The sequence below is a fragment of the Paramormyrops kingsleyae genome, chromosome 1, assembly GCF_048594095.1.
Source record: "Paramormyrops kingsleyae isolate MSU_618 chromosome 1, PKINGS_0.4, whole genome shotgun sequence".
In the NCBI taxonomy this organism is placed as follows: Eukaryota; Metazoa; Chordata; class Actinopteri; order Osteoglossiformes; family Mormyridae; genus Paramormyrops; species Paramormyrops kingsleyae.
The window spans coordinates 72827471-72966110 of NC_132797.1; the positions used below are offsets into that span (position 1 = coordinate 72827471).

Here is a 138640-nt window from a genome sequence, read left to right on the forward strand (position 1 = left end):
CCTGAATATCTCCCAACATACGACTCAGGCCCCAAGTCCCCTACAGCCTCAGATTTCCTTCAGAATGGGCCTGAGCCTGAACTCTCAGCCTTCCCTGGTCTCCGAGTGATGCAGCCAATCGGCCAGAGGCTTCCCAGAGACTCCGCCCACTCTCTAGCTGTCTTTGGCATCATTCCACTTTTGCTGGGTTATTACTGGACCGTGGAATGCTCTACTGATGAAGCAAGATGCAGCTCACAACAGTACTGTGACAGGAAGGGTGCAGGGACAGGGCTGGGGGCAGGGAGACGAACATCTGGACTACGGTGTTTGTTTCAACAAAACAAAACAAGGAAGCAGCTTAATTTGCGTTCAGGGGGGGCTTTTGTGATAGAAGAGGGCCAATCATATGGCAGGACGGCCTCAGAGCGAAGGTGGTCAACTTCTCCTCTACTCCAGCAGCTAAGTTTCCCCGTGGCCCCAAGGGCAGAGACAATAATCGCCACGCTGGAGAGCAGGAAACAGTGGCCTTTCCATGTAGGGACATTTCTGTCCTTTGTCCGGATCCCACTGCAGGGTCCTGGTGAGTTCAGCCCCGTGCAAAGTTCTCAGCCCCCTCAAAGCAATACCCAGGCAAAGCAGGAGAAAGCGAGTCCATGGCCAGATGGAGGCGGGGTTAGCCACCTCCCGTCAATGCACGGCTTTGTGCTCAACATGGGTCCATCAACAGCTCAGCTGATTTTTTTTTTTTTTTTTTTTAAGTAAAACATAGACTTTCTTCTGTAGCTCCAGCCCACGGTGCTCAAAATAAAACACCAGCCAATGACCCACAAAACACGACCGAAGAAAAAGACGCCACTATGAAAGGAGGCAATTAACGGAGACAGAAAAATGACACCTTTCTGCAAATAATTCTGCACACAACAAATATTACATGACAAACGTATTAACAAGCGCATTGGAATCAGCATTAACAAACCGATAATTACCGATAATAATTAGGTTCTGTCATCCCATTAATATCATTAAACCATTTTATCTGATTTTGCTTGTATTCAGGATTCTGTTTCATTCCGGTTCTCGACTGACTATATAACTGGCCCAACAGGAGCGTAGATATTTAATTACTTGTGTTATCAGTTTGCGATCAGGTGTAAAAATGTAAGGAAGGACCCCAGACAGCATTTCTGGGAGAACAGCACTGCATCTAAACATGAGGCAGATTAGAGCATTAAGGAACGGATTCAAACAAAAGCTGTCTTTTGCTCACAAAACAGGAAAACACGCATTTCCTGTCTGAAACCCTGAGTGCTCTCTAACGGACTGACGACAATCTGAAAGACTTTCGATCCCTACTACACTGATACAGGAGAAGCACTTTTCTTACCGAAATGCAAATGCATATAAAAAGCCACACCTCACTCCTCCTCGCGCCATATCCAGGGCAAAAATTCTCCGTCACATGTGGCCAAACCTAAATACAACAGCAGTCAAACTGTACTACTTTCCCGGGAGATGAGACCTGGGTGAGGATGCCTGCACCTCTGTTTTTCGAACACCCACAGAGAACACCCCATCTGTAGTTCTCTGTATTTTCCATTCCAGTAACAGTCCGAGTCATTCACGGTACATAAAACACTACCATCGGTCACAATCAAATCTTTTTCACACCCCCCAGGTTGCAGGCCATTTTATTCAGTGAACGTTCCGCTGACCGCAGGGAGCTAAAGTTCGGATACCTCAGTTGCAAGCTAGCCGTAATCATATCAGAACTTCAGCACTGATATGAGCAGGACCACCCCCAGTACCAGAGCGCCGTAAAAAGTGCATTTGACAATAGCCTGAAGATCCAGGCTCTCAGACTAATGCCCCTGGCTGCCTCTTGACGAGGCGGCGCTCACGTCACAGAAAACTGGTGAATTATATACAGAAGTGGATTTAGAGAATATGGGCCAATTAATGAACAGCCATGACCCAAAGCGAACGGTGTTAAGTACAACACGTGGTCAAAAGAGAAACCTTCCCACGTCCAGGGAAAGCCCACGACTGACGGATGCGGGTATAAGCACGTGCATGCAAGGGGACCGGCTCGCTCACCTTTGCCATTCTGCCAGGCTGTGTACCAGGACAGGCTCAGGAACGACGTCAGGAATATAACCGCAGTGGCAACAGTCCCATTTCTGAGCCTCATCTCATTTCAGCGCGTCCGGACCGAACCGACTCCGTGCACGGAAAACGGACCGCGGTCAGCGGCGGGGCGCGATCTCAGAGCATCTCCCGGGCGGCGGCGAAAATCCACCGGCGTTGGGGAGAACGGCGACGAGGGGGGGCGCGTCTCAGAACCGTGGGATCCTTCTGACCTGAAATGACAAAGGGACGCGGGATGAAATGAGAGATGCGCAGAGACGGGAAACAACGACTGGGTTAAACAAGAGATCGCAATGGGGGATCATGGCATCTTACCGCGATTTCAATGGGAAACCACGGCATCTTACAGAGATCTTAACGGGAGATCATGCCATTTCCCTAGCACTGCATGCGCGGCTTGCGAAATTTCACAGCAAACCGGACCCGGCAGCTGACATACTTCACCCCCCTTATGGGTCACGGTCAAGCAGCCTCTGTAGGGGATCCACCTGCTGGGACGCCGCGATCGGGACGCCAGGTTGCGCGGCGGGAGGACGGCGAAGTGAACACCAGGACAAAGCCGCCTCCCAGTACCTTGCTGGCATCGCATCCCCCGGGACTGCCGTCCAGATGCCCCGACAGCCTTACCCAGCTATCCCGCAATTCAAGCCAGCGTCGGAGCTGCGATGTTCGCCTGCTGTCGTCCAGCCGTCGGTCAGTCAGATGATAAGACTTCCCAATTTCTGAGCATACAAGCCCCACACCGCCCCGCAGCGCCACCGTCTCTAATTAACAAGCACAGAGCGCGTGAGCTCTCAGGCAAGCTTAGCGCAGCCGACACCCACTGATGACGATTGGCTAAAGCCGGCACATATCGGACCAATCACGGCGTGCAAATCTGCATGTCTTCTTCGGACACAGGTCATATGACAACCGAGTGGAACATTTCTTTTTTGCTTTTGGGGAGATTGTTAAAGGCGTCCTTGGGTGCTTCTCAATATGCGTACTTCACTGTAGTTGTGTTCTCGCGTACCCATTTTACGTCATCTTTCATTGCCGAAGACAAGTTTCAATGCAAATTACAGAAGTACATATGACAGTATAAATCCCCGGATGCCGTTCTTGCCCTGCCCCAAATATATTAACATTTCTATCAAGTGTTATAATATAATGCAATTGTTTTTTTATTCCAAATGCAGATGATATCAAATTTAGGAAGAAATAAAGAAGTGATCGATGTACGTAAATAAGAAATGGCGCCACTGCGTGTTGAGTCTCTGAAGTCTGAACCGCAACTTCGGAGCGGCAGCCAATTGTAGTAGAGAGAGAGAGTGTGTGTGTGTGTGTGTGTGTGTGTGTGTGAGGGGGGGGGCTTATCACAAGAGACAGTTGGGAATAATAAACCTGCCTTTGTGGCACGACCTCACCCTCCCTTGCGGGGCTCCGTACGTATTTATTGAAACTGAAATGCAATGAAAATGACACATCAAGAATATCTTACTGTGTCCAAAGACGGCAAGAAAACACACATAACACTCGTAAGAATGGGATGTCAGCAATTTTGTGCACAAATTGATAAGCTACGTAGGTGATAGCAGTCATATATTTCCGAGTACAGGACGGCCCTTGCTCACTGGAAGACAGCCAAATTTTACTGGATGTTTTGAAGACCTGCAGTGAGGTCGAGTTTCTGGAAGAACTGAGGCAGACTCAGTGTATGCCACTACGCAACCTAAACACGAAAGAAACGGTACTAAAGAGTAAAGCCGTTGCTCAACTTTGGCACAACTTACGTACAGTCGCGGTTCACAAAACAGTATCCTTCATGACCAATCCACCCAAAAATCATGCCCCTCCCTTTTAGATACACAAATGCTATTAATATACAGAGCATATCAAATCTAAATTTTGCCATCCGTTAATTGTGCCCAGTCGTCTGGAGAGGAGTTACCCGTGCAGGTTGCCAGTAGTAATTAATACACTTGCATCGTTATACTCGTAATGAAAGGCTTCACAAGAAATATATCAGAGGATATATCCGGGAGGTTAATAAAGTTATTCATAAACAACAATACCAGACTTAACCCAGTAATCCATCCATTTTCCGACCGCTTGTCCTGCGCAAGGTGGCGTGGGTCCGAAGACTGACCGGGGCGGGAAACCAAACCATCGCAAACGAGACTAAACACTATAGCAACCTATGCCGACAGAAGGCATAATGGACTGCAAGTCACCTTATCGTGAACTAATCCCACAGGAAGCCAGAGGCCTGCACGGGGGCCACACAGAAGATCAGGGGCCATCATTTAGTCACAGTGTTCATACAACTGCTCCGTAAAATATCCATTTCTAAAATAAGTTGCAAATCAATAACGTCTATCCAAGCAAATACAGAAATCAATCAACGTTTGAACTGTCATTTAAAACAACAAAAACACATTAAAAAAAACAAACAAAAAAATAATAAAATAACAGAAACCCTGTCCAACAATTGAGAGCTTTTTCTCTTGCCGTCTAAACTACGTTGAATTTCTGATATTGTTTTTAGGTCCATTCGTCAGAGTTAACGACGAATCTTAGACGCTGATTAAATGTTACTATTAACGTAGCAGTTTTCAATATATTTTACATTTTAACAATGTCACAATGTCTATCCTAATGCACTGTGCTAAAAGAAAAGTTTGAAAAGACATACAATAGTAAAGCAATACTGAACTACATTTTATTTATCGAATGACGCCGTTGACAGAAAGTGTGCGTTTTCTTCAATATCGCCCCCCGGTGGACACACGAAACACGCTATATCCTTACGGTCAAATAGACTTACAGATCGTTTATGTAGTTGCAAGTGGGGAACGTCCGGCTCCTTCCGTTGTATGGTGTAATGACATATTTTATGGGCATATTTCAGTGTTTCTTAGGCTCCAGACTCTAATTCTGCTATAATCTATTTTTTCCAGTGCTAAGTTTACAACTGTAGCTCGGTGGATAGGATGCCGTGTGTGTAATCGGTCGGCCATCGGCTCTATCAAAATGTTCATTGCTTTGGATAAAAGCTTCTACCAAATGAATAAAATGTAAATACGCAAATACAGGATGATAAAACAGTATTATTTACCAAGCTACCCTTCCATTCCTCTGCATAATGTTCATTAATCCTCCGTGGTGTATTTTGCCTTTGATCCAGGTTAATGCATTACCGGGTGTGCCTGACAAAACTAGTTCTTTGAATAGGATGAAAGTACACGGCGCAGGAAACAATGATTGCGGCTATGCCTTTTAGCTTCAAGCTATCAAAACACAAAGAAAAATACCCTGAATATCTGCCACCTCAATGCACGGTGTCATGAAACCTCATTCCCAGCTTTAACGCTAACCAACTGGGCACAAAAACACCGATATGGAGTTTCTCTCAGATATTATGTTAGGTCAGTACGTGTCCTCCGGGTTCCCACAATGAAGTAGGCCTACCACCACCCTTTCCCCAAGCGTTGTGGTGACATCTAAACCATAAAAAGCACGTCATCACAAGACTATAGACGAACTTTATATCAAGTTTGACACTTATGCTTTGTACATGGATTACAGTGACTCCGTAAGTAAACCTTGCTCTCCTAACTACATACCGCCCAAGCCTCATAGCAAGAATCACAGTACGCAGCCATTTATCTAATTACATACACATACATGGGCGTCGTTAGGTCCGAGTATTTTAATAAGCCTGACCCCAAGTACTTCAGCACCAGATAAACTTGATTTAAGAATTTCTCTTTTCAATAGCTAGAAATTCCCCTGTACACATGCACGTATGTCATACCCATTTATACAATCAGGTATTTCTGGTGCAGATATTCAGACACTTATAGGAAGGGGTATCCAAGGCGTATTATTTTAGTTTCGATTTAAAAAATGGTTATTTTTATACTGTATTAGTCTAAATTTTTCATTTGAAATGCAGTTTAGTATTAGTTAGTTTTTAGTGTATTTTCACCAGTTTTTATTTTAAATATAGTTCTGATTTTATATATAGTTTTATTTGAATTTCAGCTTAAGTCGTTTTATTTCTAGGGATAGAATGAAAGATATTTTATGTGGCTCATCTTTGTTGAATCCAACATGGAGACACAGCCAGTGCACATCATGTACTCAAAATGGGCAAAACGCCGTCCCAGGTGTCATTAATGGTCATCTAAAAGCAACATACTGGATTTCCGTCAAGGAGGGAAAATGAAAAAAATCATTACCTGAATAGTATTAAATTTAGTAATGGAAAATACCTGACATTTGTTTTCATGTTATTTCAGTTAGCACTGGTGGCAATATTTATAGTGTTCGTTTAGCTGTGGTTTATTTTTATTTTGAGCAATTTCCTCCAGGATCAATAAAGTTTTTCTGATTCTGATTCTGATTTTCAAGTCATTTCAGTTAACAAAAATGTTTCCTTACAGTTTACGTCTCAGTTAACGATGATAATCACAGCCGGAGCAAGATTCCAGATTCTGAGTCCGAGCCAAATACAACACACACAACCTTTGAATCACCACAGGTGATGCGAACAATAGCTCAAGTTCAACAAAAGCAGTTTTATTTCACAAAATGATACATCGTCTCTGAAGCTGGTAGACCCTCCGCAAGATCGTAACCAAAGAAATTCCACACAAAAGCTATTTAAGTTTCAAAAACTCACAACCAGAGAGAACTTCCAGAATTACGTTCAGAGCAGAGCTCAGACTCACCCCCACCCATCCCACCACCCGGCTTGGGTTTATGATACTTTATCAACAAGCACACTCAGCAGTGGGGGGGGGCTGGGGCCCTTCTGGCTTTCACCTCCCACACGTTTGGGTCACTTGCAGGAGACCAACGCCCAGCCTGAGACCCACTTATACAGCACTCACAGTGTCAGGTGTCTGAAATCTAACCTATCCTCAATCTGATCATCTTTTTGACTAAACAATCCTACAAGGGACAGCCTCCATGCATGTCCTTGGTCAAAGTTCCCAGCAGATGTTTCAGATGTACTAAGTTTCCAGGTGAATTTTATTGACTTTCTACATTTTCTGTACACCTTTTCATTGACACTACAGTGTAATTTTACCTTTTCACTGTGGCTCCTTGAGCCAAAACAACTCCAATTAAAATATGCTAATGTACATTCTTATGGTAGCAACTTAAAAGAATATTATTCAAGGGAAAATTCCCTCTGAGGATCATCTAGGCTTTGACTAGTGCATCCAGCTCATGAACGACTATCTCTGCCAGACCTGGAATCAATCAATCGCGATTACATCACTGGCTGGGAGGCCACGACCTCAGGGCCCTAGATTACATCACTAGCAGGGAGGCCACAACCTCAGGGCCCCTGATTACATCACAGGCTGGGAGGCCACAACCTCAAGGCCCCCGATTACATCACTGTATTAATCAACTTTATTGCCTACATAATGCTTTAATAAAATTAATATTTTATACATAAATGCAATAAAAAAAGATTTAATTCTGTAACAATTTTTTAATTCCCTACTGAATTAACTGAGGAACTAGAACTGAGGATATTCTTGTGTTTTAAGGCATAATTTTGTTTGGTTTTTTATTCTAATGGAAATAAGAGGTGTTAAAGGAAATCTAGCCCATCTGAATTATAAACAAGCGGAATATGCTAATGGTTGTTAGGAGTTCTAATTAACACAACTGTGGTTTACGTACCACCCTGCATTTTTAACAAAAGTATTTCTTGACATGCTTTCCATGTTTTCCTGTGCAAAATTCAAACCGGAGCCATTCGAGACCAGACTGCTGGAAACCCAATGCCATGGGAGGGGGGGGCACGTACACACAGAGCTACCCTTACAGCCACGAGGAACAAGCTCTGTGCCCCGCCTACAGGTCACACACATGGACCCTGTCCGCTCCAACTCATCTCTGAGCTGCATACTTGGCTGTATATGAGCGTTGGTGCGATTGCTGATGTACTGTAGGTCAGAGGGGCACACCAAGCCTCATATACAGCCACGTCAGCCAGGCAGAGGTCACTGTAAGAAACCCAGCTGTGAGACGGAGGAGCATGTGAGGGGATGTGGACACACGGGGGCAGGGCCCTGGGACGCCTTATGCGTGCAGTGGGGGTCACATTAGCAGGGTCTGTCGGGATACTCGTTTTTCTACACTCTGTCCTTAGGCCCCCTCTGTCCCGCTCAGTCCACGGTCTTATCACTCCAAGCCAGTGACTTCCTCTTGGCCAGCTCCAACCAGGATGGCTGGCCGGCTCCAGACGCAGGAATCGGCAGGGGCGGCGCTGGAGGTGACGAAGATGGAGATGACGACCAGAGCAGGGACTGCAGTTCTGACCTCTTCCTCCACCTCTCGTCTTTGTCAGCGTGAGCCTCAGAGGCAGCGCAGGCCAGCACCTCTGGAAGAGAGATGAAGAGGCCACGCCCCTGAGCACGCACTGGTGTAAACGCACAGGCACACTCACGGGAACTCACTGCTATGAACCGGGATTCGAACACACAACCAACTGGAATCTCCTCAGTCCTGTGCGGCTGTTCTGGTACCTGGGAAATGCACATTTATGGGCACCCTCTTGTCCACCTTCTCTTCACACCTGCCCTCGGCTAGGGGTCTCTGCTGAGTCGTGACGGGAAAGCTGCCTTTCCGCAGCTCTGTCTACAGGTAAACAGAGACTGAACTGAGTCCCACGAGCAACCAGACACCCGCCCCCCCCACCCCCGACTTCCCGCCTCAATGCACCTGCACGATCTTTGCACAAGCACAAATGGTGATTGCTATCTCGTGTTTCTTTCAATAACACAGCAGGTCTGTCTTGGGTTAATGTTAACACCACTCACCTGGCTCTCAAACGCTTGCTTGGCCCCTCTTGGGACCTCAGTTTAGTGTGAACATAAAAGATCTGCTTTGTGTCTAGTCGGTACTTCTTATCCCAAACCATCTAGTTCTGTGATCTTTGTTCATTTAATATTATGCTTCAAGGCAAACTAACATACAAAGCTAACAATCTGCTAACATAAACAAAATCTGATTCAAGGACACCTTTTGGCATGCAAAAATCACATGTCTGCAGATTTAGCTCATTAAACCGTTACACCCCTAGTGGTCATGCGTTACCTTGCTGTCCAGATGGGCTGGCCATTCTGCCTTTTTTGGCATGAGAGGAGACCTACTTTCCATTGCTGCTTCCGTGTCCACTTTCCTCTCCATAGGGGCAGATGTGGGGGCCCCCTCCTGGCCGAGATGGGTAATTAACTTCTTTTCTTCCCTGTCCCGGGCCACGGGTTGTGGAGGCCTCTGAGACCAGCCCTGGGGGGTGCCGCCGAGCGGTGCCAGCTTGCTGGTGAAAATCTGCTGGAGGCTTCGGGTCTTTTCCCGCGCCACGGACATCCAGACGGGCTCAGAGGCTGCAAGCTCCCCCTCCTTTGAAGGAGCGGGAACAGACTTAGACAGGGGTCCTGTGTCTGCACAGAGAGCTGGAAAAATATACCAGACAGAAGACAGAGACAAGATATTGACTCATGTGATGTGAGGTTTCAACAATGCTTGTGAAAGTAAGTTTAGGCAAGATCTTACACATAATATTATAACCAGGCAAATATCGATTTCGACCTGTTGTGATCCACCAGTTGAGGAATATTGGTTTAGACCAATTCCAACCATCCATCCATCCATTTGCTGTAACCGCTTGTCCTATTCAGGGTTGTGGGGAGTCTGGAGCCAATCCCAGAGGGTTTGGCCATATAAGGCAGGTAACAACCAAGGATGGGGCGCCAATGCATCGCAGGGCACAGTCACACACCATTCACTCACACCGACAGGCGTGCACAGGTATCATCTTCTGATGATACTGGGAGAACATGCAAACTCCACACACAGAGCCATGGCAAAGCCTCGAACCCAGGTCCCAGAGGTGTGAGGCAACAAGTCACCAACAACTTGTTCGCATGTCCAGACAATGGTCTGGGATAAAGATCTGTGGGCAGTGCAACCGCAGCTATAAAAGAAAAACCAACCTGATGACAGGAAGGTTTGCACTAACCTCGGGTGCAGCCATTTTTATGGTTGTTGGGAAACCCCATGTAATGTGACATAAGTTCCTCTGTCAGCTGGAAGTCACTATCTCAGACTATTCCTCTCACACTCTCCTAGCTTCGAGTGCGTCCCCTCAAGCGTGCACCCATGAGTACCACCATAACCTACATGCTGATTTATCATCTCAAAAACAGCGTGCATGGTGGTCTTTACCTCCTTGCTTGAAGCATTCGATCTTCTCTCTGAGCGGGGTGGATGGGGGCAGGCTAGGAGCAACCAGCGGTGGGAGTCTGTCAGGATTCTGAGAGGGTGGCTTTCTCAGGAACGGGGGCTTGGTGTTGACGTTGTCTGTGGAGCTATCCCATTCCTCGTCATCCAGTCTAGGAGAATGAAGAGCTCTGGGCCACTGCTCCTCAGAGATTGCTAGCTTAGCTGGAGGAGGTTGTGCAGGGGGGGAGGGGGGACCAAACTCAGCAATGTGGCCCTTGTGTGTCTGCTCTGACTGGGCTATGTCTGACCGGTATCTCAAGGACAAGGAAGTAGAACGAAGCTTCACCCCGAAGGAAGTCCTGCCTTGAGTGTCTTCCTCTCCTGTGCTCTTACCCTCCTGAACTTCCTTTATGTCAGAGCCGCCTCCTGATTTCCCCAGGACTTGCCCAGACTTCACAGACTCTTCTGTCACTCTCTTCTTCATGGTACTCTGCTCTGCAGACCAGGGCAGCTCTTTAGATTTGGCTACTCCCAAACTTCCCGCTGGTTGTTGTAGCAGCTGGATGCTAGAAGGACTCTTGACCACCAGATTTTCCTCTGTTTTGGTCACTGACTGCAGTGGGATCTCCTCCATTCTGGCTGTTAGGGGCTCCTGGAACTTATGGTTGGAGGGGGTCTTGTTTACCATATCTTCTGCCCTTGCTGAGCCCCCCTCAACGCCACCAGAAAAGCTGCTTGTCCTGGGTCTGTCCCAGGCTGAAGAGATTGAGAATCGGAATGACCCAGAGTTGGGTCTCTGCTGCCTAACAGCCTCTGTGGGTTGTTGATCATCCTGAACAGTGGGTGGCGCTGATGTTCTCTGGGCTGACCTTGAGACAGCACCCTCTTGCACACACTGTTCCATAGTTGTTGGGGTAGCTTTTTTCGGTAATGATGTCTTTGTTATTATGGGTTGCCAGTCTCCAGACTGCAGAATGTTTTTGGTGGGTGCTACTGTACAGAGCTGAGGGTTGGGTGAAGGATCCAACTGTATTGCTGGGGTCATCTCTTGAGCTCCGTTTCCCAGGTCACCTTGCTTCTGAAGAGTGTTTTTGGGGGGTGTGTAATCAGATGCACGGGTCTTTGGTGTTACTGGGTAGTTGGAAGAGTATCGCTGACCAGAGTTCTGCAGAATTTCTTTCACCAGGTCCTTAGTGCCTTGTGCCTTGCTGGGGCTTTGGGGCTTGTTAGTAGGCGTCCCTGGTAGCTCAGCAAATCCAGGAGAGGACAGCACCTTTGTAGGACTTAACTCTGCAGGCTGGCTGGACTCCGGGACCCGTGGCACAGGCCGGGGCAGGAGGGCACGTTTAGCCACTTGTTCCATTTGCTGAACAGGCTGCTCCAGGTCAACTGCAGCAGTCCTCGGAAACTCCAGACTGGCCCCCATCCCCAGCTCCTGCTTTCTTCTCTCAGGAGTTGACTCCAATAACATCTGAGTGGAGTAAGAGCGGCAGCGGGCTGCCTCTTTGGGAACCTCCTCTCCTTCTTGCTCTCGCTCCAAAATGGCCTGTTCCAGGGTGCTTAAGCTCTCTGAGCGCGGCCTTTCAACACTCTGGTCCAGAGACAAGAGAGACAACCTGTAGTTAGACACATCTAATAGTATAGTCCAGAGGTAGCCAGACATAAAGCCGACATAGAAAAGCTTTGGAGAAATCAGTGACTAACAAAATACTCAGACACAACACAGAAACAAGATGTTCTCTTAGGCATTCTCATGCAAGAGACCAATGAGGACACAATGCAAGTCATCCTGGGCTAATTTGATGAGAAGCCCAAGAGGAGGGCCAGCGTGCCGGGGTGTCGTCTCACCAAGGCTGGTTTCCGGCCCTTGGTGCTGGCTCTTTGATTCCGGGGCTTCACCGACATGCGGTGACGGGCGGCTGAGTTGTCCAGGCACGGGATGAATCTGGCAGGGACGTCAAAGTCTGCTACGGGACTGAGGGCCATGGTGCTACTAGGCTTGGGAGAAGACTTGCCCACTGGTGACAGAAGGTGGGACGGAGGTTGGGCAGGGCTCTGGAAGAGCAACACATACAGAATTAATGAGCAGGTTTCAGACACAAGACCAAAAGCATCATGTGACATCACTGGCAGGCTGGCCGCATTCTGAGGCGCCCTGATTACATCACTGGCAGGCTGGCCGCATTCTGAGGCGCCCTGATTACATCACTGGCAGGCTGGCCGCATTCTGAGGCACCCAGATTACATCACTGGCAGGCTGGCCGCATGCTGAGGCACCCTGATTACATCACTGGCAGACTGGCCGCATTCTGAGGCACCCTGATTACATCACTGGTGGGCTGGCCGCATGCTGAGGCCCCCGGATTACATCACTGGCAGGCTGGCCGCATGCTGAGGCCCCCGGATTACATCACTGGCAGGCTGGCCGCATTCTGAGGCCCAGATCATATGCCCATTTTTGTTCTGTAATCTACACTCAATACTATTGGAAAATGCCAGCAAACGTTAGTGAACTGCTGGTGATGAATGAGACGCCGGAGGAATGATACGCCGGAGGAATGATACCTGCTCGTCCTCCTCACTTCCCGTTCCGGCTAAACTCAATGTGCTGTGGTGCCTGTGGGAGTCAGGGTTCTGTAAGTGAAATGGAGAGCAGGCTTCAGTCAGCAAAGGCTTGTAGGAAACACGGGGAAAGATTGCGATTCATCGTACGTACAGGTACCTTCTGGCTTATAGCTGGCTCCAGGCCCTCGTGTAGAGACACGTCAGGGGGGCTGTGGGGCAGCCCGTCATCTTCAGAGCTGGCACCAGTGTCATCTGTGCGCTTAGTGGGAATCAGCATGGGTGGGGGACCCAGCCGAATGTTCTGCTGGAGCTTCATCTAAGTGGAAACCAAACATCTTCATCATCACTATCATCCTCATCATCAGCACCATTATCCTCACCACCATCACCATCCTCATCATCACTGTCATCCTCTTCATCGGCACCATTATCATTATCCTCACCACCATCGTCGTCATCAACACATCACCATCCTCATTATCATCGTTGTCATCATCCTCAATACCGTCACCATCCTCATTATCATGATCAACACCGTCACCATCAACACCAACAGTCACCATCGTCATCATCAATACCACCACCATCCTCATCAGCATCATCAACACCATCAGCATCCTCATCAGCATCATCCATACCGTCACCATCCTCATTATCCTCAACACTTCACCATCCTCATTATCATGATCAACACCGTCACCATCAACACCAACAGTCACCATCGTCATCAACACCATCAGCATCCTCATCATCATCAATACCACCACCATCCTCATCAGCATCATCAACACCATCAGCATCCTCATCAGCATCATCCATACCGTCACCATCCTCACAACACATTTTCAATGGGGTCATTCCATGCCAAATCATCACACTTTCGGACCTCATCGTCATGAATTTTAACGAAACTTGGCATGCTGATTTGGTCACATGAGTAACTCATGAAACTGAAATTGGGCGTGTCTTGGATCAATACTGAGGGAGATTTAAGCGAACAAAGTTTTAACTTTTTTTTTTGGAGGGGGGGGGGACTATGATTTTGACTGGCTATATTTACCTTAATATAAGCTGCACAGAAATAGACCTCATATTGTTTTAAAGCTATATTCCAGCTCTATAGATTGAATAAATAATATGCCATCCCCATATGAATACATACTATGTAATAACTGATTAAAATATTAAAAGTTCAATAACAAAAAAAACCTATATTTCAAAATTGATCATTTTTATACTAAAGTTAGCTCATAATGTCATGAACATCTCCAGAAAATTTGGTCTTTGGTTTTTGAGTTGCTGCTGAGGTATCATTACTTATGTGAAATGTGTATCAAAACCACAGTTGGAGATGTTCATTATCATCATGCTTGCTACCATCACCGACCATCAGCAACTGGTCCCAAACCTGCAGAGCTCTGATCTTGCCATGCACGTTCTCCTGAGAGAGAATTCGTTCTGGCTCTGGTGGAGCTTCTGATTGGTTGGTGAGGAATATGCTATCATGTGACAGCGCTCGGGACCCGAGTGTCCCTGGGGAGTAGCTGGAGGTGGGGACAAGAGAAAGAATGAGATGTAGCCTTCAAACCCCATTGTCCCCAGAGTCTCTCCAGCTTTATTAGACATAACAAAAGCCATTTAACAGGTACTTTCTATTTCTGTAGAACTATTCATGCTTTTAGAACAACATCCATTATTCTTTTGGAGTGTAAAGAATCAAACGTGTAGCTGTTCAATGAAACTCAACATCACATAATATCAAAACAAGTCTTCTACTCTTCAGCGACAAGTTCTGAGTTGGGACGGAGGAACTTACACAAAGTCTTCCAAGGAGTCAGAGCCGCCCCTGAGACATTCCGGGGCTGTGATGTCACTAGCGGACTGGGTGTGCTTCATCGAATCTTCATTATCCTTCCTCTTTATCCTCCCAAACAGACGTGTCTTCAAAATCTGAAACCTGGATTTCTTCTTGACTATAAAGAAATTCAAAATATTTGGCCATCTGACTCAATAATTTGCAGTTCCCCAGTCATGTGATGGGCCTGTCAACTCAGGGCTCATCCCTCCGAATATTGGCCCGAAGGTTCTAAGATGGTCACTCTCACGTTTCCCCACATTACTTTTCAGAAGTATGTTAAGCTGAAACCTAAACTGAACGAAGTTTGGGTCTTCAGTTCTCAAGACATCAACATCACTGTTGTTTCAGATGGTGACCAGCAGGAATTTCTATACTGTAAGTCAGCAGAATGTAAGTCCATATTTAATGAGTTCACCTGGGTTTTGTGTGTTAAAACTGGATTTACATGCTGTAAAATGCCCTGGATAAGTGTTGGCTAGGTCATAGTACAGAAGAGCAGCAGAAGAGGAATCCACAAAAACAAGTAGCTCTGAATTGCCCTGATTATTGCAGCCGACAGAGAGAAGACAGGGGGGGCGCTCTAACCTGCAAGGTCTTCATTGCTCCCGGGGCCCTCCGCCCCAGGGCTGTCCATGCTCTCTGCTAGGCCCAATAGGTAATTGCTGCAAGTGAAGGAACGGAGACGTCAGATCAACTGTCATATCAATTCTGACCAACAGGTGTCATCATGGTCAAAGAGCAGGCCTTCTGGCCCAGAAAAGGATGGTCTGATTGCCAGCTATGTTGTGATTAACATTAAGAAATCCAACCTGAGGTGAAATGCAAAAATGTTCTCTGAAGTAACACCAAAAGTTACTGAGGTGTGTTCTGATCTTTACACTGGAGTTCCACATCTCAGATGCCTTGCGTGTTTTTTAATTAGAAAGGAAATGCTCACGTCGAATGTCTCTCCCTCTCAGCTGATGTATGACCCTTTCACACGCATGTCACGCAGTGTCCTTGGCTGCACTGGTCATGCTGCGTCATGCAACGGCCTGAGATAAAGCCCAGTAGAGAGAGAGAGCCAGCACCACGGTCAACACTGACTAATCTACTCATCTGTGTACTCAAAGATTCAGATAAATATTTACCTCAAATTAAATGCGCTGTCTTTATGTTGATAGAGCACAGAATAATGAGTGAAAGTTATCATTCTTATTTATTTATCTATCAATATTATCAGTATTTAACTGAAATGATCCTATTACCTAGAAGACTGATGACAGTGAGGATGAGTTAAATTAAGTGGGATGTTGGTACAGGGGATTGGACCTGACAACCACCTGGCTTGAATATTAAAACCCTACCTAGATAGCACACATGCAATTCTGTCTGGGGTGACTGCAGCACCACCGGCAAGAAACCCTAGCAGATTCAGGGGGCCGAAGCACTTTATAGCCCCCCCATGCCCGACATAATCTACCAGGGACACCCCCCATTTGGCAGAATCTACCATGGGGACCGTAATGGGGGCTCAAGGTGACATTTTGTCAGGGGGCCCAGAATTTCTAGCTACACCCCTGCATGTCTACATCGGATTTTGAGGAATATTTTGCATGTTTCCTACACCCTGAGTCTGGGGCACGGACCCTAACCCCTGCTGAAGGGAGAATGTGCATGTCCTGTCCCACGCTGCCAGCCTGCATAGACACACGCTCAGCAAGAAGCGAAGCAGCCATGAAGGTATTTACAGAAGAAGGGAGGCACATGGACCTTAATCCCTTTTATAGGATCGATCCTTTTTAGGGAGATCCACTGCGGAAGATCCACTGCGGAAGATCCACTGCCCGCCGCCCCCCCGAGGCTCAGCTCCCAGCTGCATCTCAGCACCACCACCCACCTTGACAAACCGTGCTACTTTTGATGAAATCAAAGGTCCAGGAAGGGATTGCATCTGTTGTCGTGTAATGAAATCACAGGTCTAGCGAATCATCTCGGACATCAGGCCAAGCAGGTCAGTGAGATCAGGGTGGGGGTGGAGGGGTGTTAGGGTCATCTAACCTAATGGTGTTAAGCATGAGGACACGAACAGCTCTCCATGTCATCGATTCCCCACCCCCACCCACCCCAGAGAAGACAACAGACAGATAAGTAGGAGACAGATGACGTCAATCAGCTACAGTGATGAACTTTGGAAAGGGCGAGATCCAGGTATCAGAACTAGGGCAAGTGTGCATGTGAGGTTTAAGGACCATAAAGGAACAAGGAAGAATAAGCATAGAACAGCACTGGAGGCTTAGACAGGCTCACTGCACTGGTACAGAAGCGCAAGAACAGCACTGATTTATCTCCAATTCTATCCTACAATCTTAGCATCGTAGCAGAAACCTAGCAACCCGCTCAGGTGCTCTCTCTCTCACCTGCTCCGGCCGGTTCCCACAGGGGCAAAGTCATCACTCTGGAGCTCCGTTCTCACACTCCAGCCAGCCATGGTGATCCCACAACACGCCAAAGGCCTTAAAGCTACATCCCCACGTGACCAACATTCACCGTCGTGCCGCCCGCGGCTGTAAGCGCTGCTTAACTAGACGCAAGGAGAGCTGCTCAAGGTGTGTCCCACTGCCTAAGTCCCGCCCCCTGCACCTCTCTCGCTTGGCCCGATTTGCTGAGCATGCTCAATGGGCATGTTTGTGAAAGCATGTCATGTGACCATAGGAGATGATATGAGTTTTATTTTTTACCACTGACTGTTTACACAGGAGAAAAGCAAAGCACATCAGTAGTGTCTGACGATCAGCCCCATGCACTGAACCGAAGAGATCTTCGGAACTCTATGGCGTATCGAGTGTGCAGCCTAAACCGTTCGCATTTCAGCCTGAGGTTGCTTGCAGTGTGAGGAGTTGGATCGACACCATCATGACAAGTACAATTATCCGAGCCCAGGTAGAGATGTTTTAGAACTTACATCATCATTCACCAATGAAGGCTAACAGTACAGACGGTATCCACTACACCTCTACAGACCGACGGCACAGACGGCATCCACTACACTTTTTTTCATTATTGCTGCTGTTTTCTCAAAGAATTTCCCCATTGTGGGATTAATAAAGTCTAATCTAATCTAATCTAATCTAGAGACCGACGGCACAGACAGTAGTAGAAACACTTCTTGTCCGTGATCTCTGCCATATCTGGCCAATCTGGTAACAGTCCCAGCTGACCAGCCATCCCAGTTTACTTCTACCCAGATGCCTTTCCTGGTTGCCTGGTGAGCCTCCTAAGTCATTGCATGACATTAAACATTTCAGTGACACTGTGGGGTCACTGTGTGGCAGCCTTGCCAGAAACCAAGAAGAAACACTCGGGCCATCCTGAGTGCGCTGCCTCCGCTGGAGAAACGGAGTATTACAGCAGAGAGCATACAGGACAGAAACCCCCTATTCCCACAATACATTAGTGTGTGTGTGTGTGTGTGTGTGTGTGTGTGTGTGTGTGTGTGTGTGTGGGTGGGTGGTGGGTTGTGTCACACAGCGTTTTCAGTCCCACGTCACCAGCCAGCATCCGGGGAGCCACAGTACCGTGTTAAAGTCTGGGCCGTCAAGGACAATCATTTAGGCATCATCTTCACGTTGGTGTCAAACTGTGATACTATGTGATACTAAGTTCCAAAACCTCACCCCAGCAGCAACCATCCAGCACATCAAAGTATTTTTTGACCATGTTCAGCTCATTGATTTTAACTAATTAAATTAAATGAGCTGGTTGTGAAATTTAACAAATACATGGAATGACTGGAGTGCCCCTGCGGAGAGTTTTGGGAGCTGAAGCGGTGATCATCTAGCCATCCAAGGTATCAGTAACATTTGGGAGGACCATTTACCATTTACCCATATCATTTTAGACATTGCCTTTGACTACATAAAACTTTTGCACAGGGTTGCTGACCAGAAAAATTAGGGTTTCCTGAAGCCAGGGTTCGACATGATTACGTGTCCTTCCGGTTCTCGGCTTGCAGACTGCCTCCGACAACCATCGCGGAATGTGGGGGAGCTTTGGTAACATTACGATAGCAGGACTTAGACCGTAATACCGTTGTGTCTTCGGTAAGGTCTCTCAGGACTGCATACACACACGGCGATGTTTGCACAAACGGGCGCTGACAGAATGCAAGGCCCGACCTCACAGTAACCACACAGCTCTGACTGACCCGCTCAGATCTCGACAGAAGCCGCACAACAACACAGCGGTAATAACTCTTCCGGGCTAAATCTCAGAAATCCAAGGCGCTCACTTCCTGGTAGACAGAAACCGCAGATTCACCGATACTCAGCAGGCTGGAGTGAGATATTCAATTCGAGACATTTCTGCACATATATGCAAGAGTTTTCTTACCTTGTAAATAGTTTGTAGGGTGTGAAAACTACCCCGACGCTTTTGATGTAGCTAATTTTAGGTTTATAATGGAATAATACAGATTTACTGGAAGATTTCTTGTGTGGGCGTGAGACTAAGCGTGGACCGAGTGTGATGGCTTGTGTGCGTGACAGTGAATGATCGTGGTCACAGGTTCAAAACATGACAAACAGAAACAAAAAAAAGGCGTCAAATGCTTGCAAGAAAGAATGACCAGACATGGTGTGCAGGTTAACCTCCAAGACTGCAACGACAATGAGTCCTTGTTCTTCACAAGTCTGTAGTTACATCTCTGGGCTAATTCACCGCAGATCATTCAGGGAAGACTAAGGGCAAAGTATGAAATCCTTGCTGTCTAGATATGATGGGTATGTCACACACAATAAAATACAGACCTCCATAAATAGGAAGACTCCCAACGACACAACAAACCTTTAATCCAAACACCTCAACTCACAAACAATGTGGGAAAGTCAGTTGTACCCACGATGCACTTCCTGATTTGCATATACACACACGGCAAGGCCATATAAGGATGCAGAGAAGCATGGGGGTGACAGGGGGCTGCAGGCCCGCTCTGCATTTGCTGTGAACACACAATGCATCACAAATAACACTCAGTCGCCGGCCGTCCACTGTGATCCACTTACAGAGCACAAAACTGACCGGTGATCAGCACGAGGACAGAGAGACATCTTAGAGACACAGTCGCTGTGTGCCCAGGAGAAGCAGGGTAGAAACATGTCAAGCACAAGCATAGCAGCATCTTCGCTGTGTGCATGCATGCGTTTGGCCGTTAGAGAGAAAAGGTTCATGCCAGCAAGTGGGAGTCACGGTGATTGTTGCTAGGCGATGAGGTCATTTCTGGGCAATCATCAACCAAGGCTCTTAGATGAACGTTGCTGTGGAGTTTCACGCGTCGGTGCCAGTTCGGGACGTTTCATCATATATTTTCGTTCTTTTTTTTTTGTTTGAGGGACTCTAAGAAACCTCTCCACCCCCGTCTGAATAGTTCTGCCCCTGTGGGCCTTCAGAAAAGCCACACTGCCAGGAGACAGACACACGGTACACATCCATTTACATTTAACACATTTACATTCAGCAGATGCTTCTGTCCATAGCGATGTGCAATCAGGCAAATTGCACATCACATATATATGAAAGAAGTCAGGTAGGGAAAAGTGCAGCTAGGCTGAGCGTCCAACGAAAGTCCAGATACAAGTGCAACCAGTATTGGATCAGGAGCTACACAGCAACTTAAAACAAAGCAAGAACCTAAAAAGACTATTGGAGGACCAGGAGTGCAATAAAAGAAGAGACGGGGAACGTAGAGATACATAGGGCTAGTAGAGGAATTCAAGGAACAGATGGGATCCTGATGCATTTCTTGAAGGTGGAGAGGCAATCTGATGACGTCCACCTCTGCCGTCCATGGCGCGGCTGTTAGCGCATCGCTAACGTCAACGTGTGACGCTCTGGGCTGAATTTAGAACCGAGCTGCTCCGGTCGCTGGAGGTTTGTTAGCTAACACGGCCTAACACAGAGCCAAGACCTGCAAGAATAAGGCGACGGAGCTACAGAGGAAGCGCTATCGCAGACACGGACACCCGCCGGACGGAGAGCGAGCGTGGCCTGCAAGAGGCTGAGGGAGCGTCCCGGGGACAGGAAAGCAGTCATGCTTTTCTCCGCCATGTCTGTGGTTTCTGTGGGAACTGCGTGACCTCTCGTTTAGAGCTGTTCCCTGGCCCACATGGAAACAGCCTCCAAATGTCAGCAGGATGCTACAGAACGTTTCCCTCAACACCGCAGTCTTCCCAGCTCGTAATTACCAGTCACTCAATTACGTTGAGTTACTCTCCGCAATCCCAACAGCATCGGCTCCCACTGACTTTTTACTGGAGATTTCAGTTTTTATTAGATGGTTACTCCGCCGTGCTTCACTAATGGCACGTTCCCGTTTTAACGATTAATTAATAGCCGCTCATTGACCAGCAAGCCCAGGAATGGTGATGCAGACAACGGGCCTGGTGGAGACCAGGGCGATGAGCCGTGAAAGAGCAGGAATCCCGCTTCATTAGCTACGGTGATCAGCACCGGCCCTGAGACGCCCCAAACCCGGATCACACAGCTTCCCATACTTACAGCCCCAAGATCCACGGCACGATAAAACAGGAAATGCTGCACACCTGTATAGGTGTACTTTGACCCCGGCAGTCAGCCAAACAGGACAGCAAACTCTAAACAGGAAGCGTGGCTATTTGCATGGCCTTTAAGCGTTTTGCATACACATCGCCCGAAAGTGATATTTGAGTGAAGATGAACCTGTTTTTGTTGGGTTTTTTTTAATTCACCTAACTGTCCAGCCTTGTCGTGATGACAGCTGGCATCAAACAAAATCGCCCTTGTCAAAGCCATAAGGAGAAGTCATTACGTTTCACTCCCTGTCAGTAAATGATTACAGTCGATTCATGAATTTCATGTCTGGCTGCTGGACTGAGAGAAAAACTCACTCTAGCGTTTCATACCCTAATCTAGTCCACTAGACGTAATGGTGACAAAGCATGTCGGAGATTTTCATTGCATGTAGAGACTAAGGGTGATGCTTCCTTCAGCGGGTGGAGTGTTTAGACAGGCAGGCTGGCTTCTCCTCCGTTCCTCATGCTTTAACCAACAGGCAGCATTTGCTTAAGCTGATTGCATCATTTAATAGTTTGCTTATCGTCGCGACATCGGCACGACTGTCGGCACTTTAACTGCAGCTCCGAAGCACACAGACAGCAGCAGGAACTCTCCAAAGAGCTGCAGCGTATCTGTGCCAGAGGTTTCCAGGCCTATTCACAGGAGTGACCGGACCACAAAGCTCTGTTAGCTTTAGGAGAAACCGGCTGCTTGTTCCCACCCTTCGGCCCACAGATCCTGTTCCCCGTGGACCTGGAGCTCAGCATCGCGGTCCTTTTGATCTCCCTGAGCAAATCCGAGGGTGATGTGATGTTCACCGCACTCAGGGTCACATTCCAAAATGTAACAGTTCCCCATCTTAGGCTGTAACAACGCAATCTGGCTGACATACGCTGGAACCCAATCTGCCGTATGGGACCAGCCCCATACCAGACAATCAGGTGAATTTTCATGGTAACAGTTTGTCGTGAACTGAGGAGGACTCAGGTCTCCCTTTCAATTTGTCCGTTGAGCAGTAACTCGCAACTGTGCCTTTTTTCACAGCCTGCATTGTGTTGCACTGCACACACCCCCCACCACCACCCCACAGTGACAGAAGAAAGAATTCATCAGGAAGTAAAACAGGCAGAAAGCGTGGCAGGCAACTGAACTAAGCCACAAGGCTTTCAGCTCAAATCCCAGCACGACCCTGAATACACTGCTACATTCTTTAATAGGAGGTTGATCTGAACCATCCACCAGGATCTAATGTTTGGGCAAATGTAAATATGCATCACAAGCACAACTGCAAACTGAAAATTCACCACAAACGTCCCTGCTGTCCAGGAATTTCACTCACACTGGTTTCCACCAACGAATGGCTAACATTAACACCCGTGAAGTTTTAATCACCCTTTGATAAGAAGATTCCAGAAGTCTCCGGGTCAGGGAGGGCTCCAAGCAGATCAGGTGATCATCTGAAGGCTTACAGTCCAGTTCCTCTTGGTTGCTTTTCTCATATTAGTCCTCACGTTCACAAAAACTGCAAAAAAATAAATAAATAAATCAACACACATATATTTGAACTCCTTAAAGTGGCAGTCGCTGTCCTGATTCATCTCTCCCCTCCAAGCTGGCTGTGCCCCAGTTCTCCTATAAGCCTGCCTCATTCTCCCGCCCCCCGTCTGTCCACCGCTTCTCCTTGCGTTCCCCTATTTTTAGGCACTGAAGGTGGCCCTGTTTCACAGCCTCCTCCATCTCCGTGCCGCCCTATGCAGCGACTGCACACCAAGACGCAGAAGTTGGGCCTTCTTCTGTGTTGCCTTTCTTACTGCACACCATCATCATCAGCAGAGACTCTGACGCTCCGCTCACACATCAAGCGCTACACAGAAACCACCACGCAATCGCCAAAGTTCTGCCTCAACATCAAGGCAACCTAAGCTAAGGCAACTGTCTTTGCACTGGAGGTCTGTGTCTTTACAGGATTAACCAATATATCTGTTTTTCATTACACGTTGGGGGGGGAGGGGGGGGGGGTTCCTTCCACACTTTCATTCTACTACACCACCCCAGCAACGAAATATAACACATAACTGTGACTAATGAAAAGAGCAAAATACAAACGACTTTCGGCTACTGTTTAACTCATTTTACCACCGCAGGGTGACCTCACATGATGATATGTACAAACTCCAAGGGAGGGGGGTCATTTACTTAATGTATTCTCTTTTTCCAGCAGTCAAAGAAACGTGAGTATGGCTAAACTAGCCTGGGTCCATCCAATGTCCATTAATGTAAAATCACGTTGCTATTCTCTTTTTTTAGTGCTTGTACATTGCGAACGCATTCGGAAATCTTAAAAAGAGAGTGTGAAAAATAGCTGATAAGCGAACGTCCTAGTCCCTTTTCATATAATAATCGCGTTACAAAGTTATTTTACTGATGTGTCTGTATCTGAGCTTCACGTCCCCGTTAGTACCAGAACCTACCAGTTTGTCAATTTACTGCGACTCCAAGTAAAAGTTTAGCAAATGAAACGCAGACGTCAATTTTGTACATTTTAACATTATTTAGAAACGTGGTATTTAACGGATAAATAGACTAAGCATGTGCAACTCTGTGGCCCAAATAATGAAAGTGGGTAAGATACCACCCCAGATAGAAACCTTGATTAATTTTAGACGTATTATTTGAAAGCTTGTAATGTTTGCTGCACAATTTATATTGCAAATACAAAATCCAAAGGAGAGCGCATATGAGATTAAGGGCGATTATAACCAGATTTAATCCATTCCTCTAGGAATCTGCGCGGATAATTTTATCCACACTAAAGAATTTCTCCGCAACAACAGAAAATGAGGCGAAAGGATAAATGGCATGCATACTTTGTATTTTTCATTCATGAGTTAAGTTTTAACATTAATTTAAACTCCGAACATACACAAAATTGGTCTCAAAATTATATTTAATCTGATTGGTGACTTTTTTTATTACACTAAAAGACGCACGCGCTAAAAGGTAACAGCTTCATTAACTTAATTCACATAACAGATGGGAAGAAGTTCCCTGCGAAAATAACTAACATTCACCTTGCACCTCTCGCGTGAAAAATCTCTGGTTCGCATGAAATATTCGCAAATGCCCCATTTCAGCGTTTTTAAAAGTGAGACACCGCTGACTAGGGGAAGAGGTGCCTGAGACCAGCGACACATTTCCAGAGATAACTAAACACTTTAAACTTGGTGATCCTGGTACCTGCATGCGGAAATCTGCCACTCCGTATAAACAGGCGACGCAGATTGAAATTAAAAAGTGCAAAGTCACTCACCTTTATTCGACTCGTTAATACTGAGATATTTTCCAGGGTAGGCGCATCCCCGCGGCGCGTTCACCGCCTCTGGCGAAGGGAGCGAGCTTGTGCGCGCTTCCGTCAGCGGGTGGCGTTGCCTCAGTTTAACAGCTGCTATCAGCCAATGGAAAGCAAAATTGCTCTCAGCCTTGCCGAAAAAAACCTGACGCGCTGGGGATTATGTCTGTACAAAGTCTTGGTAACTCCATAATTGCCGGATTTCACCTGCACTGTCAAAATAAAGCTTTCAGCAGCAAACGGGATTGCCAGCAGCGGCAGGTCATTAAGTATAGCGCCCCCACGCGGGACATCCACCCACATGGCGTCACTGAAATGCCTGAATCTCGTCGGGAAGTGTGACTGTATTTTAGGCAACAAATAACTACAGAAGTCAGTATATGCAAACGTTTCAAATATATTTAATGTGTCTTCAGTTACATACAAATAATTTGAAGGTTTATCATGTTTAGCGTCATTGTTATAACGCAAGGAAGGTTTTTCTACTACAAAAATACGATAAAGAAATATCATTCAGTTCAAACAACGTGGATGACAATCATTATTTCATAAAATCGTGCTTTATTTGCAGTCACGTCCTACATATCTAGTAAAAATACTAAAACTCCGAATTTCCTGGGAAATAAATTCAACAGAAGAGCCATCCATCTTTTCTGCGCGGAGCCCGAGGGGCGGCTGTTGATGACATCCCGGTTTAATAGTGCAGGTCCTGGAACGTCACACCCCTGTTTAGAAAGGAGAACACGCAGCTTAAGGGACTCAGCACTGTGCAAACGAGGCGCGTGTCACCGCCGTTCAGCTCCGGGTGGCGGACCTGTCTTCACTCAGTGCTGTAATTGCATTGTAGCAATTTGTTTAAAAAATTTGCATCACCAGCCTTGCTGTCCCAGAATGCCTAAGGATATATAATAGCTGGTAGAACGAATAAACGAAATCAAAAATGGGTCACAAAAATCACCCAACAGGGAAAGCTTCTGCACTGGGGTGATGTTTGTTTAGGAGACCCACCAGCTGTGGTAAAACTGGTTTTCAGCATTTCAGGTCCAGAAAGTAAAAATCCAAACCAGGATTTTGTTTCAACCAACCAGTTGACCACTCTGTGACTGTGACTCTTTATACTCAACTGATTGGTTGAAACAAAATCCTGGTTTGGATCTTTACTTTCTGGACCTGAAATGTCCACCTCTGGTTTTCAGCATGGTCAGCTCACCTGACTGGGGACCGCTCATACCCTAGGTGGCCAGGGGCACTGTGGTAGTCCCGCTCAAGGGACTGGGAAGCTCGCTGGTTATGGGAGTCACCAGCCAGCGGGGGGGAAGGCGGCAGGCCCTGATGACGCAGCTCCTGGACAGCCTGCTCCCTGGCAGAGACAGCGTGTGATTGGCCGAAGAGACAAAACACGTATCTCTAAATTCCACTTTTGATGTCACACCCCTGATCAGGTCTAAATAACACATGATGGCACCTTCACCACTAAAGGCATTCTGGGACAGAGAGCACAGGGAGCCAAGTCATTAATCTGCACACTAATGACTAGAGTGAGGGGTTAATTAGAAAAGAGGGGTGTTTAATGAGCTCATGTCAGTGCCTAACAGATGGGCTGGACTGCCGCCCACTCTGCAGAGCGCAGCCTTGCCTTTCCAAGCGTTCCGTCTCGAGTTGCTTCTTGGTCATCTTAAGGTCAGCCTCCAGGTGAGCTGACCGGGTTTTCAGATGGATCACCTCCCGGTTCTGGCTGCTCCTTTAGAAAGGCGAGAAGGGGTGGGGTGGACCAGGGAAGGTGTGAGGTTAGTGAGGGGACGTAAACCCACAACCTACCGGGTCAGTGGTGCTGCACTGAACTGGAGAGGGATAAGGGAAGCGTAGAGAATGAGAGAGAGAGAGAGAGAGAGAGAAGAGGACAGGGGGAGGAAGAGCAGGGACTTCAGATGGGCATGGTCTCAACCTAACACTAATCTGACACAACAGCAGGACAGGCTGAGGACTGCCGATGGCAGGGTGTGGGTTTGACGGTGCCGAGGTGCGTACGCCCTGCTCTCCGCAGCAGCGAGCTGGTCCCTCAGCTGCTCGATCTCCTCGTTCCTGTCCGGGGAGCTGAGCTGCTGCTCCATCTCCATCCTGCAACTGGACAGCAATGTGGTCTCTAGGCTGCGCAGGGACAGACGCTCGCTGGACAGCTGTCTGCGCAGCAGCTCCACCTCCGAGCGGCAGGAGTGCAAATGGCGCTGCGCCTGTGCGAGAGGCATCACGGGAATACACGGACACACACAGACACACATACACACAGATTAGGTATCTATATCTTTGTGGGGACTCTCCATTAACTTCCATGGGCATTACCCATTGGCATTTTTGGCATTTTTTATTTTCTGATTGCATTGACAGATTTTTATCTGAGTTTCCCTTTGTGGGGACCGAAAAAACTGCCCCCAACAGGTCAAAATAACAGGTTTTTTATCACATGGCGGGTAATATATAGATGCCTGCACACACACACACACACACACACACACACACACACACACACACAAACAAACACACTGCCTGCTCGCCATCATCCAGCTGACTGTTTTGACAACCAGGAATAGGCAAATTACTAGGTTACAAGGAATTAAAAATCAGCCAATCGGAAAGGGCGTCCATACCCAATCACGAGGGACAGGCTGATTATGCTATTGGTCACTGTGCTGCATGGTACACAGTGGGATGGAGGAAAGGAGAAGGGTCCAGCTGCAGATGCCTGTAGAGTGGAGCTCCACTGGAAATACGTGACCTCAACTCTGTGTTACAGCGAATAAACAGTAACCTTAACCCTAACCGGAGCTCCACTTTACGCCCTTAAAGTTCACGTGTTTCCTGTAGAGGTGACGTATTTCCGGTGGAGCTCCACTCTACAGGCGTCTGCAGCTAGACCCTCTTGGAGGAAAGCCAGATGCAGGAGGTGGACCCTGATGATGTCACTGACGACATCACGGATGACATCACTGACCTCCTGCAGCTTGGCCTCCAGGTCCTCCGCCCGGCCCTGGAGTCTCCGCTTCTCAGTCTCTGAGCCCAGCAGCTCCACACGCACCTCCTCAGCGGCCGTCTCCGCCTGCTGCACCTCCTCCTCAGCACAGCGTCGGTCCTCCTGCAGCTCCTGGCATTCCTTCTCCTGGGGGTGAGGGGACACAAGGCAATCTCCCCGTCACCCTCCCAGCCTTATTTAGACACATATGGTCCACCCACCTTTAAAGGGGACAAATCTGACTGCTGGACCCAAGATTTTAACGTTTGGCATCAGTGTCAACCTTAATACTCTCTTTTTTCTATCTACGTTCACTAATTGAGGTAGATCAATGTAACAGAGAGCAACTTCCACCCATTTCCTCCAAGAACCCGGATTTAGTCCAGCACCTCGACTTTCCAAGCACTAAAAGATGGCTGCATATAACGGCACTATTACCTTGGCCACCAGGAGGCGCTGCACTCGGGAAGCATCAGCCACATAGCTCTGGATCTTCCTCTTGAGTTCCATCACCTCCTGGTTGGAATCTTCCACCTTGAACTGCAGAGTCTGCAGACATGTGAAGCCCAAAGTTACGTCCATTTCCGCAAATTAAAATTAGCATGGGTCAGCTTAAATACGGTCCACCCCGGGTGTGCTGCTGGGTCCGGTGGCACAGGTCTGGTCTCCCTACTTGAGAGTTGATGCGAGCCTTGTCCAAGTTATCTTGAAGCTGTTTATTCTCCCTCAGAGTCGCTTCCTTTGCCTTCTGCGCTCCCTCCAGGTCCTGCTCCTGCTGGTCCAGCATCTCCTGAAGCTTCCTTGAGCAATTGACAAGGTCAAAGGTCAGAGGTCAGATAGCACACACCCTCCTCCCATCAAAAGAGTGATCCATAAGTATGTTTATACCTTACTGAGTCTTTTAGCTCCTCAACTGAGAGCTCCAGACATCTCAAACTCTTCTCCTTAAATAAGAGAAATACAATTAATCCCCATTTGTCACATTTATACCCACATTCACATCAAAAGATGAAGAAGAGAAACAAACAATATGCTCATGGCACCTTGTCATCCAGCTGTTGATTGGCCAAAGAATGCAGTTCACTTTTCATCTCCAGCTGCTGATTGGCAGAGGAGATCATCTCGCTCTTCAACTCCACCTCCCGACTGAGCGAAGAGAGAATCTCGTTTTTCACCTCTAGCTGCTGATTGGCTGAGGAGAGCAGCCTGCTCTTCAGCTCTAGTTCCTGATTGGCTGAGGAGAGCAGCCCGCTCTTCAACTCCAGCTGCTCCTGTAGAGCATGTCTGCTCTGGTTCAGTACATCTACAGAGGTTTTCTGAGCGGTGAGCTGCTGTCTGAGATCACTGAGCTGACGTAGCATGGATTCTGCAAAAAAAAAATGCACACAAGCTTGGCACTGACTGTCATTTTAATGTGATTAGCATTTAACTGTAATTAAGGACATTGACCAGGAAGAGTCCTGCGTCATTAGCTTTGAACAAGAGAATCTGGAGCCAAGCTCATAAACAAATTAAACTTGTGAGGGAGGGCGGGAAGGAGCCCAGTCGTCACCATTCTGCTCCTCCAGCTGGCTGCTCCTCCCCTGTCTCCTGTGCAGCTCCGCTATCTGGGTCGAAAGCTTGTTCTGGGCGTCAGTCAGAGCCGCTTCCATCTGGCTACTGGATAACCTTCATATCAACAGCGCTGCACGTCAGCACAACAGACAGCAGCGCCGGCCATCGTCATAGAGACAGAGATATGTCACAGGGAGCCTCTGCCGTAGCTTGTGTTTGAAAATAAGTTAAAATGCAGAATAAAACCTTTTCTGACAATTTGGCGAGGAGTGTGCAGGTGGGTGTACGTGTCTCTCTTTTGCGCAGATGTTTTTCCCGCCTGTGTCTGTATCGGCGTGTGAGGCCACGCCCACCTCAGCATGCTGCACTCTGCCTTGGCTCTACTCAGTGTGAGGCCACGCCCACCTCAGCATGCTGCACTCTGCCCTGGCTCTACTCAGTGTGAGGCCACGCCCACCTCAGCATGCTGCACTCTGCCCTGGCCTACTCAGTGTGAGGCCACGCCCACCTCAGCATGCTGCACTCTGCCTTGGCTCTACTCAGTGTGAGGCCACGCCCACCTCAGCATGCTGCACTCTGCCTTGGTTCTGCTCAGCTCCTCCTCTGTGGCGGCCATCTTGAGCCCCATGGTGTGAATCTCCTCTTCCAGGTTCATCATGGCCTCCCTCAGCGTGGCCTGCCTGTCCCTCTCCTCTGCTCTCTCCTGCTCCAGCTGGGACACAAAACCGACATGATCGGTGGCATTCTGTGTGGGACGTGTGCCCCCATTGACTGAGCAGCTGGGGGGGGGGAAGTCTCACCTTGGCGATAGTGTGACGCTGATCCTCCACCCTCTGCTCCAGGTGTGCACGCTCGCTGATGGAGGTCTCGTGTGAGATCTGTACAGGCAACATGGAGAGCAAACAGGGTCGTGAGCCTGGAACTGTGTGCTGCTGGGACATTGGTGTCCAGGGTTGAGGCTCCTACTCATTAAGGGCCTCCAGAGGGAGCAGCTACCTTCCATGATCTCAGCTCCAGCTGCTCCTTGGCTGTCACCTGATCTAAACAGTCCTATAATATAACCTGCTCACCTTCAGCCTCTCCCTCAGGCTGCACCCCCCCTCCCGGTGGTCTGGCCTACCTTCAGCCTCTCCCTCAGGCTGCCCCCCCCCCCATCCCGGTGGTCTGGCCTACCTTCAGCCTCCCCCTCAGGCTGCACCCCCCCTCCCGGTGGTCTGGCCTACCTTCAGCCTCTCCCTCAGGCTGCCCTCCCCCCCCCCCATCCCGGTGGTCTGGCCTACCTTCAGCCTCTCCCTCAAGCTGTCTCTCTCCATAGTCATGCGCCGAAGGTCAGCCGCTGCTTCATCCCGTTCAGCTTCCACGCGTCTCAGAATATTCTGGGCCATCACACTGCTCCTTGGAGAACTGGTCCGCTTTGACCTCAGGAGCTCCTGGTGGAGCTGAGCTATCTCCTCCTGGGCCTTGGCAAGGGGAGACGGAGGTGTCGGAGGTGAACCAGGGAACCTCATGAAGGAAGTTCTGGTTGAACCTGTCCCAGATGATTCCCCCTTGATAGGTCTCACCTGCTGGTATAACATGGAGGTCTTATCGCGGTCAGCGGTGAGGACCTTCACATTACCCTGGATCTCTGACAGGTGCCGTTCATATTTCCCCAGCATGCCATGCATCTCATCCCTTTCCCTCATGACCTGAATCAGCTCACAGTCATAACTGCCCCCCTATGTGGGAAACGGAATGAGCAAATGCAATCTAATCACAGTTAGTAGTAGCTATCACTGCAATGAATCAGAACTTCTTTACCTTTACACGGGGCTGTCTGGTTGGGCTGCGGCTAACGTAGGCCCCCTTATTGGGGCTGCAAGAACGGCGGTTTCTCAGCATCACCTGCAGAATGTCAAATTACTGTTTGTTGCGGCCCGGTCTTCTCCCCAATGACTCTAAGCCCAGTTCGGGGTTTCTACCTGCAGGCAAAACTCACTCCCATAATGCATCACTCCCCATTATGACACACCAGGGCTGCACGTCCACTTTATACACTAAGTTAATGTCGCTCGTAGAATAATAAGTTTAGAGAGAATTCCAGCCTGCCCCTGTCTAGCCGGTTTCCTTCTTTAGACAGAAACCATCACCAGTGCACTCTGTTCAAGGAACTACATAAGGCAACATGTTTCTGTTTGAAAATGCGGGGTTTTGCTTCTGCACCTGTAAGCTGGAGACCAAAATGAAATTGAAGTAAAACTGAGTTTCAAACCTCACGCTAACCAGAACACTAACCCGTTTCACACAGCTACCCTCAAAGAGTCCTCAACAGGGTAATTACACAAACCAGGAGATTGCACTGCAATATCAGTACACTGGAGGAGCTGTGCTGACTCTGAGCTCTCCTGTGAACATTGTCAGTAGGCTTCCTTTGGGCTTGTTGCCGGCAGTGGCTCCTACACCTTTCCTCTCTCGCTTCCGATGACCCACCCACGTGATCCACTCGGGCGATCCACCCACGTGATCCACTCGGGCGATCCACCCACGTGATCCACTCCGGCGATCCACCCACGTGATCCACTCCGGCGATCCACCCACGTGATCCACTCGGGCGATCCACCCACGTGATCCACTCGTGCGATCCACCCACGTGATCCACTCCGGCGATCCACCCAAGTGCGCTCCAAGCACCGCCGCTGGCTCTGGTGAGTCCGGTGTTGCACAGCTTCTGTGGTGATGCTGCTTTGCTGCACAAGCAGGACCTTCTGATGTATCCCTGGAAAAGACAGACACACGGAAATGACAGGACAGGAGTGCCAGCGAATGGTAAAATGCCACTGCGTTGCTCACTTTGTGCTACAAAAGAACACACACTTTGAAAAATGAACAGAAATCTTACCTGTGTGTTTTGCTTATTTTGTTTGTGTGGTGGTTATTTTCACATGAAAGGTCAGAGAGTTCCACGTAAGCATTCTTGTTATGCAGTTTCCTGGTCAAAAACAAAAGAATTTGTTGCCAGGCAATTTTCAGTTCTATTATGTTAAATCATAGCCTTTCCATGCGAGTGTGATTCTGTGTAATACACCCAGCCGCTGTGGCCTCTGTCACGGTGCAACACTTGGCTCCACTGAGCTTCTTGCTATAATGAATGGGCTTTTCTCTGTGTGCTGATAAACAGTGCATGTTGGCATGGCAACCAAACCCCTCTACTCCCTGCAGCCCTAACCCTAACCAGACACAGCAGTGTGTAATGGCACTGGAAAACAATGCAGTAACAGCAATTTGCTGAAACTTAAAGCTTGTCCACAAAATCACTTTTTTGAAACATACATATACTGCAAATAACACCACTTCAACAAGCTTTTTGACAACAGTCTGAAAGGTACTGTTACATAGCCCTCTCTAATAATGATACTAGATAATCATTAAACACTATATAATTTATGACAGGATATACGGACAATGAATCTGTTTGTCTCACAGCCCAGCTTTCTATCCAACATGGGCGTAGCTTCTGTTCTCCTTTACATCAGTTTTACAAATCAGACTCTTATTTATATGCTGGAGCGTAAAAATTAGGACTATCTGGTGAATGTCCACACTAATACATACGTATTTGCTGCAGATATAAGTGCATGTACACTGACGTGATTTTGGTGAGCCTTTCTCATTGGATGGCCACCTGGGCTGTTACGCGCTGGAAATCGGGTCACAGCCAATCAGCTGCCCGCTCTTTCGTGCTGGTTTGTTTTGGAGAGTGTCATGGAAACGTGTCTGGCGCGGAAAGCGAAAATTACGCTTCCCAGCACGTGGAAATTAAATTACCGCCTTAAGTAGCAGTCAAACTTAGTAGTGTGCAACCGGCAGCGGATATTTAGTTTTCTGTTCCACTCAAGATTTTCTCTTCTCTTAATCCCGTTCACTGTGTGTAGACAAGTTCTTTCTGAAATGTTATTTTTGATTTTTTGATTTTGATTTACATTAACAATGACCATCACCGAAATGCGTACATATCAAAGTATTCAGTGTAAGGAATAAAGTTACTGTATATGTAATAAGGACAAGCGGGTATGGAAGTTGGATGGATGGATGGATGGAAATTAAAACACAACAGACCAAATGGAAAGTGTGCTGTTCTCACTCCAAACACTAGGTGGTGCTATTATAACACAGCCACCCGGCTTACTGGGAAGCAGATCTTTGACCGTAGATGTGTCTTGCCTTAGTGTCGGTCCGGCTATTCAACTGCAGATTCTTAATTCGCGTAAAGGGAGCTTTAAACATTGCTAATTGCCGTGCAATGATAATACGGACTTGTAGCAATCTGTACGTGAAAACGCAGTTAATCCGACAGCGGAGTACGTTTTCGGCTCTTTTAGACGAAAGCTGGCAGTCAGGCGCCGTCCTCAAGTCTCTGTCCACCAACATATACGAAAATCTGGCTTTAGAGGACTGGATACAGGAGCACGTGGATCTGGAGAGCCGGAGCCTTTTGCTCCTATGGAGGAACATGCCGGCCGCCGTCATCGGGAGGCACCAGAACCCCTGGCAAGAGTGCCACCTCGGGCTGATGAGGGAGAAGGGGATCCCGCTGGCCAGGCGGCGCAGCGGCGGTGGCGCTGTCTACCACGACCTTGGCAACATCAACATGACCTTCTTCACGTCCAAGAAGCAGTACGACAGACAGAGAAACCTGCGCATCGTGACTTCGGCTTTGGCGGAGCTGCGGCCGGCCTTGGACGTACGCGCTACGGAGAGGTTTGACATTTTGCTTAACGAGCAGTTTAAAATATCCGGGAGCGCCGCTAGGTTGGGCAGGACAGTCGCGTACCACCACTGCACCTTGCTATGCGCAGCGGACCGGTCTTTGCTAAGCGGAGTATTAAAGAGCACCTGTCAGGGGATCAAGAGCAACGCTACACCAAGTGTTCCTTCCCCTGTGAAAAACCTCGCCGACGAAGACCCCACCCTGGACTGCGAGATCATAATGGATGCCGTGGCCAACCGCTACATTAGAGATTTTGGGTTGAATGGCCCCCTGATTTTGATTAACCCCACAGAAGAACTCCGCCATCCCGGTATCCACAGACTGACACAAGAACTTCAGACATGGGACTGGGTGTTCGGAAAGACACCGAAGTTTACGATTGACACTTGTTTTGACATCCCGCATGAGGCAGTGAGGTCAAAGGTCATCCTTAACATGGAGGTGAAGTACGGCATTATAGAGAAGTGCAGGTTCGAGGTTCCTTCAGCTTGGCTCCCCCTTCACATGTGTGAGGAGTTCAACACACTTCTGGTTGGCAGTAGGTTCTGTCCCAGTGACACTGCAGCACTTTTTGTGGCTGTTTCCAGGGCGAATCCCCAGACCTGTGACCTACAAGCCAAACTGAACTTTTTGTGTACCAAGCTTACTGCTGTAATGTAATATAATACAAAGAAAAATACATACTAACCTTTATTTTCTATTTTACTATCCAACCCTTCTTTTCATACATTAAGTCACCAACGTATAAAACCATTGTCTGAAATACATTATGGGTGCCCCACTAGTAATATTTAAAGCTGTTTACAGACTGAATATAGGACATTTACTTCATATTACAACCAATTTAAGACAGTTTAAGGTCAAATACACCACCTGTGTTCACCACTGAACACATGGCATTTGGTTAATATTGCAGGCACTTCTTCTTGATATTGTAGTGTCCATCCCTCGAGTAGCATAATCCTACAACATGAACGGCAGATCAGTTGTACAGGAAAAGCAAATATTTTCCTTTCACTCCCTCCATAAGTACAGTCCAGTTCGGAGAGCTTTTACGGCCATAGCAGCCTGGGGCTAAGATGATCTTGTGTGTTTCGTATGGAAGACATCCACCGTGGTCTCCTGACATTGTCTCAGGTCAAAGTCACAATATCCAATAGTGAATCGGCCCTGTAAGAATTTAGAAATGGTATGACAGACCAGTGTTAAATATATTTATTTCCTTTAATCTAGAATAAAAATACTTAAGTAAATGAACATGCTCATTACACCAGAAACAGATAGAAACACAGTTGGCTAAGTCTTGCTCAAGCCTTGCCTTTGGTTTCTTAAAGTAATCAAGTCCTCTTCCAATCTTGATAATCCACCCATTATTGAATCTGTGGAAATGACCGTATTTATGTAAAGAATTTCAGAAATCTCAACAACAGTAACATTTCCACTTACAGGGACAGTAATGCTGCTTTATTATGAAACAGGAAAGAAGACCCAGACCTTAGTGTTTGATTTCATATTTCAATGAGGATGAACAGAACATGAAAACAGACTCACCGGATTTCCCGGTCGTGAATGGTGGAGGAATACTCAATGTCTAGGGTCACTCCAAAAGTCTGCAGGGACTGCCTGATCTCGGCAAGAGCACTCAGCTGCTGAGAGGAATTCTCACCCTATCAAGCGCCATCGGAAAATTAAGATTTAAAATAAATGTACAAAATCTAAATGATTCACACATATTGTCCAGAAACTTTAGGTGATGGGTAACAATGTTACTAGTGGTTCTGCCGCTCAGTGTCTGGGAATGCGTACATCGTCCTGGGTGGTCAGGAGGTGGATGTTCTTCACTTGGCATGAGGCCTTTTGCAGCATCTCGCAGAACCGCAGGAAGTTGTACAGCTGAAATAAGACGAGCATGCAACGCTGAAGAACAAACATAGCATGCTTACGTTTCACATACAGTACATGTAAGATCCTATCATTTCTACAAACAAATCGGTCCCTGCAGTAAATGGAAAGATTACCTGGTGGGTGTATCTGATGTATGGATCTTCCACCCACACCTCTGTCAGAGTTTCACTGATGTATGGCTTGAAGAGTGTCTCATAGCTGAAGCCTGTGCCATCCCCTGTGATTTTTATTTGTTCGTGATATTTACCCTCTGGTGGGAAAAAGTACATACTGTATGAACAATTACACTAAACAACAATAAATTAATTCTCAAATAAGAAAAAAGTTATTAGCACTAAAAACAGCCCGTGTTTCTCTAAAACATATGGTACCTTCTTTCTCTCGGACCAGATGCGCTTTTATCTGTTCTGCTCGCTCCATATACCCTCTGATCTTCTCCCTGTAATGCGCCTTCTTCGACTCATCCTTGAGCGCTGCAGAAGTCCTTACAGGTTTAAGTTATCCAAAAACAATAGCTCTCTGAGGGACGTGAAGAACAGCAGCATAATGTTGGGGAATTTTACTTTCGATATTTAAAACATACCTTTCATCACGTCCAGCAGCAACTGTATTCCTTCTTGGTAGCAAACTATAGACTCCTGGAAGCGGGCGATATTGTCCAGCTCCACGGCTCTCTTTAGGATGGAAACAGCGGACGCCTCCATGCCGGGGACATTGTTTTGTGTCATAGTTACCAGTATTTATACTGCTGGATACCGCATACAGAAATCGGAGAATTAAATATGGTAGTCAAAGTACTCCTAAAAACATTCAGGCACTACACTCCATAGCTTGTTATATACATATGAATATACATATTGTTCAATCTCTGGCTTGATTGATTGCAGAACAAGTGTGGTACTATACAACAGTCGTGTTTAGCATTATTATTGCCTAATTGTTTATTGTTTTCCAGATCTGCTGAAACCCACCGATCATAAAGTGAAGTACTGTTTGACTTCCTGGTTAGTTGTATGTGCTCCGCATAAAAAGTCCCCCCGGAAACCTTGGCGCTTCGAGTTTTACAGCCCGGTAAAAATAAATAATCTTAACAACATTTAAAAAGACTAAAACTGACACATATTTAATACAGTTGGATGTTCAAATTGAATACGTATAATTCAGACAGTATTAAACGATAATATTGTTCGTAAAATAATGTCCTGTAATTTTATGATATATATTACACAAGGAACTGATTTTGACGGAAATCGCGATGTGGCGGGGATTGTAGAGTAGATGGCATTTTTACATGTTTCTTGTGAAATGAAAATGAAACTGATATTTAACTATTTGTCTGTGTTATCTTGATGTACTGTTTAACCTATATGTAACACCTTTATGAAGTATCCGACACCAATAATAAGACAAAGGTGTTCCCCGTACAGTACCAGTCGAAAGTCTGGACAGACCTACAGAAAAGCACGTTTTTCAACAAAACAGCGACCCTAAGCAGACCTCGAGGTTATGTAAGTACTGTATTATCTTGTGAACAAGGAAAGAGATGGGGTACTGCGACAGATAACCTGGCCCCCACAACCCCCCGACCTAAACCATATGCTGGAGAAGCATTCCAGGTGGCAACATCTGGAAGCTGGTTGAAAGAATGCCAAGAGTCTGCAATGCTGTCATCACAGCAACAGGGCTGTTTTGAAGAGTCTAAAATTTGAGAAAATTTTGAGATGTTGAACATTTCTCTTGGCCGTTGTAATATTTGATATGCATTAATTCATTGCCTTGAGGCATTTTACTATAAGGTGAATAACAGCTAAAATAGAGACAAATGCATTAAAAGTAGGTTTGTACAGACTTTTGACTGGTACAGCAAACATGCTGCATTTGAGATGGTTCATATGCTTACTATGATAGGGAACTTCACACTGTGAGGAGACAGTGCAGGTGTGATATACCTGCTGGCTTTGGCATTCTTTATAAATATATGGATATTAGTAATAGTATTATGGTAATACAGCATGTTCACTGTTAGCTCACAGTCTTCTTGTCTACATTGGTAAACTTTGACCCTGACTTTTGTCCAAGATCCAGAGGTTCCAGTACGTTTTCAGTAAAAAAAAAAGAGGCATAAATCGTGTTAAATTCTTGAGAAATTTGAGCACAAGTCTATCTAAACTGAAGCATAAAATGTAAGTGGCACTTTAAAGTTAGTGTAAATCACACAGTTTTTGTCAGAAATGTCAGTTGCTAATGTTCAAAGGATTTCTGTGAGAATTACCTGTATTTAAAGAGATCCGAGCAGCTAAGTCACCACTCCAGAGGATTCATCCCTGTTCCCCATGCAGGTCAGTGAAGCCCACACAGCCTTTGCTTTTCCCATCCTTGACCAGTGCCATGGTGGGTACTACTCAGATGCGCAGCCCCTCGGCTAGGAAGGGTGCCGTTAAGCTTAATGAACTTTGTCTCCAGGTGTTTCTTAGACAGAATGGAAAGATGCCTGTCTGAAATTTTACACCTTTGTGGGTGAACAAATAAGACATGTGGGTAGTTCATTTGAACGCCGGCTGTTGGTGTGTTTATGTTAAGGTCTGGTGTAGGCACATTGCACGACTTCACCTGAAGGTGGCGTCCCTGTAAAAATGGCAGACCACATTCCTACTTTCACCTCAGAGTAGAAGTCCCTCCCACTGGGAATCTCCCTGTACTCACCATGGCCTTTTGAGAGCCATTTCTAAGGTACCAGATACACTGAAGGATGACTGTCAAATCACACTGCCCCATCAAGTTTAAACAAGCTCATAGGAGTTTTAAATATACAAAAATGTTCTGAGGGCAGAATGAAAAATGATTGGTTCAGAGAGATAACCAATCAGATTGTGGAGGAGGTGGGTCCAACCAATCAGATGTCTCGGTCCTGCCCCTTCTAGTTGCTTGGACCCACCTCCTCTACAATCAGGTTGGTTATCTCTCTGAATTAATAATTTTCTTGGCCTTCTCACAGAACATTTTTTTGTAAGTAAAACTCCCACAAGCTATAAACAAGCACCACAGCAGGAGCATACAACCCTTGCACCACCCACCTGCTTCACCTGCTTCCGTGAGGGCTTCCAGTCACCGCTGCTCCGGGACCTGGGCTACTATGTCCACTGGTCATTACCTCACCCTGCAACTTCTGCATGATATTCAACCTGACTTGCCATAGTGAAACATTCAAATTAGGGAAAATTTTTCGAAGCTAAGCAACAACATTTAAATAACAATAATAAAAAAACTTAAATGCTCTAACAGCAGAAAATAAATTAATTGTTTTATAATCCTGATGCCAAATGAATTTATAGTACTGTATAAACACTACAAGCCGACACGAGAATGTAATATATTATGACGGGATTATTTATGGAACTACCACCATTATCATGACATATAGCAGCAAATAAATGACTCACCGACAACTTTCTGCCAAAGGTGAGGATCAGGTGAAGGTTTAAGGAGCAGTGAGAGCATTTACCGTCAGTTATTTTGCTAACGTCAGCTCCAGCGACGTAGCTTTTAGATAATTAACTCGCTATTAAAATTATTATAAGAGAAAACTCACGAAACTGTTTGCTCAGAATTTGCACAATAGTAACTTTGAATAATTGTGCTAAATCGTTTGAATATTCGCGTTCTTAATCTGCACTTTACTCCTGTAATTGTGTGCATACTGCCCCCATGTGTCTTCTGTTGCACTGTGGTCCTGGGAAAACGGTGCCTCGTACCACTGTATACTTGTGTATGAAAGGCACGACAATAAAGTCCTTTTGACTTGACTAAAATTAACTAGAAATATACAAAAATTAGGAACGCCCCTCCCTCCCTTCGTACGCAGATGGTCGCGAACCATGAGGTTGAAGTCATTCTTAAGCGACCATCTTTCATTGTACCAGTCACTATTGTTGTTAGGAATGTATACTATGCATACAAATAATGCATTTATTTATTATTTTGTACATCATCATATGTATTTCGGTCCTAATAAAACACTCGTTAATGTTTAAATGTTTTACTGATTGTACATATATGCTGGTACTTGTAGTCCTAAAGCAATGGAGGACTACAAACAATGTGGCTGAATTTGTAATAACTCTCAGTATGATTTGATACTTCATACACAATCTCAGCATTACAATATAAGAACACTGTACATTATTTGCATTGCTTGTGACATACCTTCTGAAAGCATACGAGTTTCAGCCTACAGATCCGCTACTATCGCAAGCGTCACTTTTGTGCGCCGATTCGCACTGGAAGCAGCGCGTGCGCATTTCACAACGGCGACCATATGCGCTGCTGATGTGCGAGCGGCGGCTGGGAGAGACGAAGGGGAGTATTTGGTTATTGAATTTACAACGCGGGGACAATGGGAAAGAAGCAGAAAAAATCCGCCGAGGACAGGTATATGGCTTTTCCTACGATGATTGTTATAGACCGTGTTAGGTTAACAGCGTGGATAGGGGAGATGATAAAAAGCGGGCAGGTGTAACATCTGGTAGCTAGCGGCTAGCTAACGTTATCTAGTTCAGTTTGCGAGGCCTGCAAACCGAATAAATGTTTCTGTCATTGTCCGTGCCAGGGGGTGGTCTGCTTTTTTTCATTCCGAGAGGCTCTTTTGCTCATCAGCTGAGTGTTTATTTGCCTGTGGCGCTTGGTACGGTAAACCGAGATTAGATGATAAATCTTAACTCATACCCGTCCGTGGAGTAACGGCACGGCAGGCAGGTCCTTGAATGCTGTTCCAGTCCCGTGTTATCACACCAGGGGGGGATACGTACAACCTGTCCCTCCACGAAACTTCTTTTGGGCTCCGTGTCATTGTCCCTCGCCGAAGGTATCGCTCGTCGTCTTCGAGACTGGCCATCCCTAAGTCTCAGCGGCCGCTCCAAAGCTGTTACTCCGTGTCATTCTCTCACAGACGCTTATTATTCTCTCCCACCTCTCCTATGGGTTTCTCACTGCCGTTTTCCAGGTTGCTGTTTTGTGTGTTGCGTGTTGGTCCGCTTCAAGTTTTGCGATATTATCTTGTAATAAACCGTCATCTTTTTGCGCTTCTTGTGTTCCGTTACTTTTGCAAGCTGCCATTTAAATGAGGGTCAGACATGGTGAGGCTTCGATATTTTATGAAGTTTGAAGGGAGGTATTCTCCAATACCAGTAAATCTCCAGTAAATACGGGCCAAAATGCTTCTAATTTCCCTCTGCAGAAATGACACGTTTAATAGTTTTTTTAATGGACATAATTTCTTACTCTTTTTGCCAGCCTGTGCCTTTTGCCTTCAGTGGTTCCGCCAAACTTATCAGTTTCATCCTCTGTTTTCTCACAGAAGCATCCGAAAACGCCACTGAACTAGGTACTGAAATAAAGCTGGAGATTCGTAGCGAAATCCCATAGTCAACAGCAGAAACCCACTGTGGAAATGAAAGTGAGGGGGCACCCTGGTAGCCATATCTCAATCTCCATTAAAGAAAATCCCTTGAAAAGTTTGGTGTCTTTATTTGGCATCAGAATAAAACCTGATGTCAGGTTTTATGGTTCAGAGTGTGGTACTCAATAATGCTAGAAAGGGTAATGAGTGAGGTCATGTATTTGTAACCAGAAAACTGCTGATTTGAATTCTGTGTGGCCCCGTTATTCGTTGCCATTTCCAGTTTATTTTTCAATATGTAGACTTCTCTGTATCAGTTCAGGATCCCAGTAGAACAAGCCCAGTAAGGTATTCTCAGTGCCTGTTGTGATTTACAAGCCCAGCAAGCTCCTAACATGTAATGCAAAAGCTGTGCACATGTATGACAATTAATGTGTAATGTTACCTGATATCTGCCACACACTTTTAAAAGTAGCTTTTATAGTTGTCGGAGAAAGTGTTCTCTGTGTTGTCTATTCTGATATCCCCTTCATTTCCATGGCATGCTATTTTGTAAACAGCTTTGTTCCCTGATCTACTTCTGCACATCAGTTTTTACCAAATAATTAATGTTTTTGTCTCCCTGTCACATTACATAGTTATTCTGTTTATTGCGATTGTGGTGTGTAATTGTCCGTGTACCACGGCTCTCACTAGGAAAAGTGCTTTGAAGGTGGATGCTTAATTATCTTTGGCTTGAGGGTTCATTTCCTGTTACTGGTTGCTTTCTTTGTTATGCAAAGTCTGAGATTAACGTTCTGGTTGCCTAACGTTTTGTGATGTCCGAATTGTCAGACCATGTGATTGTGATATTCGGTGGGGGTGGGGGGGGTTTAAAGGCTATCCCCAAGCCCACATGTGGCTTATGCTGAATGAGCTGTGTTGAACTTCAGGATGTTTCCCCCCCCACCATCCGGATCCAAAGACATGACCAGTGCCACTCTCTCTGATTATTGAATTTCTTAGGAACCAACTTTAGTAGCTAGATACTTAATGGATTCAGAAGGAGGAAGCAGTTGCTGGGATCACTGAGCTGTTATTTGATTATTTTGAAGCGCTCTGGTCTGTTGCCATGGTGACACCCACGCCGTGATGGGCAGAGCAAGGGGTATCTATTCTGAAATGGGCCAGCCAACACTGCTGAAAAAACGTCTAAAACGTCGAGGATCACTGACTCGACTTTTTTCTTCTAACCCTTTTGTGTGTCAAATCCTTTGTGATTTTTTTGAAAAAAATTAATAAGGCAAAGTTTCAGTGTTTCTGCCCTTTAATGGTTGTAATTGGGTCATATAAGGTTGTTGTCAAAATCTCTGTTGAGAAGGTAGTTCCTCATATCCCATATAACATTTATAAAAGGAACAGGAATTCCCCCCCCTCCCCCCCCCGCCTTTTTTTTTTTTTTTTTTTTTAAAGATTTTGGTAACTTTGACCTAGTGTTTAACCTGCCACCATCCCTGTTAATTGGTCAATGCTGGTTTCATCATCCACTTTTTATGGCTGTGCGGATGGAATTCTGCATTGCCATTGGCTCCAGCTGCTGATGCAACAGGCTTGCAATAGGCATCCATCCTGCCTTTTATAAAAGCCTGTCGGGTTGGGGATTTCAGTCGCATGTCTGGATCATCCTCAGGTAAGCCCTGCATGATCTTTACCTGTCTGCACGCACCTTCCAGGTTTCTCGTCTGTCACATTATTCTCCTTGGCTTTTCCAGTGCTGGGCATGTGGAGTCCTATCATACCGACGTTCCCCAAAGCCTTGAAATGCCACGATAGCGGCCGCCCGCTGGCCCTTTCCGTTCCCTGCCTTTCTCTCTGTGAAGAGGTGTAACGCAGTCTGGGCATGTTGTTCGTAAAGTTGTGTGTGGTCTAGGCTCTGGGAAATTGCAACATGTTCTGAGATTACAGGTCCCTTCGTACTGCTGACTGAGTAACGGTGGTAACTGCTGCCTAAATGAGGTCAGAAATGGAAGGAAGCATAAGGGTTCAATTTGGAATGTAACCCTACCTCTGCAGCCTGTTTTCTGGGCGTGGCCCACAGCCAAGGAGGGGACGGGGTTGGATGATTAGACTTGTAGCCTGAGCCAACCGGCATGCGTAGCAGGTGGGGTGGGAGGGGCTTCCATGCTTTTGAGACACCCCTCGTGGGTCTAATTAGGTCATACAAGGTTGTCGTCACGATTAGTTTAGGTTAGGTTTTTCAGCTGATCTGATCCCAGTTCAGATAATCAAAAGCCTGAAGAGTGGCTCTTTATGTAAACACAGTCTGGTGGACATGTTTGAGTTCCCGCATCATTGGTACCAGCATTAGATTTCTGAGTGAAGAAATGCAGTCAGAGTGTGTTGAAATTCAAAATTTCCTGAGTTTGAAGTACCAGTCACACAGATGAGCCTTGTAGCTAATTGCAGTAACAGTTTTTGTGTTTTCATTTTTAATGTAAATATAACTGTTAAATCTGTGTTGCTGCTACTAAGAATTGTATGCAACTGCAAAAAATGACTTTTATATGATGTATAAATACAAATCCATATCACTATTTTTTAATTGCTAGAGATGTTTTAGGGATAGTAAATGATGTTCTTTACATTGACTTGGAATTAATTATAATTTTCCCCATAAGAAGTATTGGGTATAGCTTCTCCCTATTCATGTTTGTGCTTTTCGAGTTAAACCAGTTACACATGAATAATGCAGTATACAGTTGGTCTATGTGGGTCAGTGAATTTACATGTAAATTTTTTGTGTGTGTTTTTTTTGTTTTTGTGTGTATGTTGTCGTTCCAATTAATCACGAGGGACTGATTATTAGTCCTCAATGGCTCCAATGAAAAATAAAAAAAAGTTTTGTTTTTGGCTTATAGTCAACGAAATGTGTCATGTTTTTCAGTGCCAAAGACGGCGAGATCGACATAGACGCCCTTGCCGCTGAGATAGAAGGTGCTGGTACCACAAAGGAGCAGGCCAAGGCCAAAGTGAAGAAGAAGAAGCCTGGGAAGAAGGAGGACTTTGAGTAGGTCACACCTCACTTGCTTTCTGGTCAAGGCACTAAACTCGGAGGAGTGTGGGCGTGTTGGTCATCCAAGGCTCTTTTTCTCCTCTGTTCTCCAGCGAAGAGGACATTCTGAGGGAGCTCGAGGAGCTGACTTTAGAAAACCAAGGAGGAAAGTCCAGCAAAGACGTAGCTTCAGGCAAAGTATGTCTCCAAGTCCCAACATGGCATTTCCAGGTTACTGTCATTGTGTCAGTTATCCCTAATGTGGGACTGAACCTTACAAGGTGTGTTTGGAGCTTTCAGAATACATCAGCATTAGTCAAAGTATTTCGGGCTGCAATTTAACGTTTATGGTCTAACTCCGTGGTGGATTTGTTTTTTCTTGTGGGTTCAGCTCTGTAGAATGACTCATCCCACTCTATCAGCAGAAACCCGATGCCACAGACGATGCGGAAGCTGAGCCGGTACCTAGCAAGGCTGATAAGAAGATGCGGAAAGGGAAAAGGGCCAGCGTTGACGAGGAGGGTGGTCAGGAAGCTGCGGGTCAGGGTGACATGGGGAATGGAGGTGACCAGCAAGGTCGAGCGACAGCGGCTTCTGCCGCCTCTGCTGCTTCAGATTCTGAGAATGAGGACTCAAAGCCGGGGAAGAACGCGAAGGGGGCCGGGAGGGACCCCTCTCAAGATGACGACGGTAGAAGTGATCAGAAAGGAGGAGACGGAGGTGACGACGATTCGGACGATGACTCGTCCCAGTCTCGACAGCGGCCCCAAGTCCAAAAGAACCAGAAAGGGAAGGTTAAGCCGACGGGCGGAGGTGAAGAAGACGCCAGCGATGAAGACGACGGTACATTCAAGATGAAAACAGCTGCCCAGAAGAAGGCAGAGAAGAAGGAGAGAGAGCGCAAGAAAAAGGAGGAAGAGCGGGCCAAGGTGAAGAAACAGAAGAAGGAGAAGCCTGAGGAGAAAGAGGAGTCGGCCACAGAAGTGACATCAAAGAAAGATGTCCCCAAGAAGAAGGAGCCGACAGGCCCGGTGACAGCGGAGGCGAAGAGTCAGGAGTCAGCCGTGGCCGAGGAGCAGGACAGAGTAGATGAGGGTGAGCTCCCTTCATGAATTTCACGCAGGCTTGTGTAAGCTTCGTACTGTCTGTGTGTTGATGAGAACCAGGTGTTGATGTGCTGCATCTCATGTGCTTCAGAGGAGGGCGAAGGGGACAAGAAAAAGAAAGACAAGAAGAAAAAGAAAGGGGAGAAGGAGGAGAAGAAGAAGGGGCCCAGCAAGGCGACGGTGAAAGCCATGCAGGAGGCACTGGCTCGCTTGAAAGAGGAAGAGGAGCGGGCAAGGCAAGAGGAGGCAGCACGACAACGATGGCTGGAGGAACAGGAAGCCAAGAGACAGGAGCAGGTAAGCAAGCAGGAGAATGGGTTGGTTGGGCCATCGGGAGGAGGGGCTGGTTGGGCCAGCGGGAGGAGGGGCTGGTTGGGCTAGAGGGAGAATTGTGTGTTAGACCTGGCCAATAGTTGCATAACCCAAGGTTTAATGCCTACAGAATAATCAGCGGTGCTAAAGTCAAGTTGTTGTCTTTCAGGAACGATTGGATCAGGAACGGAAGGAGAAGAAGAAACAGAAGGAGAAGGAAAGGAAAGAACGTCTGAAGAAGGAGGGCAAGCTGCTGACTAAGGCCCAGAAGGAGGCCCGAGCCAGAGCGGAGGTCACGCTCAAACTGCTGCAGGCACAGGGTGGGCATCCTGGGGCAAGCAGGGCACCTGGGGGCAGAGTGGGGTGCTGGCTGGGTAGAGTACAGGAGATTCATGGGGTTAAGGAGCTGAAATGGGAGGGTTCTGGATGTGCTGGCAAACCAGCAAGTAGGAAGGATGAATTGGTCCATTGTAGGTTGGCTACATGTAAGTAGCGTACAAGGGGTTAGGGTTAGGGCAGATCATTTTGGGATCATTTTCGGGTGTGGAGTGGACCAGTCGGTACTTTCGGGTGCTAGTTGTAATTGGGCATCTGGCAGAATGACGAGATTTTGACCTATCGACATTATGCCATCGCTCTGCAGGAGTAGACGTTCCGTCTAAGGACGCTGTGGCAAAGAAGAGGCCCGTCTACTCGGACAAAAGGAAGAAGAAGACGACGGCACAGACCCCAGATGGTGAGTCTGTCTCGGCCGCTACAGGACGTTTGGCGAGTCGAGTTCAGGCCGTCTGTCCTTCTGCTTGTTGTATTTTATGTGTTGTCTCCAATCTCACTCCTTTACATAGAAGCCCCAGAAGCCGCTGACCTTGCCTCTCCCACATCTGAAATGGCCGAACCGATTTGCGCTCACATGGAGGTAGATGCGCACACAGAGGAGACAGGTAGGTCTCGTCTGATTCTGAAAAGCAGGAGAAAAGATTGCATTTCCTTTGGTGTTGGTTTGGTGTGAGCTTTTGCACCACAGGTCAGCATCTCTCTTCTCTACAGTAAAAGAGGAGAAACCAGAGATAGCTGACCTGGATGACTGGGAGGCGATGGCCAGCGATGAGGAGAAGGGTATGTTGGTGTCCTGTGCTTTCCATTCTTTATGTTGCTGTGGAGACCATTATCTGCATGTGGAATGGAGAAAACCTAATCTATGGCCACCCCACCGTGGCTGGCTGTAGATCTGGGCATGTGTGTTTTAAGAGAATATCCAGAGAATTTTGGAGTAAACTTTGATCTGTTTAATTGGACTTGGAAAGTCAAGGAGGCTGTGATGGATTTTATGCTTGAGTTGCTTGTATATTTGTTAATGTTAATTCCAAAGTATTTGTATTTGCGAGTGGAAAATTAAGCCAACAGAAAACACTGGACGAAAAAGCATTTAAAGTCAGGCATAGATAAACTATATGCCTCGGTGGTCTTCTCACCAGAGATGAAAAAGGTCCACATTGAAGTAAAGGAGACTTCACAGAAAAAGAGCCAGCCTGAAGAGGAAGATGAGGGCAGCGAGGAGGAGGAAGACGACGAGGATGATGACGAGGAAGAGGAGGATGATGACGAGGAAGAAGAGGAGGACGACGATGAAGAAGAGAGTGAGGAAGAGGATGATGGGAAGCAAGAACCACCCAGTAAGAAGAAGAGTGGGCGAGAGGCTAGCTCCGAGTCCAGCAGTGAGAGCGACTCGGATGATGGTCGCACCAAGGAGGAGAGGCTGTACGACAGGGCCAAACGGCGCATTGAGGTATAGCACGCCCTCTAGTGAGTGGGAGGTAGTATGACACATGAAATGTAAACAGCAGGATGCCTTACATGGTGCTATCCACAGTATACAAACAGATTTAGCCTACTGTTCAGAAACTAGTGATCCCCCCCCTCAAGTGTACTTTGTGGTTTTTCAGAAACGGAGACAGGAAAACCTGAAGAACATCAACCTGGAGAAGCTCCGAGCCCCAGTGGTCTGTGTGCTGGGGCATGTGGATACAGGGAAGACCAAAATCCTCGATAAGGTCCGTCTCCTTGGGATATGGGGGCTTGAGTCCCTCGTGTGTGCATGTGTGGGGTTAACCCTGCCCTCTCTCTGCATCAGCTGCGGCACACGCATGTCCAGGACGGGGAAGCTGGTGGCATCACACAGCAGATTGGGGCAACCAATGTTCCCCAGGAGACCGTCATCGAGCAGACCAAGATGGTGAAGAATGTAAGAACACACACACACACACAGATGCTGCCTGCTTGCCATCGTCCAACTGACTGTTTTGACAACCAGGAATAGGCAAATTTGTGGGTTACTAAGAATTATAAATCAGCCAATCAGAAGGTGGGATAGGGCAGCCATACTCAATCATCAGGGACAAGCTGATTATACGATTGGTTAATGTGCAAAAGAGTGGTCCCCACGACATAATATGTCACTACAACTGAATATATATACATGTATTACACACACACACACACACACACACAGCCTCTAACATGGTTCTGTCTGCGCAGTTTGACCGGGAGAACATCAAGATCCCGGGGATGCTCATTATCGATACACCAGGACACGAATCCTTCAGGTGAGTGTGATTAGGTGAAGACTCGTTTTCCTGGAATAAGGGGGTGGGGTTGCGGGGGTGGGGGTGGGGTTGCCCTGTGTTCCATTTCCATCTGAGTTCCAGTGGGTTGGATCAAACGTTTCTTTAAAATAATGTTTGCATGGAAGTCCTCGTAAGTACAGGTATGTGTTGCTGTCTGACGGAGCTGCTCTCGTTCCCTGCAGTAATTTGAGAAACCGGGGTAGCTCTCTGTGTGACATCGCCATCTTGGTGGTGGACATCATGCATGGACTGGAGCCCCAGACCCTGGAGTCCATTAACCTGCTCAAGGAGAAGAAGTGTCCCTTCATCGTGGCCCTGAACAAGGTGGGTGGACCTGGAGTGAACTGGGTGCTGGTTCAACAGTGTTGTGGAGCCGTCTTGACCTTGTTTTATCCCTGAAGATTGACCGCCTGTACGACTGGAAGAAGAGTCCTGAAACGGACGTAGTGACCACACTGAAGAAGCAGAAGAAGAACACCAAAGATGAATTTGACGAACGAGCCAAGGCTGTGATTGTTGAGTTTGCTCAGCAGGTCTGTAGAACCCGGGGAACCCTTGGCCCGTGGGCTCCGTAGAACCCGGGGAACCCTCGGCCCGTGGGTTTATCATACTCAAGAGAATCTGAACATCGGATGAAGTTCAGTTTTAAGTTCGAATGCCTTTGCTTGGATTTGTGGCTGTCGCTGATGTGGTTTGTCTTCTGCCAGTTCTGTCTCTGAGGTGTCCTCTCCGTCTCAGGGCCTGAACGCTGCGCTCTTTTACGAGAACAAAGACCCCCGCACATTCGTGTCCCTGGTCCCCACGTCGGCCCACTCCGGTGACGGCATGGGCAACCTGATCTCCCTGTTGGTGGACCTGACCCAGAGCATGCTAGCTCGCCGACTGGCTCATTGCGATGAGCTCCGGGCCCAGGTCATGGAGGTGAGCTTCTGGGCTGGAGCACCGAGGCCGGGCGGGTAGGCCCGCAGTATACGTATGTGTTTATTTTTATGTATTTCATCATACGTCTTGCCCCCCCCCCCCAGGTAAAGGCACTCCCAGGCATGGGAACCACTATAGATGTCATCCTCATTAACGGGACACTCTGTGAGGGTGAGACCATCCTTGTCCCGGGTGTGGAAGGTCCTATTGTTACCCAAATCCGAGGGCTTCTGGTGCCCCCACCCCTCAAGGAGCTGCGTGTCAAGGTAACGGCATTCGGGAAGTTCTGCTCATCTAAGACCCTTAGACACTAATCCAGAATTGAAGCAAATGTGTGAGTGGCGTGTGTGCCCATGTGCCCTGACAGAACCAGTACGAGAAGCACAAGGCGGTGTCCACAGCCCAGGGGGTAAAGATCCTGGGGAAGGACCTGGAGAAGACCCTGGCTGGGCTCCCCCTGCTGGTGGCCTATAAGGAGGACGAGATCCCCGTGCTACGGGTACGGTCACCATGCAAACCCTTCTCCCCCAGCCCCCCCCCCCCCGACCTTGTTTCTTGTGCCTCACATGCCTCCCGTCTCCGTACCTGCCGCAGGACGAGCTGATCCGCGAGTTGAAGCAGACGCTGAGCTCCATCAAGCTGGAGGAGAAGGGAGTATACGTGCAGGCGTCTACCCTGGGCTCGCTGGAGGCCCTGTTGGAGTTCCTGCGGACGTCCAAAGTACCGGTAAGCTGGCGCCCACACGCGTCTGTGACAGAAAGGCCACCAGATGTCATTGCATGTGGCAGAAGCCCCAGACTGACCAGAGCTGCCAAATGTGCGATTTCAGTACGCTGGCATCAACATCGGCCCTGTCCACAAGAAGGACGTCATGAAGGCTTCCACCATGCTGGAACACGATCCACAGTACGGCCAGGGCTGGGGGCGTGGGCGGGGGGGTTATGTTGCGGACAAAAATGTGGTCCCGTTATGTTGGTGTGGTGTGATTATGAGACAAATGGGTTCGAACTGTAACCGATTAGATGAGTTCGCTGCTTCGTCCGACCCTCTACTCCTGACGCAGGTTTGCTGTGATCCTGGCCTTCGACGTGAAGATCGAGAGAGACTCCCAGGAGCTGGCTGACAGCCTAGGGGTGCGCATCTTCAGCGCTGAGATTATCTACCACCTGTTTGACGCCTTCACCAAGTACCGAGAGGACTACAAGAAACAGAAGCAGGATGAGTTCAAGTATGTTGCACGGGTGGATGGATGGATAGATGGATGGCTGGGGGGGTTGGTTGCAAAGACTCATGAAGTGCAGGTTGATTATTAAAGCACCTGAGAGATGCTTTACTAAAGCTCAGGTATTTCTGAGATAATGGTAAAATCAAGGAACCACTAGTATGATGAGTATTAGTACTAGCACATCAATATTCATATTATCTGCAGTAGCAATACTGAGAGTATTGATGGTAGTATTAATACTAAAAACATCCCCCCCCAGGAATGTAGCGGTGTTCCCCTGCAAACTCCGCATCCTGCCCCAGTTCATCTTTAACTCCCGCGACCCCATCGTCATGGGTGTCACCATAGAGGCCGGCGTGCTCAGACAGGGTACCCCCCTGTGCGTGCCCAGCAAAGCGGTATGCCTACTCTCCCCACCCCCCTGACACATCCCCCCCACCAACCACAGCAGTTACCATCACGCTTGAACGCACACCTGCCTTTGTCCGTCTTTGTGTCTGAGCAGTTTGTGGACATCGGCATCGTCACCAGCATAGAGAACAACCACAAGGCCGTAGATAGTGCCAAGAAGGGCCAGGAGATCTGTGTGAAGATCGAGCCCATCCCTGGCGAGTCCCCCAAGATGTTTGGGCGGCACTTTGAAGCAACCGACATCATCGTCAGCAAGGTATCGCTCTTTCTGCAGTCATCTGCGTACGAGTTTGGTGAGATTTTGACCTTTGAACTGACTTAAACGTTCCAAAACACTTTGTGCGTTTGTCTCTCAGATCACCAGGCAGTCCATCGACGCTCTGAAGAACTGGTTTAGGGATGAGATGCAGAAGTCTGACTGGCAACTGATCATGGAGCTGAAGAAGACCTTTGAGATCATCTGAGCATGGGAGGAGCAGCTATGCTCAGCCTTTTGAGACGACCACACACACACACACACACACAGCCGGATGATCACAAGCCCCCCATCCCAGAGTGTGGGGAGGGGGGGGCACAGAATCCAACGTATCAGAAAGACAAGGGGAAGAAGAAGCGTTTTCTATGAGAAACCGAACTATTTTCCACTGTTTTACAGTGATGTTTTACAGCAGTTGCATACTTCCAACGTGCCTGTTCTCATTTAGTATACTTTTAATTTCTCTACAGGCTGCCACTCCATTCCCTGTAATTCTCACACTGACCACCTGGCGGGCTGGAGGACCGGAGATGATGAGTGGGGGAGGGGGCTGTCTGTGTGTGTGGGGGGGGCAGGCCTTCACAGATAGCCCCACTTTTCAGTGTGATTTTTTGGCTTCTTGTCCTGGTTTCTTTTTAAGGTTCTGACCAGGTAATCGTTTTTGTAACTCAACTCCATCATCACAGCACCTTCCCCCTCGCCGCCCCCCACCCCCCAAACAATCTTTCTTTGCAGGCTCCTAAACCCCTTTGGACTGGCTTGTGCCTGTTGGTGTGTTTTTATAGTGGATGATTTATTTGAAAAGTTCCCTTCACCTCCAGCGTTTGACATGTACAAGAAGAAGGTTCTGGAATGACCCCAGTCTGCAGCTCTTTCCTGCTTGTACAGTTTGAAATGGTTGAAAATGAATGGGGATAAATGATTAAATTAAGCCAAACTGTAAGAATTTCAGTGAAAATAAAGTGCGGACGTTGCTGATATTTGCTGTCGTCCTGCCTCTGGTTGTGGAAGCTGTTCAGGGACTGGAAGCTGCAAGTTGGTGCTTAAACCTCAGCCTCAAGGTATGAGGTCACTTCCTGTTCTTATCAGTGTGGCCGACTTCAAGTTGTGTGACGGTAAGACGCTTGATTGGTTATAGCGGTGGTACACGATTATTTTTCCCTGTGATCCACATTCTATCAGTGACAGTTTTTTCTGGGGGACCAGATTAAATTGTGTCTGACCGTTGTCTGCCAAAAGCGTTCCCCTGGTTTAGGTGTATAATAGATGCACAAGAGGATTTAGCAGGGGGGAAAAAACCCTTTTCTTATGTAACACAAGGCAGCTGCACTCCAGAGCGAAGTTTGCCAGGTTCATTTATTAATAATCTCTCTTAGAAAACATACAAATGGTATCACAGCATTTGGTCTCCAGGCACAGAAACGTTTATGCAGGGTCCTGTGAGTGGCTTGAAGCCCTTCTCTTCAGCGCCGTCGCCAGTTTATAAACGCAGAGCTGCAGTCCGTCACGGTTCTGCCTGTTCTTTAGTGTGTGTGTGCGTGGGGGGGGTGGGGAATAACAGAGCCACATGGCATGTTAGCCGTGTGCCATCCTGTCTGTCGCTGTGCAGCCTTGTGGTTTGAGGCGATCATCTCTGGGGCCAGTCTTTTGGAGTTGGGGCAGAATCTAATTCGGCACCATAGTGGGGCAAGAGGGTGACATCAATCTGTCCTCGTCACATCCGAGTGGGGCTGTATCCTCTCGCCTTCCATCGCAACAAATGCACTACTGATAAACGGGGCAGAGCTAAAATACATCTCTTTATTACGCTGCACTGTAAAAACCAATAAAACTTTCCATATGAACAAACTTCCTATCAGATACAATAATGAACTACAAGAGCCTGTGAACCATTATTTACATGCACTGGTAATGAAATTTTGGCACTTCGTTCTGCAAAAGAAAAAGGGGGGAAAAGGGGGTCTGACTTATGGAACGAATGCCCTGAAAGAGCATTTTTTTCTGTCTGTTTTATAACCATGATAGCACAGTGCAGACAATAGGTCACCATCCAGCTGAGGCCCCTGTCTGTAGCTCCAAGCTCTAGGACCATTATTGGCTGAGAGGATGGACCTGGTAGCAAAGGGCTTCTGGATGCTCGTCCAATCATGACTCTTCATGGATCGTTCCACTTGAGGGATCTTCCTGTTGTCCCCCACCACCTTTCTGCAGTGGTCTCCACCGTGGAGCCTTTTTCATGGCCCATTCACACCCCAGCCACTGGAAGGGGGGGTGGGCAGTGGAGGTCCTATGTGATCTTCAGGGTGCTCCCATACGTCTGCTGGATCACCACCTGCACGTTGTCAAGTATGAAGTCGAAGGCCATGTTCCACACCGACTCCACGGACTGCTGCATCAGCCTGGCCACAAGGGGGCAACATCACAAAGGACATGAACTGAGACTAATTGCCCTAACCTTCAAAAGGCCTTCAACAATCCTGCTAAAACACACTGAGTGGACCTATTGTGTGAGGGCTTAATTAGTTGAGTTTTCAGTATGACAGTCCTGCCTCCCGCCCAGCAGAAGGTAACTGCTTACCTCTTCATGTACTTGATGACAAGGTCGAGCTTCTCCAGGTCTTTGTCCTCCACCAGCTCAGTGCAGTACTTCACTACCTGCAGGATGTCTTCTTCCATGGGTTCTGAGACGACAGAATAGGTTACTGTCACGCCACATGACGGTATATTACTTGTTCTCAACCAGCTGCAGTAGAAGAACCAGAAAGTTGGGTATCTGGTTCCAGCAATGACCCCCCCCCCCCGGTGCAGTACCTGGGATGGTAGTGACCCATTCCTTCAGCAGTGTCCTGATATCGGGGAATTCGCAGGCTCCAGCCAGCGTGGGACCAGGACGGGCCTCGACTTTCACCAGCTTTTCCTGCATGTCTGGGTTCAGGGACGATGTTGAGGGCCCGTTCTCAAGCTGAGGTAGAGAAGCGGAGGTCAAACGAGCCCGGCAGCTTGGACGACGCCCCTGCAGCCAGCTCTGCTGCTTAAACACCCACCTTCAGGGCCTCCGTGTGTGGGTGCGTGACCGGCTTGGCCGGGCTGCTCTTGGCGGGGCTGTTTCCATAGAGATGCCCTTTGGCGGGACTCATGTTCTTCCGTTTGTAGCGGCGCTTGGCCCGTCCCGCAGCCGCCTGCCTCAGCTGCAGAAGCGGGTTCCTGGACTCCACTGCAGGGATGAAGTGACACGCTGACATTCCCACCACTAGGGGGCGAAGCTCTGCTCCAAATGGCATGGTCGCTGGATTTCTTACCCACGGTGCCCTGGGGGTGCACTGTGTCTCTGCGCTTATATGCTGAGCGTAGCTCATCTTGGAGCTCCTGGGGGAGGGCAGCGAGCACCTCCGGATCAACCTGAGGGGAGGGGGTGATGCATGCGGCGTGACGGATCCTCAAGCCAGGCCTGACAGGCGAACACAGAGTGTGTGAGGAGCAGCCGGGCGCCTACCTGCGAGAAGTCCGGCAAGGCCAGCACGATGTCGCTCGGGTCTGTCTGGCCCTGCTGGCCCGGTATCTGTAGAATCAGCCTTCGCGTAGACTGGGTGAAGCTAGATGCTGGGGCTGGGGCTGGGGCTGGGGCTGGGGCTGGGGGGGGGCTGGCAGCCTGCTCCTCCCTGCAACCCCAGGAGCGCTCCACCTGCTCCCTCAGCTCAGCTGGCAGCGCCTCCAGCACGGAGCGATCCACCTGGGGGGGGGAGCTTTATTCTTACACTGAGTCTAAATGTAATGGAAGTGGCTCGTTTTTGTCTCAGCCCCCCAGAAACATAATTTTTCTAAAATCATTTAGCTGTTTGTCCCATTTCATTCCTCCTCCTAGCTAATTTTATCATGGGGACCCCACCCCTGACAAATTGCAAATTTTAATCATGTGGGACCTGAGGTGGGGGGCTGGGCTCAGCCACTGGATTTAAGAGCCATTCACAGCCAAAACCTTCGCAGACTGACTCAGCTCTGATCTAAAAGGTGACAGCATGACTATTCAACTATTGTTTGACTATCAGTCACACTTTCCACCCTGAAAGCCACAGTATCTGTGTTGCAGGTGTGTGACACACATCACCGCGGTCTGCGTACGGGCGGACACATCACCGCGGTCTGCGTACGGGCGGACACATCACCGCGGTCTGCGTACGGGCGGACACATCACCGCGGCCTGCGTACGGGCGGACACATCACCGCCGGCCTGCGTACGGGCGGCGGGCTCACCTGCGAGGGCGACGGCACCTCGATGCTGAGGTCCAGGCGCTTCCTTACATGCCTGGGAGTGTGCAGACTTCCGTTGTGCCGCGGTTGGGACGCCCCCTTGCTGGTGCCTGGCGCTGGTTCTCCTGGGACCAGTTGTGTGGCTGTAGGCTCCTTGCCTTTGTCTAATGGACTGTCTGGAGCAGGTGCATCTGAAACAGAAACTTGGGGTGGATGGGATGTAAAGGTTTTAAACTTCATGATGCTAAACAGCTTGTTGCGACAGCTACTAAAAACACAAGAACATGACCTAAAACATACACACAAAGACTGCCGCTCTGCCCTTATAGAAAGACCCCTGACCTGTGCTGGATCTGTGCCTGTCGGGATGAGGAGGCCTCTGGACGAGCAGCATGTCTCTGATGGAGCGACGGGGCTGGCCGGCGCCCCCTGCTGGACCCGGGGAACCCGGCGGCCCGGAGTGGGAGGGGACCAGCTGCTGGACCTGGAGGCCCACTCCCCGCACGTCCGTCACATTCAGCTTCATGGCCTGGAAGAGCCGGATGGCTTCTGCCGCGATCACCTGGGCGCAGCCTGTGGGCTTTTCTATAGTCACGGTCCTATGGGGTGGGGGTGGGGGTGGAGGGGGGGGACAATGGTATCCATAGCAACCGTGCTCAGGTCTACGCAACAGTGATATGACAGATGACAGTTTTTAAAATTCAGCCCAGACGGCGCGGATAAAAGCAGGCAATAAAGTGCAGATCTGAACTCAATAACGATGCTCGCCAGGAAATGTCAGCAGTCAATAAGAGGATTTAAGAGGAACCAAACCGGCGGAATGGTCATCTCCAAAGTTCGGCGGTGCCTCTGGATGGCAGCGTGTGTGTCTGAGTGACTTCACTCTGCTGTCAGCAGGTGCGTGCTAACGTGTTAGCATGTAGCGGCCGCACGGACCTGCCCAGCGAGTCGCAGATGCCGTGTCCCCCGAACTTGGCCGGCTCCAGCGGGGCCCCTGCTTTGCGCACCATCACCTTCAGTGTGATCCTGCGTCCGCGCAGCTGAGAGGCCTGCAGCCGCCGCTGCACCTCCTGTGACAGTTTGCTCAGAAAGGTCTCCGCTTCTGCCACCTAATGGTGAGAAAGGCAACTGATCCACTGTGCTGCCAAGGCAGGGTTAGTAACAGCTAACACACACTCAGTGACAAAAAAAGTTAAGCACCCAGACAGAGTGGTGGAAATGAAATGAATCTGCACGCAGTGAAAGGTCATGTGACTGTATCGCAATGATTATAATATCAGACCAAACGGACAACAGAGTTGGCAGTATGGGCACACTGCTGATCCCATGTCAGTAGGGTGTGGCACCTCCATGGACCAGGATACATGCGGCGATGCGGAAGGGAGTTGAACAGCCGTTGTATCCTCTCCTGCGACAAGTCGGCCCACAGCTGCTGTAACTGGCCCTCGAGATCCTGCAGATTGGCACTGGATCTGAGTTGACGTCCGAGCTGATGCCACACGTGTTCGATTGGGGGACCTGGCTGGGCACGGGAGGACCTCAACACGACACAGGCAGCCCATAGACATACGTGCCATGTGTGGACGGGCGTAGTCTTGCTGAAAGACTGTGCCAGGGTGCTGTCTCAGGAGGGGTAAGACTGTGCCGTCGGGGTTCCCCGAATCACTCATACCCTCTGGATCCCCACATCACGATGCCAGCAGTAACGCCGGTGTGTCTCTCCACAGCATCGGCAGGATTGGTTCTCTCCCCTCGGCGCCGCCATACGCGCAACCGACGGTCGTCCGTGGTAATGCAGAACCGAGATTCATCACTGAACATGGAAAGACGGCGTTCATCATCAGTCCATGCCTCCCGGTTACGGCACCACTCCAGACACAGCCGTCTCTGCGCTGGTGTGAACGCGTAGTCCGGCTGATGCCAGTCGTCGAGACACTGTGCAGGATGACACAGGGTGCTGCAGAGAGTCCAATTCCTGTGTCTGGATGGCAGGCGCAGATGTCATGGGGTTCTGTAATGCTTGGCACACAACACGACGATCCTCCCTGGGTGTGGTCGTTCTTGGGTGACCGGAACCTTCTCGACGTGCGTGGCTACTCTCACGTGCCCATTGGTTCCAACATCGGCGACTGTGACATCTGCATGCCCCACATGCCGGGCAATTTCACAAACCCACAATGCGGCCCCTACCAGACTCCGGCAAGCGCTGGTAACGCTGTCTAATGCGTCTATGAGGTGTCCTCTGTGTCTGGTGACTAGACGTGCCAGCTCCTTGCAAATCGAATCATTTACACCCCATCGCTGGTCTGCACGAGTACCAAATTACATCCAAATCAGACAATTACTTCTGGGTGCTTAACTTTTTTGTCACTGAGTATAAACAAACAAACAAACAAATAATTTGTAAACCAAAACAAAATATGATGGATGGAGAAGGAAATGGCAGAAATCCATCAAAAAACTGATTTTTTTCATAAGTAGCCAACTAAAACAAAACTGGGTTATGAATGAAAACTATGAATGAATGAATTTTATTAAATCCAAGTGGTTCTTGACCTTTTTGCACTGTGACCCAATTGTTACCATACCAGCTCAGTTGTGACCCTATATCAGGTATAGGTTTAAATTAACCCTATGATCAAACATACAGTGCACTCTGCAATTTACACCAATCAATGCCTATCACACAAACCTGATTGGATGCGCCAGTGAATTTTAAATTAAGAATCCATGGTTTGGCTTCTTGGATTGGTTAAGTGTTCAATAGATTTGCGCTAAGCATTTGCAGAACCAAGACCCGTTTATATAGGTTAATTCTAGTACTGGGGCTGGGAAATCTGATCATAAATCAGCACAGAAGAAGGTTGAGAATCGCCAATATAAACGATAATATTCATATATTTTAACATGTGAGCAACACTGACCTGCGTGAAGCGGATCCCGTAGTTCATCTCCGCCGACACAGACTTCCTCTCCTTCTCGCTCCTTACGGGCCGGTCGTCCAGGCCGCGGCAAAAACGAAACAGAGTCTGACCTGTCCGAGGCCCGAACTCTCGCTGCAGCCTGGACATGGACAGCTGCTGCAGGTCTCCACAGGAGCGCACGCCCAATGAGGCCAGCCGGAATCCCATGGTCCGGCCCACACCTGCACGAAGACCAATCACAGGCAGGGGGCGGAGTCATCCTTATATCATCTGCCAAAAAAAAGGGCTACTCCCCCCTGGTCCATTAGATTTTAATATTGTTATACACAATATAACTGTGGGACACGGTATGAGATGCTGGCTGAATAAAGGCTGTAATTTTCTGTAAAGGTGAACAGCTGTTATCCAAATGACCTTCATTAAGAATAACCTCTAGCGAGCTTTGAACCAGGATTCCCCATTTTGAAATATACTCCCATATTTTGTGACATATGCAGGCATTAAATCTCTTTTTCCAGAATTAGACAGTAAGCAACCACCAGGGGGCGCAGTTCTCACCAGGCAGGTTGGTTACAGACTGATCTCTGATGAAGTCGTCCACTTCCTCCGACTTTAAGTAGTACTGGCCATCCGGTTTGGCCTTCCGAGTCGCCATTCTGGCCAGCAGAATGTTTGAACCTGGGGGGAAGGGGGGAGGAACATCAGAACTGGAGCTAATATGTATGAGGGGGGGCCTGGTGGTCTGATAGCATATGAATTTGGACTTAAAAGTAACACTTTCACAATGCAGACTGCTACTGCACCTCCTCAATGCAGACTGCTACTGCACCTCCTCAATGCAGACTGCTACTGCACCTCCTCAATGCAGACTGCTACTGCACCTCCTCAATGCAGACTGCTACTGCACCTCCTCACTGCTCTAAATGGTTGTATGACTTTTGCAAGGAAGGTAAATGGAACCTCAACCCAGTCGATACTGGTTTTCATTTCATTTTTAGTATTTATTCATCTCACGCTTTTATCCAAAGCAATTTACAGTAGAATGGTTGCAATGTATGTGCACTAGCTGGGATTTGAACCCACAACCTTTGTATTGTTAGTACAATGTAGTACTAGTTGGGCTATAGGACTTTTCAGTCGTTTCTCAGGTGCCGCGTGCATTTGTGATGGTCCTGTGTGTGTGTGCGGACGTGTGAGCGTACTGACCCATGCCCACGGACGCGCTGCACCCCGTCCGCTCCCGCACGTCTGCCCGGATGGCGGCGGCGAGGTCGTGGGGCGAGACTGACAGCTCCGCTAGCAGGGAGGTGGCGTCCATCAGGGCCTCGTCGCAGCTCAGAGCCTCGATGTGGTGGGTGTAGCTGGAAATGATGGCGGGGGGGGGTGGGGAGGGGCTTTAATGGCAGTCACGGACGACAAGGAGGACTGGACACGCCGCGTACGGGGAGAGGAGGCGGCGGGTACCTGGCTAGGGTCTCGTACATGGCCGTAGCCACCTCCTTGTAGGCCTCAAAGTCGTAAGGCACTGCCTGCAGACCTGGACACAGCTGCTTGGCCTGGCCGAAGAACATGCCGTTTCTGACTCCCGCCTGCCTTTAGGAGGGGTGGGGGCGCGGTCATCAGTCAGCCACTCAGCCAATGAGCCGGCGCACTTGGAGGGGCGTGGCCTACCTGGCCTCATAGCTGCAGGAGGCGATCTCAGCCATGGAGAGGGCGACCGGGTCCTGCTCGGCCCCCGCCGGGGAGGTGTTCGGGCTCTCCGGAGAGGGGGTCACCTCCAGGTCACCGTCTCCCTTCTCTGTGTGACGAAGAGGCGCACGAGTCACCATATGGTCTCCCGGTATTCACCTGAGACCCAGGCACCTGCTCCAGCCGCCACAGGCACTGCGCTTCGTCTTCCCCGGGAGCGAGTGAGATCCAGAGCGCACTGCTGAAGGTGCCCTCACCTGCCCGCTTGGGGTTCAGCTTCTGTTGGTAATACCGCAACTCCAGCTGGGGGTTGGCCCCCGGGCGCTTGGCCACTTGCCCCCGCCCTCGGTTACTCGTCACGGCAACTGGTTTCCCTAAAGAGGAGGTGGGGTTCTGTGTATGACTGACCGGTCAGTGGCTGGAAGGGAGCAGGGCAGGAATACGAGATGTTTGGGTGTTAGTGGGCGGGGCCTCACCCTTCAGGTCCGGTCTGTGTCGGATCCCGACCGACACGAAGAAGCAGTCCATGTCCACGTGCAGGATGCAGGGCTGTCGTGCCTGAGGGCCTGGAGGGGTCAGGGAACCTGGGGCAGGAACACCCAGAGAGTCAGAGAGAGACCCAGAGAGTCAGAGAGAGACCCAGAGAGTCAGAGAATCCCAGAGTCAGAGAGAGACTGAGACACCCAGAGAGTCAGAGAGACCCAGAGAAAAACCCAGTCAGACACCCAGAGAGTCAGAGACACATGACTCTGACATGTACCCACCCAGCTGAAGCTTCTTCCTAAATAAGCCTGACTCAGCAAAGCTTGTCTCAACTCAGCACAGCAGTGGAATCAGCAGCAAAGCTCTTAAGAAGGGTCTAAGCCCAGTGTATTCTGGGATACTTGGGCCTCCTATCCACTTCCAGGAAAGGGTGAACGCAGCAGGTTTGGAAATGTGGCGAATTCTGCGACAACGGGCTAAGCCCACATTCTGACAAACTAACAGAGAGAGGAGGCTGACTGATTTATTAATGAGGTCTACCATTTTGGGGGTAGATGAGAAGCATATTATAATTTAAAGCTGAAATCTGTGTACGAGGTAGAGAGCTTTCTGTGGAGAATAACGGTTGATAGATCACCCAGGGGATGCATCAGAATCAAAGAGGAGGAGGAGCTCTATATTACTCACATTTATGATGATAATGTTAAAGATGCAGTATATTCATTTGTTGGCATGTCCTGTTACCGTTTTAAAGCATTACAAAATATACCAAGAAATTTGAATTGTTATTTTTATTCAATGTGGTCATTGTACCTGTTGCAAAGTGAAATTGTACCTGAATTCTTTGAAACATAATATGTAAACTAAACTTAAAAATGCATCAATGGCTTCTCACTACAAGTAATATTCCTGCTTGTTCTCTCGTAATGTCCCCGTGAAAATGCATTAAAATACCACTCATGGATTACTTCTAACTTCTTACATCTAGCAGAGTCTAGCCCGGGGGGGGGGGGGGGGCAATCTTATCGGCAAAGGGCCGGTGTGTATGCAGGTTTTTGGGATAACCTGTAGGTCAGCTGTTCGAACCCAGGTGTGAGGACTCTTCAGCCAATCAGCCCTCTAATTAGTGACCTAATTAGGGAGTTGCAGTGACAACCTGCATACACAGCGGCCCTTTGCCGGTAAGACTGGCCACCCCTGGTCCAGCCAGTAAGTGAAGTAGTGGCAGCAGTACGTTAAGCAGAATAAATCGAAATAGAAAACCACAAGACAGAAATCAAGGTGTCATGTTGAAATACCTGCACCGTGAGCCATCCTTTGACGCCTTAGGCGCTCCCGCCCGGGAAAGTTGGTGCCCCCTGTTGCCTGGGTCCGGTACTGCAGGGAACTGACATACTCCGAGAACTCGCTGCGCCAGGTGGAGATGTGATGCAGGCGGGAGTGAGAGTAGTACTCGGAGATAGAGTCCGTTCCCATGACCTGCTCACCACCTAAGGAGTCGCCAGGGTTCAAGGTAACATGTGGAGGTGGGTTCAAACATTGGGGCGTAAGATGCTGGGCCCCATTGAGCCGGAATCTGCCCACGCTTCGCGTGGGGGTAGGGGGTCCCTCAGGGTTGCCAGCCTGAGGGTGCAGTTTCTGCACCGGGGGTGGCTTTGGGTCTGAAGGCTGGGGTGTACGTGCCTGGGTACTGCCTGCTTCAGGTCTCAGAACCCGGCGAGTCATGTCCTGTGGGGATATCGTCTGACCACCAGGGGGCAGCAGATGAGTAGTCTCCACTGTACCAATGACATGAGAGTCAGGGGGCGGGGCCCGGGGCCTCTGGCTCAGCCAGTCATCCTGTGGGATCGGTCCCTGCATTGGGTCATGGGGTTTTAAGGCACCATTCATAGGGTGGCTGTGGCCATTGGTGAAAGTCCGCTCCAGGGCTCCTTCCATGGAGGAGGGTCCCAGGCTGGGGGGGTCACCTCCCACCTTCTGCATCCCATTCAGTCTCAGGCCCAAACTCAGGTCTGTCCCATTCCTGTAGGACAATCTATAGTGAGTTATAGTGAAGAACAAAGGTGAAAATCTATATTTAAAATAGACGATCAGTGAAATAACAGTAAAACACTATGATATGACACAGACTTCAATAATTTCATTACGCTGGTTTGGACTGTGTAACATTAATGAAACATTAACATATCAGATTAATATGGAGGCGACCAGTATTTCCCATACTTACAGCCTGAAGTCTTGATGTGTCAAACTGGGGGCGTGGCCAATATGTTTGGGGGTGTGGCCAGACTGGTAGTGGGAGTGGCCTGGCCCATCATGTTCCTGTCCCAGGTGTATACTGGGAAAACTCAGCCCCTTCTGCTTGGTATAGAGCTGGTACTTCAGGTACGAGAGGAGGTGGCCTGCCTTAATGCTGGGGGAAGGTAAAAAGGAGAGTCTGACTATTTTAAATTAATGTTCCAGGAAGTCTGTGAGGAAGTGACACCGGAAGTGGGCCTCATGTGAACAAGCGCTAACGATCGCCAAGACTAACAGCTACACGCACACACCTGTCGGTGATCCAGTCAGGCCGTACCACCTTCTCTCCCCGCAACTCCTTGATTTTGGTGTTTGGGAGGTTGGTGGCGATGATGTGCGTGGTCTTGGAGCGCGAGTAGTACACATGGTACTGTCCACCGTGCAGCATCATCAGTCTGCGCAGCTCGTCTGCGCTGGGATCTGCGGGGGGGGCGTGACAGAGCCATGAGCTGGGCGGAGCCGGACCGCAGCACTTCCCGCGAGGGCGAGGGAGGGGCTTACCCGTGTAGCCGTTGACGTAGATGGCCACACCGCTGAAGATGCTGGAGGAGCCGCCCTCCTTCTGCTTCTCCCGGGGGGCGTCCTGCTTAAACTGCTCCTCCAGCTTGGAGACCTTGGCGGCCATGTACCTCCCCTGGAGGGGAGCCGGAAACCCCACAGAAGCACACGTAAGGAACCCAGAAAGCGGGGGGGGCGGGCGGACCCCCGACTTCAGCGAGTCCCCATTGCCATGGCAGCCGGAAAAGCTATTATGAGGATGACTGAGATGAAGGCTTGCACCCTGTCTCTCGATACTCACACGCCTTCATACCGTGTGTTTTCACGTCATGTGTACATTCCGTCTACTCAACACGAGTGCAAGTCTAATGTGTGTAAGACCTTCAGTTAAGAACCATTTGACACGTGACTAATGCGTCTAACAAAAACTGAAACACGGAGCTTTGTCAGCCCAACAATTTATCCTTTTTAGCACAAACCTATTAGCAGACGTCACTGTGTTTCTTCAAGTGTAAAGTGTTCGATGTCATAATAAGTTCCTATGCTACCTCAAACTACAGTTACCATAATCCTCTGCATGTTAATGAATCCACTTCCTGGTTTAAGTCTGCCTTGCCAACTTTTGTGCTCCAGTAAGATTCCTAGGGTGTGGATTCTAAAAAGGAAACTACAACTTGTCTGTTCCACAAGCATAATCAAAAAGTCATTAAATCCATGTATTGAAAAGTAATTCTGTACATACATGTATTGAAACTGGCCCCTAATTTGGATATCATCGACTTGATATTGAATATTGACACTTGCGTGCTAATATGCCACAGAGTGTCATCAGCTGATATTTTTCCAATATTCCGGATATCTGTATTATCCATCATATTTTTCAGATGTTGCACAGAAAAAGTCCAAGACGAATCTCTGCTGAGAAAAACTGGGAGAGACACAGTATATCTCAGAACTCGATGGCCCCCCTGAAATGACAGCCCCCCCCCCCCCCCCACCCCAGAGACAGGCAGTGCCTAGATAACCGAAAAGGCCATTAAAATCCATAGAGGTGAGGAACAGCTCTCCTTGCCGTGCCTTAAAAACCACGTCCCCCCGCGCGGGCGAGCGGCACTCACCCTGCCCCCCCAGCCGTCATCCTCACTGGCCCTCTTCCTCCAGCCGCCTCGACTCATACTGAAATGTCTGTGGAGAGAGCAGCCAGAGGCGTGAAGAGACACCAAATCCCAGCGCGAGGCCAGCTAAGGCAGGAAATAGGCAGCCTGCACGCGTCAGACCCGCTACATCCCATACTCCAAACCCTGGCTTCCCACTGTCCTCTTTCCCTTATAAGGAATAAGCTCCGCCCATCCTTCCATTGTCCAATGAAATTGCATAAATACAAAGGAAATGTTTTAATTGGGTAAGGCAGAGCTGGGACAGAGGTTTGAAGGGCATATTCCATCTGCCAGTGTTTGTAAACATTCAGCGGGAGAGACTTGGACTGTTCCTCGCTCTGCTTCACTAACAAATGGACACAGACACCCACACGGACACCCACCCCGCCTCCAACCGCCCCCAGGCTTGGCCCCCCGTGTAGCAGGTGACGTGCGGCCAGTTGACAAAGCGCCCACTGTGCTCCTGGCACAGCTCGCCGCGCGTCGCTGTGGAAACCGTGACACGGGGAGCTGGTGGACGCTGGCGTGTCACCGCCGTGTTTTTGGTCGTGCCAGGCCGTTACGGGTCAGTGGCAGCCTCGTCCTGGAGCTAAATCTCCCCCCCCCTGCCCCCGGCAGCCTTGCCGCTGACCCCTGCCAGTCCCAGTCCCAGGGTGGGAGACACTCTGTGAAGACGCTGCCTTTTTGGCCAGAGGTGGGGGGGGGGGGTGGAACGGATCCCAGCTCATTAAGAGATGCTTCGTTGGGAGTGAAGCAGGGCACGGCACACAGATGGCGGGGGGGCGTTTGGGGGGGGGTTAAACACAGCAAAACCCCAGTATTCTGCTTAAAACTACCCAGTGCAAACAAACAGAGACGTGACTTATACCTCACGACTGGGACATTTTGTTTTTAAGAGCAAGGTCCCAGCCAAGCTAGACTGAAATGCATGGGGGGTGGGGGGGGGGGGCAGTATCCCTAAAATAACCCTAATCACCAAACAATGAGAGACACAAGGCTGGAGATGTTTAGCAGTGTGACTCTCTACAGCCATCATCACAGTCTCACGGGGTTCGGTCCGTTCGTCCTCGTCGCCTGAGTGGCAGCTGGGGTACATGAGAGGAGATGTCGGCCACTTACCTGGGTCACCGTGGGTCATGCCCTCCGAGAGACGCTAGGACTCTGGTCACGCTCGTTTGTTCTCTCCGTTCGGCTCGCACACGCTTACATGTACACATACACACACACACACACACACACGTGCAAGAAAACGGCCTCAAGCTAAGGAGATCAACCTCCACAGTGAGATTTGGTTAAGATCCTGTGGAGAGGAGAGGAGAGAGAGAGAGAGAGAGACAGACAGAGAGAGTGAGAGAGAGATAGAGAGAGAGAGAGAGAGAGAGAGAGGGAGGTTAGAATCCACATTCTCAGGTCCAGTGTTTAAAAACATCTTCCACGGAAAGGTATCACTGACAGGGTGGAACCGGAGTTTGGGACCACGTCATTCAGGACCGGAGGTCCGTCTCAGTCCACAGAACATGTGGATCCTGTTCCTGGGCTGGGACCTGAGCAGCCAAGCCTGGAGGAGTCTGCATCAGGCCGATCTGCCCGTGCAGTACAGACACGCCGTACAGCTACGGTCCACAGGGACAGGGACAGGGTGGCACTCGTAGTCGCCTGAGTGTGGAATTCTCCGGAAAGCCTCTCGGACGTGTCATTTTAGAAGACATGGAGGCTTCACACAAGGAGAGACGTTCACACCTGGCACCTCTCCCCAGAGACGTGCCTGACGGCGCCCCCTGTTGAGCAGGCTCTGACAGCGACGCGCGTGCCCAGAGGAGCCACCCCTGCACTTTGTGATCCCCCAACCCCACAGACGGCACCTTGCTGAAGCCCCACAGCTCGGCGTGCTGCGCGGCGATCAAAAGCCAATCGCGTGCAGCAGAGCACCACTTAGAGCGTCGGCCACGCGGGAGCTCCGCCCCCCGCTACATGTCATTCAGTCTGCAGCTTATTTTAATGCTCCGGGCCTTTTCAGGCGGGAGCGTTTCCCTCTGTCAACAAAAGGCATAAAGGATCCTGGCTCTCCCCCCCTCCACCATTAAGCCGGGATGAGGCTCTCAGGCACGTCCATCAATCACCAAGGAGAACAAAGCACTCGCACTGCCTGCTGCGGGGGGGTCAGCAGGACACGCTCCTCCTGCATGCGGGCTGGGGCCAGAGACGTGCTCCACAGTGCCACACTCTGTACTGGTCCCCACGGCGGACACTCGCATTCCCCCCCTCAAGTATAAGGCTGAATCTGAATGGAGCAGGAGGACTGATGAGCTGGAGAGCCAGACGGCGGCATGTCAGATAGGTAAAGCGGGAAGGGGGGAGGGGCAGGGGACGTGGGGAACGGGCAGGCGAATGGGCAGGGGACGTGGGGGACGGGCAGGCGAATGGGCAGGGGACGTGGGGGACGGGCAGGCGAATGGGCAGGGGACGTGGGGGACGGGCAGGCGAATGGGCAGGGGACGTGCAGGCGAATGGTCAGGGGACGTGGGGGACGGGCAGGCGAATGGGCAGGGGACGTGGGGGACGGGCAGGCGAATGGGCAGGGGACGTGGGGGACGGGCAGGCGAATGGGCAGGGGACGTGGGGGACGGGCAGGCGAATGGGCAGGGGACTCGTGGGACGGGCAGGGGAATGGGCAGGGGACGTGGGGGACGAGCAGGCGAATGGGCAGGGGACGTGGGGGACGAGCAGGGGAATGGGCAGGGGACGCGTGGGACAGGCAGGCGAATGGGCAGGGGACGCGTGGGACGGGCAGGCGAATGGGCAGGGGACGCGTGGGACGGGCAGGCGAATGGGCAGGGAACGCGTGGGACGGGCAGGCGAATGGGCAGGGGACGCGTGGGACGGGCAGGCGAATGGGCAGGGGACGCGTGGGACGGGCAGGTGAATGGGCAGGGGACGCGTGGGACGGGCAGGCGAATGGGCAAGGGACGCGTGGGACGGGCAGGCGAATGGGCAAGAGACGGGTGGGACGGGCAGGCGAATGGGCAGAGGACGCGTGGGACGGGCAGGGGAATGGGCAGAGGACGCGTGGGACGGGCAGGGGACGTGGGGGACGGGCAGGGGACGTGGGGGAAGGGCAGGGGACGCGTGGGACGGGCAGGGGAATGGGCAAGAAACGGGTGGGACGGGCAGGGGACGCGTGGGACGGGCAGGGGACGCGTGGGACGGGCAGGGGAATGGGCAAGAGACGGGTGGGACGGGCAGGGGACGCGTGGGACGGGCAGGGGATTGGGCAAGAGACGGGTGGGACGGGCAGGGGACGCGTGGGACGGGCAGGGGAATGGGCAAGAGACGGGTGGGACGGGCAGGGGAATGGGCAGGGGACGTGGGGGACGTGCAGGCGATTTGGCGGGGGACGTGCAGGCGATTTGGCAGGGGACGTGGGGGACGAGCAGGGGAATGGGCAGGGGACGTGGGGGACGAGCAGGGGAATGGGCAGGGGACGTGGGGGACGGGCAGGGGAATGGGCAGGGGACGTGGGGGACGGGCAGGGGACGTGGGGGACGGGCAGGGGACGTGGGGGACGGGCAGGGGACGTGGGGGACGGGCAGGGGACGTGGGGGACGGGACGCGTGGGACGGGCAGGCGAATGGGCAGAGGACGCGGGGGACGGGCAGGGGAATGGGCAGAGGACGCGGGGGACGGGCAGGGGACGTGGGGGACGGGCAGGGGAATGGGCAGGGGAAAAGGAAGGGGAAAAGGAAGGGGACGCATGGGACGGGCGGGCCAATGGGCAAGAGACGCGTGGGACGGGCGGGCCAATTGGCAAGAGAGGCGTGGCACGGGCGGGCCAATTGGCAAGAGACGCGTGGGACGGGCGGGCCAATGGGCAAGAGACGCGTGGGACGGGCAGGGGAAAGAGCAAGGGACACGTGGGACGGGCGTTGGACGGGCAAGGGACACGTGGGACGGGCAGGGGACACGTGGGACGGGCGTTGGACGGGCAAGGGACACGTGGGACGGGCAGGGGACACGTGGGACGGGCGTTGGACGGGCAAGGGACACGTGGGACGGGCAGGCGAATGGACAGGGGACGCGGGGGACGGGTAGGGAAAAGGGGAGAATGAAGGTCAAGGTAGCTTCAAAGCAGGGCTCCCCAATTGGGAAACTTTGTTTTAAAGTAAGCAGGGAAGCCCCCCCACCCCAAATGCTGTCCGATGGCCATGGGGGGAGGAATTTTTTTTATGACCATGTAAAATCTGGCACCATACTGGACTTCCTACATCAGTCAAAGGCTGATCTGAACAGCCCCTATAGACTATCAGCACCAGAATTACACCCCCCCCAAGTTCCATTGGAGGCCCTGGTGAATCCAACAGGATGGATTAATGACACTTTATTGAGCCCCGTGGGGAAATTCTCTTTTTTCCTACCCAATCTTGCTCTCCATGACACACCGACACACATACAGGCAGAGTGAGCTTGGGGGTGACAGGCAGAGGCAGCCAGCATCCCCGGAGCTCGGGGGTCCAACGGCGGCATCAATCTGCCGACCCGGGAGTCAAACCAGTGACCTTCCGATCATCGGCACAAGTGCTAACTCACTGAGCGTCACACCCCATGGGTGAGCGGGAAGGGGATGGAGGGACCGCTGGTACCGCCAACGAGACGTCTCCGGAGCTCTCAGCCCGACATGAAATCAGAGGGGGCTGAAGAGCACGGAGAGGGGAACCGAGACGAATTAGTGAAACGTGTGAGTTTCTCAGGGGCATCAAACTGCACCGCATGAGCCAACAGGCTTGGGGTAAAGGAGAAGGTGCTCGGACAGGCAGGCCACACAGACATTTCTGTGGATGTCCTAGAGTGATAGTCTTTTAGATTAAAAATTAACAGAAATATCCATGTCACACATGTTACTGCACTCTGAACAGCACCTGGACACACAAATAAGCAGGGGAATAAGAGGGACACGAATACCCTGCCAGATTCAGGGGCCCGGCAATTTACAGGGGCCCTATATACATAAAATTATATGTAAAATTGGGTGGGAGGGGGCCAAGGTGACATTTTGTCAGAGGTCCCAGAGTTTCTAGGTACACAGGAGTAACCTGAAGGTTTCTGACCCTGGTGTATGAATCTGGGTTCCAGTAAACAGGTAATTAATGAATAACATTACATTTCTTAGTCTACTAATATCAACAAGGCAGTTAACCTTCACGAATTAAATGAAGAATTTATGGAACTACCAGTTTCCACCCGTCACAGTGCTTAAAAGTAGATGACTCTTAATCTCAGTGAAATGCCACTTGCCAGACAGTACCTGTGTCTAAACGGGCTTCTGTGGGTCCGGGAGGTCGTGGGGGTCACCCAGGCTGATGCGGGCAGGAGGCTGAGACCAGATGCGGCAGACACTTCCAGATGCGCCGCTGCCAGCCGCGGATCTAGTTCGGATGGTAATCGGATTACTCGTCTTGTCCCGGTCCGACTGCCCACACAGCAGCAGCGCAGACAATTAACCTGTCAGTCCTGGCTTGCCATCCGGACCTCCTGATCCCACAACGCACCGGACAAAGTCCGAACTACAAACTGGGACCCCCGAAAGCGCCGCTGAATCACTGCCTGCGACTGTCACGGCGATCCCGATAGGCAGCGCGACCGGCGTCCGTCCCGGTCCGAGAGCCGCACCGAGCCGATCCGATCCGATCCGCGCCGGGACGGGTGAAGCTAAAACAAGCACAGGCAAGTTGCAGGGGTAGCAGCGCAGCTGGCACCCCCCGCCCGGCGGCACGGCGGTGACAGCGGGGCAGGGCGTCCTGCGGACGCGCACCAGGGACTCGCCAGTCCAAATATGGACCCAAACATGGAACCAGACGTGCGGCACGCGCCTGCGGCGCTGCGCGTCCGCCTCCAAAGCCCACAGATCCGTGCTCACCTTCTGCGTCTCTCGCTCTCTCCCCCCGATCTTTTTGCCTTTTTTTGTTCAAAGCAGGGCGCCCAGCGCCGTGCCCGTAGGCCAGCCTTGCGCACTCTCCGCCCTGCCTTTCCACTCGTCCCTCCGTATCTGCGCTTCTTCTCGGCGTCTCGCGGAGCTCCGTGCCCGGGGATGTGCTTGTTTTATCGCGATCCCGCAGCGTGTCGAGGCGCGGACCACAGATCGCTCCCGACCAGCCTTCTTCCTCTTACTCCATTTCCAGCCGCCTGCTCCTGCCCTCCCCCCTCCTCTCCCCGGCTCCTCCTCTCAATGCTTTTCCGCCTCAAACCCTCCTCCCCGAGGGTGTCACACTGTGACGGCGCCGTCGTCGGCGGCGGCCGGTGTCGGGGCTCCCCCCAGCGGCGAGTCTGTCGCACTGCGCATGACGCGGATACATCCGCGCCGCAGCTCTCGCGCACATGCACGCCCCACACCTACGGCGCTTCATTGACTGGACCATCGACGGTCCCGCCCTCTCTCTCTCTCTCTCTCTCTCTCTCTAGATGAGCTTGTTGTTTCTATTTTCTCCGGCAGTCTGGCTTGCGTTTTGCGGTTTCTGTACCGCATTTTGTGTAAAATAAAGACTGAAACTATTTAAGTACAGAGCGTCGGACCTAAATACTAACGTAACAAATCCAGAAGTCCGGAAATACACCTTTCAATTGCAACAAAACAATTAAAAATTAATATGCAAAAAATAACTCCAGCTGAACAATGCAATTTGAATTGATCAGTTTCACGCAAAACACCATAGATTGTGCAATGGCTGAGGAAGGGTATGAAGCCGTACCTGTGCGTTCGCAACCCAATTGTGTTCAGTATTGTGGGAAAACGTTTTGCTAATTTAAATAAAAATACTGTTTTCGTGGGACGCCTGAGCGGCAGGATTCATAGTGAGTTGAATTCAAGACGTCTAAAAGCCACAACGACGGAATCCAATTTATTTCATAATAACGGTGTGATTATAATTAATTGTAATTATAGATTACATTTATTGGTTTGCATATAACCATACTGGCGAAGGGGGAAACACATTTGTGTACGACTGCACCCAGCTGTTATTGTTAGACAACAATAATTCACTCATTAGTTTTAAAAGTGCCTTAGAAAGTACATGCCAATCGTAGACACCCCAAATGGGTCGCGCCTTATAAGAAATCCCACCCGGAAATGCCACGGATGTGGACGCTGCCAAGTCTGGATGTCTGACTGGGGCTAGCGGGAATGATGGCTGTTCGTCAGGCACAGAGATCATATTAAAATCGACTGGTGGGACCTGTATTTGAATAATGCGTTTAATATTGCAAACGCCCTTCTGATCATATATGTCTGCTGCTAAATGTAAGCACTGTTTGCCGAACCAAAGTGTGGCTCAGTAAATTAAGATACGTCCCTGATAGAGCGCTTTGCTGTAAACGCGACTCAAAATGCACCATATTGTAGAATGAGAATGCACTTGTGGAAATATTCAACACATCGAGCCATGAAATGGTGGCAAACACTTGCAAGGGAACTTTGTGTGTGCAGCAGAGTTCATTTACGCTGTTTCATTGCGTTTGTTAGATGCCTGCGCTCTCCTCTGACTGGTTGTTACTCTCTTCTGTTGCTATGGTTCCAGCTCGCGGATGAGAGGGTGAGAGGTCATGACTGCTCTCCCATTGGTTGGGTCGTTATGTGGGCGGGAATACAAGGCAGACAAGAGGATATATAGGAGAGGGGGGCAGAAAAGGCATTAGGATGTCAGACATTGAAGAAAGGAGGGTTAGCTTTGAGTAAGTATTCCGTGCAACCGGAAAAGGTTTATGTGGACGCTGAGCCATAAGCCAGATTTGGAGCACTGAAGCATTTCCCAGCATGGAAACTGGCAGGTTGAATAAATTGATTGAGAAATGGCGAGATGCCAACGCGCGGCTATAAAATAACCAGTCATGTAATAGCACCAGACACAAACGGGAAGGGCTGAATGCGAAAGTGCGATAAGTATATAATCACACAGTCTGTAAGGCTATCACGTCTAAGCAGAGACAAAGACCAGTCTGAACGGGGCGAGGCAAGCTGCATGACTGCTGTTAGTGCGCGCTAGATAACCAGTCTGAGAAAAGGGTAAAAGAATGTTCACTACATGTTCGTGGGCACCTGTAAGAAATATCTGAAAACAATGTTTTACCTAAAAGTAAGTGAATGTATTTGTAGGTGGTGTTTGGATCTCAGGCAGTGTAGGGTGAGAGGTGATTATTTATTACTATATAGTAATACACTGTGCCGTGAAAGAAGGGTCGCATTAATGAAATTAAAAAAAGTCCTAGGCAGTGAACAAAATGGAACGGTTAGTTAAATCAGCAACACCCGAGTGTCTATGCTGCTGTCAGCCTGGGGCCCCAGATAAATTAATCCGCCTCTGCGTTAAACTGTCGTTATACGCCTTTGGAGCGCAGCATTCTGAAGTCGGTCTTTCCTCAGTACAACAGTCCACATATATTTTCATTCAACGCTGTGACCATTAACTCCAAGACCATTTTTAAACTGCGGTGCTCTATGAAATAATGGTTGTGTTTATTTAACTTTTTACTCTGTGATTACTGTATATTTTCATAAAAAATCAAGTCCCTAAAATGTCACCAGGATTATTCAGGATACTGTGTTAGTAATTACACATTGATTATCTTAATTACTAAATCACACTCGGACATACTTATAACACAAAACCAAGGTGATTTTCTGCGAAGGAAATGTTAATGAATTCAATGTAAAATACTATAATTTACCATTAGGGGGCGCCATGCATACAGTCAAACATACCGCACTTATGTTGACATACGTATCTGTTACTGACTTATAAAGATATTAAGTATTGATTAAACTTATATCCACGTTAGGTAAAAGTAAAACCTGTATCAGAATGTTAAAGCATGACATGGCAATTTGAAATAGACAAAAATATTTTATTCCAAAACTTAAATTACAGGTCCTTGAAGGGATTTGCATAGGGTGGAACATTAAAAAGCTGAAAATGACACTCATTTAAAAAACCTCATTAAACCGCACATTGCTTCTGCTCTCAATGTGACGTTGTGTTGGAAAATACAGAGGGTATTATACATTGCAGGACTATACATATAAAAGTGGAGAAATGGGGAAAATCCCTTATAAAAACTTGTAATATCATTCATTCTGCATTCAGCGGTAACACAGCCTCACATACAGCACGGTCTCCACCACTGACACCAGGCTACCTCATAGATGAGGACTTGGTATCTCATCTGTCCGGATTTTTGTGTCATTATTTTTCTTGCCGTTCCGGCTCGGTGGTTCCAAACGAATGCCTGTCCTCTATCTTCAGTCACAATTTCAGTAATGCAATAACCGGTTACCCCAAACCCCCCACACAGGGCTGTTTCTGACTCGTCCAATCCCAGCTGCTTTCTGGAACCATGTGACCTGAGCTGAAAGCACTCACACGGTCCCTCCTTTCAGTGCTCCAGCCTCACATGCTTCCTCTTCCAGGTGTGGCATCTCCCTGGGAGTTTTTCCAAAATCACTTTTCCAGCTATTTCCCAGCATTTCCAACATAAAGAGCGATGGACACAGGAGGTGCAGCAAAGGGTTAGTGGCTGGGTCTGTGGGTGGACCATCCCAGGCCTGGTCCAGTTTGATGACCTCTTTTGTTCTTTGGGGGGGGGGTGTTCCTTAAGTCAGGTTGGCACTGATCCGGATCCACTGCAACGCCTGGCGTGTATACTGCACGATGTGTTGGACACTGCTGTGCAAGGTGAGGGGCCCCCTCAGTGTGTTCAGGTAGCTGAAGAACTCTGCGGGGACATGTGACAGACTTGGGTGTGAGATGCTGTGAGGGGACACTGGCCAGGTCCCCAGCAGAGCTGGACATTTCAGGTCCAGAAAGTAAAAATCCAAGCCAGGATTTTGTTTCAACCAACTAGTTGAATACAAAGAGTCACAATCACAGAGTACTCATCTGGCTGGTTGAAACAAAATCCTGGTCTGGATTTTTACTTTCAGGAACTGAAATGTCTACCTCTGGTTCCCTGAGGCTGCAAGATCTTGGCATCTCCTGCTTAGCAATGGGCAGCACAAGCCCTCTAAACCATCAGTGGGTGGGATGACCAGGAACTGTCAATCAAAAAACGTTTTAACCCCCCCCCCCCTCCAAGTGTTCAGAGATCCTGCTAGGGCTGTTTCAGGAGGGTTGTACACATGTATACTCTGGTTGATTCAGGGGGCCCAGCAGCAGCCCCCCCCGCCAGCTCAGCAAAAATGTACCATGTTTTCTTTAGATTGAAAGTTTGAAAGTGTCAGCCCGCTTAACTGGGGGCCTAAGGTGACAGTCTGCTTACTGGGGGCCTAAGGTGACAGTCTGCTTACTGGGGGCCCAAGGTGACAGTCTGCTTACTGGGGGCCCAAGGTGACAGTCTGCTTACTGGGGGCCTAAGGTGACAGTCTGCTTACTGGGGGCCCAAGGTGACAGTCTGCTTACTGGGGGCCTAAGGTGACAGTCTGCTTACTGGGGGCCTAAGGTGACAGTCTGCTTACTGGGGGCCTAAGGTGACAGTCTGCTTACTGGGGGCCTAAGGTGACAGTCTGCTTACTGGGGGCCTAAGGTGACAGTCTGCTTACTGGGGGCCTAAGGTGACAGTCTGCTTACTGGTTACTGGACTGTTACCCACTGGTCTGAAACAGGGAATAAATTTGAAGCCTAATTTCTCTCACTGTTTAAAAAGGCAAGTATTTAAATTAGCTCAGTAATTAAATCGATGTAAATGTGCACAGCTTCACCTGGCTTTGCAGATGTGAGCACATTACTGATCGTGTAATTTTCCAGTCATTAGGCATTAGCTAATCTTAACTCGAAACAAGAACAGACTGTAACCCTTCATTCAGACATGCCTGTAGATAAACAGAACTGTTAATATAAAACTTTTCCCAGTCGGAGGTCACAATCAGTGCAGTCATGTTTTTATTGTCTGCTGCCTTACCTTTGTTCTCCTTGGCCAGGTTGTCGGCCAGCTCCCAGTACTCGTAGCTGTACAGCACGCTGTTGGTGATGTTGAGGTGGTTTGCTGCCATCTGGTGGATGCGCTGGGGAATGCTGATGAAGGATGAGGGGGAGGTGGCGGCCAAGCCGGCCTGGGGGTTGAGCGGCGCTCCCGAACTCCTGCAAGTCAGAGGAACCAAGAGTCATGTCAGCTTCCCTGATTATATCCACTGAAGGGGTGACGCCCTGGAGGAAGACTCTGGTACTTACTTTCCACAGGAGGTCCATGATTCTGGATCATGAGAAGGTTTGGGGGAGCTCTGTAAAGAGAGAGGGGCCTTCAGCATACCAAAGGTACATGTTTGATCCCATCGCTCTCCGTGGTTCTCGTTCTCCGCCAACCCCCAACCTCCCCCGACTCTGCGGCGGTACCTTAAAGTAGTCCAGCAGGACTTTGGAGTATTTGAGAGCGTGGTCTTTCTTCAACCTGAACATCCGCCAGTACAGAAGAGCAAGGCAGCGGAAACTGCAGGCCCAAGCACAAGTAACGGACATCAGGTTACCAGGCTCCGACCTACCCGGTCGGAGAATTGAACTCACCCAGCTTTAGCAGAAGAGAGAGGAGCGAGAAGACGGAGGACCTGACAGACGCAGGAAGGGGGTTGAGCTCACCACAGCACTGCCAGCTGCTTATCCTCCTGTCGGGCCCCCGGACCAGAATGTCCCTTCAGCCTCATGGCGTATCTGGGAGAGGTACCGTTACGTTGTGAGTGTGTGATTCTATCTGACAGGTGTAAAGGCACATTTTCTGTGTGGGACTGTCATCACAGCAGATAGACCGGCAGCTCCTCCGTGCAGATCTCTGTGATGGTATCGTATGTTAGCAATATCATAACCCCCCCCCCCTTGCCTGATGAGCTCCACGGTTTCTGAGTACATGGTGTATGGGGATTTGGCCTCCAGGGGGCCCTCCTCCATGGCCTTGCCACACTCCATGAAGGACAGCGCCGCATCCACGTAGTTCACTGCCTTGCCAAACTTGTCCACCTGGTGGCAGTGGGGAGTGCACATGTAATAATGGTTAAATATGGGTGCTGTGTACTATGGCTGTGCGAAATGCAGAAACTGAAAGTTGGGTGAATTTGTTTAAAATGAAATGAAGGCGACAGGAGGCACCCAAACTCTCTGCATGCAAAGAGTTGGTCCTGTCACGCATCTTTGGTGGGTTTTGCATATGTGTGTAAACAGTAATCTAGATGCATGCATGGACTTTCCTCCGCCCTCACCATGGCGTCGGCACGATGCTTGATCCTCTTGGCTTCATGCATGTAGTACTCAGCATGGTGCAGCCTGGTGAGAGAGACAGAGTCACGCAGAGTGATAAACCCATTCCAGCTGGATCCGGTTCGTCTTAGCTACCAAACATTACATGGCAGGTGCTCGGATACTGTGACGCTAGAAGTAAGAATCTGAACAGCTCGAATTTTTTTGATTTGATAAAGTAACGTGTGGTGATGTCTTCAGTGCAGGCTTCAGTACCGGCACTTACGTGTCATGGTGGATTATAGCACCATCTGGTGGCAGGGCTTGGTTTGGGGAGACTCCCCAGATTTCATATACTGGCTTGGGACCACTGGGAAGACGTGGTGACTCCACCTTCACCTGAGGGTGTGTCCTGGGCACCTGGTGACAAACCCATGACCCATTGGATGACCTCATCTGGGACAAGCACTTGTACCCTTAGGCTTAAATTTCTTTTCTAGCAAGCTCCAACCAAAAATACAAGTATAATTAAGGCCCTTCAGAGATGACATTGGACGGTCCAGGTGAAACTGAGGGTCAGACCATGAACATACTCCTGGCATGTAGCTCTCAACATGGCCAAGGTGACCTGGGGGTACATGCTATGTCGCCTACACTAGGTTGGCGAGCAGGTGGCCCGTCGAAAAAGCCGCCGCCGCTTGACCGCTGACCTGTTCCAGTTTGGATACACATCGGTGTGCTGATCCTCACCTGAAGCTGCGTGCTCTGTGCCCTCGCGTTTCCTCCCTTGTCGGCCTTCTCTTGGTAATGCTGCTCAGCGCCACCCTCCCTTTTCCGCTGGCCTGCCTGCTTGCCCGGCTCGCCCCTCTTGCGGGGGTCCGAGGCGTCCGCCATAGGGGACGCCGCCTTGCGCTCCTCATACCGGAGAGCTCCTTCGTGCCTGGCGGCGAGGGGTGGAGGAGCAGGACATGAGAATCTGCTTCTGATTATCAACGTGGGAGTCAGTGCGTGTCCAGGCCAATATAATCCATAAAAATGTACCAGCAAATTAAAAAGTAGGTGACACTCTAACAGTTAATATCTACTCTCAGGGGCTGGTTTACACTTGCTTGTTAACGCAAGCAGCTTTCTCCTCCAAACAGTGAACCACGTGGCTGCAACTCAATACATACAGTTACAGACAGGGCGATGAGGTCTGTTTACTGTTTCGGCTGAGCATTAGAATGGCTAAGACGTGATCTAAGCACTTCTGAATGTGGTGTAACTGTTGGTGCTAGACACAGCGGCCTGGAATCTCAGTAACGGCCACTTTCCTGGGATTTTTCACACATGGTGTCTAGAGTTTACAGAGATTGGTGCGATAAACAAAAAACATCTAGTGAGAGGAGAATGAAACTCATTAAAGCTATCGGAAGGCTGTCGAAATAACAGCTCAGAGGCACAGTTGTGTGGGGAGAGGCTTCTTTGAACGCAGAACTCTCAAAGTGCTTCTGAAAGCAAAACTGGGTCCTACCTAGTACTAGCTAGGTCAAGGGTGGGGAACCTGATCTATGGAGGCCCGGTATGGGTGTGGCTTTTTGGGGTGGCCTCTCAATCAGCCAATGACAGTGGATGCCCAGGACTGGAGTTAAGAAACACTGCATTATTATTGGCTGATTCAGAAGTCATTCCAAAAAACCCACACTGGCTCTCCATGGATCAGATTCCCTACCCTGAGCTAGGTGTACCTAATAAGAGTGTAAGAGTTGGTCCAGGTTCAGTGTATTCAGTCTGTGTGTTTGTTCAATCTTACCCATTGATGGACTCCTTGGTGGACATTCCTTTGGTTGACCTGGGATCAGTATGCACATGGTTCTTTTTACTGTCCTGGTGAGGATTCTCTGACTGTTAGAAGCAGACAGTTCACAACCAATGGGGGGTTAGCACAAGGTAAAGCTCTTGGAAGCTCAGTTACGTGTCAGTTGCATGTTTTTCACTAGTTCATGAAGTTTACCCTCATAATGGGTGGTTATCTCATATTTGGTGTGATCTTACCTTTCGTTTCTTCTTGTGGTCCTGGGGGTCATTTTCAGGGCGATGAAGATGCCTCATGGCGCTATTGTTGTGGGCCTTTCGTGATGAGGAGGACGATGAGGAAGATGAGGAGCGACCTCGAGGGAGGCAGGAGGTCTGGGGCACTCTGAGTAGGAGAGTCAGGTCTATCCGCACCAGGAGTGAGCGGGGTCCGCCTGGTGGATCGCCAAGGCCGAATGGCACCAAGGTGTAGCAGTTCCGGCCTGAGTCACCTGCCTGGGTACCGGCTGGTAGCTGGCTGGGTTTGACTACCGCTGGCTGGACCTCCACAGCCCTCCCAGTCCTACCCTGTGGCCTCCTCGGAACCTGTCGCTTACAGGAGGTTGAGTCTGCTGGGACCTTAGTGACCGGGGGTGGGGAGAGGGGCTCAGAGTCTGAATCTGAGGGTGCTGAACATGAGGAGGAGGAAGAAGAGTCTGTTGGCGGGATAACAGGAATAGGGGAGGGGGACGGTGAGCGGGTGGGTCTGAAGTCTGGCTGCAGCTCCTCTTCCTTTCTCCTCTTTTTCCTCCTATGCTGTCCAGGGCTTCCTGGCAATCTCTCCTCCTGCTGCCTCTGGCTGTTCGTGTGGGGCCTCTGTCTTGGCTGCACGGCCTGGGGTTCTCCTCCCTGTGGCCTTCGTCTCCGCCGCTCCTTCTCTAGCCCCGTCCCTTCCTTCGTCCTCTCCTCTTCTTCAGAGTCCTGGGCCCAGCAGCGCCTCAGGGTCCCTGCCTCTCCCTCCGTCCGCCTCCTGTCCAGCCGCCTCTCAGAGGGCAGCACCCTGGCCCGCCCATCCACCTCATGCCCCCTCCGCTGTGATGAGGCACTGTCTCGCCGGGCCCCCTCCCCGGGAGCGGCAGAGGGCCGGTGTTTGACTCTTGTCGTGGGGCTGGGGCTACCTGCGGGCTTGGAGCTAGGCCGAGAGCGATGCCTGGGGCTGGAGTTTGGGCAAGGGCTGCGTCTGCGTGGGGGCTCTGGGTCAGCAGTAGGAGCGTCCCACGGCTTGACACGGGATTTGCTTTTGGGGATGCACGGGGGTCTTGGCTGAGGTGGGGGTGTGGGGCTGCGAACGGAAGCAGGACTCCTGCACGAGTAGGGGCTGAGCGGAGGGTCACTGGGAGGACTGGGACTCCTGGGACTGGGTGAAGGACTGCTGCTGGGACTGATGATCAGCTGGGGACTTGGCTGGCTGCTGTAGTACAGACCGGGACTGGGAATGGGGGTCTGCTCCCCCCGTAGCCCTGGGCTGGGCTCTCTCCCCCAGGACCCTACGGGAGTCCGGCCACTGTCGGAGTCTGAACCCGAATGGGCTTCCCCCTCCCTGTCGTTCAACACCTGTCCCCTGTCGCCAGATCCTGCCCTCTTCAGCCACTTGTCCAGCTGCCACTTGTTGGACGACAGCTACAAAAAGGAAAAAACACAAGACTGGAGGAGTGTTGGAGCTCAGGGTGCCCCCTCCCTGTATGTAGCACCCTCTAACCCTAATGCTCTCCATTCATGGTCCTGCCTCCTGTGTACCGTCAGACTCGCAGCAGTGCTCCCTTAGTAACCCCCACTCTGATGGGGGTGCCTCCCCTTTTAATGAATTAGTTGTAAATGTGAAACATGTAACGGCAGCTGCGGCTGCTGCTTTGGAGCGACAGGACCACCGGTGTGGGGGGGGAGGTCCAGGGTGGCGGGATTCCACAGCATGGCTCTTATCCAGAGCGGGTCTTAAAGGAACATGCAGACAATTCCCGCTCGTAGACCTTAGTGCCTTCTGGTTTTTCGTCAGCCCCCCCCCCGTTTTGTCCCACATGCCGGTGTTATTTGAAGAGCTAATTACCACCTCCCGGGAGCTATTTCCGGGTCCCCGTGTTAATGTCATCAGCATCAGGCAGCAGCACGCCTGGCCAGGAGACCCTGTCTCCTATTTTGGGTCTCTGTCACGTTCATCCTTCTAATGAATAAGGAATCTCTTCACGCTTAAGGCTCAACAACACTACAGCAACAGTGCTACAACAACAACACTATAAGAACAACACCAGAGGAACAACACTACAGCAACAACACCACAGCAACAACCCCACAACAACAGTGCTACGGCAGAAATGCTACAGCCATGGTGCCCACCCCCTGTTGCCCGCCACATTCTGCCTGAAGATCCTGCCTCCTACCAGATGGGGGTTTCAGCCGCCGCTGGAGGGGAGCGTGAGATCACCTCCGGGCTGCATGTCGGAAAGCGGGCGGCCATGAAGGAGTTTATACTCACCTCTTTAGCTCTACTGTCCTCCCTAGCCGTCCGGCGTCAGTTTAAGCCTGCTCTCTGCTCTGGCACCCCCCCCATTCCTCTTTCCCATAAGGACACTGCATCCCTTGTAATCCAGCCTCCCCCCCCCCCAGAGTGCCGGCCCCCTTCGACCTGGACGGAGACGCTGACTGCTTCACGCATATGAAAACCACATGGCGCCCCCTTCTCCTTCCCGCAGAATCACTGCTCTGTCAGAGGAAGCTCTGTTTATCCCGTCTGGGCTCCCCTGCTATGCACGCAAAACCCCAGCCGCCCATTCTGTTACTGTTAACTAGGCTGCCCAGCATAGCAGGACGGCAGGGCGGTGTAGTCAGTGGTCTGGGCTTGGTGGGGGGAGTCAGGGCTATCACCTGTGCAGGAAAATGACACCCAAAACTCCCCTCCCCCGTCAGACTTGTATTCCTGCTCTCCCTTCCCTCCCCCACAGGCAACTTCCTGCTATAAATCAGAGTTCCTCCCGCCACACATGTGAATGCTTCATAGGGCTCTCCAGTGTGTGCGTGTGTGTGTGTGCGTGGGCAGACGGGAGCACCGTGATGTCCGCGTACCTCCTCCACGCTCCCGCTCAGGCCTGCATCCTCGGGGGGCGTCCCCGGCTTGGAGTGCCTTTCCGGGCTGGGGGTGTGCGACCGCAGGCTGCTGCTGTCTGAGTCGCTGGACGAGCTGGAACTGGACGAGCCGGAGCTGGAGTGTCTCAGCCTCTTGCCGGACAAGCAGCGCTGCGCGTGGGCCTGCTGGGAATGCTGGGAGTTCTGGTGCCGGGGACGTCTGTGAGTCAGAGCCAGGATAGAGGGTGTCTCAGCCACCCCACATAACACACACACACACCCAGTGCTACCCTCACACTGTCTAACACACACACACACACACACACCCAGTGCTACCCTCACACTGTCTAACACACACACACACACACACCCAGTGCTACCCTCACACTGTCTAACACACACACACACACACACACACACCCAGTGCTAGTCTCACACTGTCCAACTCACACACACCCAGTGCTACCCTCACACTGTCTAACACACACACACACACACACACCCAGTGCTACCCTCACACTGTCTAACACACACACACACACACACCCAGTGCTAGTCTCACACTGTCTAACACACACACATAGAAGCACCCAGTGTGATTATTAATATGCTGATTGGTGACACTGCCTTACAGACGCGATGCTTCCCAGGAAAGACACCCCTAGCATCCAGCTGACACATTCCTCACATCCTCACACACACACACACACACACACACACAGTGCAGTTGAGGATGCAGTCTGGCCATAAGCAGACTCATATGGCGGAGAGGAGGCCCGAGAGGCTCTACCCTTTCTTACATAGAGATGAACTGCTAATCTTATCGATTAGGATTACCTGCCATGTGTGAGCCCAGAGGTAGACTGCTGTAATGAGAGAGAGAGAGAGAGAGAGAGAGAGAGCATATCGTCATTGAACCAGGGTCCTGCTTGTCGCTGCCCCCAACTTCACAGTCCAGTTTTATTATGGGATGTTTCGCAGTGAAACACCACGGAGCAGTTTCAGAAGTTGGAATAATGCTAAGATGCTAAGCTAAGGGTAGTGTGTGTGTGTGTGTGTGTGTGTGTGTGTGAGTGACGCAGAGCCTCCCAAGTGGCATGGTCTCCGAAAGCCAGTGTCCCAGAGGAAGTGGTGAGCGATGTTGGGGGGGGGGGGGGGGTCAAGCAAAGACAAAGGGTTCATTTAGCAGCCTGCCGGCAGCCATGTTACAGCCACACCCGGCCACATCTCGCCCTCCCTGACATGACGGCCTCAGATGGGGGGGTGGGGGGGGGAGATACAGACAGCGAGTCAGGTCGGGTCAGAGGCGACAGCTCCTAGCCGTCGACTGCGCTGTCCACCCAGCTGGGTCCCACACTATGTTTCAATCCCCCACTCATTCTCCGAAATGCTTTCTGGGAGAACAGCATGGATGAGCGTGTGGGTGGTGGTCCCGCCATGCCGGCCGCCGCTTCGGGCTCTGCTTACCGTGGTGGCTTCATCTTCATCACTGCTTAGCCTCAGGTCGTCCTCCAGCATCCTGGACGGGGGGATGGGGGGGTGCACATTATTACACATTCTTTGTTAGTTTCCAGTACTTAACCCATTACTACAGCTACTAGCTATTATCTTAACTATTAAAGTGATAACTGGTGACTTGTAACCTACTGAAGAGTTGCTGGTAAATGACTGGTGAAGGGGCAGTGTATAGCTATGTAAGTTAGAACTCTGTGTCCATGTCCAGAAGGTTGTGGGTTGAAATCCCCCGGCAGAGTAATAATATTGCAGAGGGGCCCTTGAGCAAGGCCCTTATCCCCAGCTGCTGCCCACAGCTGCTTATTACCTCCAAGCTTTGGGTAAAAGCATCTGCTAATGTATAAATCTAATGTAAATTGCTGATATTCTGCCTTGTCAGGAAAAGCCTTAATTCACTTATAAGGTGCAACAGCATGTTCCTCCAGGAACATGAATTAATGCATTTTAGCGGTTACAGTTAGGCACACAAAAAAAAAAAAAAATGGAGACCTTTATGACTTCCTCCCCCACTCAGAGGACAAAAGCATGGCTTAGGCACTTTCTCCGCCCACTGTCTGACGGCGTTTTCATTTCTCTCTTAATCAAATGACAGCCTGTAAACTGCGGTTAGTTAATCAGGTGGGTGGGAAAAGCAGCCTCTTCTGAGCCGTTTCCAGACTTTCGGCTGCAGCAGTAAAGCTGTCGGGGTCGTAACTCTCTTGCCCCACTCTGTGGCTGCCTGCTGTGGCTGTGTCATAGCGATCCGGGTCACATGACTGGATCTGTTGACCAATCCAGGCCTCACACCAGGCAGGACCATCAGGGTTGTCATGAAAGGGGGGGATTTCCTCCTCGTATCTCTCTGACGCGCAACATTGTTTTTATATAGTTACGAAACTCAAGATGTTGCTTCAGAGGGACAGAAGAACAGCTTGATTCTCACTCGACTGTAACATCTGCATTCGGGCGACATTGTTATTCCAGTCAAATTTCGGTCTTTACAGATGTGCATCTTCTAGCAATGGTAGTTTCATTTTTTTCCCTGTTTACCGCAGTGTGGGTTGGTGTGACTGGTGCACAGAATCCAAGCACACTGCTGAGTTATGCTCACCCAGACTGACACTACACAGAAACAGGTCCGTGTGAAATTCCAGGCTATTTCACTGCTGGCTCAACCGGGGGGGGGGGAGATAAATGCTGATTCCTTTATTTAGAATGAAAAATACCAGGTCAAGTACTCTGTTTGAAGGTCCAACAGTATAGTCAGATGTCCCATGGCCCTAAAGCAGGGTGTCCCTGAACATGCGTCGTGTGTGTCAGTGTGTGTTTGTCACTGCACTCCATGGAGGAGGGGCCTCGTTCTCTGGAACTCGGGGCGAGCGAGAGGCCCACTTACGACTTGTGAGGCGCTGTGAGAGGGACAGTCATCCTGGCATGACTGTCTGTCCTGACTGCGGGGGCTGAGAGATAAGGAGAGAGGAGGGAGAGCAGTCAAACCCGGGAGTCACGGGCCTCCACCCCCCCCCCCCCCGGGCCTCACGGCCGGGTGACAAGGATCCGGCACGGATCGGCGATGGAGATACTCACAGTGCCTGTGTAGGGAGCCATGATGTTTTGTCTGCTGGAAGGGAGAGGAGTAGCAAATTCACTACTCATGGAATAGATCACATACACCAGCCAAGATGCAGTAGCTACTTGGATAAAAATAGCAGCCGGGAGGGGGTGGGGTTGGGGGTGGGGGCCTCCTCTTATAGTGCCCAGACCATGTGGGTAGAGTTTCAGGGGTCTAATTCAAACTAATCCTGAACTCAACCAACAGCAAATAAAATGGTCACCTTTGACTTTAGTTTGTTCCTTGAGGTGATTACTGGCATTTTGGTCATAAACATCTAAGCTTCGCCCTCCCAGTCCCCTTCCCGGGTTACGTTTTATGGGGGTGGGGGGTCTAATTGTTACCAGTCAGCTATTGCAGCGTAAAATTGAACAAGGTCAGTCGGCTGTGTGTAGAGCAGGGTGATATGAACTTAAGCAGTGCTGGTTGCTGGACAGTAGGCTCTGTGTATCTAATAACGTCCAGCTGTAGAAGACCAACCGTCGACTCGCAGAGGGTTAACACACCTGGGAGCTATAGGGGATTAGGCTGTGGGGCTCCCTTCCACCTGAGGACTGCAGGGAGGAGAAAGGCAGGGGCCAGGAGTGGGTCATTTCCTGTGTGGGAGGATGTGGCCATTAGGGGTCAAGGGTCATGGGCAGGGCAACACTCTCCCTGCACATCAGGGTGTTGACGTAGTGCTCTCTCTAAGTGTTTTCTGGGGAAAAATTGGAATAATGTCTGGAAAGCCTTGGAAGACTGTATTAATATTCACAAAAATGTATAACACAAATATTCAGAATTCTCAGACGCTGTTGTTAAAGCCATCTGGCATGTAAAGTAATGAAGTTAATCAGAAACCTGTATGTGTTCAGTGTCAGATGACCTTTTACTATTGAGGGAATAAACCCATTCTGTCTACTGACAACATCTGACATGAAATTGACCAATAAAAAGATGCTGTATGAAGGCATCCATTTAATTAGTATTTATGTTTGAACCAGTTGGATTACTTCACATTGCAGATTTTAACAATTTAATATTGATAGCTAGATAGCTAGCTAACTAACGTCATTGTTACTTAGAAATATATAGCGAGATTAGTTTCTGTTTTGCAGGCACTGACATATTTGCCTCACTGACAACAATCCACGTAAGTCCATTTAAGACATTAAACCGTTCGGTGACGGCTGTGTCAAGATAGGGTTCTATTTGCGGTGCTAAGGGAGTCTCATTACGTTGTTTTTGATTTATGTAAAGTAGTTCTGGAGAAAATGTATTTCTTCATGCTCCTAATATAATGGATTTTTGGAGGGGCATGTTTTTCACTGTCTAGCGACGATAGGCAAGATGGAGAGAGGTATGGCAGACGTGGGCCCACTGCCAGCTGGAGCGGTTAGGGGGAGACCTGCCTGTAACCGTGAATATGCTGCACCCCCTTCATTTTGCTCTTCAGGTAGTGCGTCCACCAGGTGTGCATGGGGAGGGGGAAAGGCGTAGATGTGTATGACCTACAAAATTATCAGAGGTCATGCGGTCCCTGTCCTGAACAAGACGAGGACCGGCGCTGAATGTGCGATAGCAAAGGAGGCCCAGAGAAGCTCTGAGCTCCTGCCTCTGAGACCCGGCTGAGGAACGGCTGCTCGGACGTCCTTCACAGCAGCCTTCCCCCGGTGCTGTGCTGTGTCTGTGCCGTTTTGTGGAAGGCTGGGTATCTGCACTGCGCTGACCTGTGCAGCTTCCTCCTGTCACAGGGTGGGATGGCTCTGATGATATCGCGCCCCCCAGCCCAGCCCCCTGGAATGCCTCAGACACACACACATGTATGCGCACACCCCCGTCTCCCTCCCGTCACATAAACACTCCTCCCTCAGCAAACCCCCCCCCCCCTCTACAGCTGCTCCCTCCACCTTCATTATCTTTCCTTCATTCAGTCACAGAGGATTTCACCTCATCCCTCTCTCCTCTCCACCCTCTGAACAACAAGCCTCCCAAGGTGGACATGCTGCTCTCTCTCTCTCTCTCGCCCTTGTTGCCCCTCCATGGCGTAGACACACACCCGTTGGCAGTGATGGTTTACCTTCTTTCTCCGTTTCTCCCATACTCCCTCCTTCCCTTCCGCCATATCCAGCATGTCCATTCTTCCCACCCCATGCTCAATCATACATATAATTTTTCATATTAATGGCCCCCTGTAAGATGCTGCCCCCCCATGAATCTGCTAGGGTAACCACTACTGTCCAACCTAAACTGTCTCTTTCTGACCCAGTGGTGGTTATTAGAAGAACTGGCCGCCCCAGACGCTTAAACAAGTCCTGGTCACAATTTTAGCGTAACGCTGTGAGAACATTTGGGCCTTACCCTCAGTAAGTCTTCTCCACAGCTCTCCTCAGCCCTTCCCCGGCTCTGTGTGAAGAGGCAAATACGACTGGCATCATTAAGACAACCCGACGCTGGCTTTGTTTGGGGGGCCGGGTCTTACAGGGGGTCTGCAGACCGAGGCATTTTTTGAAAAGGCGTTTGGACAGACAGGGTGAGTGTGAGATGGTTTAACAGGTTACTGTGCTGGCTTCCTGTCACCCTTTAAACGTGAGCAGACAGTCAGTCGGCTCGGTCCGCAGTGGAACGGAGACGACCGCAGAGGTGCACGCACACGCACCCTCACAAGCTCGCCTGCTCACACGGAGACACCGACACACCCGTCGAGAGACAAAACCACAGTGCTCTACATGCATCTGCAGGCCTGCCCTGCACATGGTTGCATTTTTCCAACAACAGAACAAGACACATAAATATAATGTGTATTTTAAATCTTGCAGTTTTTATGAAGCTACCGCTGCAATATACTCACTGGAGCCTGAAGAGACTTTTAACGATGTGGACACACACACACACACACAGACGAGTGGGTTTACCTATCCTTATGGGGACACAATGTCCCCATAACGTGATAAATATCTGTTTTTTTTCCCTTATGGGAACCGGTTTCCTGGTCCCCATAAGGGAAAACTCTATTTTATAAAAATCGGTGACTGCTATGAAAAAACTAAAAATGCAAAAACTCTTGTATTTTGTTTGGTTACTTATGGTTAAGGTTAGGGCAGAGTAGGGGTTAAGGTTGTCATAGTTAGCGTTAGCATTTTTCCCATTGAAATGAATGAGCGGTCCCCATAAGGATATGTTTACCCTACAAGTGCGCACATACATACACTCACACACACACACACACACACACACAAATGCTTGCGTCTGTTTCCAATTAGGCCTGGCAATGCGACAGCATCCTCAGAAGTAGTTTTACTAACTACAATCTCTCTGCTTTACTACTTCAAAGTAGAAGGATTGGTCTGAAGCTGCAGTTAGCAGCGCCGCAGGGCAGAGTGCAGCTCCAGCTTTTGTGCTGAAGTATTTTTTCGGTCCATTTGTCACATATGTTGTTATGTGGCATCTTTACTTAGTGATCTGATGTGCTTCTTCTTGCCAGTTTATATACAGCAAACGGTTCAGCTCATTTCAGTGGTTCCACATAAAGGAATATTGTCACCGTGCATTTATAACTTATTATAACTCTTCATTTATCCTGGGGCCTGCATCACGGAGCGAGATTTGTTGGTTAACTAGGTAGCTTGTTGGTGTTAAGGTACTCCAGCTTAAATGGACTTTATCATCTTTCACTTACATTTTTTTACAGACTACCTTAAATTCAACAAGTTATCTTGCCAACGCAAAAATCCAGCTTCATGATACGGGCTCCTGATCCGTTAATAACCATTGACACTACAATAGTAGTAAGGTTATTCCTGCATTTGTGACCTCCAGACTCGTGTACTATAATTCGCTGCATCTCAGAATTAACCAGTCTCTTCCGTCACGCCTCCAGTGTGTGCAACACTCGGTTGCCAGGTTTTTAACTAAGACACCGAGACATTATCATATTACTGTTACCCTGGCCTCTCTGTACTGGCAACCTGTTAGATATAGGATTGACACAAGATTTTGCTGATGGTGTTCAAAGCCTTGCACGGGCTGGTCCATCATAGCTGGTGACCTTCTTCACTTCCTTTCTCCATCATGCTCTCTTAGATCATCTGGCTAGTTGCTCCTAGCGTCTCCCCCGGTCCAGGCTGAGGATAAGGTGGGTTGTGCTTTGGCAGCAGCTATGGAACAAGCCACCATCGCATGATGGCTCTGCCTCCATATTAGCCTTTGAGACTAAGCTTAAAACCCACCTGTTATCTGTGACTTTTTGCTAAGTAGTTTTATATGGTTGTTTTGTTTTTTTGTGTGTTTTTATTTTTCCTGGAAAGCACTTTTGTGTCACCTTCATGTCTGGAAATGTGCTCTACAAATAAAGTTTGAGTTGAGTTGCGATGAGTTGAGTACAGTAAGTATCACACACTACAGCAAACTGCATCAATAGTATAAAGGAGCAGCGAATGGAAGAAAGGGTGTGACTGTCAAAGTCAGCACATGCGCACACACTTTATCTCGAGTGGCAACACCGTCATGGAAACTCTAAAGGCCCCAGACTATGATTGGGAAGCAGGAGAATAAGGAACAGGAAAGGGCCACTGACTGCCTATGTAACAAATGCTCGAGTTTTTCAGTTGTTAATATTATACTTTTATAAAAAAAAAAAAAAACAAGTACCGACCCGCAGCCGGTAAGAACTCACCTATCTGACAGCAGCCTCCCATCTGCGGCTGTTAGTGCAGGTGCAGTACTGTGTACCTCAAAACCAACTGTTTTCTATGGTCTTGCGGGGGCCCGTATGTGAAAGGAAGTTGGCGTTGGATTATTTCCAAACCATCACCGCTGACGCAAACTGGGCAGGATGGTAATTTTTCCTCACACCTCACCCATCAGTCCGCTATAAACTCGTCTCTAATACTAACAGGCTGCTTACTTGTCAACGAGCCTTAAAAAGTCACGTCAAGGCTGCAGCGAAGGACAAGACGCGCGGACACACGACGCTCCTACCTCTCACACGAATTCACCTTCAGGACAGACATTCTCCAACTTTACCCTGTGCCTTTATCCATCCCCCTAAAAAGACTTTCCTGCAACATCGCACACCATATCTATTCTGCAACAGCATTTTCTGTTTTATAAGTTTGCAGTCGAGTCATTTTTTCTGTCTCACGTCGCGTAGCGGGTTATTTTCGGCACTTATGTAGTCTCAAAACTAAAAAGAAGAGATCGGTTCAGACAGGAAGCCGTTAAGCCGCAAGATCCACAACAACAGCCGTGTTTCAGATCCTTTCTACCGTTATAGCGCGTAGATACACATACAAACACACCTTACACCATTAACAAATATATTTTTAAATTATTTCCTGCAGCATCAATGACTTGTTTAAAATAGTGATTAACAACAATCTGTTTACAAGTTAAATGGTAATATGCATTAAAGACAGCGTTAGATAGGAAATTGCTAAGGACGCAGCGGTGACCGGTCCGCATACCAGGATCTCTCACCTCAGCCGCGAAACGAACCATCAGACAGACGCTGAGAAGTTTGCTTCCGATCCCGATCATCGTCGGCGCGGCTCCTCTCACCTCCCGGCTCCGAGGTCCATCTCGGCGAAGGTGCAGCTCCGGCTCCGCGCACCGGGAGGCGTCGCTCGGTAAACAAGGCTGTTTGGGGAATTTGCTCCGAAGCGAACAGGGACATGGTCGGCGCCCGGCGTGATCAACTCCAGTGGAGTTGCGAGGAGGGGAGAGCCATCGGCGTGATGGGCGAACACCGGTAGACTATAACTTAACACGGCGCTGTCGAGTAAGTGACATAAATATGACTGTAAAGATAGGCTACAACTGATCAAAGCTCAACGCATGTTAAATTAGATATGACTGTTTAATAAAATGCAAATATTCCACAATCTGTTTTGCAAACATAATTATCGTATTTAGGCCCACTGTTTAGACTAAGCGAATCATCCCTACTGACTAGCCTGTATCTCTGCCTTGTAAATTCAAAAACATTTAATACACTGATCTTCATCAACTATATCACTCAAGTGGAAAAAAACATTATGTGACATAATAAATAAAATTAACCCTAAATCTTTGTGGACACGAAAGATCGAGCACAAACAAGAGTAACAAAACAAAAACAGGTCACACGTCTGCTTTTGCGGTGTAATGAATTTGCTACACTGTCCCACTGGGTGAGTGGATGTCGCGCCTTGTGGGACGGCGCTCTGCCGCAGGCTGCCGGTGGCACGTAACGGAGGGGACGGCGGAACGCCCACGCGGCCCGCGGGGGACGGAAAGCGCCGCTCTGCCGCTCCGAAAGACGGCGCGGACGTAAATCCTTCGGCTAAACTAGGCGAGAGTCCATATTTTCTCTAAATGTGTTTCTCTTCTATTTCCCGTCAAAGAGAGAGAGAGAGAGAGATTTCCAGGTCTCCTTTATTGGCGGTGGGAGGGAAGCAGACTGAGACATCTCAAAAAATACCCAGCCATTTATCTTCTGATGTATAACAGGTGAGGCTAGAAAGGGGTCTCTATGAATTATGCTGGAGTTTTACTCGCTGTACTGATAACCTTGAACGTTTGACAGACATTTTCTCTACTCCTTTGCTCATAAACGGCATTTTACAGACCCAATAAATTGTGTTTTGTGAGCTGTAATGTTTATGGGGGGGGGGGGGGACTTCCACACAACAGAAGTAACACCTCGAGGCATAAAGAGCAGCAATGTCAGACAGAGATGTGGGGGTTGGGTAAGCAGGGAGCTTGGGACCAAAGAGGTTGAAAGTTCAAGTTCCAGGAGGGGGGGCTTGTGTTGTGTTTTTAATCAGAGCATTTCACAGAACATGCAGCTGTGTCACTGTGTAAAGGATCATTTTTCACACAGATAGTCACACTCAAAGTTGCCTTTTGTCATGCATTATGCTAATTAACCGCGGGCTGAGGCTGTCCTGCAGTACTTTCACGCTTTTTCGGTCAAAAGTGAAAAAGCAAATTAAATATTGTTAAATGCCAGCAGGGTGTCATCAACATGACCCTGTTAATAACCGAAGCAGGCTGGATAGCAAGTTATTGTAATATAATACATGCCAAATGTGGCCATTTTACACTTAGATTTTTTTTTATTGGAATTGATATTCAGGTGAGTCTTGAATTCAAGTCAATATTCATTTCTTGGTTCTGGAGGTGCAGCCGGTCGAGCTTGGCCGTGGAGACAGCTTGTTGCTCCAGGATACCACATCCTCCTGTCCTTCTTCCATCTCTTCTTCGCCAGGGTCCCTCAGGAGTGGAACACAGTCCCATTGGGTGTGATCCGGGCGTTCGGCTGGCAAATGTGTGGTTCTGCTCTTGCCGTTCGAGGTGCAGTATCTGGGGCACAAGGGACAGGGTGTGTTTATAGCCATTTGTATGGGTCCTCCCCCCCCCCCCCCCCCACACACACACACACACATGGCAACAGTCTCCACACTGTTGCATGATTGTTTGCTGTGCTGCGTTCTCTCCAGCTTCCTTCCCCCTTCCGTTGCGGTATCCCCCATCCTTTATGGAGTGGTAGGGAAGACGTGCTCTGTTGGCCCTCAGCGCTGATTGCTTCATAGTGCCGGAAATACCCATGAATCTGATTTTATTGGGCCTGACCATAGGGAGGGAATCAGGGCTGAAAGAATGGCGTGGGTTCAGGCTGGGTGAGGGGAGTGGGTGGGTTTTGTTACGTGGGTTAGCCGCAGGGACACTTTTGCGGGGTTTGCTGTCCCCGTACGCCATAATTCAGGCACAGGAAGAGCGCGGCCCCCAGCCCGCGTCGTTTTTCACCTCCGCAGGCCCCTGGCGGCTCCCATGCTGACGCAAGAAGAAAGGGGGGGAGTCACTGCAACGCAGCCCCCAGATGACAGGCCACGTGGGGAGAAAGAGTCACTTATTCATCTGGGCTTCTCATTTTGTTCAGTTTATCTGATTGTATCCTGCAAAAAAAAACACTGTATGTAGGGACAAGTACATCGGCTGGGCGTATATCTTAGAAAAATCCCTGTTTTGTCATTTTTATCGAGGTGTAAAATTTACAAGACAACACCAAATGGCTCACCAGATTCTCTGCAGACTAATTTCAGAGCCCAGACTGTGCATCGTTTAACAGGCGTGATGATTGGAATAACCCAATGAGCCTGACACTGATAGGCTGCGGACAGAGGAGAGACAGCCCTGCTTGGCCTGGGTCTCCCTGAATGTGCCACCTCAGTCCGGTCACTGGGCACAAGTCGTCCGGTCACCTATCATGCTCATTTTGAGAGCACGGTCCCTGTGAAAGAGCAGGTCTGGGGCAGTTTTTTTCTTCTCTATGAGTCAGTGAAATGCATGGACTGATCTGATCGCAGAGAACAAACACTTGGCACGCATGAGAATGCTCCAGTGGGCATGGATCATTATGTACGAAACGTTATGTGACAGCAATGCCCAAACTTCAGAAACCATTATAAAATGTACAGAGATGAGTTACAGCTCTGAAAAAATTGAAAAGGCCACAGGACAATTTTTTTTTGTTTCACTCATTTCTCAATATATAGATGTGCATCTGTGTTTTGCTAACTGCAGCCTGGCTCTTCCTTGCTTCTCATTAATGAAGGGCTTCTTCCTTGCTTCATGGGACTTCAGTCCTGCTTCTAGGAGATATGTTTAAAAATATAGAGTGGTCTCTTAGGTGTTGAGTTTCCCCCTTGGTGCAGACTAAACTTCTTATTTAAAGAATATCTTCTCATTTCTCACCGTTTCATCCTTAGCTACTGATATCATCATAGAAAGGCTTCAGCTCAGCACAGCCGAAACCCTCCTAGATGTTGTGCCACTTCCTGCTTGTGGGAGTTCATGATCCCAGCAGTGGCACCCATGGAAACAGCCCGCAGCAATGTGACCAGAGGGAGGACAGCGCTGCTCCCGCTAGGCCTGTTAGGGACAGAGATCTCCGCCTGCTCTGTCACTCCTGCAGCTCTGGAGATTCCACCGGTCTCCATGGTGACCCGCTGGGATTCCGGATTCCTCCAGGTGTGCTGAGGGATCTTCTGCGTTCTCCCGTTTGCAGTGTCCATAGTGTTTGACCAGCCCATTGTCCTTCTGTCGCTGAGCAGTGATTTATCCTTTGAACGAGTCTGACAGCACTACAGTCAGCCACAATCAGACTCTCAAAGCACAAGCGATACCCAAAGTACCATCTCACTTTCGCAAGAGCATTGAAGTCGTTTGGGTTGTTTGGTAATTGTGCTAGACCATAATAAAGTCAGGTTGCTGTCTGTAGAGAGCGCTAGATGACAGTATCAGCACTTCTGCCCCACATCTGGGAAGCTGATGCCCCCAGGATCAGCTTCATCCACTGCTGTTCCATAGCCACTCAGCTAGCCTAGTGAATAACACAAAAGAATTTAAAATGACTAATGCCGATCCTCACACTGAAATGTCCGTAATCCCCGTGTGTGTTTTTATTTTAACTGCCGTTCGCCATCAAACTATCATAGCCCTCTCCGCGACATGATAGCGGCTGATTTAAGTGGGTTTGTAACAGGCAGCGGTCCCATCTGATTATCTCTTTGTCCTCTGTTAACCCTGGAAGGAAAGAGAACAAAGGGAACCGGAGAGCTTTGGCCGACGTTAATTTACGCTTCTCTAATAAAACTCGGCCGGTGTGAGCTGCACGCATCACCGCGTTAATGACAGCGCACCTGAAGTCACATGGCTAGTCCTGCCTTGTATTTATCGCTGAGCTATTATGTAGAAATACTGCAGAAGTAAAAGCTCTTATAGAATTGAAACTGCCGCGCCGCGCATCTGTCACGGCGCTCCGCCGCATGATGTATTCTCATACTCTCCTAGTGCACGTTACTCCGCCTGGTGAAGACTGGAGATTTACTACCTGACTGGATCACGCCTTCTACACAACCCCACCCTGATACCATCTCACAATTGTGCAGTCACAAAAATAAACTATGAGCTATTTCTCTATATAACTAGTTTATTTGTATAACTTTATTCACCTGTGGGTCTCCTTGCCGGAGTCTTTCAGTAGCTCATGCTGTCCCGGCTATTTACCTTCACACGTTACTCTAAACCATTAACACACATATCTGTAGGTCTTTTCTCTCCCTTTTATTTAGTTCTGGTTCACCCTATTCTACCACTAACACAGAAACAGCTGGCTCCGGCCTTTGACATCAATCAGCAATAATGGAATAAAGAAATAAAAGAATGAAATGGACCAATGTGTATTGCATGAAGTTTATGTCGTTTAGCTTGAGCCTTTATCCGGACAATCCAGGGGAAGGAAAATCTGGTAGCGGTAACAAACACGCGCTCCCGAGGCCTATAGGCCATTCAGAGACGCCATCTACTCGAAGCGCATTGTTTTTGATTAGGGGAGGAGTCCCACGCGACATGGGAGAACGTGCGTGGTATAAAATGAAGTCATGAAACGGGAAAAGAATAGCAAACATAATATTTCATGTGATTTTGTAAATCTGCTTATAAAACATGTAATTGAATATTTCAGGCAAAATGAAATCGAACATAATTCTAGTAGATAAATGTATGTGAGTGCTGTCGTTTTTATGTTTACCGGCAGATGGCGCGATGTCCCTGAGCTCTGCGTAGGACCGAGACCCAGAGTCTGATTCTCAAGGTTTTTATTTACTGATAGGCGCTATTGGATATTATATTTAGCAGACGTTTTTATCCAAAGCGACGTACGTTTTTTTTTTGAGGAAGCAGTATCAGTAAATGGGGGTTAATGGCCTTGCTCAAGGGTCCAGTTGTGAAATCCCTCAAAAGACCCAGGTATTTGAACCAGTCACCTTCCGACCACAATACTCAGACCTACTGAGCCATGCACTGCCTGTGTAGCTAATTCGAAAAAAGGAAGTTTTGAACAACATGCGGTTCAGCTCATATTATCAATGAAGACAACGCTGTGTGACGTAAAATGAATATTATTTTTCACTTATAAACATGCCTTAACGTGTCACACATAACCTGAGGTTTATATGTCATAGGACAGCAACACGGCATTGTGTTTGCATGATGTGTTTCTTTATTCTGCATGCTTGTATAATCCCCTGATGGCTGCAAAATTAATAGAAATGAAGGTGCGTTTGTTGAATACAGAATGCGTAGATCCAGGCCTGACGATTTCAGGGACTTTTTCATTTGTGTCAGACGAAAGTCAGGTTAACTCAGGTAGGGGTGACGGCAGGGTGGGGGTGAGCGTTTTGTGGATGCCATCTTCTGAGTATGGGTGGAAATGCAAGCGCGCCAGTTACTGACCTCGACATAATATTGACGAGAAAAAGTGACATTGTTCAAAAGCGTCTGCTTTCATTGACGAAATCACGGCTTTAATTTTGCTGCCATACTGCGCTATATAAATTAATGAATTTACAGTACACTTTTCCATTCCTTGACAGTTATCCATGTCTTGTTCCTAAGGCAGCAGACAAAACTACTGACCTGATCTCGACGCGCTAGGTTCAGCTGTAATTCATCTGTTGACATAAGAAAATGAAACTCTATAATGCTGTTAACCCTTTTCAATCAATCTGATCTCGCCGGTGCTCCTTTCTCCGCATTCGGGCCGCACTTTTGCGACTTGGCGCTAATGGGAAAGCTGTCACACACTGATGCGGTAGCTCTACGTATAGTGCACGCTGGCAGTTGGTGCTGTTGCATCCCTCTTAGTCAAAACCGATGCATCATGCAAATAAGCATGTAAAAGTATGCCGGTGAAAAGCAAATTATCCACTCCGGGAAGGGAAGCAAATGTAAGCGTCCGCTAGGCTTTTCAACGCCCGTGATGTCATCTGCCGGAAGATCTCGTGGCCGTCGGTGCAGGTTGAGTGTGTAACAGAAAGGCATTTGACAGCTTGCCAGGGGGAGAGAGAAAAAAACGGGATAGAAACTAGACCGGCTGGATTTCCAAAAGCAAATCGTCATTCGCGCGAAGGGGATATTGGCGGTTTATCCCTCCAATTCCACAACAACGTCGCCGCTCTACAGTAAGGCAATGTATTAAATGTAGCGGCAGTGCGCTCCTTTTTATTATCACTATTATTAGTATTTTAATTGGCAACCCATTGCTAGATCTGTACCGTACATGTGGCCATGAATTCGGCAGAACAGACAGTAACGTGGCTCATAACGCTGGGGGTTCTGGAGTCGCCGAAAAAGACCATCTCGGACCCAGAAGGGTTTTTGCAGTCGTCGCTGAAAGACGGGGTGGTTTTGTGTAAGCTGCTGGAAAGACTGCGCCCTGGTTCTGTCGACAAAGTAAGTGCGTTTCCATTTAGCCCCGTCCTCCGCGCACCCTGCCTGCCTGTATTGTGCTTTATTCTTCCAGAGGCCGATACGCGGCACACCATTCCAGCGTTATTTAAAACGGGTCACACTGTATAACGTGATGTTACATTCGGAAAATAATAGTGTATTTACTCATCTTGGCCAATGTACCGTATTATACATTAACTGTAAAACGCGCGTCAATGATGAGGACACCCGGCGAGTGAATACTTATTTCGTTTGCTTCAGCATTAAATAGACATGAAATAAACAAATGCACGTTCGTACTTGGTTAATGGCTTTGCCTATTTTCTTATCCTGGAATGGTTAGTTATTTACAAATGTAATTCCTAAACATATTTTACACCCTACAGTAGCCTATTTCGTAGGACTGAACTTCTTGAAATACATTTAACTCTGTGAGGTGAAAGCGGTGAAAGAACAAGTGATATTATATATGTATATATATAAACAGGTCTTGACTGCTGTTTTTCAGCGGTGCACACTAGCCTATATAGGCGAATTAAGGGGCCGCCATTGGCTGCACGCAGAAAGGACGCCCCCCTGCGCATCTACAGCGGCGGCGCAGTCTCTAATGCGATTGTACGGCGCACGACCTTGTTATTTGTGCCGAGTAATAAGACGCACTTCACTGGGTATAGTTGTGCTGACAGTCCTGGCAAACTACAGCGCGCCGACATTAGCTAATTAACGCCGTCTAGCATGTTAATTATGTTTTTTTTTTTTGGGGGGGGGGGGGGGGGCAGATGTGACGATCATTTCCCCACATGTAATGAGATATCATCATGCAATGACGCGCTATTCTCTGGATCATATAGGATAATGCTTTATTCGCACTAAATGTCCGTATTTTGTGTAATTTTTTTAAATGCAGTTCACATATATTCTGGACGTTTTAGCTGTAATAATTTTGATTGATTCCGTATTTCATGTTACACGTAGGCCTACGTGTTATATTCTGATGAAAGAGTCTGATGTGCGTGTATATGTATGTATGGATATATGTCGCCCATGTATATATACACGAACTTTTTCCTCAGAGTAGCTCATAACATTATGACTTAACAGTAGCCTACATAAAGCCTTAAAAGGATGCTATATGGGAGTAGGGATCAGAAATCACTTTATTCATATGACTAAAGTGTTAGGATAAATCCTAGATCATGTAAAGACTGTATGTCATATCTAACTTGCAAATCTGTCAGGCTTCATAGGACGCCAAATCTTATCATACACGTACGTTGATATCGACGTTATGAAAATGGACATAAATTTGTCATCGATATATAGCAGCCCAATTTTTCAGATGTTGCGGGGTAAGCATGAAAATAATGGCCCGTTTATTTATGTAATCCACCTATAATCCGGCCTGAAACAGCTGGATCCACATCGGGTTCATATCTTTATCCATACGCAGCTGTGTAAGACACTTCCAAGGGATAACTGACTGGAAACACCGTGTGTGCCCGTGCTCTCTGCTTTGTAACATATTTAATATTTAAAATACGGAATATCCATCATCTATACTTGAATTTTGTGAAATGACAAAACTACTCGCACTCGCTTGCATTTAGCCTATTATCCATGCCTCTTTTCCTTTTTTTTTGGAATAACATCACTGGACGTCATTTCCTCTTCTGCTGGACTCACTTCCTGATGAGAAGAAAGATCTTTATTTGCACAGATGTCATCTGTCTTGAAATTCAGCTACACGCTCGGGTATCTGTTGGCGTGGCCTATGATGTGTTCGCCTGCAATCAGACACGGGCTGCAGTAACAGGGAATCGCGATCGGCTTCCGTAAAATTCCGTTTTTATCCCATTTAGATCTACCAGGAACCCAGGAACCACGGCGAGCGCCTGAGCAACATTACCGAGTTCCTCAAAGGCTGCGAGATATTCCGCGTGGAGGTAGGCTCCGGTTTGATTTCATTGTTTTGCAGGCGTGCATTCAGGCGATTTATACGAAAAGCAGATTATTTACCAACCCTGACGTGTTGCACAATCCGTGCTGTGTGGTTACCAGTAAAGGCATGGATAGGGCTCGATCAGCCTTTTTTGCGTGGGTGGGAGATCCCTGAAACGAGAAGAATAACTCATTCTCCCGGAGGAAATAGGCAACATGAAATGGGCTGTGCATTTCGGCAATTTTCCTCATGTCGACTGCATTTCTGAAGTCTTGTGAGAAATACACAACAGAAATGGACTATAGTCTATACAGCGTGTTTGTATTTCGTGGTGACATCGTTAGCAAAGGCTTATTATTTCGTCTGCCTTCGTCTGGCAGGTTTATACATACAGTTTTCCAAATCTTTATCCACGTTAATTAAAAAAAGCTTAATGTATCAGTGCAGCTTATTGTGTTTTCGTCGGTGCCCGTAGGTCGATCGCACTCGTTTACTGTAGATGTCTGAATTGACTAAACGACGGCTTTTGTGGTAAGTCATTTCAGCTACGTATAATGAGTCATTTTATAAAAAAATGACATTAGGCAATGGAGTGGTGGTTGTGGGATTTAAGGAAAGGTTGCTAAATGTCAGTTGCCAAAGGTTGGGATTACTTACATCGGGCAGCGTCTTGCCTTGAGGTTGTGGTCTTGATCAACATTTGCTAAACTTTATTAAATGTGTGTTTTCTGGGCATGTGTGTGGGAGCTGGAAGTGATGCTGCTGACTTTCAGACGGTAATGCAGACCTCCCGCACATGCCCGCCCTCCCACGGAGCCAGCGTCCATAATAGCCGATTGTCCTCAGCTCTGTCTTGCTGCCTTGCCCTCATCTGGAGAAAAACCTAGCAAAGGCTAAAGTGAAGGGACAGGTTTATGCGTCCTGGTGTGAAATCTAGCAGCTGATCCATTGTGAAATATGAGAAGTGAGATAGTAATGCTGGTTAGCTGGTTTAGTTTACCCGATACTCAAGCTGTCAGTTAGATGTAACAAAAACAAACTACTTGTATCATAGCAACAAATTTAAGGCTTCTGGGTATGCTGGCCAAGATGTCTAGATTTTGCCCTTGGTGTGGGGCTCTGGCTGTCCTTGTGGTGGGGGCAGTTTGTGATGGATGGCATTGGGGGGGGGGGGGTGCCTCTGTGTTTGTGTTACACATTGCATCCCCCCAAAGTTATTTTTTGTTTTAATAGTGGTTGGGTTGGGGGGGGGGGTCAGCTTCAGGTATCTGAAGGCCCCAGATAAGGAGTCTTTTCGGCCCAGTGTAGTCTGGTGAGGAACTAGACCAGGGTTCTGTTCATTCTGTGGGTTACTTCAAAGATTTTGCTTGCCTCTTTGCATTAGAAATATTAATGGAAAAGATTACTTTTTTTTTTTTTTTTTTTTTTTTTTTTTTTGAGAACGCATGGTCTGACAGTCCCAGGAGTAATTAGGGTTAGGGGCCTCGTTCAAGGGCCCAACACTCTGCCAGCCTCAGGACTTGAACCAGTGACCTGGGGACAGACGCAGTATCTTAACCCACTGAACCACAGACACCTGCATTGTTCTTCTTTCGAGAGCCTCTGTTTCCTCTCTCGTTGTTACTTAACAATTTCAGGTCGATGAGGTCATGTGATGGTGAGGGCTTTGCTTTTATACCCCTACGAGTACAGATACACAAAGATGCTGATACACAGACAGAGGTGAGGGTGACACGTGATCGGAGCGCAGAGCAGACAGTTATCCAGGTGCTGCTCTCTGATTATGAAATTAGAGGAGAGTCGTCTGCGATTTATAGTTGAACTCAACCCTGTTCGTTGATGGCGTCAGAACCTGTTTAAATTAGTGCCTGATTGACACACCAGATGAAATGACAAATAGTATTTTTAGCTCTGGAAAAAATAAAAACCTACAGTAGAATTAGCATTAGGTTACCGAAGTGGGGAGCGCAGACAGGAAGGAAATCTCTCCTCCACATTCGCTGCGACCTGCAGGCAGATGGATTCGGCATTGGCTGACGCGTGTGTTTTGTGAGGCTGCCCATTGTGAGAATTACCAAGGGACGCTTCCTCGTCGACTTTTCAACTTTTCTGTTCTGTGATTGGCTGCAACCACCACCCCCCCCCCCACCCTAAATGCTGGGAAGACTAGTTAAGGTGAGTGAGTGTTCTCACGGTTGACGCGCTATAAAAACAGGTTCTTTGTAGGTGCAGCTCGTTTGCTGGTTGAGTCCTTTTGTGTCACACCGTGCTCGAGGGGACGTCGTGATCATGTCCAGAGGAGGAGAAGATGGCCGTTGTCTTGCGGAGTGGACTTTTCTGTCGGGATGATTTCTGGCTGCAGCCTTAATGACGTCGCTGTGATAAACATTGATGATGTTAGAGAGAGTTTGCCGCTTGTCACCGATATGTCAGAGATGGAGCTGAGAAATGCCAGAGGGAGTGGGAAGAGAAAGAGTGACAGCTGCAGAGAATTTCCTGGGGCCAGAACAGCGGTTGGTTAATTAGTCAGGTAGTGAGTCTCCATGTCTGTCTCGCTCTGTGGTCCCGACTGCAGACACATTCAGACACAGCACTTAGAACTTCCTGTCACCACATCCAAGAGACGAGATCCGACTGGTTGCAGCCTTGTGCTCGTGTCCCAAACTGGCCTATTGTCTGTGTTTCTGTAAACAGCCCTGGGTGTGCACTGTGCAGGTCCACGTATTGGACATACATGGCATTTTCCCCTCTCTGCCACATTTGTGCGAATACCTGTGATTACAAGGCGATGAAATCTCTGCCTTGTTTCGTGGAGCTGTATGACTGCATCTCAGATGTCGTTTTTCCGTTTTATGGGGGATTTTATAAAGTTCAGATCTATCTTTAGGAAAGGTCAGCCCTGTGTTATTGCCGTAGGAGCTGTTGGATGACAGGGGCAGTGAAGACCGTCTGTATCTCCTGACAAGCTGATGAAATCACCTTGTTCATTTGTCAAAAAATATTTGCCTTTAAAAAAAAATAAATTAATTAAATTCATTTACTTAATTTCTTATCGGGAAATCGACCAAATCGCAACTTGACCAGCCTTCTGGACTGAATTAAGTTCGTGTTCTAAGGTACCACTGTATTTTGTTTGGTTACTTATGGTTAAGGTTTGGGCTGGGTAGGGGTTAAGGTCGTCATTGTTAGGATTAGAATTTGCCCATAGAAATGAATGGACGGTCCCCACAAAGATATGAATACGAATGTGTGTGTGTATGTGTGTGTATGTGTGTGCTGTCTGCACAGGTGCTAATGGCTGTTGTATTTTGTTTAGCTTCCATAACATGGAGGCGAAGAGGCATCAGGGGGTGGAACTTCTGTTTGCCTGTGGAGAAGGAGCCTCATAGTTCTGAACATCCTGACTGTTCGCTTGGTTTGAAACTCTGAGTGTGTGTTTGTGTCTTTCCTGGGTTCTTTTGTGTGGGTGTTTCTGTGGGGATAATGTCTCTCTGCTGCAATGCCGTGTGTATGTTTGTGTGTCTGTTTATGTCCTTGTGTCTGTGTGTATGATGGAGAGTTTGTGTTTCATTCCAAACGAGCAGCCGAGACAAATCCAGATGGCGGAAAATTGTGATTCCCACTCCATGACAGAATGAACCTCCCATCTCACTGATGCAGAATGACATTGCTCTGGGAGAACTCGTTTCCTAGTCTCTATTTCCATTTGAAGCATACTTCAGTAAACGGCTAATGAGCCGATCTCTTGGAGACGCTCATCGTGTGCCAGCGTGTGCTCATGGCCCCCTCGCTTCCCCCACAGGCGTTCGATGCCAGCGATCTGCTCCAGGGTGAGGACTTCAGCAAGGTGCTGAGCTCGCTGGTGGCGCTCAACAAAGCAACCGCAGGTCAGGTGGTCACTCCCTTTAATCCACAGCTTTTCCAGGTGGACCTCAAGGTCCTCAACGTTAATTACTCTTCAGCGAGATCTCCATTAGCAATTGATGTAGCACAATTAACAGGTATGATACCCTGTCCACATAATTAAGGTTGGATCCCATAGTTCTGATTGTGGTCCAAGCATGTAAGGTCCTTGTTAGGTATACCCTGTAGGCCATTCAGAGTGTGACATATGTGGGGAAAGGTAGACGCTGAGATAAAGATGAGCCCGTATGCTCAATGGCTGAGGAACCTCAATGAGTTCAGTCCCTTTGTGTCCTTGATCACCTTCGCTCAGGATGGGTAGAAGACACCCCCAAGGTGCTGTACAAGGGGTAAGACCATGAGGGTTTAGGAGCGGTGCCAGCTGTTGGCCCATGACAGTGCCAAAAGCCCTATCAGTGGACTCGCACAATGCTGAAACTGGTCCTGCACTGGCAGAGTATGGTGGCAGAGTATGGTGGCAGAGTATGGTGGCAGAGTATGGTGGCAGAGTATGGTGGCAGAGTATGGTGGCAGAGTATGGTGGCAGAGTATGGTGGCAGAGTAGTTATCAGCTGGCCCAGGTATGGAGAGTACTCTCAGTTTGTGCAATAGAAACACAAATTTTTAAATTATTGCTGCATGCAGGCATGTTTTGTTTGGGTAGTGTTGTTATGCTCCACCCCAAAATTGAGTCTCGTAGTCATCTTAGGCCTGAGCATGGAAACCCAGAGCTTCTGACCCCCGTAACTGTGGTTCCCCCCCCCCCCAACAGACTTCGGGGTGGGCAGCGAGTCCACATGCGCTCGCCGCTCCTCCTCGCACCGCATCAAGTCCTTCGACGTGCTGGCCTCTCAGCCCTCCGCTGGCCGGTCCTCCAAGATATTCCCAAACCAGTACCGCAGTCTGGTAAGTGCCTCGGCCCGTTTAGGAGATGTTTCCGGAGATGACAGCCAAGTTTGGCACTTATCAGCTGTGGTCAGTGAAGCCTGTGAAACTTAGATACTAAACATTTCATCTGAAATTTGCATCATAAACTGGTTGTTTTTGGGCACCATTAGTAATCAAATGGTCCCTTTCCCTGCCCCCCCTGTAGGACATGACGGAAAACAGCACTTGCCAGGTGGCGGTGAAGGCGCGCTTCAACTTCCAGCAGACCAATGAGGATGAGCTCTCCTTCTCCAAGGCTGACATCATCCATGTGACACGCATGGAGGATGGCGGTTGGTGGGAGGGAACCCTTAATGGAAGGACTGGCTGGTTCCCCAGCAACTACGTCCGGGAGATCAAAGGCAGCGGGGGCTCCAAAGGTGCGCTGTGGGGGGTGGTGGGGGGGGGGGGCAGATACTCAGAGATTTGGGGATCTGAGATGGTGATTCTCTGCTTCTGTTGTGGAATGTTTTACAGTTACTGTGACTGAATACTGCCGAATTGGTGTTAGCTACTGTCAGGTAAAAATTGAAGGTTAACATAAGACAAATCGCCCAAAAAACTTTTTCAAGCTCAGTTTTGGTGCCAAATTTAGTGGCCTTTTTTGTATGCTTTTATGAGAAAATTGAGGATGAAGTTGAAATTTTAACTTCTATCAGTGGATAATTTCAGTGCAGTTTTGGAAAGAAATAATGACATAGGTTGACAAAATGAGTAAGAAATATCCATTAACTTTTATTAAAAATAATTTAAATGGGACATTACTGGACAGAGAGATAATACGTTGAATCTGAAGCGGTTTAGGGTGTCCTTCAGTCAATGTGTCACCTGCCCAAACCAAACATCATGGATCCAGTATCAATTGTCCAACCAGTAACATCTCTCCAGAAATCACCGGAGAAAGCAATGAAATGTTTTGTTAGGAGGTCCTATTCTGATAGATTTGACCCCATAATGTGCTCAGTGGTGACCTTGGAGGTGTTCCTACAGAAGCATTTGTCTTGCATTAAGGCAGACTTTGGACCATGAGCCATGCAGCTGTGTGACAGAGGGTCAGTGTGGTGTGGCTAACGGGAAGGAAATTCCCACACCACACAAAGAACGGAAATGCTCCGACCCCCACGAGGAGGTTCTCTCCAGAGACGGCACAAACCATAATCGTTACACTTCTTCTATATCCATTGACTCGCTCCAAATAAAGATTTTTGCCTCCTGGGAGAAATGGAATGGGGGTAACAGAGAGGATTAACGGTCGATTGATTCTACCCCGAGTGTTTGTTCGCTAGCTGACGGAGGTCCTCTAATGGAAGATGAAGAGGTGTCCAAAGGTTCATAGACATGAAAGCCTTGGGTCTACAAAGATGAGTCGTGTTCCTGCTGGGACACACCCAGGTGTTCGTATAGGAAATGGGAAATGTGTTTGTTTCTGCATTGTGTGTTAATGAACCTGCGTGTGGCCTTGCAGGTGTTCCTCAGTGTCTGTCTGTGAGTGTGACCCAGACACTACAGTGTCACGTTGCTAATCGTGACTGACTTCTTCCCTGAGCTTACATGCTGCACGTTGATCTCTGGGTTGCAGTAGTGAGGTGTGATCTGGTTACAAATAGGAGAGGCACCCTTTGACCTATATCCTGTGTTGGTTCCTCTTCCCCTTCCTCTTTCAGACAAACCGGTTTCTCCCAAATCCGGGACTTTCAAAAGCCCCCCCAAAGGGCCGGACACCTCCGGCATCAGCAAGACCTACTATAACCTGGTTAGTACGGCCTCCCCCGAGAGCTGCAGCATCACATAAGGAACAGCAGTATTAGCCTTCAGGGAGGCTTTTGGGCTGTTACACAGAAGAACTTCCTTAAATGTCTCATATCCTGATTGTCCTGTCCCAAAAAGCTGGTTCATGGGAGTTTTACTTCCACAAAAGTGTTCTGTGGGCAAAATGAAAAATTATTCGGAGAGATAACCAATCAGATTGTAGAGATGATGGATCCAAGCAACTAAAGGAGACAGGACCAACCAATCAGATGTCTTGGTCCCGCCTGCTGTAGTTGCTTGGACCCACCTCCTCTACAATCTGATTGGTGAAAAACCAATAATTTTTCATTCTGCCCTCAGAACACTTTGTGTAAGGAGACTTCCAAAAGCAAAAATGTGTTCTTCACATTCCTAGATTGTATTGTGGGTATATTAATGGTCTCTGAGGCCTGTGGTCTTACTGAGGTATCCAGGAGCACATGAGGGTGAAAACCATGTTTAGTAAACGCTGGTTTTGAATGGATGTAACCCTTTCCGATGGCATAGCAAGTGCTGGCACGCTTTCTGTTCTCCCTTCTTTCCGTCTTTCTTTCCTCCTGGTAGAGGGAGGAGGAGATGATCTTTTGTTCCGCTGTTAACTGGTTGCGGTCTGCGCTTGTTTGTTAGTCAGGCATCACTAGAGGATCCCAGAGCTGTGTCTGGCCTGTTTCCTGTATCCTCACCCAGGTTCCAGCTCAGCTATGCTGCCCTACAAAGATCACTATGCTGACACTGAAACGGAGAAATAGGATGCTTTGCATTGGTCGTAATGAGGATTTTGTAGTTCCTGTACCTTTCACAATGTTTTCTGCAAAACCAAGTATAGTTTCAGTCATCTCAGTTTTGATATAATGAGCAATTACTGTGTTTTGCCTTTGTGGGGCAGCGTAGGTCACAAGTTCCCTTCAGTAATTTAACCTTCACGCTGAGATTGTTACTTCGCATGACATTGTTTTATGCTTCCTTTTAACGATGATGCATCTGCTTAAATGATATCATTATCTCTGATTACATACTAGATGAAATGCAGTTAAATGTGTTTGCAGAAACCAGAGAGGGACCGAAGCTTAAAATTAGCTTTTGGCTGGTCTCTGTTTTAGGTGGTACAGAACATTCTAGAAACGGAAACGGAGTATTCTAAAGAGCTCCAGAACCTTCTGTCAAATTACCTACGCCCACTGCAGAGTACAGAGAAGTAAGTGGAGTGGAATCTTTCTCAGTGTTAAAACGCAGTGGTAATTGTCAGAACTGGTACCTATCAGGTAACCATCTTCTTGCTTCTTCACCTCAGGCTCAGTTCCTCTGACATTGTCCACATCATGGGCAACCTGGAAGAAATCAGCACCTTTCAGCAGATGCTTTTTCAGTCCCTGGAGGAGCGTACCAGGTGAGCCCACATCCCCGTCAGATGGGGGCGTGCAGTGCTGGGCATGCAGTGCTGGGCGTGCAGTGCTCTCAATGGCTGCCGAGACCTTTTCTCGCGTTCGCCGGAAGACGACAACAGGCCTAAGGCCAAGAACAGTGGCTCCTTTTAAATTACCAATGAGTAGTGGAGGTGCGGGCCCGTCTGTTAGACTGACCGTGGCCTGAACCTTGGTATCCACGCTGACTTGGCGTGGCCTGGGTGCGGCAGAGCCGAGGAGATTGGGTGTTGGGGGAGAGTCTGCCATGCTGGTTATCAAGCCCCACCCACAGCTATGGTGATAAAATACTCTGCCAACCTCCCTGCAGGGAAACGTTAGCCTCTGATGGAAATACGCATCTGACTCAGCACGTCCCTTGTTCCTTTCACCTCTGATTTATCAGGCACTAAATATACCCGCCCACCCCTGACTTGTGTCCCTGTTAAGCAAAATCGGTACCTCGGACTTCCTCAGTTCACAATAAGACTGTTTTCCGGAGCGATTTACTGAATAATAAGTTAACGCCCTAAATTGCTTGAGCTGGAAGCAGCTTCTCCAAAGTGCTGTTTGCGACTGATGGCTGATATGTGAGGTTGCGGTACAATCTAGTGGCAGATTTGGTTACTGCAACTTATTGCTACCGTATCATTGTAGAGGCAGGAATACAACTGCTGCCGAGTATTCAGGTGGCACGTGGAACAGGACAATATCCATCAATGTTACAAGAACTTATCCCAGTTAGGCATTAAAAACAGGTGTATATGTGACTGTATCTACCATTGAGGTCACTGAGGTCAAGTCCTCAGTATTTTTTCTGCATCTCCAATAACCACGATCCATTACTGGTCACACCTAGGAAGGGCGAACACTTTGGACCTGGATGTGCATCATGGATGTGCTGTCACTGTTTATGAAAACATGATACACCCTGTGGCTACATTAATAGGTGCACCATGCTAGTGCTTAAAGTGTTGTGTTCTGTGAGTTTCTGCACACAGTGCTGTAATAAGCTGTCATTCGTGACACTCGTGCCTTTGCTGTTAGGTTTATCGAGCCCATTCTCCTTTGACTTCTCTTATTAACAAGGTGTCTTTGCCAATAGACTGGGCACTGGCTGCTTGTTTTTTGTTCTTTGTGCTGTTCTCTGTAAACTTCTGTTTTGGTTTTTGAATTTTTAATGGAGCACTTTTGTTTGTGTATCTGTGTGACTCTCTCTCTCCCTCTCTGTCTCCCCCTCTCCGTCTCTCCCTCCCCCTTTCTCTCTCCCCCATTCACTCGCAGGCTTCCAGAGAGCCAGCAGAGGCTGGGCGGCTTCTTCCTGAACCTCATTTCTCAGATGCGGAAGCTCTATGTGACGTACTGCGCTAATCACCCCTCTGCTGTCAGCGTTCTGACCCAGCACAGGTACCGTCTGTCCTTTGCAAAAAAAGATTCAGCCGATTTATCGCCATGTATGCAGTGTCTACACTATCACATCCTTACGCACATAAATATACATTCTTACAGACATAAATATAAATTAAATTAATGTTAGTCAAAAGTTTGGACATACCCATAGAAAGGTTTTTGTTGAAGTATTCTCTACATTTTTAGAATAATTATAGACGTTTAAACTATAAAATAACATATATGGAAATGCAATGACCAAAAAAATATATTTTTGTAGTGGGGAGGAGCACCTCTGTGGATTGGGACCCAGAAGGTTGCTGGTTCAAATCCCGTGGTCAGCAGAGTGATGCCACCATTGGGCCCTTGAGCAAGGCCCTTAACCCCAATTCCTCCAGGGACTGGCTGACCCTGCAGTCCCCTCTACTCCAGTTCAATGAGGCGGCCTTCTGGGATGCTTTTCCAGCCATCCTGAAGAAGCTCCCACGTTTGTGCTGAGCTCTCATTGGCTGCTTTTCCTTCACTCTCTAGTCAAACTCCTCCCAAACCATTTCTACTGTGTTTAGGTCAGGTGGGCAGGTCATGTGATGTGACACTATCATTGTCCTTTGTAGGCGGCTTGGCGCGTCCAAACTTTTGACTGGTACATATGGATATCGGTGGGGAATGTGGAGCCCAAAGTGGCTGGTGCTTATCCATCCAGTAAAGCATAAAAACACTATAAAATACTCATATTATCATCGTCGGCGCCATATTGTTCAGTACACGTTCTATATGCCAGTGGTTCATGTTTATCCTGTGTAAAGTCCGATCAGATTGTCATTTTCTTTCTGATTCTGTCCGCCACAGCGAGGAACTGGGGGACTTCATGGAGAGCAGGGGGGCCAGTCGTCCCGGTATCCTCACCCTCACCACGGGCCTCAGTAAGCCCTTCATGCGACTGGACAAGTACCCCACCCTGCTAAAGGAGCTGGAGAGGCACATGGAGGTGAGGGGGGGGGTGGCTTCTGCTGCTGCCACACTGATGGGGATATGTGTCTGTGAGGGGGGGGGGGCGGGCGGTTACAGCCTAACTGTCCTGGAATCACATGGAGCCGGGGGGGTGGCGTGTGGGTCGGTGGGTGAGGACTCTGTGTCTGCGATCACAACGTCGCTGGTTCGAATCCCAGGGTCGTAGAGTGACATCACCACTGGGCCCTTGAGTGGGGGCCTTGACCTCCCCTTCCTCCAGGGACTGTCTTGCTCTGCTTTTATAAAACATGTATGTCATTCAAGATAAAAGTCTCTGATGAGTGTAATGATGTAACGAGTGTAAACTGCCTGCTGTTTATTTGCACACGCGTGTGAATCTCAGTGGTTACATCGCCCCCTTGTCTCCTGGTCTGTAGGAGTACCACCTTGACCGGCCAGACATTCAGAAGTGCATGAACTCATTCAAAAACCTCTCGGTAAGTTGACTTTCCCATTCTTCACTCAGCACAATGGTGCCCCCTGCTGGGTGCACACAGTCAGTGCAAGTAGCATCATTTTAAAGTTGGACAGACTGATTGCCTTTCCCTCACCCTGAGCTGTAAAGGGCATGGGTGTGTGCGTCGCTTATCTGGGTCCCCTTCCCCCATGACCCTGAGTGAAATGGGTTCCTGAATCTCTCCGCCTGCTTAGGCGTCCCATGCCCAAGCACTGTAGCAGGATCCCGTTATGTGTGAACGGGTCGTTATCGCTTCGTAGTTCCTGCCAAAACCGTTGGGCTCTGGGCCTGTTAAGCAGCAGGACCTATGAGCTTATACCCCACCCCCGCCGCAAGCTTTGTGCTAATCGCTGAGCTTCTTCGAGCAGCCTTTCAGGGGCTCTGCTGTTTAATTTAGCCTCTGACACTGATGCACCAGCCCCACCTACTCTGGCCGCAGTGCTACAGTGCTCTCACATTCTCTCCGGAACGGGCGATTTATACCTCAGATTGCACAAGGGGGGCGATGATCACTTAGCTGACCGCCTGCTCAGCCAAGGAAAGCAGGAGAGGAGAGGAGAGGCAGAGAATGATAACGGGGTGGGGTGGCTCGGCTCTGGGGCAGCAGATTTATGGCCGGAAGCAGTGAGAATGAGATCTCAGTTTCTACTAGTGATGATGACGCTCTTCAGAGGTGCTAAAGAGGCCACTGGTATTTGCATATAAACAAACCGTAAATCAGTGGCTGATCGGATGGGGCCGTCTGAATGAGGACCTGTGTTACCACGGCGACAGGCTCACTGCCAGGAGATGCGGAAACGGAAGGAGCTGGAGCTGCAGATCCTGAACGAGACGATCCGTTGCTGGGAGGGCGAGGACATCCGTACCCTGGGAGGGGTGATCTACATGTCCCAGGTTGTGGTAAACAACTACGGCAGCGAGGTGAGGCCTTACGGACACGAGGTGGGGCCTTACGGCAGGCCTTATGGTCACGGGGTGAGGCCCTACGGCCCCGAGGTGTGGCCTTACTGCAGGCCTTACGGCCGCGAGGTGGGGCCTTACTGCAGGCCTTACGGCCGCGAGGTGGGGCCTTACGGCAGGCCTTATGGTCACGAGGTGGGGCCTTACGGCAGGCCTTATGGCCGCGAGGTGAGGCCTTACGGCAGGCCTTACGGCAGCACCTATGCCCAATGATGCAGTTCCTGAAGTTACTTTCTCACTCTCCCTGATTGTTCCCCTCATACTGACAGCTGCTGCCGCTGTTTTGCAGGAGCAAAGTGAGCGTTACCTGTTGCTTTTCCCCCATGTGCTCCTCTTGCTGTCTGCCAGCCCCAGGATGAGCGGTTTCATCTACCAGGTGTGTGCCCCCGCCCCCCCGCCCCTCTACGCTTCATCGCTATAGATAAGATCCTGATGCCTTCCCTTTATTCAGGGTAAGCTGCCCTTGACTGGCATGACCGTCTCCAAGCTGGACGACAGCGAAACCCACAAAAACGCCTTTGAAATATCGGGTACGTGGTCAGTTGCATTATGATATGACGGTATTATCAAAATCGACGATGTCAGACAAGTAACCCGGTGCTGATGTCTAACAGCTGCTAATCGGCCTTTGTTGCCTTTGTTGGGGACGTAGGGTTAGGGTTCATATAAATGTTTAATGAGCTGTACATTGGACCTCTTATGAGATCCGGTTCCTGCCCTCTACACCTACATATTTCACTGTTTCCAGTCCTCAAGGCATTTTTAAATCGCAATTAAATTCTGGTCTTTTATCCGTAATTTAGCAGATTATCCATATATTGTTTTTTTCACTGTGATTTGATGTTTTTTTTTTTCTTTCAGCTAATAAAGTATAAGGGCCTTGTTTGTGTGTGTGTGTGTGTGTGTTTAAATTAAAATATGCATTTTATTAGTAGAGGTTAAATTTTATGTTAGCCTTTATGATTTGAAATTTGTAAGATCTTGCAGGCCGTCCCCTTTAGCTTGCCAAGTTCTCGAACCTGTGAGGGTCTGTGTTCTTCTCAGTCTGAGCTTGTCATCCCACGGCCGGCCTGCAGGGGGCATGATCGACAGGATCCAGGTGACCTGCAGCAGCCTGCAGGACAGGCAGGAGTGGCTGGATCACCTTCAGCGCCAGACCAAGCTCATTTCCATGGCGACGCCCAACGCAAGGCCCTCCCCGGTTCCCTGCCACACGGTGAGTCAGCCAGTTTGAATCGTGGAAATAGTGTCGCGCTGAAAAAATGCAGCCATGTGCCAGCGAGGAAGCAAAAAGCGGCACGTTGATCTCTAAAAGTCGCTTTCATAACCGCTGACTCAGTAGTTTAGGGTTGAAAATCCCATCCTTTGGGATGCAGTTTCAAGCCCTTAACCTAAGTTGTAGTGAAACACCGGGTGTGTATTGTGTCAGTATCCATCTGAGAGGTGCACTGACATCATGCCTCCGCCTTTTGGGTCCCCTGAAGCTGCCCTCGCACCCCGGCACCCCCTCCAGGCTCTCTGATAGTCGCAGCGCGACGTTGGCCCCGGCCTACCACACCCTCCCCCACTCCTCACATGGTCCGCCTCACAGCAACCCCATGTGGGGTCCCCTGGAGCCCCCCAAGACCCCCAAACCCTGGAGCCTGAGCTGCCTGCGGCCCGCGCCCCCCTTGAGGCCCTCCGCGGCACTGTCGTACAAGGAGGTACGTGAATGCTTTGCAGATTGGGCGGGGCCTGTGGGGCTGCGGTGGGCGGGGCTGTGTGAGGCTGAGCTGCTGTGGTGGGCGGGGCCTGTGGGGCTGTGGTGGGTGGGGCTGTGGGCCTGCAGTGGGCGGGGCTGTGTGAGGCTGAGCTGCTGCGGTGGGCGGGGCCTGTGGGGCTGAGCTGCTGTGGTGGGTGGGGCCTGTGGGGCTGCGGGGGGCGGGGCTGTGTGAGGCTGAGCTGCTGTGGTGGGTGGGGCCTGTGGGGCTGAGCTGCTGTGGTGGGCGGGGCCTGTGGGGCTGCGGTAGGCGGGGCTGTGTGAGGCTGAGCTGCTGTGGTGGGCGGGGCCTGTGGGGCTGAGCTGCTGTGGTGGGCGGGGCTGTGTGGGGAGGTCCAGAGCTGGGCACATAGCAACAGCAATGCATGTTTGATATAGAAGCAGACTGACTGTTATTAAAGTCAGCTTCCTCCCTCCCAGGACCTCAGCAAAAGCCCTAAAAGCATGAAAAAGCTGCTTCCCAAGCGGAAGCCGGAGAGGAAGCCGTCCGATGAGGAGTTTGCACAGAGGAAGAGTGAGTAACATGGTTACCATCCTTAACGAAAGCTACAACTATAACATGAACTGAAATAAAACAAAGCTACAAAGAACCAAAAATCACAAAACAAACACTACATACTTTCCTTTACCGTTTTAAAATACTGTTTAGCTTTAATAATTTGTTAATGTTCCATGTTCCCTCCTTGATAGAAATCATTCAAGGAAACATCACCCAGTATATCGCCATTAGATGACCAGTAATGATGCCTGTTTTGACTCTTCTTAGTACATACTGTGCACTGTATATTCAGGCTGGATATGGTAAGCCACATAAATTAGCTCTACGGCTTTCAATCTATTCCTATACTGTCAGGAAAAAAGTACCAGTTTGTACCCTTTGAGGGTACAATTATTTATCACAGGGGCTGTACCCTCAAGGGTCTGCAAATTGTACCCTTAGCTGTAGGTAACAGTACTTTTTTAAGGTGCAGAAATGAATTAAAGGAGAATCAAGGTTATATTTACACTGGGCCTTGTTACGTGCTGCTAATGCTTCTCCTCCCCCAGGTACAGCCGCTTTGGAGGAGGACGCGCAGATCCTGAAAGTGATCGAGGCGTACTGTACCAGCGCCAAGACCCGGCAGACGCTCAACTCAAGTAAGTGAGGGTACCCTCCCTGTGATGGCCGCACGGGGCGAGTCGCCGTGTCACGCACAGCATGAGCTCCAGACCCTGGAGGTGCTGCAGGCCCATTCGGGTCGACCTTCTGACCCGTGAATGTTAACTGGACCGAGCGGCTTACAGAAGGTGTTTGGCTGGTGCTGTTTTATTCAAGAAGGCTGCCTTAAAGCCCGTTATCAGTTTTCTATGTCAGTTTGATAATTACTGCCTCTAATGTTTCAGTTGGACACGTTTATCAGAGGAAGGCATTTATCAGTAAGTCCAGCAATAACTGATGGGTAGCATTGAGTTGTTTTTTTTATATTATTTTTAATGAAAGATGTTTTTACAAAAAATGGTTAAAAAATAGGAAGTTTTGTTGTCTCAGCTGGGTAGAAACCTGCTTTCCTGGAGAGGGGGAGCCCAAGCCCCCCTGTCACCCCCTGTCACCCCAAGATGACACTCCTCCACCTCTCTTCTCCTCCTCTTCTGTCCTGCTGTTTCTGTACTAACATCGGGATTGAAATCCCCCCTGTCTGTGTGCAGCTCAGCCTCACACATTGGTTGGCCTGGGGGCTCTGCCCTAAGGCCCGCCCCAAGGCCCTGCCCCCAGCCCGCCTGTGTGCAGCTCAGCCTCACTCATTGGTTGGCCTGGGGGCTCTGCCCTAAGGCCCGCCCCAAGGCCCTGCCCCCAGCCCGCCTGTGTGCAGCTCAGCCTCACTCATTGGTTGGCCTGGGGGCTCTGCCCTAAGGCCCGCCCCAAGGCCCTGCCCCCAGCCCTCCTGTGTGCAGCTCAGCCTCACTCATTGGTTGGCCTGGGGGCTCTGCCCTAAGGCCCGCCCCAAGGCCCTGCCCCCAGCCCGCCTGTGTGCAGCTCAGCCTCACTCATTGGTTGGCCTGGGGGCTCTGCCCTAAGGCCCGCCCCAAGGCCCTGCCCCCAGCCCACCTGTGTGCAGCTCAGCCTCACTCATTGGTTGGCCTGGGGGCTCTGCCCTAAGGCCCTGCCCCCAGCCCAAGCTGCACAGGCTCTCCTGCTCAGTCTGCTGTCTATTGCTGTATAAATTCCTGTTGTTATTGACCCTCTTTTTTAACTATATTTTTCTCTCTTTCTTTTCCCCCTCCTCTCCTTTGCTTCATTCTGTTTATTCTTTTTATTTATTTATGAAAACTTTTTGTCTGGGTTCTACACATCATGTCTTAATTTTTAATACCTTTGTTTGCGCTTCATGTATATCTTTTTTTTTTTTTTTGTATTTTTTTAATATTCATATGCATCCTTGTCCATACGTCATGCCCCGCCACCCAACACCCCAATTCTCCATTTTTATATGGTTTGCCCCCCACCCTTATTCCCTCCCCCGACCTCCTCCAAACAGCATGGCAGGGTACTGATCTGATGCACAATCACGTTCTGGCGGACTGCGACCAGTCTAGTATGGACTCTCTGGGCTGCCGTAGCAGCCTTTCCCGGGCTGACGTGACCTCTGACCTCTCCGAAGACTCCGACTATGACAGTATATGGGCAGCCCACAGTTACAGGATTGGTGCCTCATCTCGAAAGAGCTGCTGCTCCTATATCTCCCACCAGAACTGAAACCCCGCCCTCCTTTATCTTTCCTTTCATTTGTACATAAGGTATTTTCTATTTATTTTATTTATGAACTGGTGTTTTTAACCTGTTTCAACTGATCCCTCTCCACGTTGACGCCCTCCTGTCTGCAATGCCTTTGTCTAGCCCTCGTATATTTAATTGCTCCGCTGTGCCCTTGGTCTACAGACAGGGGGGTGTGTCTAGAGAAGCGGAGCAGAAATGTCTGATATTCAGATACGCTTTAGCTTGGAGGGAGAGGCCCCATTCTGCTAAATGAGTCCCTTGGTGTCTGAGCGTCATACGTGAGCGAGCGACATGCTGTTTTTTTTCCTCTGTGTAGTACGCAGTTCATCCGTTGTAGTTAGCTTTAATTCTCCTTTGTTATACAAAAATAAAATGATAGTAATAGCGAAAGAATGTCATTTAATTTGTGTATGTCTGCGTGCTGTCGTGCCGACAGGCCTGGGACATGTCCAATCTCAACATCCGAGTTGCCCCCCCCCCCAACAGACGTTAATTACACTTGCGTACATTCCAGAGCCTGCCATGACGTCTTTCTGGTACCTCAAACTTAAAGATCAGTCGAGTGCAGGGCTGATTTAGACATCAACTTTTACTTTGGCATTGCCTTTGGATGTATATTTTTGACTGTTTTGTATGTGTCTGTGTGTGCTTATGTTTTTTTTTTTTTTTAAACCTAAATTCCTTAAAGTGACAGTTACATTTTAGCGAAAAATAAGCTGTTGTCAGGAAAAAAAACGGACGTCTGAGTCAGACACACTCCAAAGTCCCGTGTAAATGTGTTTATAACTTGTTGGCTGTCAGCTCCAGTTAGCGGGAACTCAACTGTTACTTGTGCCAAAAGCATTAATCCTCAAACGTCTGGGTGATTTGGAGGAGAGGGTAGACACACACCCGAGGAAGGGACTGTCTACACTCTCCATTTTCCAAGAGAAGCTTTGTTACAGCAAGAGTCGGAAATATTTTTACAGTCGGGGAAATCAATGGATATATGTAGACCATTCTGATACGTTCCACTCAGGCATCTCTGCCTCGTTCTGGAAAGAACGAGGCAGAAAGAACTGGAAGAACTGGATCAAAGAAAAGTCTGTAAAGTGTTTTAATGGTAGCTGCAGTTTTATAGTTGGGTGTTTATAAAGGGTCTGATTCTGATGGTTCTGTGACATGATCTCTGCCAATGACAGATTTCAGGAACAGCGTCAACAACTTTTAAAGAGTGAACCATGGCATCTCCGTTCGATTGTAACATTGCCCATATGTCTTGGCCATTTACTGAACATCTATTCCCTGCTTTATCTTCACAGACAGCTTAGACAACGTGGGCCTAAGATATATCTGGCCATTTCCGGCATATTATTTCAGGCTGTTGTATATATTTCTTCCTTGCTTTCATTTAATATTCATTTGATATTAGCATTTATTTATTGTGAATTGATGCTGCTTAATTTTGATATGTGTGTTTTTGCACAGGCTTAGGAATTTCAGTGATTTTTGTGTGAATTGAAAACGATCAAATATAAAGTCTTCCTCTTGAGTTGAACAGAGGGCCATAAATGTACATTGGCCATTAACAGTCAGGGGTGGGGGGGAGGGTGTGTTCATGGTTCTGTTAGTTTCACAAAACAATTAGTACAAATTTTAACATCTTTGGTCACATGACGCACTGTCTCTCTATCTGTTCTGTTTGGGGTGGAAGATAATCGCATTTCACAGTTGATCTTGCGAGGCCAGAGGAATACTACTGTGGGAGCTTAAGCGGGCGATGGTTGGACGCGCACCAAATGTTGTGGAACCAAAGTCATTTGTGCTGCTCTCTTGCACTGTGTTCATGTAGGGCTTGGTGGATTGTGCTGCCAGATTCTCTTTTTACCTGCAAGCCAGGAACATATGGTCTGCTCCCTGTTGTTTCCACCCACAGTTCACCTTCTTACTGCACTGTGTTTCCAGGCGGTTCGGCTTCCCGCCGGTGACGCGGGTGCTGTGAGGTTAGTGTGTGAACGTGTCTGTTGCTCTGGGGAGTCCCACAGTGCTGCTGAGTTACCCGGTTACCCAGCAGACCATCTGGAAGGCAGGAGAAAGTGTAGGCTGGACTTTTCCCCCAAGGTTTCTGTGAAAGTACTGGGGCCGAGGACAGTTCCCTTATGAACCGTAAAGTGTTAAGCATTATGGTTGAGAGCAAAATGGTCTTACTATTGTGCAATATTTTTTTTTGTGACTGAAATGTACTCTCTGGTTTAAAAAGCAAGTAAGAGTCTCAGCCTGGTAGCTGCCTTTTTACATTTCGTGTGTGTTAATATAAATTTGAATTGTGGATATTTATTGTGAAATGTGTGTATTGTTCATTCTGCATATGATGTTGAATGATAATGTTGAATGTTTGATATAGACATATAGACATGTATTACATTACCCATTGTATTATAAAATTTTAAATAAATTTTTTTCATTTGTTAGAACGTGGTATTTTAATGATTTGTCATTTCATTATTTGTTAGTCTTATTCTGCAAATCGACAGGAATTAATTAATTTATTTTTTTTGGTATTTCTTTTATTGCTTGTATGTTGGTTTCATTTTACAGATTTATTACTGTATTCTGTTTCTTTGGGCTTTATCTGTATTGGAATCCTGCATTCTCTGTAATCTGTTCATTTTGGTATTATATGAGGTTGCATCTTAAATCTCCACAACATATTATGCCCACATTTTAGCTGTAGATTTCATTGGACATTTACACGTTAAATAGACCATAGACCTGTATTTATTTAAAATTTCCATTGCTAATAGTAAAAACGTGATAGCCGGCTCATGTCAGACAGTTTCAGTACCAAAATCTTACCTTTTACCTGAACTCTCTTCCAGTAACATTTTTATTCAGGTGATCCACTTACTCTTATTTAGGGAGCTGAACACTTAATGACCCTCTCATTTTTTTTCAGTTTATCTAGCTTATGATTCTACCCACTTGGTCCCCAGTCAGCTACAAGGACTTACATCAGCCTGTCATTATCCACTCTCACTCCTGCTGGGTGATGCCCCTTCAAATCAATTAGTCAATCAACCAAACAATCACATCAGTCAGTTTAATCGATCCGTCTCTGATGGCCTTAAACCAAACTGCGGCTTTTGTTTCAAAACAGGGAATAGAAAGGAGTCTGGGCTACACATGCTTTTTCCAGAAGAGGAGAAGGTGATTGTGGAGGAGATCAAGAGCAACGGTCAGGCGGTGATGGAGGAGAAGTAAGACTGCCCCCTATCTGTCCACCAGGTGTATGTCTCAGTGTTGGAGCACCCAGCTTCAGACTGAAACCTGGCCTCTGGCTCTCCCCACCTCATCCTGTTACATCACATCCTGTCATTTATTTTGGAACTTTTAACTTCAGACTCTGAAATGGTTTCATAGCAGGAATCCAGGGGTCATCTTTTAGGTCGCAGACACTAATGGAAGATGAAGTCTTTCGGGCTTAATGGCTGTTGTGTATCATATGATTGTGACCTATTTGACATCTTTATCTTACCTTATAGTGTTGGTTGGGTTTACTTTACAAACATTTTGGTTCCTGACTTTTTTCACTTTCCTCCGAATTCTTTTCATAATTTAGGAGCTTGGTGGACACGGTCTATGCATTGAAAGATGAAGTTCAGGAACTGAAGCAGGTAGGTCTGCTATTTTGAGACATCTGGGTCAAAGAGCTGAGGTCCAGCGCTGGGTTTGGACCGCTTGGGGAGAGGACTCCAGAACCACAGGCTTGTGCTCAGGTTTTTCCCTGCTCTGCTCTGAACAGGATAACAAGAAGATGAGAAGGACACTGGATGAGGAGCAGAGAGCTCGCAAGGAACTCGAGAAGATCGTGAGGAAAGTGCTGAAGAACATGAATGACCCTTGGGATGAGACCAATTTGTAAAACTGTGTATGTCGGTTTTTAGGTTTGTTTGTGGTGGTTTTCTTAAACTACACAAGAGGGAGGGGGACCATTTTTAGCAGATGTGGTCTGAGGCCCATTCAGGTCGCTCTGGCCTGCTAACCCAATGAGATGTGGACTGAACTGGTTTCACTGGCTGACGGCTGTGAAAAGAACCACGGTGAAGTGATAATTCCGCATCACGTGGGCTCGGGGGCGGGGGGGGGGCGCGTCGTCTGCAGCCTGGCCATCGTGTCATTTCATCCTTCAGATTTCGTTTCCTTCGCGACATTCGGTAGCATGGTCCTCAGTACATTTTTTCCCCAAGGTTCATTTCCAAGGAAGGAGGGTGACTGTGAGAGGGCGTGCGAGAGAGGAGCACCTTCATCTGGCATGAAGCTGACCTCTCTCCTGGTCTCCAGGCATTTCAGATGCCCTGACCAGCTCAAGTTGAGTCTTTCAGAAGCTTGGGAAAACTTCTTAATTCTCTTCATTGAACCTGAAATAAAACTGGAAGAGTAATTCCTGGAATGTTTGTGTTTTTGAAGAAGTTTTTTTTTATTTAATTTTTTTTATAATTACCTCATTTTTTTAAATGTCTTTGTGAGTGTGGGAATCCTTAGTGGAGGATAACGTATCCTTTTGAATTTTTCCTTCACTATTTTGAGCAGTAGTGATAGAGAAACGTTGACCTTTTAACGTTAAATAAAAATGACATGGTTTCTGTTTTAATACAAATGACTTGGCTGATTAATTTAAGCTTGGGGGCGTCTTACAGAAACTGTCAAACTCCATTTACAGCAGTGTTCTTCAGCTCGGTCCTCGGGGCCCCCAAAACGGTCCCAGCTCGGTCCTCGGGGCCCCCAAAACGGTCCCAGCTCGGTCCTCAGGGCCCCCAAAACGGTCCCAGCTCCCTTCCATTTTTGCAAAAACGTGGACTGTCTGCGAGTTCCTCAGGCCTGGTTTGAGAAACATTTATGTAGAGAGTGTACTCGTGGAAGATACAACATGAGAAGAAACAAGTTCTTTTTAGTTTCCTTAAGTTATGTATTTAAAGGTCATCTGTCTACAGAAAAACAGACTGTGATAGTGTGGATTTTCCTTTTGACTCCTCTAACCCAATCTATATAATAATATCTCTCAATTATGTATGAATTTGAACAGTGATGGACAGAAATGTTTAATTCTTTTTCTTATCTTTTATTCTTCTGTGCCCAGAGAGCAGAGTTTACACTCTACTAATAAAGCCATTCACACCCGAATCTGTCTCAGTGTGACTGTGGATCCTAATTGGGGTCCTCGTTCTGGTTATAAATGTCAAGGTGGCCAGATAGCTGCCTGAAATTTTAACAGCTTTGCAACAAAGCTCGCTAGTTATGAGTAATAATCCACATGCTATTTTTTTGTTTCACCTTTTTTGCTAGACATTATAGGAAATAATAGGAAGATTTAACACTCGGGTAAGTCTGACAAAGAAGCACGATTTCTGCGTGTCTTAAATTTTGTCTGTTTTGGAGTCCATCTTCTCTTGGTCCAAACAGGTCTGAAAGAAAATTAGACTGGAAGAAGTTTCAGTTACAAAAGAAACCAAAAGCCCCAAGGTTGACCACACCTTCCCTGCCATCATACCCCTCTTCTAGCACTGCAGATGTACTCTTCTGTTTATCTCTAATTATCAGTTATTGGTTACTCTTGTGTTCCAACGATTTTTCTAATGTAAATTTTACTGTCAGGTGACTCCTCAAAGGGTCTACTGTGGATCTGAAAGGTGTCCAGTGTTTCCAATGACCCACATTCCGGAATGTTCTATACCGAGTTACAGCGCGACAAACGGTCTTTTGTGCAATGCGAATTACCGTGACGGAGATTCTTTGCATCCGTGCCCAGAGTAGGCTTGGCGCGAGATGACCCAAAATCCCATGGTGTTTAATTCCTCCATTGTGTCCCCTGCCCCCCCCTCCCCTTCTCCATTGTGGCTGAGTGGACATCCTGGCGATAGATAACGTGTGTCATGGAAAAGGGATGGAGGCAGGTTGGGTCCAAATCCAGGAAGCCTCATGCCTTGAGGGGGCGCCGTTTTCACATGCTGCCCATTTCAATGGAAGACATGACACTGGAGGAACCTGCTCTAATTTTGTTTACTTATTTATTTATAGTTTTGTGTCACCCTTTTGAGGTTGATTGCTTGCTTTAAATAATACGCTGGTTTTGTCTGATGTTGCCCAGTATCCGGCATCACTTCATAATGGGACATAATGAACCGGAATGAGAAGCTCAGGGCGTCGACGACGCTGACGATGATCCAGTCGGAATGATGTGGCTTCCTTTTATGTGCGTGAAGGTGAGGGTGACGTTTGGAAGGAGAACACCAACCAGTAGGTACTTGCATGAGGACAAAGTCCTCAGCAGCTGGAGCGGCCATCTTCATATGGGGGGGGGTCTTTTCCTGAGTGAAATGATTCACCACCTGACCCTCAGCAGAAGAACCAGGCTGCAGTTAGCAAAAAAAATACGTTATTCACAGACGCACACCCATAAATAAAGAAATGAGGGGAACCAAAATTGTGTTGTGGTCTCAATTTTTTACACGGCTGTGTGTAATATAAAAACATATATATATATATATAAAAAAATCCTAGTTCTGGAACTGGATCCTCTGTACGTATTCACAGGACTGTAACCCCACGCAGTTCCTGTTCCTATGAAATAAGCACGCCAGGAATTGTCTCAGATCTCATTGAATTTTACTTGATTATTATGCAGCCAGAATTGATGCACTTTTATTAATGTATGAATAGTTTTTGAAGGGGAGCGAGTGGGGTAACGAAAAAATTAAAATAGAAGCTGTGTGAGATTTTGAGGTAGCGCTAAATTGCGTCGGGTCATTAATGGAAGATGGACGTTATTGGACGATTGGACTTCAACCTGTGGACCTGTAGGAGGCGATGTCCCCTTTTCATTTGCACCCAGCAACAGAGCCGGGTGAAGGTTGTGTATAGGGTGGCCTTATTAAAGTGACAAGGCAATTTAATTCCTTTGTGGGCGATGATTCTCCTTCATTGATTTACAATGGCGCTGATATACTTTTGCTAGTGTTGGCAAAAACCTAAAATGTCAGCCTCGCTCGCCGTGTCCCCCGATGAATAGCGAAAAAGTCACCTTTTGTCTACCGTTAAATATTCCTGCATAAATACAAAGGTGCATAAAGCATAAAAGAACATCGGATTTATCTTTAACGTACAGATAAAATCCAGAGATCTTACTGAGCATGGTTCTTGCTAATGAGTGGAGGGGCTGGCCGGATGTGTGGAAACCTGCCCCTGTTTACTGCAGAGGGCGTTGGCCTGCCCCCCCCCCCCCCCCCAAACCTGCACAGGAACCTTCTATTAAAGCACTGATTCATCCTCTCACTCTGTTTTATTTCCCCAGCTGTACATGAAGACGTCTCTGTTGGAAGCCTTGGGAGGACTGGGCAGTCAAAACCCAGATGGGAGTCGGCACTGGGGGGCGGGGCAGTGGTCAGCACTGGGGGGCGGGGCAGTGGTCAGCACTGTCACCTCACATTCTGTATTCCTACACCCTCCCAGTCTAAAAACATGCTGAGATTCATTGGAGTTACCGAATTGTCCATAGCCGTGTGTGTGTGTGCACGCCCCCCCCCCCCCCTTTCATGAGTTGCTCCCTGCCTTGTTCCCCTAGCCTCTGGGATATGCTCCAGACCACCACCACCCCCCATGACCCTGTGTTGGACAAGGGGTTAGACAAAATGGATGTACTGTCAGGTTATGGTCCCAGTATACAGTGTGAGTTGTTTGTTTGATTCCCATGTAACTAGAGGCAAGACCTTTAACCTCCACCGATTGATCCAGGATGAATATCAGATGCAAATCAAGCTTCATTTCAGTTGAACTGAAGTACCACCCTCAAAGGTCCAACAGGAGTTCCTCTGTCTGCTTCTCCACCTTTTGAACAATCATGCACTCATTCGACACCCTCGATAAGCTTAATTGTAGTGCTATTCTCCAGCAAGCTTTCCCGCTCTTTGCGCTGGAGCAGGGGGGTCACCAGCAGGGGTAGCGAGATGCCCCCCCCCCTGACTCTGGTGCAGGCGTTGTACCACCACGGCACTCATGAAGAGCTGAAGGCCGTTTGTAAGAGCTCTAGAGACATCAAGGTGTCTTTCTTTCAGAAGCAAGAATACATCAGCCGTGCGCTGACTGCCCCTCACGCCCCCCCCCCCAGTACTGTTTCCTTCTCTTCTGTTGGGTCTATTCAGTGGCCAGTGATCATTTAGATTTGACATGTATTGTAAAGGCTGAGACCAACTCTCTCCCTCTCTCTCCCTTTCCGGCTTGTCATTAATTCTCAGCCTTTGCAATTTGCCAAAAAAAGAGGGAGGGAGTTGGTGGTGGGGAGGGGGGGGGGGGCTAAGAAGAAAAGAAAAACAGGGAAGGATGGATGAAGGCTTGATGTCCTCTTTACGTCTGTTATTGCACAAAATAGCGACGCAATAATTTTTTGTCAATGTTTTACTCTAAAAGCTTTTCCACGTCAGCCCTGAAAAGAAAAGCAATAAAGTCCATTCAAAAGACATGAATAAAAAAACGGATCCTTTGGGGTTTGACCGAAACCCTCCTTTCTTCAGCTGGTAATCAAATTGGAGCTGAAATGAAATGGAGTTTTCTTATGAAAATAGCCTTTGTTGCCTGGAAGGCTGGTAATTCATAAACAATACGGGGCCCCTTTGTGTGGATAATAATATATTCATCTCCTGTGTGATGGTAAAAGCCAGAGCAGAAGCTCTATGCTACAGTATATGAAAGGCAGCAGGGGCTGGCTGGTCACACAAAGGCCCTTTTGGTTGCCAGGTTTGTAGGACTGGGCACTGCTGCTCTCTCGCTCTCTCTCTCTCTCTCTCTCTCTCTCTCTCGTTTTCTCTCCCTCTCTCTCTTTCTCTTTTTCTCTGTCTGTCTCTCATCCTTGCTCTCTTTCTCCATCTCTCTCTCCCTCTTTCTCTCTGTATCTCTCTCTCTCTCTCTCCCTCCTTCTCTTACACTCTCTCTCTAGCTCTCTCCCCCCACCCCTGTTTCTCAATGCGTTGTTTGCTCCACTACAAAGCAACTTCTTGCCAGGGGGTCCAAACCTGCCTGGAACCCTCTCCCCCCACCCCTGGGTTGCTCCTACTAAGATCCCCTGGTGGGATCTGGGAGAATCGAGGTGGGAGGAGCACCCAGGTGCACCCTGAGGGTGCTGTATCTAAGCCCACCTTTGGGGGCAGAGGCTAGGGCATGACAGGTGGAAGAAGGCTGGTGGGGGGGACAGAGGTGGGGGGTCCGCTCTCTAGAGCCGGAGTGTCGGGGGCTGGACTGGCTCCCCACATAGACACGCGCACACAGACACGCACACTCACACTCACACTCACTCGCACTCGCACTCGCACTCGCACTTCTACTCAATGCTGTCAGAGGGTATGAGCCGCAGCTCTGGGGGAAATGACCACTTTCTGAGGAAGAGGGAATATTCGCTGGTGGAGCCCCCCACGTTGCCCGGAGACGGACCGCCACAGCCCGGCGTGTTGCTCGGAGACAGACCCGCTGAATGGGAAGTAAGTGAGCCTTTTACTGATCTACTGGGCTGCTGTGAAGGAGGAACTTTGAGGCAGCAGGATTATGCTGGGAGGCTGCGTGAGACAGGAAAGGAGCACAGGTACGCTAGGTGCGTGAGACAGGAAAGGAGCACAGGTACGTTGGGTGCGTGAGACAGGAAAGGAGCACAGGTACGTTGGGTGCGTGAGACAGGAAAGGAGCACAGGTACGTTGGGTGCGTGAGACAGGAAAGGAGCACAGGTACGTTGGGTGCGTGAGACAGGAAAGGAGCACAGGTACGTTGGGTGTGTGAGACAGGAAAGGAGCACAGGTACGTTGTGTGTGTGAGACAGGAAAGGAGCACAGGTACGTTGGGTGTGTGAGACAGGAAAGGAGCACAGGTACGTTAGGTGTGTGAGACAGGAAAGGAGCACAGGTACGTTGTGTGTGTGAGACAGGAAAGGAGCACAGGTACGTTGGGTGTGTGAGACAGGAAAGGAGCACAGGTACGTTAGGTGTGTGAGACAGGAAAGGAGCACAGGTACGTTGGGTGTGTGAGACAGGAAAGGAGCACAGGCACGTTGGGTGTGTGAGACAGGAAAGGAGCACAGGCACGTTAGGTGTGTGTGCGAGAGCGACTGGCAGGACGGGACCTGATGCTCCGTGTGGGTCTGCATTTCAGCTGAGCTCAGGGTCTGAAGTGTAAACTGCTGAGTAACTTGCTGGCTCCTTGAGATGATGAAATGTGATCTGCAGTTATGAAAATGAGTTTAATATTAAGTGATTATTTTTCTTGGGTTCTGATTGGGGAATATATGTGTTTCATAGTGAGAATGAATGACCTTTGCTTTTCCTGACGTGTGTAGTGTTTTAAACTGGTGGTTGTGTAAAGTCTCCTGTAAAAAAAAAAAGAGAAAAAGGTCTGGTATTTTTGTGATTTTAGGTTTATGGTGCGCTTCGCTCTCGGGACTGGGGAACTTCCAAAAACGGGTCTTTGAGAATAAAATGATTTGAGAAAAGTAGCTGAAACTTTGGCAGGTAGCGGTCTGGTTAGAAACCAGAAATAAGGACTGTTAGCTGAACTTGCTTGGTTACTTTTAAAGAAAAACACGTCAGGCTGCCCCCCCTCGTCACTTGCAGTGGGATATTATAAGTATATTATGATGTGGGGAGTCTGCAGGGTCACCCCCCCCCCCCAAAAGTCACATGTCTGAGATTACTGGGACGTAGTTGGCAGATGTTTCCATTCTCTCGTTCCCCTGCTGTCTTATTGGCTTTGCTGTGTGGACTCTGCATTTGCTGAACGTGTGCAGCTGAACTGCCTGTCTGTACTCTGCTCCCCTGTGGCCCTGGGGGGGGGAGGGGTCACTCTAAATCTGAAATAAGTGTGAGTTTTGGCCATTTCCAAAATGTGACTGAGCTGAACTCGTAGGATGGGCAGATTCAAGTGCACTCCGCTGACCTTAACAGACCATTTTCAGCTCTCAAACAGCACCCCCCCACCAAAGTCTGTGTTTCCTACCCTCAGTCCACGAGAGAAAAATAACATCAAAACAAAAATGGGGCGTTCAGCTTGCGGGGGCATTAATAAAACACAAACTTTTCTGCAGCTCAGATGTGTTTGTGACTCATTACAGTAATAAACATGCATTAGATTCGTTGTGTAATCAGGTGTGAAAATCATATTAGCAGAACAATTTGGAGGGCAGGTCTGCCAGCAGCTCAGTGTTAGAGAGCAAAGACGACAACAGCGGCGGCAACAACCACAGTAATGAGGGAGACTGAGTATTTGGCTATAAGTAATTATTGTACATTTTTATGTAGGCCATGTAAACAGTATAATATTACTTTGCAGCCTAAATTGTTCGGTGCCTTGATTTCTAAGAATCTCAACAGGCTCTTCAGATTGATACAAATGACTGGTATTTGTGGAGTTGGAGCTGTTTAAAATCGAGGCAGATGTTTGGCATTCCGTTAAGGTTTCCATGCGGTGGACGGAACTTCTGAGGAGTCCATAGGGGTGTGTGTGTGTGTGTGTGTGACAGAGAGAGAGAGATCAGCGCCCCTTCGCTGTGGTGCCCGCTGAGGTGAACCCTGGAGGTACTGGCCCCGTTACTTCCCCAGATCCTTGCTTACTGCCAGGCCGGTGAATTGTAGTGCCTCAGATGTTCCGAAGGGAGGGGAACAGAATGTAACGGGATGCCCCCCCCCCCCCCCCCCACTCCAGCCCTGATTCCCCAGGGGCCGTGAGCCCAGAGAGTCTCGAAAGAGACAGTGAGGAAAAGAAATATTGATTTTCAGATATTTGTGTTGAGACTTTTTTTTTGTTTTGTTCTGCTGCTAATAGGATCAAGGCTTATGAGAAAGGAAAGCACAGAGGAGGAGGAGAAAGAGAGAAAGACAAAGCGGAGAGGTAGAGGGAGTGGAAGGGGGACAGAAGGAGGGGGACGGAGTAGGCTGGGAACTATGGGCTGTAAAGCGGCTTAGAGGGGTAATCTGCTGCTCTCGTGTGGCGTCTCCAGCGGGGATGAGGGGTAGAGCGAGGGCCACTCAGCGGTGTGAACTGACAAACCAGGGGCCGGCGGGGGGGCAGGAAAAACAAAGGGCACCTGGAGGACGGCCCCCACTGTTTACGCAACCTTTTTAATGCCACAGCTCAATATAAATCTGGTTTAGTGCATGAACAGTACATCAAGATTAAATTGATTACACAAAATCAGATTTCAAAAGCGACGATTTTTGACCTTATATTCAAACATATTCCGGTTGGTAGTTTGTTCTACATTTTTAACACGCTGCCTATGTTTGTCCCTTAACCAAGGGGTGGTGAACCGCAGTCTTACCACCAATGTCCACTCACCCCTTAGTGAACTGGTTACACAGGAGCAGTTTATTTTGGTTTGACCCTGGGCAAAGACAAACCCATAGCTGGCGTTGAAAACACTGGAATCGTTTGGAACCTGCAAGTGGTTGGATCGAGTCCCTAAATAACTGTACTTCCCCGTAACAAGTTTAGCAACATTTGCAGTTGAAATAATGCTTAAACTATAAGTCACTGGTGATCACAGACACTGAATATCCAGCTGGATGCCATTAACGTTATTTTTGTTAGCATGAGTCACGGGCCGATATGATGAATGCTGGATGGTGTTCCTTTAGTCTGCCTGGTTTGCCCTGATACCAGCAGCTGTGACGTTGCTCCATTGGTCCCAGTCACAGTTTCCCTGCCCCGGTTTTTGGCTGTGACTGTAAGATTACGCTCTATTTGGCACCGAGCTCTTTAATAACATTATTAAATACTATGACTATGCATACTTTGACGACACAGCTGTGGATCCCATTCTGTGGAGACGTCTCCAGTTGTTTGGGCTTATTGGAAGTGTTTTGATTAAATAAACCATACTGATACACTGTGTTGGTGATCAGAGTAACACTAACTAGTGATTCTACATGTAATATCTAGCCAGTTTTGACAGTAAACCAGCAGACAGTGTGTTTTGATGCATCACCATGAAATCATCATATGTCTTATGACATCACAGCTGGCATAGCTTATGACATCACATCCAGCAGAGCTTATGACATCATAGAAGTGATCAGCGATTATTTGGCATCATTCTGGTTAAGGGGCGTTATGGCATATTAGCTGGCTAACAGTGCATGTGAGTATCCAGCTGTTGCCTGCTTCTTGCTAAGAGGTCATCACATTTAACCAGGCATCAGTGATGTAAATAGTAACAGACTGGCAACAAACTGTTGCACTTTTCTGTGGGTTTTGAGATTTTTCAGATTCCAGACTCAGATGTGATATCCACACTAGGGTGGTTTCATGGCAACAGAAACCAAGCAACTGTTGCTAGTGACAAAATGTGGTTGCCTTGTGCAGAAATACTATAATATTTGGATCATTAAAGTTAAAAATAAAATCAAAGTATGTGCTTTGAGGTTTACATAGGCCTTCTATATTTCATTGTAATGGTATCTCACTTAATTTATATCAACTTTATCATGTAATTTATTGCAGTGTATTCTTTCTATGGCCTACATATAATGAATAAAACGACAAAATCTGATCAATAATAAATCCCCGCATCTTAATCAACTAGATTAAGATTATTGATTCAACTCTCATATGGGCCTTTTGCACATTTCTGCTTTTTCATGTTTGCACATCTGTACATTTGTTCACATCACTTTTATTTTATTTATTTGTACTGTTATTCTCCTTCATTCTGCTCCTTCTCCAATGTCAGATTCAGTTTTTCTATCCGAGTCTGATCTACTGTAATGTCTTGACGTCCCTCTGGGGATCAAAAAATATCTATATCTGTTTAGCTCACCGGTCTATCTAATCTGTCATCACCCTCCGTTGTTTCCCCGTTGTCTGGCTGATGTGGAAAGCCGTACGAGCTCCGTTCACAGATCTGCACCTCTGCATGTGCTAAATGTGCTTCTGATTAGTTTCCATCCTCTTCTTCTTCCTTTCTTTTTTCTTTCTTTCTTTTTAACAAATTACGAGAATGGAACGCACACACACAGATAGCGGTTCTTCTCATGTATCTACACGTATGAGATATTTGGTGTGGCCTGTATTTAGTGTTTCAATATGGAATAGAACAGCCGCCCCCCCCTTGTTGTGGCCCCTCCCCCATCACCTACAGGTAGAACATGACCTATACTTCATATGCTCTCTCTACTATAACTTTATATCATCAGGGTGTCTGTCTGTCTGATTTTACTTCACTCTTTAAGATGTGAATATTTTTGATGTGACTAGTGATTTCATTTTCTAATGAATACCAAAGATCCTTGACTAAAATGGCTGTTGAAAATGCTGATCTCTAAAACCTTGTAGTTGAAAGTGCAGTACGGGAGAGAAACAACACTTAATGTCTTCTAGGTGTCAGTGATACTCATTACACTACACATACAAGTTTTCAGCTTTCAAACTCTTTACATTAGGATACACAAAAAGCCGTCCTGTGATTCAAAGTGGTGCTATTACACCTGAGCTGAACTGGGATATATTTCAGTATTTCAGCTATTAGGTGTGTATTTTTAATATACACACAGAGCACTTTTATAAATAAAAAAAAATGTTTTATTATAAGATTTCTCAACATTAATTGTGTTAAAGGGATGTTCCAGTAATAATTTTATCATGATGACAATAACAGAACTTTTATTAAATTGCAAAATGTGGAAATAATATTCCATCAATGTGTAATACATTATCAGAAAAAGAAGCGATTTGTATCTTTGATGGTACAATAACTTGTCACTGTGGTTGTACCCTCAAGGGTCTGCCAATTTTACCCTAACTGTAGGTAAATGTACCTTTTAAGGTACAGAAATGGACTCTGAAGAACATTTTTGCACCATTGTGACTTTAATGTTTGTAGCTTGGAATACACCCCTTGTTTTCTGTCAGTGTGAGAACATTCCCTGCTACATTAGAGAAGACCTTCATGTAAGGTTGGCCATTGATCTGGGAACCTCCCCCATTATCTGGCCTGTATACCTTGCAGATACTGTCACTTATAAAAATCGTATCGCCTTCTGCTGCCAACTTTTGTCTGTTTTACCTGGATGACAAACATACAGATAATGAAAATATATTGGTCTTATACACACACACACACACACACACACACACACATCCACACACACATCAAGATCTTAATCCAGTAAATACACTTTCTCTTGTACTGGGTCAAGAGTTTGTTTAGTGTAATCTATATTTTGATTACTAAACGATAAACCAATTAGCCGATGGGTCATGTCTCCATCTAGTGGCGAAATGGTGCTTCTGCATTTTGGATGTCGCGTTATTTAAACAGGCTATCGCATTTTTATGATTATTTTTTTTTCAAGAAATAACACTGTCAACAGGAAGCTCTATAAACAAGATAAATACTTATTTGTCCATTAGTGACCTTACCTTCTAATGGAGATTGACCTTACGTAAAAGGTAGCATCAAGTAGTTTAAACAGCGCAATTTACAATTTACAAGCAAACATGAACTTTACTCATATTGTTTAGCTGTCATTTAGAAAACTAGGTGTACATGTCAGTTCAGTTTACTTTCAAGTTTGTTTTTTTTTCTTTTCAAAAGTAGAATTGAAATTAAGGTTATATGAATAATTTTATGAAGTTAGCAGATGATAATTTTGTAATTATAGCGAAATCATTACAGGTGAATTAAGTTAAGCACGTCATTTATTTTCGGTAATTTTATTGTACTCAAGTACTAACGCCTAGGCCTACCAATTATTGGGTCAAATATATTACTCCGTCTATCTAAATAGTACACACTATTTTGTTAGAAAAGCTGTGGTTGTACTGAGGAGACCTGGAAGAGACTCACATTACCTTCCATGTTAAACATGTTCCTTCCTTCCTTCCATTTAAACTTCACAAATACGTTGCTCCCAAAGTTCCAAACGACATCATGCGGACCAAACCCTGTGACGGAGCCCTGGCGCCGTAAGGTAGGCTGTGATAAATTTGAAGTTTCCACAATTTTATTTTATCCGAAGACAACATTCAGGCATACCGTTAATGGGGATGGAAACCCTGGATGATTCAGGGGTTCCAGACGTCGGAACAAGATAACAGGGAGGCAAGATTTCTAGTTTCGTCCCTGACAAACTCAGACAATTTAATGTACAGAGTATGCGTCACGCATTTAATGTAGTCCTACACATCCATCCTTCCATCCATTTTCTACAACCGCATGTCATATTCTGCGTCTTCCGGAGCCTATTCCAGAAACTACGGGCGCAAGGCAGCGAATAACCCAGAATGGGGCGCCAACCCATCGCAGGGCACACAGATTTAATTAAATTGCCCAATTAGCATATGCTTAAGTAATTATGTCAATATGCACATATTTAAGAGTATTTTTCATTACGACGTGAGGATACCAACTATATCTATCAACTGGAATGTTTATCATGTTTAGTTAGGCCTATTTATGTAGGCTGTTTTTAGCAAGAAAATAATAATATAGCCCCTTAATTTAAATGTCAGCTAATAACTTTATGGCATCTCCTAAACGAAGATTAAGGATTCTGGAGAGTGAATCTTGAGTGACAGGGGCCCTAAAATGTTTTGAAACAGAATCTGATTGATCAGGGTTGCCCCCCCCCCCTTGATCTGGGTTGCCTTTTTCAGATAAATCAACAGGTTGAAAATGTTGTTGTCGGCTCTATTCAAGGAACAGTATTAGAGTTGAAACCAAGTACATTTGTTAAAATGGCGACATTCATAACTATTTCGATTTTTATCGATGCCCTCGTAACAGCTCGCTAAGTCTCCTCTGTTATCTGACGGGCTTTTATGTTCGGCCGGGGGTCAAGGCTAAGCGAGCGGTAACTACTCAAATAGCCACAAGAGGGCGCCAAAGCTCCATGAGAAAAGCGGCGCGGTGCTGTGTAATTATATGCTGGCAGGGCGTAATTTAATAAACTCTCAATTGTATTCAAAACATGTTAAAATGCTACATAATGATAAAATATTTTAAACATTTTCGAAACCTGATACAATTTGTATAATATAAACATTTTAAAACGTATTTTATCGAATTCCCTTTTAATGCAATTATAAGACCGAAACAATTATCAAGAGAGTTTAAAAAGAAAACAATATTGTCATGCAAATACTGTATTCGTGTCAGTTTCATTTTATAAGTATTTTTGGGCAAGGGGAAGTGTGTATGATATTACAAATATGCTTTGCAGTAACTCTGCGTGATCATTTTGGACAGGCTACGTTTACTGTTAAATCAGATGAAATCCGAATGGGTATGAAGTAATTTACCACGTGTGGGATCAAGGATTTTCTCGCCTGAGACAAGAAACCAGGCCTCAGAACCCTGTGCAAGTTGTCAGTGTGATGTAGTCCGTGTACGTGGAAAAAACACCTTAATATTGACCCTAAAGGCTCAAATTAGTCATAATTGTCACAAATGTAATGTTTATTGCTATCGTAAAATATACCAGGAAGCCGCCTTAAATTTCTACAAATGTCATTGTTGGCAAAAAGACGTTTGCATTTTAATATCCTTCACATACGTGTGATTGTTTCGATAGTACTGTGTTGTGTAACACGTTTTCTGTAAGCAATTTGGCAAAAAAAAAATCAATACTGTAGATATATATTTTTATCATTAGTGCATTTTAATGCTTTGTTGAAAATAAGTGTTTTGTGAGTGCTTGTAATTTTGTACATTGTTTTCTTGTATACAAGTTGCTTCTCAATGGGGATTTTTAAATCGTTTGATCACTCAATAATATATAAAATACCAAGTTCACTTTAAAATAAAAGTAAATTTAATTTCCCGTATGCGCGCTTCCGTTTGCGGCTTTTGTTGGGTCATTGACGAATAACCCTTAAGCATTTAATAACTGATTTGCCTATGTTGCAACTCGTTTTTCATTTCCATATTTTCATGTAAATTACGTTCTCCGTGTAGAATTTGCAAATACATTTAACAAAAAAATACTACTCCATTCAAACGCGTTATGTTTCGACGTGGGACTGCAATTCTTGACAACGAGCATTTAAGCTGCATTTTTTTTAAAGCAGAAAACGGCGGCGGTTGGCCTCGGTAATTGAGCGGGGGTGTGTTAGCAGATCTCCGGGCTGCTGTTTGCGTGCGACGGCGTCCTCAGAAAGCGCAGCTGCGGGCGGCCGAGCGCAGAAAGGCGGCGGAGAGATGGGCGATAGCGGCGGCTGCGCTCCCGCGCAGAGAGGCGTCCCGAGCAGCTGAGCAAACTGAACATCCGCCGGTCAGCGTCGCTCGCTGGCAAGGCCGCCGTAATTAGGCACTAAGCAAATAGGGTGGCAGCAATCCGAGCAATATGATCGCAGATTATCCCTGAAATTACGCGTCTGAAAAGCCCACTACAGGACACGTTTGGAGTGCGCGAATCGGCCCTAAACTCGCTGTAATCGAGCAGGTCGTTAAATAGCGCAAATATGCAAAGGGAAAATAATTAATTATAAGATTTCACAGGCCATTTAAAACACTGTTGGTCGAAATAACTATGAAAGAGCCGCTTTAATTATTTATTTTAAAAATATTGGATATTTTTTATTTTGAAAAGAAATCAGAAATATGTATAGTTGCTTATGTTTTGGTATAAAACGATTCCTTAAGTTTATATATATATATTTTTTTTTTAATGATTCTGACGAACTATTTGTATTTTTTTTGTAAGACGAAGTTATTTGTATTGGATTCATTTTCACTTTATTTTCATTTAGGCCTGCGTTATGGTTATGGTTGACTAAGTACGCCCTAATTACATTAATTATATTATGTACCGTTAAGATATTCACGTCTCTACGTTTTCGAGGTGTTTTCGCCGATTCACCTCGACAGTCTACAAGTGCCTTTAAGTTTGCATCAATGCATTAATAAACTGCATGAACTACAAACTGAACGAACTACGAGTCCTATGATCTCCTTCACAGACATAAAGAAAAAACCGTCAAAGCTGATACTAGATCACTTTCTCCTGAGCACTAACAAATCCTTCTGAACATGGGTATTTAAATTATTAAAAAAAAAAAAAATGAAGATCAGTAATTTCAACTCTAAATGTCCGAGATCGCCTGGAGTATGCAGCACTGTAAATGGGAGCAACCAGATGGTATGTAAGCCCAGCACAATGGGAACAAGGGAAATTTCTAGAAGGGTACAAAGGTTTTCTGTTAGAGCCTGGAGTAGTCTTGTCACAATTTCAGCTGTCCAGTGCTACAAGATGATATGAGATTTGTCTTTTTTCCCCCATGGTTTTTGTTTGTTTACTTGCGTCCTGGCAGCATCTGAGGTAATTTGTGCACGTTATTGCAGTGATTCAACATCGCACATGGGGAAGCACCTGTCCCAGTAGATCTCTAGGGGGGGGGGGGACGGGACGGGACGACAATAGGGGAGGGTCTGTTTTATCTCGCGTATCCCGATGGATTACACACCTTCTCTGCTGGCTCGCACAAGCCACAGCCCGAATACGTGGGCCCACTTTCCGCATGGAGGGCTATCTGCGCGGCTAAGGCAGGTCTCTGGTTCGATGGCTGTTAGCACATGGTTGGAGGCCACGGGATGCTGCTGTACGTCCAGCCTGAGATGGACAGGCTTTCGGACATCAGACATCCAGTCACCTTGAGACTAACTTTTCCAGAGGCCTGCTTTTGAAAATTTCGATCGGCCGCGATGGAGGTAATGTAGGCCTGAAATTCCTGGCTTGAGTGCTCCGAAGTCCTCCTCAAACAGGCTTCCATGAAGTCCCTAATTCTGAAGATTAATCATTATTGATTTCCAACCTGGATATTGCGTTCCCCCTTCCCTGATCTCCTTTCATGCTGAAATATATCCCCGGACGTCCTCTGAAATGTCAGCATGAAGGAGATTGACCATAATACCAAAGCATCAACATTAATTTGAATGTTTACTGTACCGCTTATGGCTTCTTCTACGATACAACCAAGTTTCTGCCTTTTTCGTATGCGAGTGCATTAAAGGGGATATTCAATCAGTGTAATGGTCAGCGTCTCACTGTGCATTTGTATTGATTCTGTGAACGTATATTGTTTGCATTACTGAAAAGGAAATTGAGTCCCATTTCCTAGTCGCCACTGTCTATTTGTCATTGAAAATTGGGAGGTGAAGCCTGTGGAATGAATGTGAATTCAGAGCAGAAGGGAGTCAGCTTGGCTCTGTGGGCTGTAATGCAGCAGGGAGGCTTATGTCTGTGTGTCTGCGTTAAGCTGAACTGCACGTTGGGTAAGAAGTTAAAAATCAACTGAAGTAACACTTTAAATGTCAGCTAAACGCTGTTCTACAAATGTAATGGGATTCTGTCATAGAAGCTTTTTTGAGGCGAAATTTCGTGTAATTTTCATTGCATTTAATGTATAGCACTCCTCATTTTTAACATGAACCCTAATTTTTATATGTTTAAAACGTACCGCTGTTAACTTCTCCTGCTTCTGATCCTGACCCTCCAGGCTTAAGCTGGGTTGGTACTCTGGCGACTGGACCATACTGTGTGTCCTGGACCAAGTTACTCTAGTTATCCGCCTGTCAAAATGCAACCACATCTAATTGGGGCCGTGACACGATAAGGGCTGTTTGTGGCACCGGGTGTGAAACTGATCGAGTTCAGGAATTAGGGAAAGTGCGAAGCCTTGAAGTCCGACAGCAGCTAGCTAATATTATCGGAGAAGTTTTTCCTTCCTCTCTCCCTCCAGCACGGCTGTCTAATACAGGATGCTTAAACCACTTCTTGATTCAAGGTTAGCTCTGAAAAATGAATCGGGTTTGTTCTAGCTGTCGTTTGTCTGGCCAGCCGATCGCTTACAGCAGCATCGCCAGTCAGCCGCATGAACCACGTTCCGACTTCCTTTCGGTTCAGGCGAGTTACCCAGCTTGATTATACTGATTGTGATCTCTGACTGCCGAGGTTTTTGGAGAGAGATAAATCGCAGGCACAAATCAGGCACCCTCCAACAATTCCCGTTCTGTATGTATTCTGTTCCTAAACAAACACCGTTGTTGCATGCTTAATTCTTTTGGAGGACAATGGCCCATTGACTTCCTCAAAATAAAGATTTTTTTTTTTTTTAAAGGGGCAGAGCAATATAGGCTTCATTAAGATAATTAAGACAATTAAATACTCACGCCTTCACCTTAAATTACCTGCGTGACACATCAAGATGTAGACAAAACCGCTTTGTGGATGGCATAAGCCTTTGCAATGTCTTTGTCTCCCCGTGGGCCCTGTGGTCTATTCACTAGTGAGCACGGAGGAATCTGATTGGCTAATGAAAAAGCTGGCTGTACACTTTTGTAATTGGACATCATAAATCTGAAAAAGATGTAGTGGAATGATGCATTTCTCTATCTCTATCTCTCTCTCTCTCGGTACTTACGGCCTAAGTCCTGCTCGCTGTGAAAGGGGATGCGGTGGGGGGTTTATACACAACCATTGGAGATGCATGACCACCACCCCCCCCCTGCATCGATTGACTTCACAGGCCTCTGTTTTTCTACTGGGAGACGGACATCCATCCGTACAACAATACTGGGTCCCCCTTATCAAGATCCCTCCTGCACCTGATGCTGTCAGGAAACATTAACCTTGCGTTTTTATCTTTGACGCTAGTGATTAGCACAAAGGCCATAAAGTCCCATTGATGGTCCGGGAGAATAGGGGGCCCTGAGTTATTAGGGGTTTGGGAGGAGATCTGCTGAGCTTGTGATGCAGCATGATAGCATTATAAGCCTGGATTATGGAATTGCTAATTCCTCATTTCTTTCACGAGGCAGTCAATGGGGTGACACTAATGAATGCGGTGCGTAATTGTAGCTCACTTGACAACAAGTTTGTCTTGTCCCTTTTTCCCTTTTTTCCCTCCCTTTTTAACGTCAGTATCTGATCAGCCCCAATCACGCACCATCGCGGGGTTGCTTAGTACCGTAGCAACTCAATCCCAGAAATGACATGTTGGGTCTATTTCTGCACCTTTAGGTAGATAGTCACGTTTTTTTTTTTTTCTGTTCAGGCAGGGGCTGTAGTGTAAGTATCCCAGAGAGGGCCACGCACAGAATTCTGGGAGAATAGGGAAGCTGGAATGAATGTGGCAATCGGATTTGTTAGGAAGGCTTTGTGAGGGAGATAGGAGAGGAAGTCTGACAGATCTAACTGGGAGCATCACTTCTGTGCAGAAATGAGCCTTCGGTGCGGTGAGTGAAAGTCTCACGTCACCCTTTGAAAGTCCCTCAACATGACCACAGGCCTCTTGGCTTTTCCTAGGGGGGTTGCCGTCTTGTAGGCTTTGGGGCCCCTCGCACATGTAATCATTGAAATATAGAGAAGGACGAGGGTCGATCGCAATGTCACCAGTGCTGTTCAAACCACATGTTTTGTTTTTTAACATATCTGACCTGTAAGCTGCCACAGCACACAAATAACCCGCTAAGTGTCAGTAATGAATTATGCAGTCGGATCGATGCATTTTCAGGTCCTCCTCTTGCATTTCTATGGCCGCAGACAGTCAGTGGGGTTGATGCACCTCCTTCCAAAAGCTGGTTTTGACAAGTTCCTCCTTAGCTTTTATTGAATTATGTAGCTGACCGGTTTACACACATAGTGTTGCAGATGTTTATGGTATTGAAACTTCTCCAGTTAGAACTTAACCAAAACCCACCTAGAACTAACATAGTTCTTGGGGCCTGACTCCGCACCCCTCAGATCAAAAATTGTTCCAAATCTACTATTCACATACTGCCGTTTTGGACCTTAATTCTTTTGTCCTTTCAAGCAGGCTGCCTGGAGAGTAGTCAGGGAAATGTACAGCGCCACCATGCTGTGAATTAGGGGAAGACTCAAAGACAGACAGGCACACAGCCGACTCCAGCCAGACCATCAGCACACTGTCTGCACCACTGTTTGTCTAGTCGTGACCCTTCACTGGAACTTGCTACTGACCTCCGCTGTACCGAGGACAACAACCAGCACTTACTCTGAGTGGAAAATGCCCTGTTATCACCCTACCTGATGGGGATAAATAGTAGTTTATGTAGAGTTTCATAATTACAGCTGTTAGACAGAAGTACTGGCTCCCTCGATTGAGTGACTCTTGTCAATTTATTGCGCGTCCTCGGTGGACAGTGAAAAAGTCTTTTTTTTTTTGGGAACTCTTGCTATGAAAGCCGTTCGGCATTTTGTGTTTTAAGGGCGGGGGCGTGCGTGGGGGTGATTCCCGGTAAGATGTGGCTGCCCGTCAGCTCCGTGTTTACACGCATGCCTCCGGTTATCCTGCCCCTGTAGAATCTGTTTTTGGCACGGAATCGGTGCGGACCCATGACTTTAGCCCGTCGAGCCTTTCGTGCTCCCCCAGCGCCCTGACAAAAG

General features: G+C 48.2%; 9 protein-coding genes and 1 long non-coding RNA gene across 44 annotated transcripts in view; 4 read left to right on the forward strand and 6 right to left on the reverse strand.

Annotated features, from left to right (window-relative positions):
* The window catches only part of LOC111855100 (alpha-1,3-mannosyl-glycoprotein 4-beta-N-acetylglucosaminyltransferase A), a 19939-nt gene extending 15464 nt beyond the window's left edge, over positions 1-4475 (reverse strand). The window contains exons 1-2 of one of the 4 annotated variants that reach the window (XM_023833893.2): positions 4341-4475; positions 2077-2339 (exon numbers count right to left, since the gene is read on the reverse strand). In XM_023833893.2, the coding sequence (XP_023689661.1) occupies positions 2077-2170 (94 nt within the window). In that variant the 5' untranslated portion in view covers positions 2171-2339; positions 4341-4475. The other 3 variants (XM_072698495.1, XM_023833809.2, XM_023833986.2) reach the window with 3 other exon arrangements.
* A 2194-nt stretch (positions 4476-6669) lies between these two features.
* Positions 6670-24925, reverse strand: cracdla (cracd like a). 5 transcript variants are annotated; one of them, XM_023808580.2, is made up of 13 exons: positions 24663-24925; positions 22745-22874; positions 15720-15816; positions 15368-15444; positions 14741-14897; positions 14333-14468; positions 13082-13240; positions 12925-12993; positions 12208-12414; positions 10363-11950; positions 9232-9590; positions 8661-8772; positions 6670-8515 (listed from the first exon to the last, which is right to left on the reverse strand). In XM_023808580.2, exons 4-13 carry the CDS (start codon positions 15414-15416, stop codon positions 8301-8303), a joined length of 3051 nt encoding a protein of 1016 aa, XP_023664348.1. In that variant the 5' UTR covers positions 15417-15444; positions 15720-15816; positions 22745-22874; positions 24663-24925; the 3' UTR covers positions 6670-8300. The 5 variants fall into 5 exon arrangements, with proteins under 5 accessions (XP_023664348.1, XP_023664177.1, XP_023664263.1 ...); XM_023808409.2 differs by lacking the exon at positions 15720-15816; XM_023808495.2 differs by lacking the exons at positions 15720-15816; positions 24663-24925 and adding an exon at positions 24590-24660.
* Positions 24926-25122: 197 nt separating this feature from the next.
* On the reverse strand, positions 25123-32152 carry tsga10 (testis specific, 10). Its single transcript, XM_072698550.1, has 17 exons — positions 32141-32152; positions 31788-32017; positions 31063-31146; positions 30825-30980; positions 30543-30722; positions 30063-30140; positions 29823-29974; positions 29261-29376; positions 28752-29074; positions 28597-28652; positions 28382-28508; positions 28147-28257; positions 27691-27855; positions 26730-26932; positions 26338-26442; positions 25912-26061; positions 25123-25426 (listed from the first exon to the last, which is right to left on the reverse strand). The coding sequence occupies exons 3-17, from the start codon at positions 31141-31143 to the stop codon at positions 25396-25398; spliced, it is 2034 nt and encodes a 677-aa protein (XP_072554651.1). The 5' UTR covers positions 31144-31146; positions 31788-32017; positions 32141-32152; the 3' UTR covers positions 25123-25395.
* Positions 32153-33424: 1272 nt separating this feature from the next.
* lipt1 (lipoyltransferase 1) lies at positions 33425-34714 on the forward strand. The gene has a single exon (XM_023793526.2). The coding sequence runs from the start codon at positions 33452-33454 to the stop codon at positions 34667-34669; it is 1218 nt and encodes a 405-aa protein (XP_023649294.1). The 5' UTR covers positions 33425-33451; the 3' UTR covers positions 34670-34714.
* Positions 34687-39810, reverse strand: mitd1 (MIT, microtubule interacting and transport, domain containing 1). 7 transcript variants are annotated; one of them, XM_023795590.2, is made up of 10 exons: positions 39355-39810; positions 38989-39096; positions 38187-38383; positions 36498-36662; positions 36286-36387; positions 36028-36164; positions 35816-35926; positions 35561-35676; positions 35328-35388; positions 34687-35179 (listed from the first exon to the last, which is right to left on the reverse strand). In XM_023795590.2, exons 4-10 carry the CDS (start codon positions 36640-36642, stop codon positions 35084-35086), a joined length of 768 nt encoding a protein of 255 aa, XP_023651358.1. In that variant the 5' UTR covers positions 36643-36662; positions 38187-38383; positions 38989-39096; positions 39355-39810; the 3' UTR covers positions 34687-35083. The 7 variants fall into 7 exon arrangements, with proteins under 7 accessions (XP_023651358.1, XP_023653830.1, XP_023653015.1 ...); XM_023798062.2 differs by having other exon boundaries at positions 38989-39100; XM_023797247.2 differs by lacking the exon at positions 38187-38383.
* A 380-nt stretch (positions 39811-40190) lies between these two features.
* eif5b (eukaryotic translation initiation factor 5B) lies at positions 40191-52175 on the forward strand. 2 transcript variants are annotated; one of them, XM_023791511.2, is made up of 24 exons: positions 40191-40342; positions 44233-44355; positions 44454-44538; positions 44763-45435; positions 45538-45743; positions 45928-46078; positions 46402-46494; positions 46604-46699; positions 46806-46874; positions 47234-47544; positions 47702-47809; positions 47890-48000; positions 48294-48361; positions 48565-48706; positions 48784-48915; positions 49121-49303; positions 49408-49569; positions 49671-49802; positions 49898-50029; positions 50133-50209; positions 50367-50531; positions 50788-50926; positions 51034-51195; positions 51296-52175. In XM_023791511.2, exons 1-24 carry the CDS (start codon positions 40308-40310, stop codon positions 51401-51403), a joined length of 3663 nt encoding a protein of 1220 aa, XP_023647279.2. In that variant the 5' UTR covers positions 40191-40307; the 3' UTR covers positions 51404-52175. The 2 variants fall into 2 exon arrangements, with proteins under 2 accessions (XP_023647279.2, XP_023648082.2); XM_023792314.2 differs by having other exon boundaries at positions 44766-45435.
* Positions 52176-52533: 358 nt separating this feature from the next.
* Positions 52534-71251, reverse strand: rev1 (REV1 DNA directed polymerase). Of its 5 annotated transcripts, none has more exons than XM_072698532.1 (24): positions 71233-71251; positions 69792-69912; positions 65612-65792; positions 64454-64520; positions 63339-63471; positions 63089-63257; positions 62767-62952; positions 61838-62562; positions 60533-60640; positions 60314-60430; positions 60039-60165; positions 59832-59960; positions 59574-59728; positions 58926-59045; positions 58368-58588; positions 56380-56552; positions 55786-56042; positions 55447-55646; positions 54689-54925; positions 54495-54594; positions 54240-54409; positions 54007-54157; positions 53774-53876; positions 52534-53594 (listed from the first exon to the last, which is right to left on the reverse strand). In XM_072698532.1, the coding sequence occupies exons 4-24, from the start codon at positions 64508-64510 to the stop codon at positions 53483-53485; spliced, it is 3750 nt and encodes a 1249-aa protein (XP_072554633.1). In that variant the 5' UTR covers positions 64511-64520; positions 65612-65792; positions 69792-69912; positions 71233-71251; the 3' UTR covers positions 52534-53482. The 5 variants fall into 5 exon arrangements, with proteins under 5 accessions (XP_072554633.1, XP_072554613.1, XP_072554643.1 ...); XM_072698512.1 differs by lacking the exon at positions 71233-71251 and adding an exon at positions 70404-70794; XM_072698542.1 differs by lacking the exon at positions 71233-71251 and adding an exon at positions 70404-70793 and having other exon boundaries at positions 55447-55634.
* Positions 71252-73370: 2119 nt separating this feature from the next.
* Positions 73371-90280, reverse strand: aff3 (AF4/FMR2 family, member 3). Of its 7 annotated transcripts, none has more exons than XM_023824174.2 (19): positions 90149-90280; positions 87032-87076; positions 85198-85287; positions 84667-84697; positions 84476-84539; positions 83053-83104; positions 82423-82451; positions 81586-81805; positions 78730-80148; positions 78488-78579; positions 77446-77635; positions 76982-77115; positions 76719-76782; positions 76343-76479; positions 76105-76176; positions 75865-75958; positions 75703-75752; positions 75434-75612; positions 73371-74251 (listed from the first exon to the last, which is right to left on the reverse strand). In XM_023824174.2, the coding sequence occupies exons 1-19, from the start codon at positions 90206-90208 to the stop codon at positions 74130-74132; spliced, it is 3144 nt and encodes a 1047-aa protein (XP_023679942.2). In that variant the 5' UTR covers positions 90209-90280; the 3' UTR covers positions 73371-74129. The 7 variants fall into 7 exon arrangements, with proteins under 7 accessions (XP_023679942.2, XP_023680763.2, XP_023679103.2 ...); XM_023824995.2 differs by having other exon boundaries at positions 82423-82448; positions 84667-84700; XM_023823335.2 differs by having other exon boundaries at positions 84667-84700.
* A 43-nt stretch (positions 90281-90323) lies between these two features.
* LOC111856764 (uncharacterized) lies at positions 90324-94886 on the forward strand. 3 transcript variants are annotated; one of them, XR_002841381.2, is made up of 5 exons: positions 90324-90449; positions 91054-91159; positions 91832-92005; positions 93421-93682; positions 94505-94886. It is a non-coding gene; the product is annotated as an uncharacterized lncRNA (long non-coding RNA). The 3 variants fall into 3 exon arrangements; XR_011982336.1 differs by having other exon boundaries at positions 91838-92005; XR_002841447.2 differs by having other exon boundaries at positions 91920-92005.
* A 1610-nt stretch (positions 94887-96496) lies between these two features.
* LOC111853238 (rho guanine nucleotide exchange factor 7-like) lies at positions 96497-120391 on the forward strand. 9 transcript variants are annotated; one of them, XM_023836178.2, is made up of 22 exons: positions 96498-96946; positions 98803-98886; positions 102685-102769; positions 103558-103691; positions 103879-104092; positions 105377-105465; positions 106601-106695; positions 106792-106887; positions 108185-108307; positions 109139-109277; positions 109678-109737; positions 110532-110678; positions 111007-111093; positions 111169-111247; positions 111794-111933; positions 112202-112420; positions 112897-112990; positions 113524-113613; positions 114993-115181; positions 118368-118467; positions 118830-118884; positions 119013-120391. In XM_023836178.2, exons 1-22 carry the CDS (start codon positions 96782-96784, stop codon positions 119130-119132), a joined length of 2604 nt encoding a protein of 867 aa, XP_023691946.1. In that variant the 5' UTR covers positions 96498-96781; the 3' UTR covers positions 119133-120391. The 9 variants fall into 9 exon arrangements, with proteins under 9 accessions (XP_023687817.1, XP_072554714.1, XP_023691946.1 ...); XM_023830361.2 differs by lacking the exon at positions 114993-115181 and having other exon boundaries at positions 96502-96946; XM_023831219.2 differs by lacking the exons at positions 96498-96946; positions 114993-115181 and adding an exon at positions 98598-98695.
* Positions 120392-138640: the final 18249 nt, after the last annotated feature.

Excerpts from the sequence above, each read along its gene's own strand:
- cracdla (XM_023808327.2), bottom strand. The coding sequence starts at position 17,252 with ATGGCTGGCTGGAGTGTGAGAACGGAGCTCCAGAGTGATGACTTTGCC. Across the intron at positions 13,241-14,332 it reads GCAAGATCAGAGCTCTGCAG|ATGAAGCTCCAGCAGAACAT; the intron begins GTTTGGGACCAG and ends GTTTCCACTTAG. Across the intron at positions 9,591-10,362 it reads CGAATGCTTCAAGCAAGGAG|CTCTCTGTGCAGACACAGGA; the intron begins GTAAAGACCACC and ends ATATTTTTCCAG.
- tsga10 (XM_072698550.1), bottom strand. The coding sequence starts at position 31,143 with ATGCTGAGAAACCGCCGTTCTTGCAGCCCCAATAAGGGGGCCTACGTT. Across the intron at positions 30,141-30,542 it reads GCTTGAGGGAGAGGCTGAAG|ATCTCACACGAGACCTCCAT; the intron begins GTAGGCCAGACC and ends TTGCCTGTACAG. Across the intron at positions 29,377-29,822 it reads GCAGAGTGCAGCATGCTGAG|GTTATCCAGTAGCCAGATGG; the intron begins GTGGGCGTGGCC and ends GTTGATATGAAG.
- lipt1 (XM_023793526.2), top strand. The coding sequence starts at position 33,452 with ATGTGTCTTGCCTTAGTGTCGGTCCGGCTATTCAACTGCAGATTCTTA.
- mitd1 (XM_023797247.2), bottom strand. The coding sequence starts at position 36,642 with ATGACACAAAACAATGTCCCCGGCATGGAGGCGTCCGCTGTTTCCATC. Across the intron at positions 36,388-36,497 it reads GCTGCTGGACGTGATGAAAG|CGCTCAAGGATGAGTCGAAG; the intron begins GTATGTTTTAAA and ends GGACTTCTGCAG. Across the intron at positions 35,677-35,815 it reads TCCTGACCACCCAGGACGAT|GGTGAGAATTCCTCTCAGCA; the intron begins GTACGCATTCCC and ends GGCGCTTGATAG.
- eif5b (XM_023791511.2), top strand. The coding sequence starts at position 40,308 with ATGGGAAAGAAGCAGAAAAAATCCGCCGAGGACAG. Across the intron at positions 48,362-48,564 it reads CCAGGACACGAATCCTTCAG|TAATTTGAGAAACCGGGGTA; the intron begins GTGAGTGTGATT and ends CGTTCCCTGCAG. Across the intron at positions 50,210-50,366 it reads ATGCTGGAACACGATCCACA|GTTTGCTGTGATCCTGGCCT; the intron begins GTACGGCCAGGG and ends CTCCTGACGCAG.
- rev1 (XM_072698532.1), bottom strand. The coding sequence starts at position 64,510 with ATGAGTCGAGGCGGCTGGAGGAAGAGGGCCAGTGAGGATGACGGCTGG. Across the intron at positions 63,258-63,338 it reads CTACGTCAACGGCTACACGG|ATCCCAGCGCAGACGAGCTG; the intron begins GTAAGCCCCTCC and ends CCCCCCCCGCAG. Across the intron at positions 62,953-63,088 it reads CCTGACTGGATCACCGACAG|CATTAAGGCAGGCCACCTCC; the intron begins GTGTGTGCGTGT and ends ACCTTCCCCCAG.
- aff3 (XM_023823335.2), bottom strand. The coding sequence starts at position 90,208 with ATGATCGGGATCGGAAGCAAACTTCTCAGCGTCTGTCTGATGGTTCGT. Across the intron at positions 78,580-78,729 it reads ACCACAAGAAGAAACGAAAG|TCAGAGAATCCTCACCAGGA; the intron begins GTAAGATCACAC and ends TGCTTCTAACAG. Across the intron at positions 76,783-76,981 it reads GCTATAATCCACCATGACAC|GCTGCACCATGCTGAGTACT; the intron begins GTAAGTGCCGGT and ends CTCTCTCACCAG.
- LOC111853238 (XM_023836178.2), top strand. The coding sequence starts at position 96,782 with ATGAATTCGGCAGAACAGACAGTAACGTGGCTCATAACGCTGGGGGTT. Across the intron at positions 111,094-111,168 it reads TGAGCGGTTTCATCTACCAG|GGTAAGCTGCCCTTGACTGG; the intron begins GTGTGTGCCCCC and ends CCCTTTATTCAG. Across the intron at positions 118,885-119,012 it reads AAGTTCAGGAACTGAAGCAG|GATAACAAGAAGATGAGAAG; the intron begins GTAGGTCTGCTA and ends TGCTCTGAACAG.